The following is a 132,328-nucleotide window of genomic DNA, read 5'->3' as shown; positions in this document are numbered from 1 at the left end:
TTTAAGCTGAATTAATTGTCTTTCCTTGTGAAGCAACTTCTGATGAAGTCTGGTTGTTTCAGAAGCTTTTCTAACCTCAGTGATGTTGGGAGATGAAGTGTTAAAAGCTTGGGTCCACAGTGTCTGGTTCAGATCAGATAAAACTGCTGCTGGCACAAACGGGCTCAGAGGTACGATCACATGACTCTGTGGTGCTGCTGCTCAGATTAAAATATTACTGGTTCAGCAACATCTTTATTCTTCTGAGATTTCAGTTTTATGTCAGAACACGATTGGCTGGAGATGTTTAGACCTCAGCTGTCTCTGTGTGACCAGAAAGATTGGATCCGTGTTTAGAACCTCAGAGATGGGAAGTAAAACTGAGCTTCTGATTCTGTCTGCAGGAAGGGAGGCAACAACAAACTGATCAAGATTTTCCATCGGGAGGGGAAGTACGGCTTCTCCGACCCGTTAACCTTCAGCTCGGTGGTGGAGCTGATAAATCACTACAGACACGAGTCTCTGGCCCAGTATAACCCCAAGCTGGACGTGAAGCTGCTGTACCCGGTCTCCAAACACCAGCAGGTACGTGACAAGTTCTGACGAGCTGCCGCCCATCATTCTATGAGCTTCACCGCTTCGTCTCCTCTGGTTGGTCATGTTGGGGTTCAGGATCAGGTGGTGAAGGAGGATAGCGTCGAAGCTGTGGGCAAGAAGCTGCACGAGTACCACCTACAGTATCAGGAGAAGAACCGCGAGTACGACCGACTGTATGAGGAGTACACCAGAACCTCTCAGGTACGATCAGACAGCAGGATGCTACAGAGCAAAGAAGATGGAGGAACATAACTAAACCCTCTCCCCTCTGCTCTCCATGTTCACCCCTCAGGAGATCCAGATGAAGAGGACGGCCATCGAAGCGTTCAACGAGACCATCAAGATCTTCGAGGAGCAGTGCCAGACCCAGGAGCGTTTCAGCAAGGAGTACGTTGAGAAGTTTCGACGGGAGGGCAACGACAAAGAGATTCAGAGGTAGGCTGTTACCATGGCAACGGCCTCCAAGACCACTCGCACACTACGCCACTGCGTTGCCACGGCTGCAGAGTCAGCAGGAAGAAGAGATGTGCTGATGAATTCGGTTGGAAGGTAGAGGATAAATGAGAGCTCATTGGCCAATCAGATCGTCTTGTTCAGACTCCGAGAATATTATGGGATGGATTTCCTTTACTTTTGTTAAAAAAAAACATCTGGAACATCAGCAAGATTCCTGCTCTACTTTAACAGTTCAACTGTAGCTTTTCATTCTTGGGTTCTGGATCAAACTTGTACAGAACCTCTAAAAAGTATTCACACCCCTCAAAACGTTTCACATTTTTTATTCATTACAACCAAAAAACTCCAGCTTGTGTTGGTCTGCACATAAACTCCCAGACAGAGTTGTGTGGAACATGGTTTTCAGCATCTTCTACTAATAAACATCTTATAAGTTTGGCATACATTAGTCTTCAGACCCCTTTCCCTGGTACCCCTAAATAAAATCTAGGACCTTCAGAAATCAGTGACCAGAGTCCTGCTGTGTGTGATTTAATCTAAATCTAACTTCAGCTGCTCTGTTTCTGTCCTCAGAGGTTCTTTAGACAACATCAGAGAACAACCAGGATCACGAAGACCAAGAAACCCAGCAGACGGGTCAGGGAGAAAGTTCTGGTCCAGTTTACAGCAGGGTTTGGTTCTACAACAATATCCCAAGTGTTGAACATCTCCCAGAGTTCTGCTCAATCCATCATCTGAACATGAAGAGAGGATGGACCACCTGCAGACCTACCAAGACATGGACATCCACCCAGACTGACAGGCTGGAGCAAGGAGAGCATTAGAGAAGCAGCCAAGAGGTCCATGATAACTCTGGATGAGCTGTGGAGATCTACAGCTCAGGTGGAAAAATCTTTCCACATGAAAAGCTATCAGCCATGCTCTTCAACAATGACGCTTTATTGGGAAAGTGGCAAGAAGAAAGTTATTGTTGAAGAATTCCTGTTTGGGGATTTCCTCAAGCTTTTTAGGAGAGACAGAAAACATGTGGATGATGATCTGCTAAGAGGAGAGGAGAAGTTTTTGGTCTCAATGCAAAAAGCTTTGGACACAACATCTGCACAATGTAACATGGTGGTGGCTGCATCATGATGTGGTGATGCTTTCCTTCAGCAGGAACTGGGAAGCTGGTCAGAGTTGATGGGAAGATGGATGGAGCTAAATCCAGTACAATCCCAGGAGAAGACCTGAGACTGGGGTGGAGGTTCACCTTCCAGCAGGAGAACCACCCTGAACATCCAGCCAGTGATACAATGAATGGTTTAGATCAGAGCATGTTCAATTGTTACAATGGCCTAGTCAAAGTCCGGACCTAAATCTAAATAGGAACCTGGGGCAAGACTTGAAAACCAATGTTCTCCATCCAACCGAACTTGACAGAACTTGAGCTGTTTAACAAAGAATGGACAGAAATGTGAGTCAGTAGATGTTTAAAGCTGGTGGAGATGAACCCCAGAAGACCTGCAGCCAGAGGTGGTTCTACAGAGGATGGATTCAGGGGCCTGAATACAAATCCACACTGCAAATGGACCACGTTGCGTTGATTCATCACATACAATTCCAATTAAATACGTTGATGTTTTGGGCCTAGGTTCTGGGGTGTAAATACTTTATAGGTGAACGAGTTTAGCTGCTTTAAATGCCTGTAGGTTTAATCAGGGGGAAAAGCATCATTACTGCATGTTTCTGTTCTGGGTCTGCAGAACCTTCTCTGTGATGCTCTGAAGTCAGAACCAAATGTGACGTTGAAGTTCTGCCATGTTGTCATGAATCCTGTTTCCTGTCTTGTTGAAGGATCATGGAGAACTACGACAAGCTCAAGTCTCGGATCGGCGAGATCGTGGACAGCAAGCGCCACCTGGAGGTGGATCTGAAGAAGCAGGCTGCCGACAACCGAGAGATCGACAAGAAGATGAACAGCATCAAACCGGATCTGATCCAGCTCCGCAAGACCAGGGACCAGTACCTGATGTATGTTCCACTCAGAGAGACGACCCGTGGATCAGGAGGAAGCTGCGAGTTGTTCTGACGCCGATGTGTTTGTGTTTTCCAGGTGGCTGACTCAGAAAGGAGTCCGACAGAGGAAGCTGAACGAGTGGCTCGGTCTGAAGAACGAAACCACAGAGGAGTGAGTCTCGGCACCAGCCTTGTTTCAACACGCCTTGAAAACAGAACACTGCCAGAACCATCGATGATTGAAATGAGTTTGAATCACAAATTATCTGATCAAAACCCTGGTAGCTCCTCTGGGGGGCGCTCTCCCCCAATTCAATTCAGTTTATTTATATAGCGCCAATTCACAACACATGTCGTCTCAAGGTTCTTCACAAAACTCTGATCCAGTTTTCAAGGTTAGAGTCTGAAAGAGAGAACATAGAGTTAGTTACAGTAGAAGCTCAGTCAGTAGCCATGTCTAGGAGAGAGAAAGGGTTAAACACTGAAAGACAGGATCATGTGGATCATCGGTAGAAGGTGAGCATTAAGTTGTTGCCAGCAGAAGCTCGGACGATGCCCCTCTCCAGAAAGGTGTCACAGGTAGACACAGAGTCAGGCCAGATGTAGCTTCTAGGAAGAGAAAAGAGAGAACAAAGTTAAAAGCTGAAATAACAGCAAATAATGCAAAATTAGAGAGTAGTATGAGAATGTAGCGAAGAGGGTGAAAGTGGTCATTATGTCCTCCAGCAGCCTAAGCCTATAGCAGCATAACTACAGAGATAACTCAGGATAAACTAAGCCACTCTAACTATAAGCTTTATCAAAAAGGAAAGTTTTAAGCCTAGCCTTAAAAGTAGACAGGGTGTCTGCCTCACGGACTAAAACTGGGAGCTGGTTCCACAGGAGAGGAGCCTGATAACTAAAGGATCTGCCTCCCATTCTACTTCTAGAGACTCTAGGAACCACCAGTAAACCTGCAGTCTGAGAACAAAGTTCTCTGTTAGGAACATATGGACCAATCAGATCTCTGATGTATGATGGAGCTAGATCATTAAGGGCTTTATATGTGAGGAGGAGAATTTTAAATTATATTCTGGATTTAACAGGGAGCCAATGAAGGGAAGCTAAAATAGGAGATGATGGAAATCCTAGAAACCTGTTTAATATAGGATTTAAATGCTTTGACCAGGACACTGACTGGCTGCCGACCACAGCCTGACGTTCAGATTTGATCCAGATATGAAAGAAACTGAATATAAAATGACTCCTCTTCCTCCTGTCTCTCAGTGAGTACAGCATGGTGGAGGATGAGGAGGACCTTCCTCATCATGACGAGCGGCTGTGGCGTCTGGGAAATATCAAACGGGTCCAGGCCGAGGCTATGCTGCGAGGGAAGAGAGACGGAACCTTCCTGGTCCGGGACAGCAGCAGACCGGGCCCCTTCTACGCCTGCTCCGTGGTGTAAGTGATCTACCTGTTGGTTCCTCTGCAGGGTTCTGAAAATGAGTTCTGATGATGTCCCTTTCAGGCGCTGTCTCACCTGTGTCTCTGTGTCCTCCCCCCTCAGGGTGGACGGTGAGGTGAAGCACTGCGTCATCAACAAGACCAGCACCGGTTATGGGTTTGCCGAGCCTTACAACCTATATGGCTCCCTGAAGGAGCTGGTTCTGCACTACCAGCACACCTCACTGGTCCAACACAACGACTCGCTTAACGTCACGCTGGCCTTTCCTGTCTACAGCCAGCAGAGACGGTGACCCCGCCCACCCTCCCTTCACCTGTCACATCTGGGCGGTCCGGATTCACGGCTGCGGTTCGGAGACTGGAACCCGCTGGGAAATTAAAAATATTTTACTGTGAAAATCCCCGAGTGAAGCTTCAACTTCCTGCCAGGATGAAATGAGGAAGTCCACCAGATTCTGACCGGACAGAAATTAGAAAGCAGACATCAAGACCGATCCAGTCCTGAAGATCAGAGACCAGGACTTCACTCTGCTGCCGGGATCACATGAGAACGTTTCGGACCTCTTTTAAGCCCAGGGGCGTGTAGAGTTCACAGCGTTTCTAATGAGCTCCTCGGGTTTCTGCCTCATTTATTCACAAGAAGACGGCAGCAAACTGTCAGAAGGTTCTCAAGATAAATCACATTTTAAAAAATCAGAGTGAAATAACCCTTTAAATAAACAGTGTGGTCCAGAGATCTGGTTCTGGATCAGATTTATCTTCTGGACACACGGGAGCAAAGATGGTTCTGATTGCATCACTTTTAGCTGCTATTCAGAGACATCCCTTTTTCTGGTTTATTATAGGAGACGTGACGAAGAACAGAACAGTGATCATCATCATCACGGTTCCTGATCTTCTTCATGGGTTCATGTTGCTCCTGGTAAACCTTCATTCAGCCTCTGAAACATCTCAACCTGCTGATCAGATCATCAAAGCTTCACCTGACGGTGCCATAGGGCAGTCGCCCTCTGCTGGTCAGTCAAGACAATGCAGGTTTTAGGTTGGAACGTGTCCCATGTGATCCTGACCTCCTTGTGGAGAATCCAGGTACTGATCCGTGAATCCTTCATCTCCGCCTCATAAATCCAGACGTGTTGAGTCATCAGAACTGATCATGCAGTTGAACTGAAACATGATGTCATGACGGGTCGTCCAGAACATTAGAGAACACTGTGAGCGCTTCAGAACGAGGTTTAAATCGAACTCAGCAGTTCCCTGCTGTCTGCGGTCACTTCCGGTTTCATTTTGCCGAGCGGATCTCCAGGACTCTCCAACGTCCTCCCAGTGGTTGGGAATGAAACTGTGGGAAATCAGGGAAAACGCACCAAAATCTCCGGAATCATTTCCACACATTTTCAGGACTAAATGTCTCCATTAAACGTTTGTTTGGAGTTGAGATATTTTTCCTTTTTCTGACGTTTTTTCAGAGGAAAACCAGGTACAGAAGCTGAAGCTGTCGTTGTCATGGAAACCACATCCTAAATCTTTGCCTCCATGGTATCTGAAATCAGTGGATGTTTAAAAAGTCTTCAGGGACTGTTTTCTGTTCTCAGGCGGAAGAAACTCGTGCATGAAAGTAAAACCAAAGCGGGGAACAAAAACAGAACCGAGCAGAAGAAATGAAACCTGAGGATCCGAAGGTCTGGAGATGCTTCTAAAAGATCTTCCTCCTCAGAGCTTTTCCTTTAGCACTTGCCGTCTGTCTGTTATATTTGAGCAGAGCTTCCTGTATCCAGTATGGTCACTGCAGACCTTCAGCAACCAACCTAGAAGATTAAACTGGAAGCAAACCAGCAGATCTTCTGCTGTTTGCCTCATTGTTCTGGAAAGAATATAAGATCTTCTGATGAGCTGCAGTGACCAACCAACAGCCCTGAACTCCACGTCTGCAGGTTCTTCTAGACTGTTACCCAGATGTTGTTGCTGGTGCTGCAGAAAACCATCAGAGGATGCTGGGCTTTGCTGTTCTGTTGATCCCAGAGATCCAAACATCTCTGATCTCCAGGCTGCTGAAGATGCAGCAGCAGGAAGCTTGTTACCTTCTCCAGATTCATCTGGCTGTAGGAAAGCAATTAACATGGATCTGTTTATATATGAAATCTGTTGAACGTTTGGTTTGGTTCAAGAATTCGTTCAAACCTGGCAGCTCTGCTTTTCTAACGATAAATAATAAATCAAATAAGAAGCTCGACATGAATTGGCTCTCAAATAAAAAGTCAGAGGTATGAATAAAGTCCACCGGAGCGGTGAGTCTTCAGATTTAAATGATCATAAAAAGAAATGAACATGTTGTATTCTAACTGAACCTCCCCTCTGTGATGAAAAAGGAGGTCGTCCTTCCACAGGACTAATTAGAACAACGTATAATTTGGTTTGTTGACTAGAAAAACATTAAGATTCACCACTCAAGTCTTTTTTTGTCTTATGTAGCACATGTGTCTCATATTTATTCTCTTAAGGTTCAATAATCTCATTTTCTTTTTTACATTTCAATTCCTCCTTTAGTTTTCTAGGAGCTTTTGAAGTAAACAGAACCTTTCCGTGCAGCCGGCCCGTGTTTATCTGCTGTCAGGGAAAAACCAGTCTTTCAGCTGGATTATTTTGCACCGGTTCTGGTTAAGTCAAACCTCATTATGTTTTAGGATGACAGCAGACCGAGCCTGTTCATAATGAAATGCACCAAGCTTTCTCTTTTCCAGAGCCTTCCTAAAAAGCGTTTTTCCTTCCACTGTATTTTCTGTATCAGAAGTTTGGTTTCTTCTCTTCTTTCGTTTTGTTCTTGCTGTTAATGTTCACAACAATAAAGCAAAAGACCTGTGGAGCTCTTCTCTGCCTTTTTATTAAGGTTTAGCTCATGATACTTATTATTTCCTGTTATCTTCTTAGGAGCATCAAACTAATCCAGCCGTTAAACAGGTTGTGTTCTCTCAGGTAGGGATCAGGAGCACTGGTCCATTTGACCACATCCCCACTGTTAGATGGTCCGCCCCTGATGACTCCCAGCCCAGAGAAGTGGACACCTCCTCTGGTCAAGATATCCTGCGCTGTAGATTAGGGTGATGGTAAGGAGGCCTTCCAGCATCAACACATCATCACCAGAGGCAACATTCAAAAAGCTGATGGATTTATTTCACTGAATAATGAAAAGGGTCGAAATAATTTCCTCTTATATTTGCTTATCATTTTCTATCAGCAAACTTGTTGGTTGAAGGAAAGTCTTTTCAAATCATTTAAATACTACATTTTATCTCTTTTGTCCGAACTTTTCGATGTTTTGTCAAAGATTCAACCCTGAAGTTCAGACAAATCTGTAAATGTTACATTGTTGGTGCTTTTTGACTGAATCGGGATTATTTTCTCCTCCAGATTTTTAAAAACGACTCAGCCTGAAGTGAAGGTTGGTGCTTTCATTATAAATGGTTTGAAAAGGGTTCTGATGGATCAGAACCCAGGTATGTATGGGCCTGGATCTGTTCTTTTGCGAGAGGAAACGATTCTAGTTGCGCAATATTTATTTTCTTCTGTGAAGACGAGGTCAAACTTTCCAAGCAAACATCCATCCATGCTTTCATGGGGGTTCTGTAGCCTGTCCCTGTTCGGGTCAGAGCTGGGTCCAACACTGGACGGGAGTCCGTGAAACGCCGGATTCATGTAGAACTCGCTCTTCTCAGCAACATCTCAGGAGGTCTGTTTTAGATCCTCTTTTTAGAGAAAAACAAACTTTACGCGTTTTGACGTCACACTAAAAACTTTCAGTAAATCTAAATAATTACTGAACTTCATAAAAGCACCTGAATCCATACGGGTCGATTTGCGGCAGTTTTAACTGGTTTATGGAAAAAGCAAAGCGCTGATATTGTCCATTTCTCATCCCGTTGAGTTGTTTTGTCGTCACTTCCTGACTCTCTGCTGAAATATCAGCTTTAGTTTGATATTTTTACCCGATTAAAAAAAAACAAAACTAAACGACATGACGTTATGTCACACGTTACAATCTCACGCCCCGCCCACTACGCTGCACCTGCGTGGTGGGGCGGGCCCTAACGAACTGCTTTGATGTCTGACGCATGAACAGACGTCACAGACGTTAGAAGTGTGTTGTCTTTATGACCGGCTGGGTTTTAGCAGAACACAGAACCGATTATTCAGTTCAGCCAGCAGATCCAAACCACGCAGCAGTTCTGACCCAAACAATGAGTTCATCCAGAGAGATCCAGGTTATTACAGCATTCGAGCAACGGATAGGGTTAGACACGATGGAGCTCCTTTTATCGTCGGTTCTGGAAAAGCTCCAGAACAAACAATTCACAGATGAGACCATGGAGGCAGTTGTGGGTAACGTCGTGCCCGAAGCCATCGCACAAGTTCTGGAGGTTGAAGATGTCGACCCTAAGAGCACTGAGAACTTAAACAGGTTCATTGTGAAACTTGTGATGGAGAGGATGAAATCCAACTTCTACTCCAGCAAGGATCCTGCGGTTAATGACAAACAGCAGATCCCCGATATGTACAGAATTAATGTAGTGGCTCAAGAAGCCACTGATGTTAAAAAGGGGCTTATTTTTAGGGTTTGCACACCTCACCTGAAGACCAAGAAAATCGCTATTGTCAACCCCCTGCCACTCTACAAAGAGGGGGTCAGTTTTGTGGACAGTAGAACTCAGGAGACCCGTTCTATCAAAGGACCTCAGACTGACCGTGAGGAACTAGACTCCCCTGTTCAGACTGAGGAGCTTGCAGATAGTTATAGAGAAATAAATAACCAGGACCACACTGCTGCTCCATCTACCAAGCCAGAATCTCAGTTCAATGGTCTGACGATCAAGCGGTTTTTCACAAAATATTTTCGAAAACATTCAGCTAAGGTTGCACCAGCAAACATACCAGAAATCCCAAAAACTTCTTGTACTCAGGACAACCCAATACTTAATAACCAGGTGAAAAATGTTGAAATTGAGGTGGAGTTCACAGATTCCAAGCCAGAATCTCAGTTCAATGGTCTGACGATCAAGCGGTTTTTCACACAATATTTTCGAAAACATTCAGCTAAGGTTGCACCAGCAAACATACCAAAAATCCCAAAAACATATTGTACTCAGGACAACTCAACACTTAATAAGCAGGTGAAAAATGTTGAAATTGAGGTGGAGTTCACAGATTTAAGCCTGCTTGGATTGTGTCCTGTTTTTGCTGAGACCATTGTGTCTCAGGCCACTGCTCCAGCAGATGCTCTCGTATATGAAGAAACACAGGAACCGGTTGCAGATGTAAAGGATGAAGGACAAAAAACTTCAGTAAGTTTGTTGGTGCACAGTCTGATTGCTCAGGCCATTCAAGCATCAAATATTTGCTGCTCTCCTGAGGATCTTCAGGCAGCACATGAACGACTCTTAGGCAAAGTCTGGGCTGAAGTTCAGGGGGAAGAACTTTGTGTCGGCTCAGAAGAACACTTAACTCTTAACCAGAAGATTCATGACCACATTGGTAAAAAAATGAGGTGTCCCAGGGAAATTGTGGGGGCTTTACTGCTTTTAGAAAATCCAATATTGGACAAACAATTTGTGGCATCTTTCTTAAAACATCTTAGGAAATCTGAGGAGAAATCTTCTTTCATTATGCATCTTTACTCATCAGTGGGTAAAGCCATACGCAAACCTTTCAGGCAAACAGGGACTGAATATCTGAAGTCCATCCAACCTGTGGTGAGTCCATCCAATTGTGTGGACACCTACTCGGTTGGAGCTAGGGGATCTGAAACATCAGGGTTAGAAGAAAACAGTAGTGGACATCATCAGACTGAAGAGGTAAATGAAAGAAAAATGGCTGTGAAAGCGCTTATCAGTTACCTGATCTGGCAGATTGTTGAAAAATCAGGGCAGAGCTACTCTAAGGAGCAATGTGATGCCATCTCTGAGCATCTGTTTCTGAAACTCTGGGCTCAAGTTGAAGATAGACTGAGTAGCTTGTCCCCAGAGAAGATTAAAAGCCTGGACAAACTTATCTTCAGGGACCTCTGTAAGAAGTGGAATAAGCTACAAAATCTCCTAAATAACTTAGGACGGCCGCTAATTGACCAGACAATTTTATCATGTATCAAAAATCGTCTCCTGAATCAATCGAAGATGCTGGGTTTGGTTAAGAAGCTCTTCGACGAAATCCAAATGCTAGTCAAAAACAGCCCATCCAGGCTTTACATTGTGGTGTAGATGAATCACAGCCAGGACCGGTCATATAGGAGGGGCGGGCAGACCTGTGAAAACACTGTGGCAGTGATCAATTCCACTAAAGATAAACGCATGGAGGAGTTTTTCCAGATCCTGCTGGACATTAGTCCATTAGTCCGTTCTTCATGACTTAGTGACTGTGCAACGTTGCCAGATTGTCTGGGTTTCTGCTCAACTGGGCTTCTTTTGAACACGTTGGGCTGGAAAAAATAGATTTGGATGGCGGGTTGTAAAGTTCAAGCTGATTTTTATGATATTTTGTAGTTTTTTAGAAAGTATTTGTGTTTACAACACAATGACAACTATTTTGATAGAATTTAAAGTAGTTGTGTTGTGAAGTGCTGCACGGTGGCACAGTTGGTAGCACTGTTGCCTTCCTGGGGTCAAGTCCCAGCCAGGGGTCTTTCTCCATGGAGTTTGCATGTTCTCCCCGTGCATGCGTGGGTTCTCTCCGGGTACTCCGGCTCCCTCCAAGATTAATATTGCTCTTAGGTGTGAATTGGTTGTTTGTCCTGTGTTTGTCTGCATTGTCCTGCGATGGGTTGGCGACCTGTCCAGGATGTATCCTGCCTCTCGCCCATAGGCACCAGCTTCCCTGTGACCCACTATGGAATAAGTGGTAGAAAATCAATGAATGAATGAATGAATGCCTCGTAGAAAAGTAAAAATCTCACACATTTCAATAAAATGTTATGTTTTTTCACTTATTAGCTCATTTTTCTGAAATAAGTAGAATCTGTCGAACTTGACATCATCAATCAGTGACAGTGATTGATTTAGTGTCACTGTGAAATGATCTTACTTACTTACTTATTTCTCTATCAGAGTAATTTCATTTGTAAAAATTCCAATATAATTTTCTTTTTATATTTAAAAAATGTACGTCGTTTCCTCATAACCCCTTTTGTTTCCACTAGGTCTGTTTTAAACGCTTCAATTCTTTTTTATTCACCAAGAATCAATAAGGTGGTCTTAGTGGGATCCACCTTAAAGGTGTTATCTGTTGGGTGTCATGTTATCATTGTCAGGTCAGTGAGGTTCATAAGTCAGTCAGAACCTTGGTCATTTGTTCTGTGCTCATAATGTTTCATAGATCCAGCCTATGATTAGTCAGCAAAACTTCCACCTATAGGAGAAAAATTGATTGTTAATGTTGCCTTGCAGCAAGAAGGTCCTGGGGTCTTTTTCCATGGAGTTTGCATGTTCTCCCCGTGCATGCGTGGGTTCTCTCCGGGTACTCCGGCTTCCTCCCACAGTCCAAAGACATGCCTCGTGGGTTAATTGGTCACTCTAAATTGCCCTTAGGTGTATGAATGAGTGTGTGCATGGTTGTTTGTGTGTTGCCCTGCGATGGACTGGCGACCTGTCCAGGGTGACCACGCCTCTCGCCCATAGACTGCTGGAGATAGACACCAGCTCCCCTGTGACCCATTATGGAATAAGTGGTAGAAAATGACTAACTGACTGAATAAATGAGCTGCATTTCCTAGGAACACTGTCTTCCTCCTGGATGAGCATCACCTGTTGAAAAACTTTCATCATTGTTTGTTTCACATATTCAATCAGATCTTTATATTATACCAGTAGGTGAAGTTGTTAGTATCTCATGTAGACTGACATATACTGTTGCATTTGGAGAAGATCTCAGATTAAATAAACTTAGTTAGAGCTTCAATCCAGGTTCATTTTGTGTCTGCAGACTTTAGCCAATTTTTCTTTTTTTATATACATAAAGAGCAAGATTCAAAACATTTTCAAAAGGCAGATTGTGGCAGAATGTAGACAAAACTGCTTATTGATTGACAAGATATCCTTCAAGCACACAATCACCATATTAAAGGCTCTACTTCTAGAGAATCACTAAACTTCTGGGGTCCAGTTTTGGCCCGCGGACCTTGAGTTTGACACATGCAGGGTAGAGTTACAATTGTACATCCACCAGCAAACAGAATTTCTCACCGGACCCTCAATTCCTCCCAGAAAACAGGCTTCTAGATAAAAACCTGGTTTTCATCCGGTTTTCCGCTTAAGGTTCTAATCCCGGAGGTAAAATAGGTTTTAGACTGTTGCTGGTAAAATGCCTAAAAATACAAATCAGAATTCCCTACAGCACAGATTCAGAGGAGAACAACTTTATGTTCACACCATGAAGGTTTCAGGTTGTCTCACTGAGAAGTCTGAATGATTCTGGAGACACACTGAGATGCACCAACACACAGTCACTGATAGGCCTCAATCACCTAGACTGGGTTTTCTGTATTTTGTGCACCACTTCTTTTTAGAGCTCTTTTTACCGCGGACGCCAGGCCTCTCTGCCTGCGTTTTATCTAGGTTTAACTTTTTACCTCATGAGATCGGGATCATGTTGGTCCACAGTCCAGAGTCCCACGGTCCACGGAGCGGTTACCCACACAGAATTTACTGTGGAGGATTTTAGTTCTGGAGGCAGCATGCAGACTTAATCCTCAGTAAGGCAACGGGCTCCTCCGAACAGGGACACTTGTGATCCGCCTCGAAGGACCAAAGAAATGTCAGAGTTAGACAAAATGATAAACTCAGAGAAGGTATGAATGAAGACACAAGCGAGTCAAAGTTATCAGTTCATTCTCTCAGAGGAGCTGCTCTGTGTTACAGGCTTTTATTAAAGAAAGGAAAAACACTTATGTTACATCATTGTGGGTGTGGCTACACACAGTTTCACAAATACAAGTCCTACTGAATAAAACTGGTTCTGTCCAGGTACTGATACAGCCCACACATCCACATCTGGCATCCAAGGACACGGAGATTAGCTGGGGTGAGAACAGACTGCTTCCCAAACTCCTCCACACACAAGTTCCTGCTCAGTCTGCATAGCAACCACCCAAATGCAACTTTAAGACAAGATGAATATTCTGTTAATAGTTCATAAAGTACTTCAAAAATCAATGTGAAAAGTATTCAAACCACTTCTATCAAAGTTCACCAAACTAAATAAATGAAAATGTCTTTTAATGGTAAATCATTTAGGATAACGAACCTTTTTAAACTAAACAATGATAATTCATGTATAAATCTTCCAACAGTAACCTTTGTTAAAAACAAATTTATTTTTTTTTACATATTTGTCAAAACTTTCCCCATGTCCTGACAGTAGAATATGAGACAGAAATCTGTGAAAAAAATCTAGCTCCTCTGGCTCCTCCCAGTGGTCCTACTGCCGTATGCAGAAATACACATCTCCCAGTCAGGAACAACCAATCAGAGCCAGGAGGAAGGTCTTAGCAGTGTGAATCGTGCTGCCCCCACCGTCCCACAGCGCGTATGGTCATTTAAGATAAAGATGGCCGTGTCCTGCAGCTGTGCTAATGGTATGGGCAGGCCATGGTCAATGTAAATTATATCGTTGATGTGACGTCCCTACCAGGGATGTGCCATAGCTGTTTATCAGGGATCATCGGTGGCCCTGCTTACCAGCCTGTGCGTTTATGGCAGGCTCTGGGCTGTAGCACAGCAGAGAGCAAGAAGGAGGAACCTGTAAGATGTGCTTGTTCAAACCTTCAGGTCCACAGTTTTATCAGAACTCCCTACTGCAGGTTTAAACATCATTTATTAACATTTTATAAAGATTAACGTGCAAAATTCCTCACAAATAAAATTAAGAACAATAATAAATCTATAACATGACATACCTCGTTTCTCCTGTCAGGGGTGCAGACGTTCTGCAAACATGTAAACAGCGGGTTTCTGACAGGTGGAAGCAGCTAGCTGGAGTCAGCATGAGAGCTAAAATACCACATGGATGCTTGGTGTAAATATACATATAAACATCTGCATCCATTTCAAAGCGAACATGTTAGACCCAGCAATAACGGACAGACACCATCGAACTTTCAGATAGAAAAGGCTAAACAAATGACTTCAGCTCACCAGCTGGATCAGAACCTGCAGGAGTCCTCTGCAGAGCATGACAAACTCTGCCTCATGTAGATAACTGGGCTCACCCCCAACCCCTCAACACCCTGCGTCCCCCTGGGGCCTCCCCCGGATTCAGGAAGTCACTCTTGATTAATATAAACACCACAACATTAATTTATTTCATTCACACATTTTGTAGCATAATGCCAAGGAAAGAGCAGCTAAAAAAAGCATAAATATATTCAATTTTTGTATTTTATGAATAAATGTGGGGATGGGTGCCCTTTTGTTTTTGGCTTGAGCCCCTGCCCCCAAAAATACCTGTGCAAGCACCTGCAGAAAGGAACAAGTCTGGAGCTTTTAGTAATCTGAATAACTTAAAGGCTGTGATGTGGTAGGTATACTTCATCATAATGTGACAAGCTTCTGATGAGTTTTAACCTGCTTTAATAAACTAATTACTAAAATTATTAGATTAAATTATTTATTTGTTATATTTATTGCAGAATTAACAGGTACATAGAAATACAGAAGACAAGAGTTTATTTGTGCTATTCCACCTCTCGTAACAAAACTCGCCAATATAATCAGAATCAGAATCAGAATCAGAAAAGCTTTATTGCCAAGTACGTTTTTGGACATACAAGAAATTTGTTTTGGCGTAGTCGGTGCAATACAGTACAAATTAAACAGTATAAACATATCTACAATATAATATAAATATATGTGCACAGTTTTAAGTGAGTGAGAGTAAATATAGAGCAGTATAAGATGCAAGAGCAATACAACAGTGCAGGTGATCATTGTACAAGTAAAGCAGTGCAAGTAATAAGTTCAGTCTGTCAAATATCCAAATAAATGAAAAGGGTGAACCAGAAAAAAATATAGAGGCTATAAGGAATTTGTCATATTACCAAAACCAAACAGAATAATATCCACAAACTTAGCCATAAAGAGACCTGTCTTACAAAATGAAGCAGGCTATCAAAACCTTTAGCCTAAGCATGTGTTTCTCCATGCTGCTGTGCAGAAACAGAACATTGTTGATTGTCTCAGGGTTAAGGTGTGCGCTTCTCCTCCTGGATGGATGCAGGTATGCTGAGGATGACCCATGCAGGGAAGCGGCTGTCGTTGAACTGACCTTCAGCACATTGTCTGGGTCAGAATTTTCTGAGTCTGCAGCTGATGTTCTCCGCCAATTGTTCCTCTGCAGACTTTGTCATTATCAGCTGAAACTGCACCGTCCTCTCATTCAGTAAACCGCGCTGCTCCTGCAGTTCTTTGGCTGGAGGTGACGTGATTTGTGTGGACGACGGCTGTTCTTCCTCTAACGCAACAGGATGCGCTTCCTTGAACCTCTTTCTCTGGATCATTTCTTTTACACCTTAGGAATAGAATAAATAGTATTATTGTATATTATTAATTTTTGGTCAGGTTAGCCTCACATTGCATTCAGGGACGAATAAACACCCATTTATAGTAGTTTTTATTACACTTTAAATAAATCAAATTAAACATCAATTAGTTTTTATTTGCATTTTTATTTAGCCATATTATAATGTTTGTAACTGCATTTGTGTCTAATTCCATACAGTTTATTACTTGGTCTTTTCTATTTGGAGCCAGCATGCGCAGTTGTTGTAGTTTAGGAGTCGGTAAGGTTGCTATTTTGTACAGCATGTGTGGAGACGTAGTATTAGAGTCCATTAGCTCCAGCAGACGTGAAATGCACACCTTGGCAACTGCGGAGTGCAAAGGATGCTGGGATGCTGCTTGGCAGTGATCAGTCAGGGGGATCGACCATGGAGACAGGTAATGCACTTGTAGCAGAGTTGTCAGACTCCAGGTTGTTTGTGGCATCCTGGAATACTTTTAGAAAAGCAATTAATGTCTTTTAATTGTCTACATTAATGTGTGTGATCCTGTCATACTGGGCTCTGTCCACCAGTAATGTTGTGATTGCCTCATGCTGTGACCGTATGTTTCCACGGACTGACTTTTCCAACCTGTTCAATAGAACAGAGTGTTTGAAATACTTCACAAGTTTTTCGAATTGATCAGTAACTCAGCAAGCTCTGGTGTCATCTCTAACACTTTATCAGCAAAATGCACTGGAGAGGATGACATTCAGGATGTGTGCAATGCAGTTCAGCCTCCGGTATCCACGTAGAGCTACCACAATGTTGGCACCACGATCAGTAACAAACACCCCCTGAGTAGAAAGCAATGGATGAAGCAATGAATCAATTCCAAACCCCCTGAGTTTCAGAATCAGCAGTTTCTTGGTTTTCTCACCGGTTTTTGGCACATTGTCTTCGAATGCAAGCTCATGCGCATCATTTATGTAATGCGTAGTGGCAGAAATGAAAAATGTCTTATGGTAATTTTCAGTCCACATGTCAGTGGTGACTTTGGCTTCATTTCTGTCGTTACTTTCCCCTGCAAGACCTGTGCATTGCCTTCAATATGCCTCCAGACAGTGGTAGCTGTGGTGGCTCTTGACGCACGCCAAATTTCTGATGCCTAACTGTAACATCAACAATGAATTAAATGAAACCTTCCCTGGCGACCAGGTCAAACGGTCAGTGTCTTTGCAGCACTAAGCTACTTCTCCGTTTTGCTTTGCTTTACGCGTTGGGGAAGTGAAGGAGTCAGGTCTGTCCTGAAACTGGTTTTGCTTTGGCAAGGAATGGTGCCACAGGTGTGTCTCCTTAAACCCGAAGAGTCCGTTTTCTGTGGAGATATATTATGTGTGTGCATTATTATTATTATGTTCATAACCACTGTGGGAAATAAAATGTATAACCTGTGTTAGTGGCCTGCAGAATTGTATTGCACAAACTTGGCCTTGAGTGTGATGAAGTAGAAAAATAGTGAAGAACTGTAGGGGTGAGAGAAGGATGTGAGAAGATTAACGGGCCAAGTACTCCCTTCTTATATCAGTAGATACGGGATGCAGCTGGGAGACAGGAACATGTCCTAATATGGTAGGCAGGAAAAGTTTGTACGTGACTATATGTGAGAAAAAACTGTAAACAGGGCGCTGCCCATTTTAATGTGTGTTTTAATAAAAGCAATGAGCCCAGTGAGAAGCTCCGAAGTCGTCTCGGTTTGTGTTCTGATCACATGAGAGCTTCCCTGGTCCAGATACTTTAAATTCAATATAACGGTGTCTGAGTGTATTATTTCAATAGGTGTGAATTCTTTCAGCTTACAGTGAATAAACGAACCTCTCGGAGGGGGTGCTTCAACATTTCCCAGCAAAGGCCAAAACTGGGCTACATGTTTCGCAGCTAGCAAAATTCCTCTGCTGCCCTTTGTAATGGACAACAATTTTGAACCGGGTCCAAATGTCCCCCTTCCCTGCTTTCTTCAGTAGGTTGTATTGGCCTTCTCTAATTTTCTTTTCCACAGAAGCCATCGTCTCCTCTCTACCGCTCTCCATGCTTTCTTGTTATGCTTTGCCTCGCTCTCACCTGGGACCAATGACTTTGGGTCTGACCACCGAATCCTGCCCCTGACTATGGAAATCCTGCCCGATCCCGCAAGATTTGTGTTGGATCCCGCAAGACTTCCCACCCGATGCAGGTCTCTAGACCAGGGCCCAGTTTCAGAAAGCAGGGTCAGTGAGAACTCAGAGTAAGTTCTGGGGTAAGTTGTCCCTGGGTTTTCGGTTTCAGAAAGCCAGGTAGCTGTTACCCTGAGTCAAGTTACCCCAGCAACAGAACCAACCCTGCTCGCTTTATTGAACTAACCCTGGGTTTGGTCTATTTTCTAGCTGAGATCTGGAACAAGGAAAGTGTCAGAAATAGGGTGGAGGAGCCTGGAGACGTTGGACTCCTCATACTCCCCATTGGATGATCAGACCGCAATTAGATGTCTGATCATTTTCTGGAGAAATGTATTTTCGAGTGTTTTCGCCTGTCAATAATTTATCTGAATAATGTTCTCAACTTTTGTTTCGTTTGCATAACATAGGTGAGGCAGAAAATCATCCAAAGGCATGATATCGTTGCACTGAGACAGAGACTGACTGAGTCATGATCTGAAGGTCTCTGCAGTCTGAACAAACATCTGGTTTTCTGTGCATTATTAGGAAAACATTTAACTGTCATACAACTGTTGGTCATTGTGATAACCATTATCAGCTGTGATAGTGTGATGACATATGTGAATGGATTAGTTGTGCCACTGTAATATTTTGATGCTGAGAAAACTTTGGATGGGTCACTGAAGCTTTTTGTTTAATCTGCTAATATTACCAGTGAACTATAGCTTCTTTACAACTGAACTCTGGGTGAAACCGACTGTTTGATCAAAATAAAAAGAAAGGAGACCTCACAGGAAACCAGAAATCGGTATCAGCCGGCTGCAGGGTTGGATCGGTGCAGTTCTAAACAGTTTTGTATAAATTTGATTTAAAACAGTAAATATGATTTTTTTTAATCTTCTGCTGACTTTATCAGACATAGCAAATAGAAATTAAATATTTGATCCAATGTAGAACTGGGTTTATACTGATTATAGGCAATAAACCAAATTTGTCATAGCTTAAACTAAAATAGACTTAAAATGTATTAAACATTATTATAAAATATCCACAAAAAAATGGCAGCTTTTGCAATCCTTAGAAACAGCCCATCACCATACCCTTGACCTTTGACCTCAGAAAATAAACACTCAGATGTTCATGTTTTGCTAAAAACGTTTAGCGAGCAGGGACATTTCTGAAAGTAAGTCAAACTTCTCATTAACTTCCTGAGAAGAGGCTGCTTCAGTCTGAAGAACACAAGGCTGAAAGCTATCAGTGGACCTGGAGAGGAGACACCCCAGAACAGCCGCTCGCTTTCAAAATAAAAGCGCATTTAAAACAAATCTAAGCGGCACATTCATTTTTGCTCATAGAAATAACTCCACAGAGAATCAGAGGCTACAGCCGCATTTTACAGGATTATTTGGACCTATTATTGTAAAACATTTGAGGTAAAAGTAGGTGTGTGACTAGACTGTCTCATAAAATGGTAACGAGCCAAAGAAGAAAATATGTTTTTATAAGTTGGGAAGAATCAAAGCATCTCTCCTGGCTTAACTGGGTCCTAACAGTCATATTAACATGTAAATAATTAAAGCGGTACCAGTCAGAACAACTGACCAATCAAATGGCAGACATACCCCTGACGCCCTTCTTTCAGTACAGTTCTAAGAAAACCCGGTGGATTAATGATGATCTCAGTCTTTTTCTAAAGATGTGGAGCAAAACGAAATTCAAAAAAATGTCAGCCTTAAACCTTTCAGCACTTTGAGGTGGATCTGGAATCAGAGATATTAATAAGACAAGTTTGAAGAAATTATCAGACAAATACATGCAATAAACAAATCTTATTTCACTGAAATTCATATTAATATATTCTCATACTGCTGGATCCATCTGAAGCAAATCCACAGTTCGAATCATCAGCAGAATTTTAACCGGAAGAACCTCTCCGTGTGTTCCGGTGCTGACCTGGTTGAACAGACGGGGTCCATTCATTCTAAAGACTAGAAGATATTAAGTAGAAAATAAAAATAGTTCAAACCCAGTTAATAATGTTTGAGGCCAAAATGAACGACTCCCTCAGTGGTCCGTAAACGCCGCGTGTTGCCATGGGGACGGTAAACAGCTCAGAACCGATTGATTTAAGCAGAGGGACGCACCGATACCGACACCGGGCGCCATTTGAGGCCGAGTAGCAGCTTCTTTTTCCCGGATCTTCTTCCTCCGGCTGACCGGGAACCCGGAGCCCGAACCCGGCTGCGGGATCCAGACCCAGCGCCAGGATGTGTGAGAGCAGAGCGGTTCCCAGCAGGGAGGTTAACCGGCAGCTGTTCGACGCTCAGGTGGGTCAAACTGGGTCTGAGTCAGAACTAAAGGTGGTCCAACCTCTGAGAGAAGCTTCCAGGTGTTTTAGCGTCTCTCTGGTTCATTTATCCGACATATCTTCAGTTTACTGATGTTCCACTGAGGACAACCAGTTTATCATCTGAAAACAGAACATTTTCTCACCACAGGAGGGGCCTGGACTCACCGACTCACTGGTTCTGGGTCCAGTTTGGTCCAGAACATAAACTAACCTCTGCAGAATATTATAACTGTAACTTTCTGGGAGAAACATGAGTGAAGACTACAGTCAGGAACCAAGTCTCCATAATCTCCATGAACATGAAATTATTTCCTTGCTCTCTAAACATGAAACAACATTAAATATATTTACAAAAACAAAACAAGACACTTTAAAGGCAGCATATAAAATCTAGAATAAATATAAAATATTCTGATTCTAGGACGCATCATCAGCTGAGCAATAATACACATAAAACTAGTCAGGTTCAGTTAGACAAGGAGGTCCATGTAGCTCCTGTAGATGGAATAGATCCTGTGGATGGAGCAGCTCCTGATGGAGCAGCTCCTGTAGATGGAATAGATCCTGCTCCATCATCAGGAGCTCCTGTGGATGGAGCAGCTCCTGATGGAGCAGCTCCTGTAGATGGAATAGATCCTGCTCCATCATCAGGAGCTCCTGTGGATGGAGCAGCTCCTGATGGAGCAGCTCTCTCTACAGAAAGATCTCTGGGGGTTTGGAGCAGATCTTGACGTATCAGTTACCTGCCGGCGATGAAAGTAAATTAAATATGAATAAAATTCAGATTTAATCCTGCAGATTTTCAGAAGTTCTAAATACAAATTAAAATTCGAAATCCCCATAAAAAGATCAATGATCGCCAACTGTTAATGTGGAGTCTTGTCCCGAGTTCTGGTCCGGCCCACATTTCTCTCTGTTTTCCTCCAGTGATTCAGTGACCCGTAAAGTGGTTCTGACCAACAGTTCTCCAGACTTTCTGAGGTTCTTTCAGAACTGTTTTGGACTTTGGCTGCTTTTCCCTCCGTTTCGGTTCTTGTACCTGATCATTTTCAGAGGATTGATGCTTGACTCGGACCGGACCGCACATAATTGAGCAGAATTAAACGTTCAAACCGGGTCTGGAGGCTCTATGTTCCAGCAGCTTTTTATAAACACATCATTTCATTTTAATCCAACAGATGTTTAACAGAAACAATACAAGTTAGCTCCAAAAAGTCTAGAGAAGTTCTTGTTCTCACAAGGAGACTCGGTGTATGTTCTAAAGAAGTTGGTTCTGAAGAGTTTCTAATAGCCTCTAAGTACATCTTTATGTGAGGTCCTCAGAGGAGCCTGCAGGACCAATTTACTGCTCTCAGGAGAACATTCTCTGCCATTCCCAGCGGATAAAGACAGCTGGTGTGTCTCATGTTTCAGGCTCAGCTGTCCAGATCTCTGCTGGCAGGACACAGAGTCCAGAAGACAGACAGTCTGTCCCCAGCGGACAGCAGCAGGTGAACACAGAAACGTTTCAGACAAGCGTCCTTTCTGTCTTCTCACAATTCATCCATCCAGGTGTTCCTCAGGGTCTGTTCTCCCACCAGCAGGGGGCAGCAGATGGATGATGAAGATGATGGCTTTGCCGACGTCAGGAAGCTTCCTGACTCAGTGGGTTGGTATCAGTGCTGATAGTTTGATGATTATTCATAAAATATCTCCTCAGGGTTTATGTAGCTTCATCAGAATAAAAGATAATCTGAGCTTTAATTTCCAGGTAACACTTCAGAGATGAGGAATTAAGACCAGACAGACTGGAGCATCACAGGATCTGCTCCATTCACAGCAGATTTGATCACAGCTCCAGTCTTTGTTGCAGTTTTCTGATTGATTCTTTTAGAAGATTTATTGCTTTAGAAACACTTCTGTTCAGATTAACACATAGTTTTAGATTAAATTCTGAAAACTTAATATTATCACCGAGAATTTTGGAGTTTTACAATTTTATTTTAACTTTGTGGATCTAAAATCTGCTCCTCAGCGATCAACCATCCGAGTTCTGGGATTGTTGAGAGGCTGAGCAAGAAGAGAGGTCAGAAACACGATGCAGCTCTGAAGCAACTGGAGGCTGACCTGACCCACCTGTCCCAGGTAGCTGATCCATCATTCTGAGCCCCACCGTTTAAAAGTGTGTGGTCAGAACATCAAACCATCTATGGAGACACGGGTTCAAATCCTGGCCAGGGGTTTGTCTGCATGGAGTTTGCATGTTCTGCCTGTGCATGTGTGGGTTCACTCTGGGTACTCCAACATGACTGTTATTTTAACTGGTTCTTCTTAGGTCTGTGTGTGGGATGGATGGATGGATGGATGGATGGATGGATGGATGGATGGATGGATGGATGGATGGGTGGGTGGGTGGGTGGATGGATGGATGGATGGATGGATGGATGGATGGATAGATGGATGGATGGATAGATGGATGGTTTGATGGATGGATGGATGGATGGATGGATGGATGGATGGATGGATGGGTGGGTGGATGGATGGACTGACTGTATCTTTCTGTTAGGTGTGTGAGTTGGAAGTGAGGACCAACAGTGAGCAGGTGCGGTCCTCTCTACGGGAGGTGGACCTCAGATTGGACACCCTGAAGGGCAGAATTGGACAGCAAGAACCCGGCAGTCTGCAGGTCCACATTAAGATGACTCACACTGTGCCTGGAGCTTTTTTCCTGACCAAAAGCTCTCATCTGTTATTTTTGCATTTTCACTTTGATGTGATCGGATCTTCAGGCAGGTCAGCTGCTCCGTAAAACAAAAACCATCTGTAAGAAATAGATTAAACTGCATCTCCTTGGAATTAGTTGGGGACAGCTGAGGGAAAACAGTAGAAAATGAACAACAAAACCTTTAGAAAGGTGCCAGCTTGGCTCTGACTGTTAGAAGGTCAATGTTTCTCTGATAATCTTGTTTTGGAAATGGTGCATTTATGACGAGATTAAAGAACAGAGGGTCTATCTGGTAGGGGTGCTACCCAGGTCCAAAAAGTTAGAAAAACACATCAGAAGACTAGAGGAGAAACAAAATGTTGAAAAGAAATTGGAGTTAGCGAGAGAATGCTCACTTTGGTGCACCCTGTTGGCCGTTCAGTCAACTCACATTCTTAGGAACAAACTGTAAAGCAGGTCTAAATCAGAGGTCTAAATCAGAGGTCTATATCAGAGGGTCTAAATCAGAGGTCTATATCAGAGGTCTAAATCAGAGGGTCTAAATCAGAGGGTCTAAATCAGAGGGTCTAAATCAGAGGTCTATATCAGAGGGTCTAAATTAGAGGGTCTAAATCCGAGGGTCTAAATCAGAGGGTCTAAATCAGAGGTCTATATCAGAGGGTCTAAATTAGAGGGTCTAAATCCGAGGGTCTAAATCAGAGGGTCTAAATCAGAGGGTCTAAATCAGGTCTAAATCAGAAGGTCTAAATCAGAGGGTCTAAATCAGAGGTCTATATCAGAGGTCTAAATCAGAGGTCTAAATCAGAGGGTCTAAATTAGAGGGTCTAAATCCGAGGGTCTAAATCAGAGGTCTAAATCAGAGGGTCTAAATCAGAGGGTCTAAATCAGAGGTCTATATCAGAGGGTCTAAATTAGAGGGTCTAAATCCGAGGGTCTAAATCAGAAGGTCTAAATCAGAGGGTCTAAATTAGAGGGTCTAAATCCGAGGGTCTAAATCAGAGGTCTAAATCAGAGGGTCTAAATCAGGTCTAAATCAGAGGGTCTAAATCAGAGGGTCTAAATCAGAGGTCTATATCAGAGGGTCTAAATCAGAGGGTCTAAATCAGAGGGTCTAAATTAGAGGTCTAAATCAGAGGTCTAAATCAGAGGTCTAAATCAGAGGTCTAAATCAGAAGGTCTAAATCAGAGGTCTAAATCCGAGGGTCTAAATCAGAGGTCTAAATCAGAGGTCTAAATCAGAAGGTCTAAATCAGAGGTCTAAATCAGAGGGTCTAAATCAGAGGGTCTAAATCAGAGGGTCTAAATCAGAGGTCTAAATCAGAGGGTCTAAATCAGGTCTAAATCAGAGGGTCTAAATCAGAGGGTCTAAATCAGAGGTCTAAATCAGAAGGTCTAAATCAGAGGTCTAAATCAGAGGGTCTAAATCAGAGGGTCTAAATCAGAGGTCTAAATCAGAAGGTCTAAATCAGAGGTCTAAATCAGAGGTCTAAATCAGAGGGTCTAAATCAGAGGGTCTAAATCAGAGGTCTAAATCAGAGGGTCTAAATCAGGTCTAAATCAGAGGGTCTAAATCAGAGGGTCTAAATCAGAGGTCTAAATCAGAGGGTCTAAATCAGGTCTAAATCAGAGGGTCTAAATCAGAGGGTCTAAATCAGAGGTCTAAATCAGAGGGTCTAAATCAGGTCTAAATCAGAGGGTCTAAATCAGAGGGTCTAAATCAGAGGGTCTAAATCAGAGGGTCTAAATCAGAGGTCTAAATCAGAAGGTCTAAATCAGAGGTCTAAATCAGAGGGTCTAAATCAGAGGGTCTAAATCAGAGGTCTAAATCAGAAGGTCTAAATCAGAAGGTCTAAATCAGAGGGTCTAAATCAGAGGTCTAAATCAGAAGGTCTAAATCAGAGGTCTAAATCAGAGGGTCTAAATCAGAGGTCTAAATCAGAGGGTCTAAATCAGGTCTAAATCCGAGGGTCTAAATCAGAGGTCTAAATCAGAGGGTCTAAATCAGAAGGTCTAAATCAGAGGTCTAAATCCGAGGGTCTAAATCAGAGGTCTAAATCAGAGGTCTAAATCAGAAGGTCTAAATCAGAGGTCTAAATCAGAGGGTCTAAATCAGAGGGTCTAAATCAGAGGGTCTAAATCAGAGGTCTAAATCAGAGGGTCTAAATCAGGTCTAAATCAGAGGGTCTAAATCAGAGGGTCTAAATCAGAGGTCTATATCAGAGGGTCTAAATTAGAGGGTCTAAATCCGAGGGTCTAAATCAGAGGTCTAAATCAGAGGTCTAAATCAGAGGTCTAAATCAGAGGTCTAAATCAGAAGGTCTAAATCAGAGGTCTAAATCCGAGGGTCTAAATCAGAGGTCTAAATCAGAGGGTCTAAATCAGAGGGTCTAAATCAGAGGGTCTAAATCAGAGGTCTAAATCAGAGGGTCTAAATCAGAGGGTCTAAATCAGAGGTCTAAATCAGAGGTCTAAATCAGAGGTCTAAATCAGAGGTCTAAATCAGAGGTCTAAATCAGAAGGTCTAAATCAGAGGTCTAAATCAGAGGGTCTAAATCAGAGGGTCTAAATCAGAGGTCTAAATCAGAGGGTCTAAATCAGAGGGTCTAAATCAGAGGGTGTCTGTCTTTCTATGACAGCAGCAGCAGAAGATTAAAACTAGTCTGTATCAGTGAGCCCACCGGGTCTCTGCAGAGAACACTGAAATCGACTGGAGCGAATAAATTAATCCGTTGGTTTTAGAAAAGCTCAGATGTTTGCTTCTTCAAGTTTATATCAGGAGAAACCAGGATCATACAGGACCTGTGTGTGTGTGTGTGTGTGTGTGTGTCCAGGCCTGGCACAGTCTCTGGGAGGCAGTGGAAGAGGAGGTGAGGCTGAAGAAGATCTGCATCTCAGAACTGGACAAGAAGCTGAGTGGCGTTGAAGAACATAGAAGCCTGGAGGTCAGAATGACTTAAAGCTGTGTTTCAGTTTAAGCTGCAGGTGAGCTCACCTCCATCAGTTCCACCAGGGAAGAACATCTGGCAGATGTTACTCTGATATTCAGCTGATTTTTGGATGGTGATGAGAGAAACCTTGAAGCTTATTCAATATAAACGAGCTGTCTGTACATTTCCTGCCACAGATCAAAGTTGTTCTGAGGAAACACTTCCAGCTGCTGGAGCAGATTAGCTTCCTGTCTCCACCTGATGTCCACAGGCTGATGCACGCTGAGGCCATGGTAACCGCTGTCCAGTCTGACCTCTGGAACCTCACCACACTCGGTGTCTCATTCCTCCTCCTCCTCCTCAGAAGTTAAATCAGTCTCTGCTGGCCAACCAGCGCAGCATCGCCTGGTTGGTACTGCGCCTGAAGGAGGACCACCTTCAGCAGGAGTCCCTCCTCCGTCTGCTCTGGAAGGACTGCCTGGATCGATGGAGGAGCAACAGAGTAGAAGAAGTGGTGGAGCGGTTAAAGTAGGTGGAGAATCAATAATTAAATAGGTCCAAAGATGATCAGAACCAGGTACTGCAGAGGTTTGAAAAGGTTGATCATAGACAAGCCTTTGACTAGATTTTATTTATAGGAATGAGATGTTTCACTGGTCAGAACAGGTGTAGATTGTGGTTCTAGTCTGAATCAAGAACTAGCTGGTAGAAAAGAATCTTAGTTTATATTTTTAGCTTCAGGGCCAGTTTTCTTTCTGGAAAGTGGTTCTGGATCAGCAGAGTCTGTGTTCCAGGGGTCTCTGCAGCAGAGATAAGGAACAAGAGCTGTTCTTGGATCAGCAGATGAAACAAACTCAAGAAGATCTGATACAACAGCGCTGTGAAATCATCTATAAGATCTGGTAACTAAACACAGGTTCTCACCTTTCATAGGCTCCACCCACTGTTTTGTCTGCCCAATCACCTTCTTTTTCTCGGTGTTTCAGTTCTCTGGTCCCTCCCATCTGCTCCTCGGCTCTGGTTTCTGATTGGCTCGACGAGCTGACCGCTGTCAATCAGCAGATTGGTAAGTATCGAACAGAGCTTTGATGTTGGGGTTGGAGAGCTGACCCAGGGTCAGTCTGTGAGATAAACTGGTGTCTGAAACATCTTAGTGATGAATTTACCTTCACAGGAAGCAATGTCTGTTCTCAGACATCACTACGTGTTGTCACAGTATCTCTGTGTGCATCCTCTCTGTCTTCAGACCATCTCCATGCTGACCTTCTCCATCAGATGCGAGGATTATACGAACACACATGGCAGCATCACCTGGCTGAGGTGGAGAACTGTAAGGTAAGATCTGAACGCAGATCATTTCAGATGTTTCAGCTCTGTCAGGTCAGATCATTTGAGCTGCACAGAGGCGTTGGACTGAAAGGGTCCCTGAACGCTAGAACTTTCTTTTTTGAACAGACCTGGAAAGTTTCAGAAAGTAATTTTCAAACCAAACCAAACCTGATGAAACGATTTGTTAAAATTTCTAAAAAATAATTTATCTGTCTTCCTGAAGGTGGCGCTCTTAGCTCTGCAGCTATCAGACCAGCAGGTGAAGGAGATCATCGCCTCTCAGCTCCTCCCTCTGATTGGACAACTGCAGAGACAGGATGAAGAGCGATTGGCTGCTCTAGATGTCTGTCACACAAACCTTGCTGAGGGATCCTTTCTTCAGTCCCGTTTAGCTGTCAGCTGACTTCTGTCTGTCCCCGTCTGCAGGTGTGCAGTGACTCTGTGGGACGTCACAGCCTCCAGGTCAGTAGGAGTGTCTTTGAGGTGATGCGAGCCTCAGCGTTGCTATGGGAGATGCACTGCCGCAAGTTGGAGAGGAGAGAAGAAGAACTGAAGGGACAATTGGAGGTCCTCAGTCAGGCCCAGCAGAAACACGTCCAGGTGACTCCCTGACCAGTGAGGGGCACGGCGGTGAGCATGTTTCAGCAGCTGCTGAGTAAGATGATACTGTGTTTTCTAGAAGAAGATGGTGCACATGGATGTCCTGTTGGGGGCGCTCCGTCAGGAGAGCAGTGAGGCTGCTATGCAGATGTGTCTGCATAAAACTCTGGAGCAGCTGCAGGACATGGAGGACAGGTAGGACATCTGCTGCAGCTGCTCAGGATGATGTTCAGCTCTCATCTCAGACTCTGTGTTTGAACTTGCAGCTGCAGGCAGAGCATTTCTGATCAATGTGAGCTCCTGGATCAGCTTCCTGCTCTCCTCATGGAGGAGCTCCTCTCCTACAGCATCAGCATCAGCTCCTTCTTCAGACTCAGCCACGCCTACAGACCGGTAACCATGGAAACATACAGGCATAACCCTTGTTGGCCTCTTGCAGTTTTTCCACACTGAAGTGTTTTTATGTACCATATGCCCTCAGAGTCCAGCAGAACTGCAGAACTTCCCACCATTGAACATCAGAAGCCCCACACTGGTCCTGGGTCAGTTTTACTGGACTGGTTCTGATTCTGGTTCTTAGTCTACATTCACACTGCTAGTCTTGATGCTCAACTCAGATTTTATTGATCATTTTCTGTATTTATTCAGGTAAAACCAGGTCTCATTGAGATTAAATGGATCTTCAGGAGAGATCTGCTCATAAAAAGATACGATAAATAAAAAAACAATATTAAAGTAACAACAGCTAATATTAATGCATAAGAAAGTAATCAGCCAATCAATGTGCAGGAAACAGTTGCAGTAAGTGAGTGAATTTTTCTCTTCTTCCATTAAAACTTAAATGACGGAACCAATTCTGATCATTCCAGGTCCGTTTATACACTTTTACAGGAACCAGGTGATACCTATATGAGGACCTTTTTCCCTGATTCTGCTCTGACTCTGGATCAGAGACGTTTGTTAATTATTTGCTGAGTGCTTAATGAGCCGGGTGCCATGGCAACCGTGACAGATTAGAATCAAACTAAAGCAACTCCTCACCCCGAGGAAGATCAGCTGCTATCTGAAAGCTTTCAGGTTCTATGGACCCCATGAAGCTTCGTTCACACTGCTGCTCTTGATGCTCAACTCAGATTTTTTCTTGAGTGGTCCTTCCAACCACTAATTAAATGTGTTCACCATCAGACTTCAATGGGTCATGACCCCAAAGCGACCCGCATGCGCAGAAGAAGAATGTAGACGTCAAACAGCAGCTCACTGCTGGAAGTTATCATGGATGTCGTGTCTCTGTGTTATTAATGGATGGATGTTAATACATCATAAGAGAGCTCAGCTATTAACAACGGCCTGTTGAGTAGTGACTATTGGGCTGTGTGGATGCTAGTCGGAACCAGGACAATGACCTGAATGTTGGATCTAATGTGACATAACTGTTCTGACTGTGGACGCTTTAAAACCGTCGGTTACGCACCTGATTCAGTACCACGTGTGAAAGTGGTATAATTCAGATTTTTGTGGAGATGACTTATACTGCCATGAAAAAGTCGGATCTGGGTCGCATTTGCTTGCAGTGTGAACGTTGCCTTAGCGACCTTCACTGGTCTGTTCCTGTCTCATCTGGTGCTCCTCTGTTTCTATGCAGAAACGTCTTCCAGGACAGAAACCGTGCAACCAGAGAACAAAGAGCCAATAAGCAGTGAGAAAGAAACTGGCCCCGCCCTCAGCTCCCAGGAATGGCTGACTGAGGTGAAGCTGATCAGTTATTGATTATCTGAGTGACACCAGGTTCTCTGGGTCCAGACCCACCTGTAAGGGATGTGTTTGTGTGTGCAGGCAGCGTCCTCTCTACTCAAACTCTGCGACATCAGCAGCAGTGTCACCTTTACATCAACAGGGGGCGTGGTGTACACAGGCCCCGCCTTTAGGTGCTCCGCCCCCGACCTGTCTGACTCCATCCAACAGGAAACACACCTGAGCCTGTTTCCTGTGGAGCTGCTCGTGCACACTCTGAGCAGGTGCATGTGCACATGCCTGTCCCAGTCTGCCCAGTGAACAGCTGTCTCACACTGTGTCTCATGTCCAGGACCCGGACTCTGGTTCTGGACCATGTTGAGCAGAGCTTCAAAGATCTTCTTAGCTCGGCTGCTGCCATGGTGGCGGAAAGAAAGGAGGCGGTCAGATTGGAGCAGAAACTCCAGCTGACACCAGAACACATCCGGACCCGCATTTATGAGCCCCGGCTTGGTAAAAAAAACACACACTAAATGTATTGATCATTTTCTGTATTTATTCAGGTAAAACCAGGTCTCATTGAGATTAAATGGATCTTCAGGAGAGATCTGCTCATAAAAACATACGATAAATAAAAAAACAATATTAAAGTAACAACAGCTAATATTAATGCATAAGAAAGTAATCAGCCAATCAATGTGCAGGAAACAGTTGCAGTAAGTGAGTGAATTTTTCTCTTCTTCCATTAAAACTTAAATGACGGAACCAATTCTGATCATTCCAGGTCCGTTTATACACTTTTACAGGAACCAGGTGATACCTATATGAGGACCTTTTTCCCTGATTCTGCTCTGACTCTGGATCAGAAACGTTTGTTAATTATTTGCTGAGTGCTTAATGAGCCGGGTGCCATGGCAACCGTGACAGATTAGAATCAAACTAAAGCAACTCCTCACCCCGAGGAAGATCAGCTGCTATCTGAAAGCTTTCAGGTTCTATGGACCCCATGAAGCTTCAGGCCTGTTAGCACCCAGTTAGACTGTTGTCCTTTAATCTGTGTGTGTGTGTGTGTGTGTGTGTGTGTGTGTGTGTGTGTTTAGCTGAGCTGCAGCTCCACCAGAAGTGTGTGGACATCCACTGTCAGGAAATATCGGACATTTTGACCTCCTGTAGAAAAGAGTTTCAGGATCTTCAGAACTCCATCCAGAAGAAGAACCAGGAGTTGTTCAACAGTTTGGCCTCCTGTGAAATGGAGCTGCAGACCTCCATCCAGAAGAATAACCAGGATGGCCTGGAGGTGGCGTCAAGCAGCATCAGAGGGTAAGAACTGACAATAATCAGCTGGCAGGCTGCTGCTTGATGAGTCTGTCTCCCTGACCTCCTCTGTGTGTGTCAGTCTGGAGGTTTGTGGCACCACCCTGCAGAACTGCCTGGATCGGCAAACTGAAGATACTCAGAACTTCAAACAGTTGGTCCAGAGCAGACTGGAAGAGGCTAGGAAAAGAACAGGGGATCTCCTAAAGTCTTTCAGGTACCTTCACCTGCAGCTCAGGCAGCAGGAGGATTAAAAGATCCTCATCCTCAGATGGGAGTTTTCTCTTCCTGCAGGATGTTCAGCGAAGGAAGAGATTTAGCTCCTCAGGAGGATAAAATGTTTCGGAGGAGACTGAAGGAGGAAACCAAGCAGATCAGTGCGACTGAGAAGTCCATCTTCTCTGAGCTGGAGTTGTTAGAGTCCAAGAGTTTGCAGCAGGTGTGTTGATCTTCTGAAGCAGGAACAGGTTGTCTGGATGAAAGAAGGTTGAAGGAAAGGTGGAAACTCATGTCTCATGCAGCAGGTAGTAATATGTGTTTATCAGCAGTCTGAGTCCAAACCTTACTGTCCTGCTGCAGGTGAGGAAGGTGTCATCTGGTCTGGAGGACAAGCTGTCTTCTCTGCGGGCTGAGGTGAAATTCACTGATGAAGTCCAGAAAATAATCAGCAGAACACAGATTCAGATCAAGGCTGAGGTACCTGTCCGGTTGTCCTTCTGTCTGTCCCCCTCAGACTGTCTCTGTCCTCTATTAACTGTTTACCTCCTGCAGGTGGCCAGCAGCAACCTGCAGCAGTCTAAGCTCAGCAGCAGGTTGGAGGATCTGAGGATGATGATGAAGAACATGCAGGTACACAGTCCATGTTCATATTTCCTCTACAGCAGAGAAGCTGCTGTGCTCTGGAATAATCTGACCAGACGACAGGACTTGTTACTGTGGACGTGTCCAGCAGGAATGTTCCCCTCGTCCCAGACTTCTGTTTGCTCTGCCTCAGTCTGTTCAGAGATCAGACATCTTCTGACAGGTTCTGGTTCAGATTCTGCCTAACTGTCTCCTTCCAGGTGTCACCAGATCAGATTTGTTCGTTCTTTTTGTCAACTAATGAACAAATGAAGATGCGCTGCTTCTACCTGGATTTTAATCTGGTAACTCACTTCCTGTTGTATTGACAGGTTTTCTCTACTACTACTACTCTAACTTTCTCAGGTATCTTCTGCCTGAAACTCATAGATCTTTAGTTTTTCATCTTAGTTTCTGGTCTTCTAGGCTCTTTCTGTGGACTGACATGATGAAAGTAAAACTTTTTGGAAGGTGTGGATCTAGAGTAAAACTAACACAGCCTCTCGGATATCATGGCGGAAGTTGATGATCTGGATCTGCTTTGCTGCTTGAGGACACTCAAGCACCTCTGAACAACATTGTTTTGGAGTGGCCTAGTCAAAGTCAAAGTCTGACTAAATTCGATTGACGTGTTGCATGAGCAAAATATTTCTGCAAAGCAGAGTGGTCCAAATTTCCTCTGCAGTGATGTTAAAGACTGATTGTCCACACGGTGCCAGGCTGGGTTGGGTCATGATCTGAAAAATGCTTTTAGTTTTTCCTCAGTTTATCGTTGTCTGATATTCACATTTCTTTTATTTAAGACACAAAATACCAAGCTAAAAAATCCTGAAAGGTGCAGGTACTCCTCCTTACCGCTCTACAGGCACTGAGTGCCACATGTTTGGTTCTGAACCAACCACCTTCAGGTCCACTCACTCCACACACTGTTGCCCTGAGCAGCACCAGTGTACAGTCCTGCAGAACCTTGGAGCCTTTGGCTCAGCTGTTCAGCCCAGCTTCAGTGGTACTGCAGACTCTGCATCTTCTAGCTGAGGAACGTTTCTAAGCCTTGAAATAATGTCTCAGAAACTGAGCTGGAGGTGATCTTTCACACTCATCTCTTCATATCTGGACTGTTGGAACAAGAGTTTAACATTTTAAAATTAGAAGGAGCTCAACCATCTCCAGTCAGAAGACAGCCGCAGGGCTTCCAACAAACCCAGTATGGAGACAACAAATGAGTCTCTGTCCACCGGTTGTCCTTACAGTCCTATTAGTCCCGCTTCTATCTTTGTCCTCTTAGAACCTTTTATTCCCTCTGGTGGTTTGAGATGATTAGGTCAGGTAGTTTTGGTAGAGCCATAGACTCAGGTTAGGACCAAAGGAGACAGATGTTCTACAGCTGTGGCGTCCAGGTTCTTGAAAATGTTCTCTTGATTTAGTTTTTTAAAAAGCAGAGGAAGGCTTTTAATTTCTTTATGTTCTGTCTGTTTGGTTCATTTCTTCTCCTTCTTGCACTTTGTGCTTCTTCATATTCCAACTTCTTTGATGATTCTCCTGTGAAAAGCTCTGCATGGATAAACCTTCCTGACCTCCTGTGTGTTTACGTGTTCAGGACTCTGCGGTGAAGGAAAGTCTCGCTCTGTCGGGTCATCCTGAACCCAGGGAGCAGGTCCGATGTGGTTCCCTGCAGCTGAGCAGGACAGCTGTGGACCTCCATGAAGAGCAAGCTGTTAGTGCCGTCAGGTCTGTGGAGCAGCGACAGCATCATCTCCGCTGTCATGTTAGCAGGCAGATGTTACAGCTTTGCTTCTTTACTTTTTCCAATGACCCAAACCCGGCAGGTTCACTTTGCTCCAGGATTCAAGCTCAGAAAACCAGCAGAGAGGAAGAAAAGCTGCAGGTAAGTAAGAAACAGCTCCACCTGCTGGCTCTCACAGGTTTCACAGAGGGGTTTGTGGTCCATTTAGGTGTTTTAAGTTCAGGTTTCTGATGTTGTTCAAGCAAACTTTAATTTAAAAGCTCTGACCAGACAGGTAACAGCTTTATGGTGAATGAAAACTGAATTAAAATATAATGAACAATAAATGTTTTTTCCAAGAAAACCATAAATAATGAGATTTGGTTTTATTCTGATATTTTGCTGATTTATACAAACCGCCTCATTCTGAGGGTCTGAACTGAACATGTGAGTTTGGTCTTAAAGTGACAGGAACATTTAGGTGATTACGACCCTAACTGGTCTCATCGACGCTAAAACAAACCAGCTCAGTGTTTTCTACACAGGAAATTAGCAGAAACTGACGAAAGAAAAAGGAAATCTTAAATTTTACTTGTTTTTACTGAAATTAAAAATAAAAAGGTAAAGAAAAACAATAACTGAGAGTTTGTTGAAGTGACATCCAGGCCTGGCTAAAATCTTATAGAACCTTGTGGGAGGATGTTCTAAAGGAAGGCCCATTGTTCTATAACCCAAACAGTATCATACCTTCAGTGAAACACTGGTGGTGGCAGCATCATCTGGTATGATCTAATGTCACTTTGACCTTCTGATGTCAGCTGTGATGTCATCACACTGAGTCTGAGCATACTTTCAAACCATCAAGACAATGGCTTCATTTGAAGAAACGGGTTCTGAGATGAACGAGTTCGAGATCAGAACTAAATCTGTGGGATCACTAAAAAGGAGGACCAGGGAAGACCAGAGAAGACCAGAGAAGACCAGAGAGGACCAGAGAGGATCAGAGAGGATCAGAGAGGACCAGAGAGGATCAGAGAGGACCAGGGATGACCAGATAGGATCAGAGAGGATCAGAGAGGACCAGGGAAGACCAGAGAGGATCAGAGAGGATCAGAGAGGACCAGAGAGGATCAGAGAGGACCAGGGATGACCAGATAGGATCAGAGAGGATCAGAGAGGACCAGGGAAGATCAGAGAGGATCAGAGAGGACCAGGGAAGACCAGAGAGGATCAGAGAGGATCAGAGAAGACCAGAGAGGATCAGAGAGGACCAGAGAGGATCAGAGAAGACCAGAGAGGATCAGAGAGGACCAGAGAGGACTTGCCAAAGTGCCTAAGTACTTGAAAATATTACCAAGTAAAGATGTGAGATGCTAACAGACTCCTACCAGGGAAAGTCTATGAAATAGTTCTTCAACTTAGCCTCAGTTTGTTTGCAGCCACCTTATTTTTCAGGTTTGTTTTTCAGTCGCTTTTAACCAGATTATTTTCACAATAATAAGTGAAAATTATTTACCACAGCGTCAATTTAAGTGTGAGAAACCAGGCGTTTTACCAGAGGTGTGTAGATGAAAGAGAGCCCAGGTATGTTTTACTCCCCGTTCATCGTCTCTGCTGCTGGTCCAACACAATCAAAGGACAAAAATGGATTTCTTTATATCAGAGGAAAAATGCCATGTAGAGTTTTCATATCCAGGCTGAATGATTTTTAAGTTGAAACAATTCAACTAAAACAGACCAGCAGTGTTGAAAAACTGATGAACTCCGGTAGTTTCTCTTTCTGATCATCCTGCTGCTGGAGACACAAAATATTGTGTCTCAGTTCAGTCCAACTTGGGACATTTTCTAACAAATGTCATCTTGAGGAACTCTACAAGTCTAATGGGTCCAATTCATTTTCAGTTCTGTAGAATCATATTTGGTCCCAGTTATAATATAATACAGTCAAATCACTTCCTCCAGGCGGTTAAAAGTGATCTGTGTAAGGAAGCCCAGCAGACTGCATCCAGTCCCTGACTATCTATCATCCTAAGCAATCATGTGGCACCAGTGGAGAGGAACCACTCTCCTTCAACAGGAAGAGTGCTCCACAGAACCAGAACCAGGCTCAGTGTGAGCCTGTTCCGTGTGACTTGGGATGGAGAGAACATCACAGTCACAGACAATAGACAGAAGCTCTGGACCAGGAGTACTTTCTATGGGACATAAAAACACAGCCAGACCAAACCTCTGAGATTTAAACTGTACTTCCATATCTGTCTGCAGATCAGAGCTCCACCCAACATCAGCAGAGAAGCGCCGATTCCATCAGCACTCTGAGGTACGAACACACAGATCTAATGGGCCCAAACCAGTAGCTAACTGGTTTTAATAGAACTGATTTGCAGTGAGAAAAGGTCCTTCCATGTGAAAGACTTCATGGTGTGTTGTGTAAACATGGATTATATGGAGCGGATCCAGGTTTGTGCTCAAAAAGTGTCATTACTTCAATAAATTCAATCATGTAACATGAAGAATATTGTTTCCCTTATGTAGAGAAAATCTGACCTGACACTGAGGGGCAACCACTCCCACCACACTATTTGCCTAAGCTGCAGGGACATAGCCCAGGAAAAAAGAAATAATAATAAAACCTCGTTTATCTTTGATAACTGAGACTCCAGCCTTTTATAATCTTCAGACAAACTTTAACAGCACCAGTGGCTTCAGAGACTAATTAGGATACCAGTCTGAAAACCCAAAGTACTGGTCTTTATGTTCTGTCTGGTTCAAACAGTTGTTTCTCTTTGTGTCTCAGTATGAGAATAAGCTCCAGGTCCATCAGAACCGAAGTCAGCACCGGCATCAGGACCAAGAAAAAATTCCAGATTTTTGGATCCAAACAGGAAGCTGAGCTGAGCACACAGTAAGTTCACTTTTCATTACATGAGATGGTCCGAATATATTCTCATTTCCATCTCATTCTGACGTACGGGAAACTTTTATTCCTTCTGTCGCAGTAACTGAGGAATCCCAGTTCCATGCAGCAGATCCTCCTCAATCCTCTCAGGAATGTCATTTTCCATTTTTTTCCTCTGGTTTGAGTTCATCCAGAACTTTAGTTTTTAAAAGTCCTCACTGAGGTCAGACAGCGAAGTGAATATTTCCTAAAAACCTTCATCAACATTTTTTACACTTTTAGACGACAACAGCGCCTCCTGCAGCTGGTTTTATGGACCCAACACAACCATTGATGACCCTGCACAGAAACCCTGGACCTAAATGTGTTCTAATTATTTCCATGTTGTTGATCTTCTCTCAGCTCCTTCAACACATCCCTGACTTCCATCCTGTGGAGAAGCAACGACGCTCTCCTGCTGCTCGCCGAGGTAACACACACAGAACATCCAACAACCAGCAGCTCAGTCTGAACTTGTCAAGGTGACGTATCTTCTGTGGGCCATCAGGAGTTTTACTGCAGCAAGCGTCCCTGCAGCCTCAACCTGCTCCCCGAATCTGTGGACCAATGGGCTGAAAGCATACAGCAAAGGCTGCTGGGATACCAGGAGCAGGGAAGGAGGTTCCTGAGCGTGAGCAGAGATGGTACATGATGTTCATCTCTATGAGGATTCACTGTTAGCCCCACCCTGCTTGTCCATGTCTCACCTGTCCTCATGTGTCCTCCTGTCTCAGAGGTGGTGAAGCAGCTGTCTGTGTTCAGGGAGCTGCTGAACTGCTTACCTGATGTCTTAATAAACGACCATGAGGGACAGCAGGGGGCGCGGCTCACTGAGGAGGTGGGCGAGGTCCGAAAGAAGCTGGAGGAGAAGCTGGCAGCCAGTGAGAAGGAGAAGGTGTGAAGCTGGGAACACAGTCTCTGACAGACCTGAATAAAGGTCCCTGAAGCTGAAGCTGGTTTCTGTTCTCAGATCTCCAACGTCCGTCACCTGCGAGTGTCTCTCAGCGACAACGAGCTAGAGGCGCTGAACAGCAGGGAGGAGCTCAGACAGCAGCAGGTGCACAGCGCCATCCACAGCACACACCTGGAGCTGCAGGTAGGAGGGGGCGGAGTCAGCTAGAGAGTATCTTTCTCACCTGCAGCCTCACACTCACTAGGTGTGTGTTTGATGCAGGAGTGTGTGAGAGGGAGAGCGGAGGAGTTTGTGACGTCGCTGTCCTCTCTGACAGAGAAGCTGCTGCATCTGCTGGACGAGATGCTTACTGCTGCAGGTAACCTTCACTCACCTTAATTCTTAAACTTAGAAAGGAATCTGGTTCTGATCCAGCCGGCATCAGGGGCCGGAGGGAGGAGGTGTTGAGAAGCAGAAGTTCCCCCTCATCCAGGAGCATCTGTTGACTGGCAGAGGGTTTAATTAGAGGTTTCTCATGGTTCTGTTCCTGCAGAGCCACCCAGAGCTGTTACCATGGAGACAGGAGCTGAAACAGGAAGTGAGCTCAGCAGAGGAAGCAGGTACATGTGACATTCCTGAGAATGATCAGGGTAAACTCAGACAGAACGCACCTTCCCAGTAAAACTCTTTGTGTGTTTAAGGACTTGGACCGGTATCGCCCACCTGTCCCTGCCCACCAATAACTCAGGAGTATCACCTGTTACCATGACTACAGCATCCATCACCACAGCCAGGAGCAGCCTGAAACGTGGGGCAGTTATCGAGAACAGAGACGCTGCATTGAAGGTGGTGTCACACACACACACACACACAGAGTAAATACTGACTGATTAATGTCTTGTCTTGTGTGGGTGTGCCAGCGGTGGGAGCAGCTGATCCGCTCGGAAGTGTCACGTTCTGATGTGGACAGACGGAACCAACTGAGCAAACAGGAGAGCTGGACCTCCTACTGGAGACAAGAAATCCTCACGCTGAGAAGCATACAGAAGAAAACTGGTTTTTAATGCGTCTCGTGCCTTATGACAAGTTTTTTCACTTGTTCAGGAGACCGCTTCTTCATTAACCCATTAAACGTCCTGAACACGACCGCATTCTTGAGTCTTTTCTAGCAGTTGGGTTTTGTGTGTATCTGCCCAGGTCCGTCCACACCTGTTGGTCCAGTTGTTTGGTCTGGACCAGACCAAGGGGGCAATCAAACTCTGGTCCGTGGTAGGTGTGAATCCATCCTTACATACGTGGTCTTCAAACCTGTTTTCATCCATCAGAGAAGATCTGATCAGCCTAAACTGATGGAACATTTACTTCATGTTATAAACTGGGTTTATCAGTGGTTGTTCTTCTCCTGGGTTATATTCTTATTGTATATCAGAGAACAGGAGTGAAATCAGTGGGCTGCAAACACCCTGGTATCAGATAATGATTAAAACCCCAGAGATAACCATGTGTGGGTCCTGAGGGTTCTGACCCATTGGCCGGTCCCAGATATGTAAATAAACAGATGCGGTTTTCTCAGAAAGAAAATATTTATTTATCTGAAATAAAGGAAACATTTTTCAAATAGAAAAAAAATCATTCAGAGCAGAAAACACAAGAAGCTTGTTTGGTGAACCACCTTCATAATCAAACTGAAGGCTCATCTCATCACATATAACAAACCACATCTGAGCTACAGTACCTTGAAAAAGTATTCAACCCCTTGGATCTTTTTGTCACATCCTGGAATTAAAATGGGTTGTTTGAGAGGCGTCACCATTTCAGTTACTGAACATCCCAACAGCAAACAGGACAAACTAACAGAAACATTCTGCCTGTATAACTGTTCACCCCCATAAAGTCAGAACCTTGTAGAACCACCTTGCAGCAGTTCCAGCTGCAGGTGGCTTTGGATCAGTCTCTAGGAGCTCTCCACATCTTCCCACTGGGATTCCTGCCCATCCTCAAGGCCGAGCTGCTCCGGCTCCTTCATTCTGGATGGTTTTCACTTGTGAACAGCAATCTTCAAGTCTAACCCCAGACTTTGACTAGGCCAGAATGCTTCAGGTCATTTTCCTGCTGGAAGGTGAACCTCTGTCTTGGTCTCAGATCACAGGCAAACTGACAGGTTTTGCTTCTGTCCCTGCTGATGGTGCCCCTCCGAACACACACACACACACACACACACACACATACACACACACACACACACACACAGCATGAGGCTGCCACCACCATGTTTCACTGCAGGGCTATGTTTCTGGGGGTTATGGGATGTGTTTTCCTTGGTGGCAGAAAATTAAATTTTAGTCTCATCTGACCAGAGCTCCATCTTTCATACATCTGGGGAGTTGCCCACGTGCCTTTTGGCAAACTCAGAACTTTTTATTAATAATAAGTAATGGCTTTTTTCTGGCCACTCTTCCATCAAGCTCAGCTCCGTGGAGCCTTATTGTGGTCCTAAGGATGGATACTCCAGTCTCTGCTGTGGAACTCTGCAGCTCCTCCAGGGTGACCTTAAGTCCCTGTGCTGCCTCTCTGATGAATGACCTCCTTGCCCGGTCTGTGAGTTCTGGTGGGAAGCTCTCTTTTGGCAGGGTTGTTGTGGTACCACGTGCTTTCCTTCTGAAGATGATGGATGTGATGGAGCTCCATGAGAACATCCAAGATGTGAATATTTTTATAACCCCACCCTGACTTATTCTTCTCAACAACTTTGTTCCTGATTTGCTTGGAGCTCCTTGGTCTTCATGGTGTGATGCCTCCTGCTTAGTGGTGCTGCAGCCTCCACACGGGTGGACTTCATTTCACTAATTATGTGACTTCTGAAGGTAACTGGTTGCAGCAGAATTTTAAGGACTTAGCATAACATAGCACAGGGGGTGGATACATATGCACATGACAATTTAGTTTTATTCATTTTCTTATTTATATTTTTCCACTTCACTAACATGGAGTATTTAGAGCCGATCCATTACATAAAATAGGATTTGAAAGCATTTACATTAGAGGTTGGAATGGAACAAAATAAGTAAAAAGCCAAGGGGGTGAATACTTTTGCAAGGCAATGTACCACAAATCAGTACCAGAGCAAGGAATGCTGGGAGGTTGACTACTGGAGCTCCAGTTCCCTTTAGCGGAACCTCAGTCTGATTCGGTGATTTCACTGCCAGTGCTGTCCTCCAGGTTACAGGTTGCGGACTCTCCACTGATAAACTTTGACCTCAGGGCTCGTTTCCTGTTGTCATGGAAACAAATAAAGCCTCAGAAGGGGGTGTTGCTGCAGTACGGTTTGTGAATTGAAAAGGTGATGCTCACCTGCGGTAGAAAAAGTGGGGACGACTTAAAGGGGAGAGAAATCCGTCAGTCTGCTCATCCTGCAGAGACAAGAGAAAGACAGCTAAGACTCCAACAATCACCTGAAACTTTGAGTTTAAATGCATTTAAACTCCATTTACAGACTGGGAGTAACATTAAAATTCTGTCAGAACATCTATCAACCTAAACATTGTTTTTCTTGGTCTTCTGTGGGTCACATAAGTGTCTATTTCTACCAACACTTGGTCCAATCTCCAACCCAACAAAAGTTTCAGTTACTTCTAAATATATGTGTGGCGCTGGTGTGGAACATTACCCATGATGCAGCATTGCTAGGGCTATGCTCCGACTCTCTAGGGCCTCCTACAGGAGAACTGTGCTCCTGCAGCTGAGCTGCCACCTCTTCATTCTCCCCTGACATCCCGCTGCGAACCTCCTCACTGCTGCCTGAACGACACCAAAACAGGACACACAATCATGTAAAGCAGCTGCTTATATCAAGTCAAGTTTATTTATTTAGCGTTTTTCAGCAACAAGGCATCAAGGCGCTGAACATGAGGAAAAACATGACAATGATACAAAAAATCAAACAACAGAGGTAATTTTAATATAAAGAGAATAGAATGATGGATAAGAAAATGAAAGGAAAATTGGACTGAAAACTTAACTAATAATGTTTAGATGGCCTAGTCAAAGGCCGCTCTAAACAAATATGTTTTTAATCTTGATTTAAAGCAACTTAGGGTTTCGGCGCTTTTACAGTTTTCTGGGAGTTTATTCCAGATTAGTGGAGCATAAGAACTAAAAGCTGCTTCTCCATGATTGGTTCTGGTTCTGGTTCTGGAGAGTAGATTTGAGCCAGATGACCTGAGAGGTCTGGGTGGTTGATCCACTGACAACAAGTCTGTAATGTATTTTGATGCTAAGCCATTCAGTGATTTATAGACTAACAGAAGTATTTTAAAGTCTATTCTCTGAGCTACAGGGAGCCAGTGTAGGGACTTTAGAACCGGGCCGATGTTCTCCACTTTCTTAGTTCTAGTGAGGACGCGGGCAGCAGCGTTCTGGATCAACTGCATCTGTCTGATCCACTTTTTAGGCAGACCTGTGAAGACACCGTTGCAGTAATCAATTCTACTAAAGATGAACGCATGAATTAGTTTTTCAAGGTCCTGCTGAGACATTAGTCCTTTAATCCTGGAGATGTTCTTTAGGTGATAGAAGGTCGACCTTGTTACTGTCTTTATGTTCCTCTGAAGGTTCAGGTCTGAGTCCATCACTACACCCAGGTTTCTAGACTGACTGGTGGTTTCTAGCTGTATTAATTTAAGCTGTGTGCTAACTTTTAAACACTCATCCTCATCCTCATCTTTTGGTCCAAAGATTATTACTTCAGTTTTGTTTTGATTCAGCTGAAGAAGATTCTGGCCCATCCATGCATTGATTTCTTCTAAGCATTTACCCAGCGCTTGAATGGGTTCATGGTCACCTGGTGACATCGTAACGTATAACTGTGTGTCGTCTGCATAGTTATGATAACTTACGTTGTTGTTTATTAAAATCTGAGTTAGGGGAGCATGTAGATATTGAATAGGAGGGGCCCTAAGATGGACCCTTGGGGAACGCCACATGTGATTTTTGTGGTCTCTGATTTAAAGTTACCTACTGACACAAAGAAGTCCCTGTCCTTCAAGTAGGATTTAAACCAGTTGAGTGCTGTACCAGAAAGGCCGACCCAGTTTTCCAGGCGCTCTAATAAAATGGAGTGATCAACAGTGTCGAATGCTGCACTAAGGTCCAATAATACCAGCACCGTGGTTCTTCCACAGTCTGCATTTATACGGATGTCATTGAACACCTTGACAAGAGCAGTCTCTGTACTGTGGTGAGCAGGAAGCCTGACTGGAAGACATCGAAGCGGTTGGTCGTTGTTAGGAAGTTGTTTAACTGCTGAAACACAGATTTGTCAATAATTTTACTGATGAAGGGGAGGTTTGATATAGGCCTGTAGTTCTGTAGTAGCAGCTTGTCCAAGTTGCTCTTTTTCAATAGAGGTTTGATAATTGCTGTTTTCAGGGCCTGGAGGAAAACACCTGACAAAAGGGACGTGTTTATTATTTGTGTTAAATCAGATGTTATTACAGGCAAAACTTTCTGAAGGAAAGCTGTGGGTAAAACATCGAGACAGCAGGAAGAAGAGCTTAGTTGCTGTACGATTTCTTCTAAGTTTTTGTAGTTTATTTGGTGAAATTGGGAAACCTTGTCAAAATCAGTTCTAGTTGGAGACAACATTGGTACTGGAGTTGATGTGGATGTTCTGATTGCCTCTCTGATCTTTTGGGTTTTTTTCAGTGAAGAAGTTAACAAATTTATTGCAGGCCCTGGTAGAGTGGAGTTCAGATGCTACAGTTACAGGAGGGTTTATTAACCTGTCAACCGTGGCAAATAATGTACCAGCATTGTTAATGTTTTTACTGATGATCTCAGAAAAGAAAGATTCTCTTGCATTTTTCAGTTGTAGGTTATATCTGTATAATCTCTCTTTATAGATAATGTAGTGAACCTGGAGTCCAGTCTTTCTCCACCTGCGTTCAGCTTTTCAACACTCCTTTCTTTCACTTCTGACTGGTGGAGTACTTCTCCATGAAGACATTTTCTTCCCAGAAACGACTTTCACTTTAATTGGAGCAATTGAATCAATGATGTCTGAGATTTTAGAATGACAGTTATCTACCAGCTCATCTACAGTGTTACAGGGCAAAGTGGAGGTACAAGAGTAAATCTGGTTAAAGGTTTCAGCAGCACCGTCCTTAAAGATGCATTTTCTTATAAAGAATGGAAGCAAGCAGGGAGCTTAGGAGAAAAGTGTCTGAGCAGGCAGAGAGGCGGAAGCAGAAAGCAGAAAGCTTATGACAGGTCACATGACAGCACTGGAGAACTGGAGAAAATTTAACCGTAGTTCTTCTTTAAATGGTAAGAGGACCTTCAAGAAGGAGTAAAAGCCTCCAGCAGACCTTATCAACAAAATGTAAGGTGTGCCATCATCATCAGAAGAAGTGATTAGTCCTGGTCCCCATCAGTTGACACTTCCAAGTGCTTAAGTAAAAGGCAGCCGGACTTCTCTGGTTTCTTGAAGATGTTTCACTTCTCATCCAAAAAGCTTCTTCAGTCAAGGACTGAAGTGTCCTGGATGGCTGAGAATGGAAACCAGCGAATCTCCAAACACGTCAGTTTTGTATAAATTTGCCACATGTTGCTGCTCTGAGATACCCTAGGTCAGCATTTCTTGCAGATGCTCATCTCAGCTGCCTGGACTTTTAGTTTGCTGCCACTGCAAGTAGGACATCATGTGTGGAGATCCTTGAAGAGGCCCAGTTAGCTCCTTACCCAACAGGTCAGCTTTCTACACCTGGCATCATCATGTTGAAATGTGGCGACAAGCAGCAAATGGGTTTCAGGAATGTGTCCCCATCGCTGCATCAGATCAGTCTTCATATGCAGCCTTTAAAGATCGCACAACCTGAGACTTTAACTAAAATATGTCCTCACTGTTGGCACAACACTGCCCCCAGTGGCAAGCTGTATATTCTAAACACCTAAACTTCAGCCATTTCTAACTTTATGTCCCATCACGCAAATACACACATTGATTGAATGTTTTGTTGCTGACCTTTAGTTGTCCTCTCATTGGGCTCCTCCTCTTCCTCGCTGCTCACATTCCTCTCAAACTATTGAAGAAAATTTCTCATTACATCATCATTACTAGAATCATCTCTGCGTTTCTTCTCCCTCACCTGTTGAGAATTGAAGGTCATCTTGCGGAGGCGTGTCCTCAGCTGGAGCTCCTCTCCTTGTGACCTCAGGAGGAGGAGCTCCAGCTTGTCCGACTTCTCGGTGAGCTGCCTGACATGCTTCCTGAACTGGTCCTTCTCCTGAAGGTGCAGTCGGACCTCCTCCTGCTGCTGCGCCTGTGACAACAGAGCCTGAAACACCAACCCCAGTTCCCAGTTAGAGACATCCTCGTCCTCCTGTTCCCTCTCCTCCTTCTTTCTGCTGCTCCTCCTCACCTTGTCCCTCTCTCTGATCACCTCCTCCAGCTGCCGCACCATTTGTTTGTTTTGCTGGCGGTACATCTTGGCGTCTCCTTTCAGCTGAGCGGAGCGCAGTGTCAGCTCCTCCTTCTCCTCCACGCTCTGAAAACAAACAAACCGACTCTTCTGTCTGTGCTCTGAATGCATCACAGCTGAAAAAATTAAACTTGCATGTGTCCCTGAATGCACCATGCACAAAACAATGAAAAACCTTGAGTGCATCACCACTAAACAGTTTAAAATTACACCTGGAAATGAACGCACCAAAAAATCTTGAAAGCATCCGAGGATGCTTCCTCTGAATGCATCTTGCTTAAAAGGTTTTACAACTAAAGGTGCCCCTGCACAGATTTAGTGTGAAGGGGATTAAAATTCCACTTTTCACTAAATGGAAGCTGCATCACAACTGAAAGCTTTTAAAGTAACCGTGCAACAAAATGCATCAAAAGTGAAACTTCCTGAAACAGTACATGTCCCCGAACACAACACTCACATCATTGTTAATCAACACCTATACTGCAGGTATTTAACAGAAATAGACCAGTGTGGCAAGGTGAATCTAACCCCTGTGAGCTCTGTGAACATCTTCCCATGTTGACCTCCTCCTCCTCCTGCTTCTCTTCACCTTGGCTCTCTGCTCCTCAGCTTTGTGGAGTTCCCTTCTCAGTCTGAACACTGTTGTGAGGAGGTTCATCTGTGGAGAAGTTCGACAGATGTGCCGCAGCTGGCCCTCCTTCAGGTTTTCCTCCCTCTTTTCTGCCTTTTTGTCCTCCTGCACCTCCTCCTGCTTCTCCTGTGTCGGTCTCTCCTTCTGCTCCTCCTTTGACTCCTCCTGGATGTTGGACTGAAGGAAGGCGTCGGAGGGCATAGTCAGGTTTCTGCTCTGAAAGATGTGCTCACATGTTAATCTGAGCTGCAGGTTTTGACTGTAAATTAACAGGAAACATCAGTTATTTTCTTTAGGAAACAGAAAAAACTGTTAAATGGGAGAAATGAATTAAATCCGTTCAGCAATGAAAGAAGTTTATTCAGAGTTTTTCTTTTTATCTAAGGTTGACAGGTTGTATAATATAAAAAAACGATTAAAACGTTCTATCTAACAAATGTAAATGCTGGTGTTTTGTTACAGAACAAACAGCACCTGTCAGATGTGTGCTCCTTGGTGTGTGTGTGCTGTGTTTTATCCCTCTGCTCAGGTTGTGACTGGCAGGTGCTGCTGCACAGGTGTTCCTCATCTGAGTGCAATCAGCTGGGCTTCATAAGGAGCTGGAACCTGGAAGGAGGCATCAGTTTGTTGTCTCAACCAGCATGATCTGATTCTGTGGAGACAGTTCTGGTTTCCTGAGTTCCTGTTTCTTCGTGTCATGCTCAGATGAGCATCTAAACTCAAGCCCCGTCAATCCAGCCACGAGTCTCCATTCCACTCCAACCTCCAGCCCAGCTGCTCAAGAGCCTCTTCGTGGGAACACCTGACTCTCGCTCACCTGCCTGACCACCCTCCAACACTGCCACCTGAACACAGCGGAGCTACCCAAGAGACACACAGTGGGAACTAAAGAATTTCACCAGTCCGTTACTCGCTCTCTGCCAACCTCAGCCACCGTGGAAAAGTTTCCAGCCTCTTTATCCGTCAATCAGCCTCAGAACCTCTCTGCTCTATTCGCCAATTCCTCCCTGGAGCCTCAGTAACCTCTCTCCTCTCCTTCCTCACTGGCTATCCAGATCCCTCCAGCCGATCCAGTCTGGGTTCTGATCCATTTCAACCTGTGTTTTCTAAATAAACTGTTAACATGCTGTTTTTGTTCTTGTTGTTGTGTCACTTCCAGAGTCCCAGAAATTACAATATGACAGCATCATGAAGACCAAGGAACCCAGCAGACAGGTCGGGGAGAAAGTTGTGGAGAATTTTAAAGCAGAACATCTCAGAGCTCTGATCAATCCATCATCTGAGCATGGAGAGAGGATGGACCATCTACAGACCTACCAAGAAAATGGACATCCACCTAGGACGGCATTAATCAGAGGAACAACCAAGAGGCCCATGGTAACTCTGGAGGAGCTGTAGAGATCCACAGCTCGGATCTGGTGGGAGAATCTGTTCACAGAGAAATTATAAGTCCTGCACTCCACAAACCTAAAAAAGTCCAGAAGAAGTCCTGATTGCAGTTTACCACGAGCCATTTAGGAGACACAGCAAACATGTAGAAGTTGATCTGCTTAAGTCAGATCAAAATTGCACATTTTCTTTTGTGTTGAAAATCTGACCCTACACATCACCCTGAACACATCAAACATATTGTGAAACATGGTGGTGGCAGCATCATGTCTTTCCTTCTGGGAAGCTAGATGGAGCTAAATCCAGGACAATCCTGGAAGTAAACCTGTTAGAGGCTGCAAAAGACTTGTGACCAGAACCCTAAACATACAACCAGAGACACAATGATTGCATGACTAAAGTCCAGAGAAAGACCCAGAATAATCTGCCATCAAAGGCCTTCAAGGAGGTTCAGTTTATTGCTCTGAATCTGAGCAAGTAAAGATTTCCCAGAATTCTCCACAACATTTCATTCATAAAATGTGTGCTATAGAGGAGGAACTGAGAAGGTAGAAGTCTTCTGATGGATGCAAACAACTGAGGCGAGGTTGTTCAATCTACATCACTCTTTCTAAAGCTCCAATGTAGATTTTCATGAGGAAGGTAACTTCATGATGAAGGCTACGTCCAGACCAGTTAAAGAGGCAGCTTCAGTGTGGACATGTGAGCATATTATTGACTCCTTCCTTCACATTAACCATAAAAACATAACTGCAAAAGCCTGTATCTAAAATAAACAGGAAGTGAGCTGTTCTTGGCGTTATCACCTAACCACGACTCTTCCTTGTTGGACATTTATTTGTGTAAGCAGTTACGCCTCTGGAAAATATAACGTCGACATTCGCTCTGAGGAAGAGCAGAAGCCTGGGTGAGTGAGTCAGTGAATGAGTCAGCAGGAGATTCAGTGAGTCATTGAGTCAGTGTAACAGTACAGAAAGATAATCTTGAACCGACAAGAGAAAATGTTTTGCCTTCCAGTGACTGATTTAATGATTTTCAGCAGCTTCCAAGGAGCATCCAACCAGAGTTCATGTCTCCTATATGGAAAGAACTCAAGAACCTTCTCTTTCTGTGCTCTTGTCCTCACCTCTGGACTAAGACGGGTCAGACGACTGTGGTCTCATTGGTTTTCCTAACTATTGAAATACTGCCTTCTGCCACCAGAAGCCATTCAGCATTCAAACATTTGAAACTCAGTCCCAAAGAGTTTGCTTTCAGAAGTCACGAGAACCAGATATTTAACACAGATGGTCCCAGAACAGCTGCCAGTTTACTCTGGCCATACCACTGGAAACCAATACAGCACATTATAGCTGCAGTTTGGAAGGGTGTACCCTACAGAGGGGATGTGGGACTTGCTCTGTTAGAGTTCTTGTTGCATGAAGAGTCATGTTTTAAGGTGAAACTGCAGTAAATTATGGCACTTTTGGCTTTCTATAATCCCTCTGAGGTCTGGCTCTGCAGTGAAGCAGCTAAGGTGCATTAGGTGCATCGGTACCTGCTGCAGTGGCCTCATCGTCCGCCGTCTCAGCAGTCGGGTCTCACTCTCAGCTCGCAGGACCGTGTGCTTCAGGCGCTCCACCTGCACACAGAGGTCAGAGGTCGGGTGGGGTTTTTTGTGGGTCTAGGTTAAGATCAGGGAGGCAGGGGTCAGCTGACCTCGATCTGCAGGTCCCTGTTAGCCAACAGGGCGTTGCTCTTCTCCTGGTTCAGAGTGTTGATGTCAGCCATCAGACTGTAGTTGTGGTCTCGTAGTTGCTTCAGTTCCTCATTCAGCTGCTCGCGCTCCTCCCGTAGCTTCTGCACGCGCTCAGTCAACTTCTTCAGCTCGCGGTCCTTCAGCTTCTGCTGGCGAGACCACGCCTCCTGAAGAGGGCACAGAAATCTTTTTGAATCATCTCCATCTTTGATTGTTCCTCAGTAAGCCAGTTGCCATGCCAACCTGTTCCTTAGCAACAGAGCATGCCTGCTGGCGTCTCCTTCTCTCATCCTGCAGCACCCTCTGCAGTCGGCTCAGCTCGGACATCAAGAACTGGGTCAAACCTGATTCTCCTGCGGTGTCTGAACAAACAGAACAGAGCTGTCAGTGATCAGACTGAATCACGCCCGATAAACCAGTATTTCACATTTAGGCCAACCGATGAGGATGCTGAAGGTCTTGTTGGGCTCCTTCCCTGTGATCCGGCTGTACAGCTGAGGATAATCCAGCTCCAGACTCTCCAGGAAGGCGGTGTAACCTTTCACACCCGTCCTCTGCAGCATGTCCAGAAGAGCTCCTGCAAAACCAACAAAAGGCGACCAGAACCATCAGGACGTTTTCCAACAGGATTAATGAAAACCTCATTCTGCTCACATCCCAAATGCAAGGATGAAGAAGAATCAAGAAATCTGTGGAGGCGATCAGCATGAATCTAAGGCAGATGTGTACTCATGCAGTGTGGATATTGTCTAGAGCTGCAGAGTGTGGGTGCCTACAGATGTAATCAGAAAATAACACCTCTGCCTCCTGGGTTTGATCTTCGTCCACAACTTTGATTCCTTCTGGGTCAGGAGATATCTCCCTACATTGGTTTTCACCACAACTGAGCTGGCAGCCGTATTTTATCGGGTCACTGCATTCTAGAGCTGGCAGCAAACACAGACCAAGTCACCTTGGTAGAACATGGGCCTCAGCTCACATCAACCAAGAAATCGCTGTGAATTATGTGTAAATCTGTCATAATCCATAGATCCAGACCTAAAAGTTTGCACTGTCCGAATATAATCTGTGGAACCAGTTATCAGAATGTTTCTGTTGAATATCAGATCCATTTCAAACAAGACGTTTTTAATTCATGACCTAATTTCACATAAAAATATTGATTTTATGTTTTTAACAGAACCTTTACTAAGCACACTGCTGCTCCTATTGAAGCTTCACCCCCATTCCTTAACAATGTAAAAATATTTCAGGGGCATCTCATTCAACATGAATTAACTCCTAGCATCTGTGAGATGTTTCTCTTCACTCTAGAAAAATCACCAAAACAATTTCTATGCATAAAACCTTAGTTTAAACACAATAAAGGGGGGTCAAAATCAGTCTGGTCATGTTTCTGTAATATCCTCTAAATGAGAAAAGTCCCATTTTCATCAGACTCTGTGGCGCAATGATGGCGTGTCTGACTCGTGAGATTTACGTGTTCCTGACGTGTTCTATCTAGCTGCACAATGCTACAGAAAATACTATAGAAATGGATCAAAACGGCTCCTGGATCTCTGTTTTAGTTCGTATTTTATACGAGAAGCAAAGGAAACATTAGAAACAGGTCAAAGTTCCAGGAGAGCAGCCACAGATCCTGCTGGTAAGCTAGGTTTGATGCCCAGAAGATGTAGAAGAAGTGAAAGTGAACCAGGAACCCGCCTCTGCTATGTGACCGGAGTTACATCAGAGTGGTAAATTATATTCAGTTTATTTATATAGCACCAATTTACAACACATGTCGTCTCAAGGTTCTTCACAACAGTCAGGTTCATACATTCCAATTAATCGTAACCATTGAACAGTTCAGTCAGATTCAGTTATTTATTCAAATTGGATAAAAAGTTTTTCTATCTAAGGAAACCCAGCAGATTGCATCCAGTCAGTGACTTGCAGCATTCACTCCTCCTGGATGAGCATGTAGAGACAGTGGACAGTCACTGGCGTTGATTTTGCAGCAATCCCTCATACTGAGCATGCATGTAGCGACAGTGGAGAGGAAAAACTCCCTTTTAACAGGAAGAAACCTCCAGCAGAACCAGAACCAGGCTCAGTGTGAGCGGCCATCTGCCACGACCGACTGGAGGTTTGAGAGAAATATTTCAACAACTTCCAGATTCATCACCTCATGCACAACGAGACACAAACATCAAACTGATCATCTGTCTGGTGAAAGATCTCATATTTATCCTGATGATGCTTGAATCTTGTCAAGTTACAGAAAGTTTTCAGACTCACATGTTGGTTTTAGAATCTGTAAATACTTCCCATCCCCCGAGAACTGATGGCTTAATTATTACACACCTGGATCCATCAGCCTGTTTTCAGCACCTTTGTTTTCTCTGGCCCAATTAAGTTTTGTTTAAACAACTTTGAAAAGTTCTGCATCAAGATCTAGGATCTTATTTTAATCTCAGACTGTGAGAACATACCAACTTTTCTCCTCCGGATGACCAGGGTGGGGTCATTAAAGAGCTGCTCCTCATCCTCAGCACTGATCACCTGTCAGCAACGACAGAAAAACATCCAGTCATCACCTGAGAGGAAGATGAAGAACCTAAAGTGGATTAGAAGGAGTGCAAGTACAGCTGAGGAGGAGCATAGAGCTTCAGGAGATCAGGAGGAGGAGAAGGAGTACCTGACACTGGCGGAGGTAAGGAGTGATTCTGGACGGGTCAATGGTTTTTATCAGCAGCATCCTGAAGTCATCCAGCTGCAGCCAGCAGAGGTCATCTTCACTCACTCCCTCCATCCTGCTGTCCTACTCAAAGTACTAACATTATACACAGAGTACACACATAGTACTAACATTATATAAACAGAGTACACACATAGTACTAACATTATATAAACAGAGTACACATATAGTACTAACATTATATAAACAGAGTATGCACAGTATGTACTCCACGTATGCAGTTACCTGCTGAGGTCCAACACGGATCTCCGTCTAAATGATGTTCTGGTTCTGACAGAGAAGGTGCTACTTCTTGTTTCTTTGTAAGGCTCCACCCTCTCTGACAGAGAGTAATGTGATTGGTTCAAACTCCCAGAATCCTCCAATCACATCACACAGAAGCTTGAGACCTTGAAGATACTGTAGAGATGCTGCTGCAACTTTCAGTCCCTACAAATATTCCTGTTAACTGTTTGGGAAACTTACGAGCAAATTAAAACTTATTTACTATGTTTTCATTATTTTGTTCCTTTATTTGAAGATATTACGAGTAAATAATAGGAAACAAACTACTCTGCTAAAAGAAACCACTTTGATTGTTTGCTTGTATGTTTTGTTCATCGGACAGGAAAACGGTTATTTTGATCAGAGTTTATTCGAACAGAAAGAGACCAATAGAGGAACAAGTGATGAATTAGAGAAGTTCTAGCAGGAAGCGCCAGCTGACAGTTTCAGGAAGTCATTTCACAGCTCATTCCTCAAAGTTATGACAGCAGAAAAAGATGAAATCATAAAAATCACCGTTTCTCTCTTGGTGAGAAACGGTGATTTTTATGATTTCATCTTTTTTTCCTGCCAGAAAAAACAAGAAAACCTGCACATATAGCCGGATTTCGGTCTCAAAAAACAAATAAAATTAAAGTGGTGAAGAAGGTCTGTGTGACTAAAGATGCTGCTCCAAACCTGTTTCTAGGAATTTGTCTCAATGTTAATTTCTGCAGTTCATTTTAAACCTTACTGAGATCGACTGGTTGGGCAAACTCGGTTCTGGATGGAGATCAGTAAAACAAAGAAATTCCTAACAGAAATGAACCATAAAATCAACCACTGACATTTCTGTCCACAGACTATACATCTTATTTAATAAAACATTTCTAATAAACTTCATGTTGCTCCAGATTTTAAACGGGATTGTTGGGACCCCAGCCATGGATGAACGACCTCTGAACTGTACATCAGTGCTCTCAAGTTTAATGAAAAGTTCAGACTGAGATTATATCTGCTGGTGTCGAAGGAACTACAGATTATAGACGTTTTGGCCGCAGTGGCCCCTCTTCCTCACCCTGTTCTCCCAACTGTTTCATCAAGAAAAATGTCTAATTTTACATCCTCCTTGCTACAAATAACCACAAACAGAAATAATGATAACTAGTTAATCTCATAAAGGACAGATTTAGCCAAATACATAAAAAAACTGACTCAAAATGCAGAAGCTTTTGAAATTAATGTGGCTTCAGTGCAACAAAACGTTTACTTATAGAAATGTACTTCTGTTTATTTTGCTGACATCTAAAGATCCTCTGAAATGTGAAGGATCTCTCTGATAGCTGTTACGTGAATGTGTGACCTAAGTGGAACTAAATGGAGACGGTTTCCAACAGAAATCCAGTGTTTTAATGCTGAAAATGTTTATTTCCTCAACAGAAAGACAGGAAAGATTTCTAAGTTTGCTTTGAGGTTTAAACCCTTTTCTTTTTAGTCTCAGGATGTTGATAAAAGCCGTCACGAAACGTAACCATCTGAGTTTCAGGGGACATTCATTTTTCAGGGTTCAAATTATAGTTTTAATATTCTGAAGTATCACAAAGTTAGTTCTGATCACTAAGATTTAATATCCAGTATGATCACATTTTTATATAACAAAGGACAAAGATTTTAGGCAAATAAACCTGTTTTATTAACTAACTACATTAATATAAAATAATGTAACAGTATAAACTTACTAAAATGAGTCCCTAATCCATGGATCTTTGTCTATTATTTAGGTGAAATAACAAAGTGATTATGATAATTAAGTGTGTAACTGTAATCTGCATCATGTATTCTGAACAGGAATACTATTCATCCTTCAACAGTTAACACAAAGGGTTTTTATATTCAGCCATATTCATATTTCAGGTGTGAGGTATATATCATTTTAAAAGTGTGTATTTTTGAGTTCCAAACAAAACAAACATTTTTTAAACTGGCTGAAGAAATAATAGTTGAAAACAGTGTGCTAAAAATGTGTCTCTGATCTGACTTTTCTGCACACATCATGTGGCAGTGTCCTTATCAGCTGCAGTGAATAACGTCCACAAAGCGCTTCTTTGTCTCTCCGCCATCACAGGATGCTGTCAGGGCTCTCTGCCGGCGGAGCAGGAGGGAAGCTGCGCTCCACTGAACTCCAAAATTAATCCAGAAATAAGGTGGATGCATAGAAGAGAATTTGAAACTAAAGTATTGATCTCACCGTGCTGGTATTGATCCGATTCTGATCCCGACTTGGTGTTATTTTTTGACATGAGGAATGTCGTGTGGCGTGAGTGCGTGTGAAGTCAGGAAAATGTGGGTGTCTCACGCTCATTGTGTAAGGCTTGTGAGCTCTGCATCATCGAAGGCATGTATGAATCTCTGCAACTTTTAAAATCACACTAACCTATTCTTAACACAGCCCAGGAAGAGGAGTTGTCAGAGCTGGAATCTCTGACCCAAGAGGACCTTTCCCCTCTGCTTGACCTCATTCTGGCTGCGAACAGCGACTGATGGAGGGACCAGAGCACGTGTCAGCTGAAGGCCTTGAATCTGGGGGGCGAGTAAGACTTCTACTTTCAAGAATCCTTGGATCCAAAAGTGACTACGATCACGGCAATCGTATGCAACAAAGTTAAGTAATGATTTTGCTGTTCGAGCACCCAGCATTGATTCAAATAAAAGTGTAATAAGACTAAGCTAATAAGTAATAATTGAAGCGGATTTTCTCCCACAGCCAGAAGAAGAAGGCAGCAACATCACACTCCTTCCTGAATGTCGAGGCAACGAGAGCCAACCCACTGAAGGAGCCAAACATGCCTTTGTTGTACAGTTCGGTTGGTCCAGCCAACCAGCTGATGCCCCCCAGTAGCAGCAGCGCTAGTCCCTTAAATGACCGGAACAGCCCGCTTCCCTCAACTCGTCGCCCCGGAAACCCTGTCTTTCACGTAAGAGGTAGTGTTTGGGCAGAGAAGATTAGTTTAAGGTTAAATAATGTTCATTTAATGGCGTTTGGTTTTTGTTTGGGTTGAGAAAGCAAAGCTGCTAGCAGACCAGCTGCTCAGCTAATGATGTCTTCTGTGTTGTTCTTAAAGTTAAGACAAACTTTATTTAAAGGGTGAATTTAAAACACAAATCGGTCATAACGCGCCGTCATCGCGTATGGATCTTAATCCTTTTATTGATGGTGTTTTAAAGATACATGTTTGATTTTAAGGGATGATAACAAGATATAAGCTTCTTTTCTTAGCTTCAACCACTAACAGCTAAGCTAACACGTGACTTATGACGTCATCTTATGAATCCATTAAGGATCATTTATCCAGAAAAATTGTTAGTTTCCAATCTAGAAAAATAATATTTCCCTAAATATTTGTACTCGTACTCGTCGTCTTCCGCTTTATTCGGGTCGTGGGGGCAGCAGACTCAGCAGAGACAAGGCGTTCCCAGGCCAGCCGAGAGACATAGTCCCTCCAGCGTGTCCTGGGCCGTCCCCTGGGCATCCTGTCCGTCTGCCGATCTCCCGCTCCATTCTTCCCTCACTCATGAACAAGACCCTGAGATACTTGAACTTGTCCACTTGAGGCAGGAACTCCCCTCCAACCTGGAGAGGACAAGCCACCCTTTTTCGGTCGAGAAGCATGGGCTCTGACTTGGAGGAGCTGATCTTCATCCCAGCCGCTTCACACTCGGCTGCGAACCGCCCCAGTGCATGCTGTAGGTTTTGGCTAGAGGGGGCCAGCAGGACCACGTCATCTGCAACAAGAAGAGACGAAATCCACTGGCCCCCAAACCAGACCCCGTCTGGGCCTTGGCGGCGCATAGAAATCCTGTCCATAAAAGTTATGAACAGGACCGTTGACAAAGGGCAGCCCTGCTGGAGTCCAACATGCACCGGGAACAGGTCCGACTTAATGCTGGCAATGCGGATCAAACTCCTGCTCCGCTCGTACAGGGACCGGATGGCCCCACAGGGCACCATGAGGGACACAGTTGAATGCGTTCTCCAGGTCCACAAAACACATGTGGACTGGTTGGGCAAACTCCCATGAACCCTCGAGAACCCTGTAGAGGGTATTGAAGCACTGCTTCCCCCTCCTGAGGTGCCTGACGGTTTACCAGAATCGCTTCTCCATGGCCTCACCAAACTCCTCCCTGGCCCAGGTTTTTGTCTCTGCCAACGCGCGGGCCACGGCACGCAGGGCCTCACGGTACCCATCAGCCATCTCAGGAGTCCCACAACCCAACCACAGTCGATAGGACTCCTTGCTTCAGCTTGACAGTGTCCCTTACTACCAGTGTCCACCACCGGGTTCGGGGATTGCTGCCGGGCACCGTAGACCTTACGGCCGCAGCTATGGGAGGCAGCATCGACAAAAGACGCAGAGAACATGGTTCACTCGGACTCTATGTCTTCAACATCCCCTGGAATCTGGTCAAAGCTCTCCCGGAGGTGGGAGTTGAATACATCCCTAGAAAAGGGCTCTGCCAGGCGTTCCCAGCAGACCCTCATTATGCGCTTGGGCCTGCCAAGTCTGTCCGGCTTTCTCCTCCTCCAGCGGATCCAACTCACCACCAGGTGGTGATCAGTGGACAGCTCAGCCCCTCTCTTCACCCGAGTGTCCAAAACATGCAGCCGAAGGTCTGACGAAACGACAACAAAGTCGATCATCGACCTCCTGCCTAGGGTGTCCTGGTGCCAAGTGCACTGATGGACACCCTTATGTTTGAACATGGTGTTCGTTATGGACAATCCGTGACTAGCACAGAAGTCCAATAACGAAACACCACTCAGATTCAGATCGGGAAGGCCATTCCTTCCGATCACGCCTCTCCAGGTGTCACTCTCATTTCCCATGGGGGAAGTCCCCATGCAGAATAATGGAGTCCCCTGGAGGGGCACTATCCAGCACCCCCGACAGGGACACTAAGAAGGCCGGGTACTCCGTACTACCGCCCGGCTCGTAGGCCGAAAAGACAGTCAGGGACCTGTCCCCAATCCGAAGGCGCAGGGATGTGACCCTCTCATCCACTGGGGTAAACCCCCACACGAGACGGCTGAGCTGGGGGGTAACAAGCAAACCCACACCAGTCCCATCCCTAAATATTATTGTACTAATTAATGGCAGCTTATTAAACACCTTTGAGAATTAGTCATCCAGAAGGTTGGTTTTATTCAGCAAATCATTCTTCACTATAACATGGACCATTCCATCTCTGCTCATTTTAAAGACATTATTGTTTGATGTGTAGCTCTAAGTGAATGCAGTATCTCCACTTTTTTACTGTTTTTGCCCTCTACTGTACTTCATAAACCACAGAGCAGAGTAACACCGTCATTATATCAGACAAAGCTCCAATCTGTCCTCACATAACTCCTGAACCTGTGGAAGAGTGGTGGACTAGTTTACTCCAGCCCGGTCTGGACTGTGATAGAACCTGTAGAGTTTCTGATAATCAGTACTGTAACCTCAGAATAATGGGAGAGCACTATGGATTTATTTTTATTCATTTATTGAACATCTCCACAAACCGATTCAGCTCCTAAAACCATCAGCTGCCCTAGATGGAGCCACGTCCAGTTTAAACTGGGTTCATACCCAGTATGTTCTGCTCAGCTAATATTTAGTGGTAGAAGCTTCCAGATCTACCTGAGCACAAAAACCTCCATGTTGACTGAATATTTGGTCTTTTTAAGTGTTTATCTGCATGTTGCATTCTGTTATTTTATACTATGTTTAAAAGAAGATCAGGGAAACTTGTTCTCTTAAAAATGCTAAATTAATTCAAATGGAGGGAGAAGTCAGCATTTTATTCCAGCTGCACTTTATTACATAACAATAGAGCAAAACAAAGCAGAAGCTAACTCTGCTGTATTCCTGTTCCTCATGCTTCCTCTCTAAAACTTTAAAGAGATATTGTGACATTTTAAGGTCACCGAGACACTGCAACCTTCTCTGCACTGTGAGTGGCTCCATTCATTCTCTGCTCCAACCAGGTATCACGAAAAACACACAATGAATATAAAACATGGAACTGCAGGTCTGATAAAGATAGAGAAGCCAACATGACCTACGTTCTGTCTGATGACCTGTAGAGGGCGATATTTTAAATAAAAAAAACTCGCTAAACCAACAAAACAATCTTGACACAAAATGAAAATTACATTTTAAACCAATCACAGTCAAGCTTTAGATGAAGCCACAACACAATAACCACCATCATAGCTGTTACAGATACAACCTGTTAGATCTAGTTAGATCTACTTATAGATCCGGGATCTTTTCTGACAAACTCTGCTACATACAGGTTCTTTTGACTCTGTTCCTCTGGGTTCAGACAATCAGAAAGAAGTCATTATGTGTCTACAGTTTATAAACACCTGCAGCTTCAGAGTTAATGGCAGATGGTCCTTAATGATCAGTGCTGGCACCAGATCTTTATTGTGTTTTATAAATAACTTGGGATGAGTCTAGAGTCAGCCGTGGTTCACCTTTACTGTTATTAATACAGTGGCATCATCTGCACCAGCAGAATTTGACTCCCTTCAGTCTACATTTGACCTCTTCAAAGTTTTTTAGTTGACCTAAAAATGTTAATTAATGCCAAATTGACTGCATTTAAAAATCTGAACAAGGTACATTAAGCTGCTCTGCACTTAGTTACAGCTTCAAAACAAGGCCTCACTGTTACTGACTTTATGAGCTGGTCAGTTGGAGGTCACCTAGAAGAAAAACTCATAACTTCATCTGGGTTGCTAAAGTTCTGGTGGTTTTACCTGCAGTCTGCTCAGGACTCATTCCAGCGTTTTATGTGCCGGACTTTGGAAAAAGTTCTGGTAGTATCTGGCTCTCATACAGAACAACGTCACTGTTTGAATTAACTTTTTAATGAAGCCTCTTTGTGGTGGGTAAACTATTTGATCTGTGTGGGAATTACTGTTTGTGTTTTAGCTTTATGCTTCAGTTTATGTATTTCTGTCAGAAACGTTTGCCGCTCATCTGGACCAGGACACCCCGGCAGAACCGACTTTTATCTCAAGGAAGGCAAAGTCAAGTAAAAAGTAATTTATAAACTGATGAGCTGATCAATTATAGTTTATAACATCTGTAAATCATAAATAGGAGATATATGGTACAAATCACAGCACATCATGACATTTTGTGGTATTTATTGTGATTATATTAAAAGTAGTTTTCGGCAGTAGACTGCAGTAACTGCAGTTCCTGGCCCACAAGTACAAATACTGCAAACATGTACATAAATAAATGAATAAATAACAAAAGAAAAAAACTTAGATTATTGAAGTAGTGCAGTTTCATCACTAAACACACAATAACTGCATTAAATTATATTGTATAATGATATTTATGGTTATTGCTGCTCTACTGGAACCAGTGGTAGAGAAAAACAATAAAAGTAATAATCCCAAGAGTACTTTTAGTTTTTAATACTGTTGTGCTAAACTGTTGACAGGATAAATGTCCATCCCATAATTATGATTTGCACATCTTTTACTGCAAACAAGCTGCCTGTTTGCAGGAATAACCATGGCCTCAGCCAATCAGTGAGTCTGCATTAAAGAGCAGATTTTGTACCACGAGGGCCACCGAAAGTTTTTCACATCGTCAAAAAACTTGAGACAATTTAGATTAAAATGTGTTCATTTTCTTTACTAAGAATAAAGACTCATTGAGACACATTTCAAAATGTCCACCAGAGGGCTCTGTTGACCAACAATAAACAGCAAAACAAACGTTTTCACCACGAACATCTAAAGTTTATCAAAGACACAAACTTTGAACAAACACTCAGAGCCGGCCCAAGGCAGAAGCAAACTAAGGTGCCTCTTAGGGCCTCCAAACCATCAGAGGCGTCTCATAAAGGCTTGAATTTTAACAAAGACCATAGATCTAAAGGATTTATGTTTGTTTAGAATGAGAAAGTTCTTACATTAGATTTGAGAGTTTCTGCATAGATTAGATAAAATATTTTAAAATGTTTAAAATTTAAATGCAAGATTTAAAGGAACTGGCAAGTTTACTTAGTAAAAGTACAAACAATAATCATCATAATTTGATTGTTGTGTTACCATAGTTACAACTTGGTCCGATGAGTTTTATCGTTTCTTTGTGTTTGAACTCCGGCGTGTTCAGAAATACATCTCAGCAGATAATAACCAATCATCCTTGATTGATTTTAAGCTCAGCCAACTAAACTTGGCCCCCTCTCCCAGATTCCACCAAACCTGTAACAGGAAGTGGGGGCCCTTCAACATTTATTTTATTGGTATAAAATATCTATATTATTTATTTTTTACTGGTTTTTATCAGTAGAAAATGTCTTGAAAACATTCAGATTGTTGGCAGAACTGTGGGACGGGCTGCTGCTGGCCCCACCCAGTGGCACCTGGATGACCTCTTATTATTTATATGTGTCCATCAGGCCCATGTTGGGTGGCAGGAAGCTTTTCACTTAAACTCTACAACACTTCCTACACAGGGTTTCAATCAGAGTCATGTGGTACTCAAAACCGGTCTTGGTCTTAAAACTTTAGACTGAAATCCACATTTTTAATGTCTTGGTCTCGGACACGCTGGACTCAGGATATTTCCTCAAGACCAGTCAGGGTCACAGCTACAATAAACTTTTTTATTGGAACTAAGTGTGAAACTCCTGCCTGTTTTCAATGCTGCCATCTGTGGATGATGGTTGATGGTGGATTCAGCTGAAATCTGGATGTTCAACAGCATGAACGCTCAAGCTGCTGAGATGGTTTCTTTCACTTCCTGTCCATACCAGGTGTCTCAAACTCCAGTCCTTGAGGGAAGGTCTCCTGCAAATTTTAGATTTGTTTCTGCTTCAACACACCTGACTCAAATAATTAGGTGTTTAGCAGGACTCTATAGAACCTTGCTGCGTGCTGAACAGGAACCCAGGTCAGCAGAGCATCATCTCTGCAGGTACCGTGCATGGAACCATGAAGCAGATGGGCTACAACAGCTGAAGACCACACCGGCTGCCACTCCTGTGAGCTAAGAACAGGAAAGTGAGGTTACAGTTCACAGACTCACCAAAATGGACAGTAACAGATTGGAAAACTTTGCCTGGTCCCATGAGTCTGGATTTCAGCTACAACGTTCAGGTGGTCGGGTCAGAAGGAAAACTGGGATCCATCCTCCCATGTATCATCTGTTCATGCTGGTAGTGGGGGTGTCATATTTTCCTTCGTACCAACTGAGCATCTTTTAAAGCCCACAGCCTACCAGAGTATTGTTGATGACCATCTCCAACCCTTGATGACCACACTGGACCCATCTTCTGATAGCTGCCTCCGGCAGGAAGATACATTATGTTACAGAGTTCAGATCATCTCAAACTGGTTTCTGGAACATGACCATGGGTTCACAGACCTCCATCGGTCTCCACAGTCACCAGATCTCAGTCCTGCAGAGCAGCTTTAGAGTGTGGTGAAATTCAAATCATGGCTGGAACTGAGTGATGGTATAATGTCCTGTTTCTGAGCTCAGTGGAGGAGGACACTTTTCTCCGGTCTCCCACACCCTCCCCTGTCTGCCCTGCTTATGATCTGTGTCTTGTCTTCTTCGGAGCCTCTCTTTGCATATCTCCCGAATTATGAATTATGGATCTGGTCAGCTGGTCTCTCAAGGCAATTGATAAAATTTTCTCGAAAGGAAGGGTAAGGGAGAGCCCCCTTGTCCAGAGGGGATATTCTTCTCCGGATACACAATGGACTCCTGGCAGAAGAGGAGGATTGTGTGTCTGACAATGATGTCAGTTGAGGACGTGGAAGATGTAGACATAATTGGATTTCTGATATCAGGATTTCTGCTTTTAGGAGTTTGCGGTTACCTGGCATATCGTGAAATTGGGACACTTCAGCAGGAGTTCTGGCCATTACAAGGCTGCCCGGCTTATGTGAAGCGATTTGCAGAGCTATCAACACTCAGACTGAAATGTTAAGGGAGCTGAATCGCAAACTGGATGTGATCCTACAAGATCGCAGGCTGGCTGCGGTTCCTGGACTCAGGGGTGAAATGGGATAAATCTTGGAGAAAGTTGTTCGCTCGGATCTGGCGAAAGACCAGGAATTTGCCTGTTTGGTTTTGCCATTGAGAAGCACCAGCGAGACTCTCAAGGCTGACGGAAAATTAAGAGTCAGTCTAACCCAAATAATTATTGTTTTTCTGAATCTGGTTCCCCTGCACGGCCTTGATGGCTGGTTATCTTCAACTTCTCCTGAAGTTATGTAACCATGACGCTCTGCTCCCTCTGCCCCCTCCCTTCCCTGAGGACATCTGTGGACCTGCTCAGAACTGTGTGGCCGGTTGATGGACCTTCCATCGTATCATCAAGGACAATGGCCTCTGGGACAGTGCTTCATGGACTTAGTATGCACACACACAGATGCTCAAGATAAACATACGCACCCCTGACATAAAGCCTTCACCGTATCCCTGCTATATGTTGTCTCATATATGTGTTGCTTATTTGTGCTGAGTTTTTCTTTTTTTTTATATCTCAAACTGTATCCTGCTAAGGATAAAATGTGAAATATGATTTTTTTCCCTCTTCTTACCTAATGTGGTCTTTCTTCTTATCCTCATTTTCCTAGATTTTTAGATTTCTGAAAAGTATTGTATTACAACAATTTCATACCAGTGACAGCAAAACATTATTAGTATTTGAAAGTTTGGACCAAAACTGTTTTATACCAGTGATCCAGCTTATTTGAATGATGGGACCACAGCTGCCTCATACCAGCGGCCTCAATTATTAATATTATAATTTTTCTTCTAGCACAGGATGAATTTCTTACCACAGAGGACTTAATGAACTAATTACTTCTGTTAGAAAGATTGGATCAGAACCAGCTCTTACCAGTAAACTCCCAAGGATTATTAATGTCATTTCATTTATTTTCTGTTTGATTTTCTGTATTATTGTAACGTTTGTCCTCATGTACAGCGCTTTGAGTGCCTTGTTGCTGAAAAGCACTATATAAATAAACTTGACTTAAAGTCAGTATGAACCATCATCTGATTGTTTTATTTGTGCCATAAAGAATTAAGCTAAGGAAGGTCCAACCCAATGCTTTTATGGACATATTGTTTATGCAAATAAAGGAAAATGTTCTCAGAAGCCATAAAATCTTCAACTTGAACTGGAAACAAAGCTCAGTCCTGTTTTTACTCCCACATTAGCTGAACCTATCCACCAAAGGTCTCCATTGAGCAACAAGCCTTGTGGAAGCAAATGTTCCAAACATGACTGGGTTGACTTTTTCTTAGAGGGCTTCAGTACATTCCCATGTTAAACTGTTTGCTCCAAGAAACAGTTGCTATAAATTAAAACATGATGCTATCTGGGTCTTGTGGTTCTGATCAATCGCACCCATCTCTTCTTAGTTCTGATTTATTAAACCCTTAACAGACTCAAACTTTTGACTCACATGTTGAAACATTCAAAAACATTTTTTAATGAAACCTTTTACATTCAGTTTCATTCATAATTAACCAGCATCACACGGAGACAGAACAACTACAATGCTTTAAGGCTTGAGGTTTCAGTTCTGTAGGACTTTACTCCAACATGCGGTGATTTCCATAAATTAAGAGACATATGATCGTCTTCTGAAGATCTTCAGAGGGCCTGTTCTTTATTTTCATTAATTTACTGTCCTGCTCCAGGATAAATCAGAGTAAAGGTCTATTAAGATCAGTTCGAACGGTCCATTGGAGTCCTCCTCCAGGATCAGTCCAAACCGAACGGTCCATTAGAGTCCTCCTTCAGGATCAGTCCAAACCGAACGGTCCATTAGAGTCCTCCTTCAGGATCAGTCCAAACCGAACGGTCCATTAGAGTCCTCCTTCAGGATCAGTCCAAACCGAACGGTCCATTAGAGTCCTCCTCCAGGATCAGTCCAAACCGAACGGTCCATTAGAGTCCTCCTCCAAGATCAGTCCAAACCGAACGGTCCATTGGAGTCCTCCTTCAGGATCAGTCCAAACCGAACGGTCCATTAGAGTCCTCCTTCAGGATCAGTCCAAACCGAACGGTCCATTAGAGTCCTCCTTCAGGATCAGTCCAAACCGAACGGTCCATTAGAGTCCTCCTTCAGGATCAGTCCAAACCGAACGGTCCATTAGAGTCCTCCTTCAGGATCAGTCCAAACCGAACGGTCCATTAGAGTCCTCCTCCAGGATCAGTCCAAACCGAACGGTCCATTGGAGTCCTCCTCCAGGATCAGTCCAAACCGAACGGTCCATTAGAGTCCTCCTCCAGGATCAGTCCAAACCGAACGGTCCATTAGAGTCCTCCTCCAGGATCAGTCCAAACCGAACGGTCCATTGGAGTCCTCCTCCAGGATCAGTCCAAACCGAACAGTCCATTGGAGTCCTCCTCCAGGATCAGTCCAAACCGAACGGTCCATTAGAGTCCTCCTCCAGGATCAGTCCAAACCGAACGGTCCATTGGAGTCCTCCTCCAGGATCAGTCCAAACCGAACGGTCCATTGGAGTCCTCCTCCAGGATCAGTCCAAACCGAACGGTCCATTAGAGTCCTCCTCCAGGATCAGTCCAAACCGAACGGTCCATTAGAGTCCTCCTTCAGGATCAGTCCAAACCGAACGGTCCATTAGAGTCCTCCTTCAGGATCAGTCCAAACCGAACGGTCCATTAGAGTCCTCCTTCAGGATCAGTCCAAACCGAACGGTCCATTAGAGTCCTCCTTCAGGATCAGTCCAAACCGAACGGTCCATTAGAGTCCTCCTCCAGGATCAGTCCAAACCGAACGGTCCATTGGAGTCCTCCTCCAGGATCAGTCCAAACCGAACGGTCCATTAGAGTCCTCCTCCAGGATCAGTCCAAACCGAACGGTCCATTGGAGTCCTCCTCCAGGATCAGTCCAAACCGAACGGTCCATTGGAGTCCTCCTCCAGGATCAGTCCAAACCGAACAGTCCATTGGAGTCCTCCTCCAGGATCAGTCCAAACCGAACGGTCCATTAGAGTCCTCCTTCAGGATTAGTTCAGCCTTTAAAGCCATACAGAGTGCGGCCATGCCTCCTGAGAGCATACAGCACGTCCATTGCGGTCACCGTCTTCCTCCAGTTGTACTCGGCCAGGATGACAGCATCACGGATCAGGTTCTCCAGGAAGACCTTCAGTACACCACGGGTCTCCTGGTACACCTCATAGGCGATCCACTTCACCCCGCCTCAGCGAGCCAGGTGGAGGATGTTGGAGTTGGAGATTAACCGCATGTTGTCTTGGAGGACCTTCCTGCAGGGACAGTTCCTTCCTTTTCTCTTCATGGTGGACTCTTCTTCTCTGTTGATCAAAGCTGAAATGAAAGGGATCTGAAGTGTCTCACTTGTCGTCTTATAAAGAGATCTACCTGAGTGAACAGCAGCTCCTCCTACATTTTATTGTTTCCTCTTGGCCAATTTAAGAGTTTATTACAGTTGTTGATTTATTTGGTGATTTCCTGTTTCCATAAAAGCCAACAATGAGAAAATGATAAAAATTGGATTTTTGTCCCCTGAAGCCTTTTTATATGATGAGGTTCATCATCCTGAACTGAAATTTAAAAAGGCTAAAAACCACATTATCAGTAATGAAATTATATTTCTGAATAATAATCATTATGCTCCTTTCTTACCTCTTCACCTCCCTACAGCCTCCAACAGACTTCTACCTTCAGACTAATGAACTCATCAGGGTTACAGTCAGTCTGTTTGGTCAACATCAGAATAAAGAGCCAGGAAACCAGGACTGATTCACATACATGCAGCAACCAAATGGGGATTGCTGAAGATGTTCCTTTATTTCATCTTTTGGAGGCTGCAGTTAAATCATCTGCAGCAAAAAAAAATAAACATAAAACTCAACTGTAGTCTTTATAAATGTGTATTGCTCTGTTCATAAGTAGGAAAAACTACTGTTACTGAGGACTGTTCCACTGTGCATGTTGGTTGTTTGGTGGATGTCTGGAAAAGCAGAGCTTCATCTGCATAGAATGCACTCATTGTTAACACACCCATGTTTTCTCTGCTAATTTGGGTCAGAATGACTGCAGGGAAACGGGTCAATCCCACTTGGAGCCTTTCTTGCTGAGTTTGCATGTTCTTCCTGTACATGTGAGGGTATCTCCGGGTACTCCCACGGTGAAACATGGCCATTTGTCTTTCATGTCTGTGTTGGCATTCTGTCCAGGGTTTTTCTTCCTTTCGTCTGTTGATCACTGAATTCTGCAGAGTCCTGGACTAACTCGTTCGACAACAAATCAACAGATTGATTACATTTGGGACAAACATCTTAAGGTATACGATATATCAACTTTTACAGGTTGCCAAATAGTACCTACATTTGCAATAAAAACACATGGTGCTGTGTGTTTGAAATCTGAAGTTGGAATTCACCCATTCCAAGCTGGAGAAATCAGTGGTAAGACTCCAAGTTGTTGGGATTCTAACTGGGAAAGTTACCCAGAGTTTAAAATCCAATATGGCTGCAAGAGTTGCCAAAATAAACTGCTTATGTGCACATCTAATGATCGTTCACTCACACAAGCCTGAACGTCTAACAGTCAACATGTTCCTTTAGTGTTTCAATACGTGTTATCAAGTTGAATTGCTAATAGCAGTTAGCTGGTTGTTTAAACACAAGACTAATACAAGTGTTTTGACTTGGAACTAAAACAGGTAAGCTTGGTGTAGCGTCATTCACAGATCTGAGATCAGATATCCGCTGCAGAAGGATCACTGCAGGTACCCCCATTTATATCTATGTTTCGCAGATCTTTGATTTTGGTGGTGTTCTTTCAGTCTGACTTGCATCAGTTAATAATGGTCCTATTATGACCTTTAACCTGCTAACTGAGGCCTGTAGAGTCTGAGATGGAGCTCCTGGGTTTTTGGTAATTTCTCTGAGCTTCACGCTCTGACCTTGGGCTGAATCTGCTGGGACGTCCACTCCTGGGAAGATTAGCAGCTGTCTGAGATGTTCTCCTCCTGGGAATAATCTTCTTCTCTGTGGAATGATGGTCTTCAGATAGACAGAGAAACGGCTAGGGCAACGGTGGCAAATGTGGTAGGGGGTTGCCAGTTCAAACCCCCGCTTTGTTTGTCTCAGTTAAGTCCTTGGGCAAGACCCTTCACCCTCCTTGCCTGCTGATGGTGGTCAGAGGGCCTGGTGGCGCCGATTGTATGGCACCCTCACTTCTGTCAGTCTGCCCGTGGGCAGCTGTGGCTACAATGTAGCTCACCACTGTCAGTGTGTGAATGGGTGGATGACTGATTGTAGTGGAAACCGCTTTGGGGTCTGTGGGGACTTGATAAAGCTTGACAAGTACAGGCCCTTTACCAAGAAGAGCCACTGCTGATGTCTTTCTGGCCTGTGATAACACAGGCAGTATGCTTCAGAACAGCGAGATGAAAAGTTTCTTGCTTTTAATGGAGATGAACTAGTTTTTTATGCAAAAAAATCAACAACAGATCCAAGAATACACAATGTACCCCATTTATTTTGATTGGAAGAATATTACACCTCTTCTGTCAGTAATTTCTAACAATATATTTCAGTGGTTTTGATCTACAGTAGAAGAGTTCTAGTAAGACAGGTTCATTTGATCAGAATCGTTGCAGAAGAGCTGAAACTATGTGAATGTGATAAGGTATTCTGGATATGCCTGAATGTCATTGAAAATAATAAACATGGATGGATTATTCGCTCTATCAGTGACGCTGTCATACAGGTCTGCAGTACTTCCAGATTTGGCCGGAGGTGCGATCATGCCAGATCTTCCCTGGGTGTGGTCTCCAACAAGAACCCGGGCCTGATACATGCGTTTCTGACCCTGACCGTCTGGTTTAGCGTAGCCCCCGGCTGAATATGCAGGGTCCACAGCAAAGTAAGAGCCATTACCGAACATGGCACCTGCAGGAAATAAAACACAGTCAGGCCGTGGTAAATGACACGGTGAAGATATTTACAGGTTAAAATATACGAACTCATCTCTAAATGATATCAAAGTTAACACTTTAGACCAATGATGGTTAGAAAAGTTTGTGTCATGAGAACATTAATGCTAATGACATTTCACATCTTTACCAAAAAATTCAGCAGGATCATCTGAACATAACTGGGTTTTAAAGACCTGTTCATGAAGAACTGCAGTTCTCTGTGGGATATTGTCTCTACCAGGAGGTGGACCACCCACTGAGTCTAATAGGCTTTGGTTTTTTGTTGCAGCAAGCAGACATGACAGGTGCACAACCTCATCAATAATTATCACACTAAAAACAATATCATCATTTTTGCTCCAATGTGAGAACTGGGTGCCTGGGAGAACCAGTGGAAAAGCCAACAGTGCCAGATGGCTACAGGGACATTTTCATAAGAGTGAAAACATTTAAAGATAAACTATTTCAGGTAGCAGGAAGAAAGCAAACCATACTAACAGAGACACAAAAGAAATATTCAAAGGTGTTAAGAGAAGGTGCCCAAATACAGAGCCCTGGGGTACAACCTTAAGAAAAGATGTGACATGGACATTCTGTTTGATGAAAAGAGCTTTAAAGGACCATTCAGAGTCTAAAATAATTCAACATTTCTGTTTTCACTCTTTTATCATGGAGTGTGGCGACTTTTACCATGAGCTCCTGCGTAGCTCCGGTTGAAGCCTTTAGAGTTGATAAGGTCGATGGATGAGACCCCGGTGCCGTGATACAGCAGCTGCTCATTGTTGGTGTGTTTGTTCTTCACCTCCATTTGTTTCTTCAGGAGCTGGTAGCTCTGCCAGAGCGTCTCATTTTGGACCCGTTCGATCTGCCGACAGATTAAACCATGTTTCTTATTGTGACATCAATACTAATAATAATAATCTTTATTTGTCATTGCAGTTGTACATTCCAACAAAATTGTCTTCTGCATTTAACCCATCCCTTAGGGAGCAGTGGGCTGCCATTGTACGGCGCCCGGGGAGCACTGAGGGGCTAAGGGTCTTGCTCAGGGACCCAGAGTATCAGGGTGGGGGATTCAAACCACGGTACTTGCCCTCAAAAATCTCTTTTACAAAGGAGACCTAGCCACTCACACAATAAGATGGAATAAAACATTAAAATTCAGTCAATTCTCAATTAAAACAGTGACATTTCACCTTCACTGCATCCTCTATGGTATCCTTAAAATCCGTCAAAAATATGTATGTTTATTAATAACTTATCATTTAAAAGATTTTTGAAGATTATTTCATGACCACGGTGCAGGATAGGAGAACTCTGTTTTCACACAGTCTGTTATATTCAGAAGCAACTACCTGGAGGCACGTTATTCAGCTATAATTTTAAAACTACTCTTTGATTGAACCTTTGGTAACTAAATCCTTACTTTGTGACTAAATCTTTTCATTGTATTACTGAGAGCTGCTGTAACAAGTTAATTTCTCCACTGTGAGATCAATAAAGTCGATCTCATCTGATCTTACTGGTAGTTTCTAGAGCTGATAGACAGAAGAGTGCTGATATACTGATGGAGTTTACCCAGCAAAGCTTTATAGATGGACACAAACCAGTGATGTTGCCTGGGAACAATCTGATAGACTGCATCTAGTCCTTTTAGAGGCCAGACATTTCACCACTGTTCTGATAGCATCAGCATCGTGTCTTCTGGTGATGTTAGCACTGTGTGCTGCTTTTAGCTCCTGGAGGACAGAACCATACTGCAGGTTTTAATATTATTATGATATAAACAGTTTTGCATTGTTTTTGCCATTTTTGTCTTGTTTCTGCACCACTAGATAATTGTATCTCTATTATCAAGCTACAGCAGAATGGTTTAAAGTGCAGCGTTCTTTGACCTGGTGGGGGGTGAAGTTCCTGAGTAGCATTTAAAGAGACGGCACTAAAACGAGTTGCTCTAAGAGGCACCTGAGAGCACGGGGAAAGGTGGAGCCTGTGGAGCCACAATAAGGAAGTCTTGTTTTAAAACCATTTCCTGTGTTTTTCTGCCAAATTATTCTCTGTTCCTATTGACCTAATTTAATCGTTTTTCTGTTTGATTTATCTGCATTTTGCTTTTATTCTTCTGCTTGCAGGTCCACATTCTGGAGGTTCCAGTTTAGTCTTTGCACGTTTGATATTCTGAGGGGGAACATACCTGGATGATGTTCAGAGAAAGCCCATTCTTTGTAACGTCTGCCAACACACCGTTGTATTCCTGAGATCCAGCAGTCAGCGGAACCAGCTTCACGATGCTACCCTGCATGTCATCCCAGTGTTGAGGCAGCGGAGCGCCATGGACTACGAGAAGAAGAGCTTTTAACTCATGGTGAACTGTGGAAAGTCCTTCTTACTGCTCCAACAATATCTGTGTTTCTAATTTGAGAAATGTGAGAACTTTGCAGCTTGATGTCATTTTTCTTCACCTAACCCAACAACGTGGTTAATCTCTCTGAACATGATCTAATCATGGATGGAGGAACTGATTCACTCACCTCTCAAGTCTTTTCTCTCCAGCTCCATCTGCTTCTTTCCGTTGGTGGATATGGCCCTTTTAAGCGCTGGATCAGCAGAAAACTCTTCGTTATTGATCTTGATCTTCACAGTTATTTTTCTCTCAAGAGCTTCTTCAAGCTGGAGGTTCGTGAAGAGGTCAAAGGGTACCACTGACCCATTTCGGTGCTGGAACTTCCATTCCACCAGTCCACTCACTAGTACGGCTTTGCTCTTCAAATTCTCATTTCTCTCCACCCTCCGGATGATGTTCCTAAGAAGCACCAAAAACATGCAAAACCTCTAAATACCAGTTTAATGACTGTAAACCTGTCAGACACATAGTCACCAGGTCTGCTGACCTGATGTCTGACTCGGCTGTCGAGACGTCTCTGGTCAGACCCTCTAGGTGGATCCTGGGCTCCTGGTCTTCCTGTCCTCTGTCCAGACGGATGCTCACCGTCAGTTTCCTCTGCATGGCCTCTAGCTCATTGATGTTATCCTGAGTGAACTGGTTAATGTACTGGTCAATGATGGTTCTCTGGGCCTGCTCCATCAGAACAACCTCGTTGATTCTCTTCTTAGCCATGCTCAAGTTCTGTGGTGGAAATGAAAGACAGGGACTCATGCAGATCTGAAGTACTGGTTTGGGTTTGGTCACCTGCAGGCTGATAGCAAGGCAAGCTCACGCTGACACCTCGTTGTTCTCATTCTCAAAATGTTCACAAAACATTTCTGGTTAAGACCAACTGAAGAAAGTGCAGGAATGAATCTACAGTTTGTTGCTTTTTCCTAACTTCATATGAACTGCAGAAGAAAATCTTTATCCGAAAGTTCCCAGTTTAGTAATAATTTTGGTTTTTAAATATTAAAATGTTCTGCTGAACATCATGACACGTTAGAGAGATTAAATAACTTCCTGTTCATCACAAAGATATTTCCATACGAACCCTTTGGTTGTCGGCACACAGCTGAAACACTGCAGGATCAAACTCCTGCCGCTCCAGAACAAAGTCGGTACTGCTTTGCTGCTCCGCCCCAAGTCCAAGAAATGAAGTTACTGAATCTGATATGAGATAAAAAACATTCTCATCATGTGAAATTGCTGCACTTAACATTTGACTGTCTCTGCTTTACATTCAAATGTTAAACAGCGCATGAAGAGTCTGAACATTAGTTTCAATATTTCTGCAGATTTATGATCGAAAGCAGTTTTTTAAAGCCTGCTTCTCAAGGCCCGGCATGTCTTCAAGGTTTTCCTGCATTAACGCACCTGATTCAGATTATTACAGTTCAGAAAAAGCCACCAATTAAAATCAGGCGTGCTAAAGCAGGGAAACAACTAAAACATGCCTTGAGGCTACGACCATCTTGTGTTTTATTTTTGTAGAAATATGAAACTGAAAAAGATCTGAGGATAAAAGCAATAAAATAACAGCCTGTCTTTAGGTTTCCAGATGTAACAAATCCGGATGATACCTTTGATCTTGTTGAAGATGCTCTTCTCCTCCACCTCTTGACCCTGCCTCTTCTTCATGCAGTTGTGGAATTCAGTGACCATGGCTGTCTGAAAGATCAGGATCTTCACGCTACAAACAAACTTTGGGTGCTTCTTCCTCACAAAGTCCACCACTGCACCGACCATGGCATCGGCCACCATTGATGGTTTGACACCTCCCTGACCTGAAAGGGACATGAGGACCAACAGAACTGATGGTGATGATGAGGAAAACTGAAACATGTCTGCTCAAACATGTACATAGCAGGAAGCGCGGTGTAGCAACATCTGGACTGAGTTTGAACACGGCCAAAACCTCCAGGAGAATGTCTGAAATCTGATCATTATGAAACACCTAAAACATGTTTACCTTCACCATGTGTGTCCGTTATTACTTTTTAGGACACCGCCAAGTTTGTTTGCTTTATTGCTGTATATCCACACCTTCGCAGCTGTAGCCAGTTCAGACAGTTCCACCTACGTGACTCTAAAATACTCCTAAACTGCCACTGGAGGTCCTGCAAGGATGCAGGGAGGCGTCATCCTACAACACCAACCTCAGCTGTGGTTTTTGGGGGCTTGTCCGGGATAACAGCACTTCATTTTATTTAAGTCTAATGGTGAACTCGTTCTAATGTTAATGATGCAGTAGGAAGACTGCAGAGGTAAGCAGTGTGTGGTAAAAAGCTCTATTTTGATAAGATATTTAAAGAGCAAATACAGATTATGGTTTTTACCATGCCTGGGTTTGTTATTAATGTGTAACTGACAGAGAACTGCTAGGTGTGTTTTACTGCAGTAAGATAAGAAAATGGCAGAAAAATAATCTGATTCTGGCGTTGATCTGTGATGAACGCCAGAATCACAGCCTGTAAGGAAAAAAAGATCAATTGAAAATGCTTAAATATATATGATAAGAGGGCAAATATTGTGTAAGCACGGACCTGTTCCCAGAGCTGGGAAGGCAACTGAGCTGAACGTCTGCTGCTCGCAGAGCTTCAGGACTGCCTGAACCATCTCCTTGATCTTATCAGCATCATTCTGACCAACGATGTGGATGATGTTTCTGGACGGAAGTAGACCGCCTGAGGTCATGATCATTGCACGAGGCACGTAGCCCGGAGAATTCACTGCAGAGAGGAAAGACGTTCATTCATGCAGAGTTGGAACAACATCATATTCAAGAAGCTTTGATATTCTTTTCTGTCAGCTATTATACAGATACCGCTGGTCTTTTGTCCTTAAAATAAGCTCAAGTACATCCCCAAGAAATTTTCCAAATAACTTCACACACAGTTAGAGGAAAGTTTCTTGGAAAACCGAAGTAAATTCCTTCTTTCTTCAGTGAAGAAACTTGATGAGATGTATTTATTTAATACTTAAGTGTAAAGTTTTGGCTGTGCAGGTTTGTTGTGCTGTGTGGATGTTCTTCATTCTCTCCACCAGGGTGTGACAGGCAGGTGCATTTGCACGGCTCTTGTCCATCTGAAGCAATCACGGAGGAGCTTCAAAAGCAGCTGAGACCTTGGAAAAGGCGTCGGATTGTTTACTCAACTCGATTGGTAATCGGACCAGCAAACCCTGCTCTGTCTAAGGTTTTGTCCTGACCTGTTGGTCTCCTAACCCAGCTCTGCTCTCTTCCTGTTACTGTTAGCTGAACCCTGCTCTGGATTTACCAAGGTTCTGCCTCATCTTCCGTTGGCTGTCAGCAAATCCTCATCCTGGATAACCCGCCGTGGTTCAGTCTCCTACCAAGCGGATAAATACTTCGATGAATTTACCTAAGCCTGAGGGGCTTCCTGGATCCACCGGATCAGATTGCAGAAATACTCCTCACTCTTCATGCCCTGCCTGTCCACCCTCCAACATCATTCATTAACTGGAGGAACACAGCACACCAACCTCCCAACCTCAGCCTCCGTGGTTTGCTTACTTCTCTCCAGCATCAACCTATCCATCATAAAGTAAGCCTTGTTTATTCCTCTTCCTCATTCAAAACCGTCTACCGGTTAATAATCCTCTTCTCTCTCTGTGAGCCGATACCTGGACCCTGACATCTACGGAGTCCCGGCACTGCCAAAAATCCTTATTTCAATTAACCTGTTTAAACCTTTCCTGTCTCAGTCATGCTGCTCAAGAGTCCCCCAAATCTGAACCGAATATGACATTTGGCAAACATAAAACAGTAAAGAAATACATAAATGGAGGCCAGATGTTTGTGTATTTTATATAAATCTTATCAGAAGTTTTATTTTTTATTTTGAATCTTCTGGTTTCTAGTTTTGGAGACAAACGTTCGGTCAATTTATCTTGGGTCCATACAAGTCAATTAAACATTAAATAAAGACAAATAAATATGCTTCCTTTTAAATGGCACTTAAAATGTTAATTTTACCATTGGACAACCATGAAAACTACAAGGTGTCATCTTTAAGTGCTGTTGTAGCTGCAGAAGTTGTGCTTTAAATGGCACAAAACAATAAATGTTTTACTGAAATACCTAAAAACCATGCATCATGTCATTAAATAAAGATTTAACTGCAGAAACACACCAATCGTTGCACACTCCAATACCACTGTTGGTCCAGCGCTGTCTAAGATGGCCTTGGAAACTCCTGAAACAAGGAAAAAACACAGATCAGCTGAATCAGTAAAATGTCTCTACGTCCTGCAGCTTCATCAGGACTGAGGTCATCCATCACTTCCAGTTTTCCAGATCTTATTCCTGATATTATTCCTTATTGGATATTAATCATTTTCACAGTCAGTTTTTTAAAAGCAGAGTCGAGGCTTTGAAACTTTAATAGACGCTGCTGGGAGGAACCAATCACACCTCAGCTCAATTAACCATGCATTCATGACTTAAAGCATAAATCACAGGTTATGGTAAGGTGCGTCTTGCACGCATGTGCTCCACATCTGGCACATCGGTTCCACACAGGTCCTGAAATCCTATAGGATTGTAGGTTTGTGCAGTATTAGCTGCATTAGTCTTCTGGAGAAATGTCTGCAACTATTCTCACAGAAGATGCACCTGCATAGATGTGCTCTGCCACACATCCAATAGGCTAGAGGAGTCTCTGTCTTGATAAAGAAAACATAAGCAAAGCCAACTTAGCTTTTGATTGTTCAAATTATATGCAAATATACACACAGAAACAGAAAAAATATATTTTAAACCATTCACACCACTCCATATCATTCCTAACACACCAAGATGGTTTTTGTTGTATAAAATGTTTTTTGTCCATGCATTTTGAAAGTTAAGAGAACCATGTCCCCCACTGAAACTATGTGTGAACAAACGATGGTGCCTGTGGTAATTCAAGGGGAGTCATTGCACATAAAACCAGTTTTTACCCTGTATTTTAAAGGTAGAGGCTTAGATTATTTTGGGACTCTGGGGAAAGATATAAAATTACAGGATTACAGTTCATCAAAAATATGTGGTTAAAATAAGAGTCAATGGGACCAAATCGGTACCGAAGATAAAGAGCGTATGCAAAATGCATAGCTCTTGTTCTACATACCTTACAATTAAAAGGAGAAAGAATTTCAAAGAATAAAAACAAAAAGCAAATCTTGTTTCTACACTGACGTTTAAAGGAAGGAAGTTTAAAAGAAAGAAATAAGGAGAGGAAGGTGTGGAGAAGCACCATAACACAACCACATAAAGACAAGCAGACCGTGCAGAGAAAAACACCTTCTTAAGCTGCAGCAACCACCAATCACCTGCTTGAAGGCTGAAGTTCTGATTGGATGAGTTGACGATAGCATCACAGGCCTCCTTGGTGATGTCTCCTGATGACACCTCAAGGGTGAGCTGACCCATCTGCATCTGGTAGACGCCGAGGGAGGGGGACAAGACTGTGCTGAAGGATGATGATGCTGAGATGAAAACAGAGACACAAAAAACTAATTCAGGATTTAAATGTCTCTGTTTTTATTGCACATAAATGTCACATCAGACAGCAGCTAAATTCACTGGTCTGCTCTGTCTTCTGGTCTCCAAACAGCCTGAATACATAGAGGCAAAGCAAGTTTACTTGTTTGCCACTTTTTCTACAGAAGGTAATTCAAAGAGCTTCACAGGAAAACAAAGAAGAAATAAGAGAATTACATAAAAAAAATCCTCGTAAAATCTAAGCATCACATAAAAGTCAGAAACAGTGAATGTAAATTTAATCTAAAAGCAGTATGTGGCCTTCATGGATAAGCTGCTGTACACAGTCATGTTTTCAGTTCTGATTTAAAGGATCCAAAAGGTTCTGATGTGATCCAGTTTTTAAGGTGACAGTAGGATTTAGTAATAAACTGTATTTAGTTGTTAATGTTTTTGATGGCTCTGTGATCTTTAGCCTCACAAAGTCTAGTTCAGTTTATATTTCTATATTTTATGTTTTAGGACCAATAAGAAAGACTTCTGTCTTTTCTACACAAAGCTGGAGGAAATTCTGCTCCACCCACTAGTGGATATTTATTAAACTGACTCACAGACTGTACTGGACTAAAGCAAGTGATGGTATTGAAATACACAATAGTATGTCATCAGCATAGATACTGTATTACATGTTATAGAAAACCATTATCTGAGTCAGTGGGATTGTATATATGTTGAATAAAAGCAGCCTGAGAACGGAGCCTTGAGGAACCCCACATGTGATCTTTATTTGCTCAGATTTATAATTACAAAAAGACACAGAGTAGTTTGGCCTGCCAAATTAAATCTGAACCAGTTTAGCACAGTATCATGTTTGGTGAAGTTTGTACTGATCCAAAGTTCAGACAGATCCTCAGGAGCAGCATGGTGAGTAGAAATGATTTAATAATGAAAAGAAAACCTACAGGCAGGTATGAGGGGAACAGAGGTAAGATGCCCAGAAATTCCAACCAAGATGCAATATGAAATTCATACATTGTGTGTAAAAGGCTTGACTTTCATTCTGTCAGAACTTTATGTGAGGGTGACTTTTAAACCATGAGATGCTAATGCTCCTATGAAAACTCGTATGAAGTGAGGGACTGCGTGGTGAAAACGATCACAAGGGGAATAATGGGTTGAAGTCAGCCTGGGAAGGCCTGGAAAGCTTTACTTTGGGTTAATAAGCTTAAGATACGAATGCTAAGCATCTGGTGCCGACCAATCATTGCCTGAGGCGGTAGTAGGTCATTTCCGGTGGGTTTGGCAGAGTAAGAGCGCAAAACTTACATGAGTAAATCTGCATGTAGACATGCCTTCAGGATTTAGGTTTATTGTCTCTGTCTACCGTTGTTCAAATTGCAGTGATTGGATGAAAGCAATGCAAAAATACTGATGATATCAAAGAGTAATAACTCACTGTCAATGAAGATAAGACGACTGATTTATACAAACAAGGAATTATAGGACTTGTTGAATGAAGGTAAAAATGTTTGGTTAAAATATGTTGTTTCATGTTTGCAGGACTATAATTCAAGTGTTGTGATTAGATAAAAATCACAAGCAGAGTGAGTTGTTAGACAGCACAATTAGACGGTGGAAGTAATGCAACTACACATAAATAGAGTTGTCTTATTTGGTTATTGATCTTACTGGAATAAAAAGAAATATTTTACATCAAGGATCAGCTGCAGCATTATTAACATGTCCAACACTAATAAAAGCTGCTGGGAGGAACCGATCACACTTTAACTCAAATAAACCACAACTATCAGAGCTCTCCAGTCATACTGAGATCATTACTAAAGTCATGTGTTTTTAATGGGTCTGAATCTGAGCTGAAGGGTGTTATCAGAGAATAGAAACTGAAGTCAAGAGTCTGAGACCAGAGTCTGCTAAGCTTCAGATCTTCATTAAAAACACAGACAGAATCTCAATGTTTATTATTGACAGAAGAGATTTAAATGGCGGAGCTGGGATAATAAAGATAATCTACACTCTGAGCAGATAAGAAGATAAAGACAATGAATTTATTAACTCCAGGAACCTGAAACTAACATTAAGAGCAGAGAGATTTAGAAACGAAACCAGAATCCAATCATTTCTCTGCACCCATAAATCTGTTCCACCTTCAGCGCGCTGAGATGTCATCCTATAAAGAAATACTGCTGCCTCACCTACTTTAATACGAAACTTACAGACGGCACGAGGAGAACAGAGCAGGGAGAGAGTAAGGTGGAAGAAGCAGGCATGTTAGTGGAGGTCAAACAGGAGAATCCAGAACAGAGAGAATCAGGAGTATAAATACTGAGGCAGGAGTGGAAGAAGACAAAGAAGTTAAAAGTAAACGTGGAGCAGCTGTGGCAGAGAGAAAGCAGGGAGCTGAGGGAGGGAGACTAATTAACCTGAAGGAGCTGAGCAGAGATAGAAGACACTCCAGGGGAAATATCTACCAGATGTTTCATAAATTATTCTAAATAAACTAAGAACACAAAAAACTAAGAAACTAAATACAAAGAAATGTACAAATAAGGCAACACTTTAGTAACAATAATGAAAACAGAAAAATGAACTTAATGCAAGCATAACAAGCAGATGTATTTAAAATACACACAAAAGAAAATTAAAACCCAACACCTCAAGATCATGATACACAGTACCAGACAGCCCTGCCCACTTTTCCTATCTATCAGTCAGGATATGATCAACACTGAGATTCAGTAAAAACAAGATGGATGTTTTTAAAGCATCACTGTTAAGACATACAGTATGCCATTAAAAACCCATACCAATGCAGCTGGAGTTGCGTGGTGTCGTGGGAAGCCTGGATAGAAAGGATTGAGGCAGCATATCAGAAAGCTCTGGTAGAAATCAAACCTCCTGCCTCCTAGGGTCAGTCTGATGCTTCCAAGCTGACTCCATGTCACAAGTCTCTGTTCTGCTTCCCCAAGCCCAGGATTTTCCACCGCTCTCCACCACGTCCTTAGTGCCCCTCTAGTTGTCATCAGTGGGACATGGCTGCATCTGTCCCCTCCGTGCAGCTGAGCACGCTGCTCCACATCTCCGGAGTCTCCAAAATGGCACAGAGAAGCCCACTTTGCATCTTCAATGCGCTGCAGGTGGGTCCGCCTCAACCTCCTCTGCACGCAGCAAACGCTTCAGCCTCTGCTCCTTCAACTGAGGGTCAGAGCAACACTTCAGCCTCTGCTCACACCTCTGAAGGCCAGCCTGACATCTCAGCCGCCTTTTCTGAGCAGCCATCATCATCACCATCTTCTCTTGCTCCTGATTCAGAGGGGTTCGAGTACAAACGCTTCCGTCTCCAGACTTTTGACAACACTTCCACTGCAGACCATCTAGTCTTCATCGTGGTTTCCTCCGATGTTCCCCATAGCTCCTCCAAGGTTCATAGCACTGTTCTCCCAAGCCTCAGAGACGGTTCAACTGGCTCCCACGACGTTCTCCAGAACCAGCGGTTCCGGCACCGTTCTTCAGGGCCTCGCCAAGGATTCCCCTGGTTGTCTCCAGATCTCCACAGTGGATCCAAGTCTCCCGAGCTCCTCCATGGGTTCCAGTCTCCATCTTAACCTCTCAGTGGACCACCTGATGGGGTTCTTCATGGGACCTCGTAATCCTCTAATCCTCTCCATGACCAACTCCTGACCGGGCTCCCAGAGGGTCCCCTACGCTCCACGGCCAATGTCAGAATCTGCCTGTTACTGGTTCTGAGTTTCAGTTATGTCTGCTTTCTCTGCACTGAAAGGTTCTTCAGTTGCTGTTATTTCAGCTCATTCAGGTTGATTAGATCCGTCATTCATTCTTGTTTTTAGATTACTTTCTTGGATTCCTCTGTTAGATGTTTTAGTTTGTATTTCCTTGTTGATCTGTTTTTCCCTGTTTATGTTCTTTAGGTAGTACCATTGTGTAGTCTCGGGTTTTCATTGTTCTCGACTGGTTCCTCCTGTTTGCTACCTGCTCCATGTCCGTTCCACAGTCTGTTCTACCTTTGTAAGTCTTTTTAAGTTTATTATTATTATAATTAAAAAGCTGTGCAACTCACCATGCTGCTTCTGAGGGTTGTTCTGCACGTTGGTCGGACAAGAACACAACAATATCTGACACCAGAAGTACTTTGGATCGAGGCATCCAGATTAGGCTCCTTTCAAACTTGTGGAAAATGAGCTGATTGAAGAAACTTGTTTACTTTATAATCTAATCTCCCTAAAAAAAATAACTTGTAGGAACCACATCAAGGCAACAAGTTGTGAATTTCAAGTCAGTTTCAATCAATCCAGTGGTTTGAAATAATCTAAATGAACTAGTAAATCTGGAGGTGGAACCACCCGCTGCTTGTCTTAGACTCTAAAATCTATTAGAAAAGAAATCTGCAAAGTCACTGCAGGACCTGTTGGATAAAGGTTCAGTTGGTGAGAGTTTATCATCACGTCAAGAACATGAATACTGGTCAGCTGCACTGAAAAAAATGATTTCAACATTTGGTTAGGGCTCACATCACTGCTCTCCAAATGTTTTGGCCTCCACCACTTTGCCTACAGGGCTAATAGATCCAATGAGACTGCTGGTGTCCTTCTATCGGTGCTTTATTGAGCGGATAAAGACCTGCTGCATCGGTGCGTGGTCCACCAGCTGTACAGTGGCTCAGAGGAGTCAATCACTGGACGGCTGCATCAAGGACCGTGGCCTCCATGTATAGGTCTCATGCTCTACTGCCACGTGCCAAGACCCATTCATTAGTTTTTATTAATAATTTCTAAAAACTTCAATATTTCTGAGAGACCGACGGACCGATCAGAGCAGTGTGCACCTTAAGAGCAGGAGTTTTTTTAATTACATTTAAAACAAATCTAATTAAAAATAAGGAATGTAAAACTTACATCAAAATAATTGCATGAATTAGATAATGATAGAGAAAAAGGGCATTTAAAGTTAAAATATTAATGACTTCAACAATGTAAGAGGGTACCAGTAAAAATACTAATTGGTAAAATTCTTCTGGAACAATAGATTTCCTTATAAAGATCAGATCTGTTGTATTTTTCAGCTTTGCCGAAGACAATAAACTGGTGAAATAATGAAAAATGTTCTTACCGGAGGTCTGTTGTGATTGACCGGGCTGCTGCTGACCTGCAGACCTGTTCCTGTCATGTTGGACGGTCCTCGGCGCCGCCTGACCTCTGAACTCTCTGGTGAAACACTGAAATACGTGTTGAGTTTTTGTAATAATTTGTCCTAATAATAATTTGCTGTTTGTTTTATGATCATCTGACTGCAGAAGCTTCTTCTCACATCAACACTTTGTCTGTCACTGGGGTGAACCACGATCACCACCTCCTTCAGATGGCGAGGGGAGCTCCTGCGGCTGAACAAATGGATCTCCTTAAGCAGAACTTTGGACACAAGGTCTCTGGGGAAGCCCAGGTTTCCGGTTCCGATGGCTGGGAAGGACAGAGAGGCCATCTGATGCTTCTCAGCCGTCTCCAGACAGTAAGTGATGATGTCTGTTAACTCCTGACAGAAGCAGCAGACAAACGGAGAGCAGGTGAGATGGGATGAATGAGTAGCTGGACAGGTAAACAGTGTGAAATATGACCTCATCCAGAGTTCATTTTATGTTGATAAAATCCAAATAAAGACAAATGTGTTATGTTCTGACCCAGCTTCAAGGCACATTCTCTATGTGGACAATATTAAGTGATTGCGATGCTGAAGAATCTTAGTTAAAGAACTCTTGAACAGATTGGACTTTTTCTCATGTTTCCATCCTTTTATGATTTGTTAGAACTGGTTCCATGAAATCATTCCTGTGTCTCGGTCTGTAGAGGACTGAAAATCAAAGGGCCTGATGGACCTCTCACCTTCTCCGCCTGGCTGCCTCCGTTGTCCCACATCGGGCAAGCAGCATGATAGACCTTCTGACACCGCAGGTTGTATCCGTCAGTGACGACCACGTCTCCAAATTGCAGGGTGGACGCCCCGGCCTCAGTGAGGATCGCCAGCTGCAGGTTTTCGCCGGCCGCCTGAGAGATGGCTTTGGAGACAGCTCCCTGGTTCAGGTTCATGTTGTCTGCAACCGTGTTCACGATGACGTCAGTCTGTGGACCAAGATCATGACAGACTCATCTTCCTGATAATAACTTTGTTTCTGTTCTAACGATCCATCATCTGCTGCTTTTATAAGCGGAGAAATCTGAAAGATAAACACTTTGGCAGTTTAGAATGACTTGAAAGTTTCTCTTTTACCCAACAACGGCACACACACTGGATCAAACCCACAAAAAGCATCACACTGCATTTAACGAGGAGCTTAATAATTAATTAATTAATTCACCAACATACTTTCACTGATAAATGGTGAGAAACTGAAGCTGGTTGGTTGTTGTCATACCAGCATCTAGCCTTTAAAATGAGATTAGAAGCAGTAAAAAGAGACTGAAAAGATCTTGCCTTAAAAGATGAGTCAGGAGGTCTTAAATGTACTGGAATGAACAGAACTCCTTCGAAAAGTTAAGCTTTTAAATGTTAATGTTTGAGCTGCAGGGGGCGCTGTTGCACAGAAAAAGATTAGCAATGAAAGAAGATGGAGGTGCAACAGCAAATAACTGATCATCAAAAAGATTCATCAGGAAACATCAGCTGAAAGGTTAAACCAGAGCAGAATCTGGTACCAAATCCCATAATTTAAGTTCAGAAACACAAAGAACATTTTTGTTTTCATGATGTGTTCAAGCATCATTGTGTCTGCAGATGCTCTCTACTAGGTCAGAATATAAGATCCTAATCAGCTCCAGTGACCTGAGATGCTCTTAGAACTACTCACAGTCTGGTTCTGAATGTTTCCTTGGCGGAGAATAATCTTTAGGCCACCAGGTGTGATCTGCTCCAACCTTCCTGACCTGAAATCATCATAAAAAGTCTCTTCAACATTACGCAACACAAGGTTTCTGTCTTTGTTAGTCAGAAACATTTTAATACCCTCCACATGTCTCATTTTAATTCAAATCTGAAGTGAAAGTTGGTCTCAACTTGTTTGCAGAAGACAAAAAAAGCAGATTTATAGAGAGACTCAAAGCTTTACCCTCCATCTTCTCCATGTCTGTTCGGTGCTCTGGAGTTATGAGCTCCCTGATAACCTCCTCCTCTTCCTCTTCCACCTCCATCTGCAAACCCTCTTCCTCCATCTCTTTCTCCTCCACTTCCTCTTCCTCCTCTTCTTTCAGCAGACTGTGGACCTCTCCCTCGTCCTCTGTAAGGTCCACTGGGTGGTAAACAACAGAAGTCATTCATGGTCCATCTGAAAAGTGCCTCAGAAACAGATCTATGGAGTTCCTACAACTGTTAAAAGAAGGTTTTATTTTAAACTGTAAACATTCTCAGTTCCTTCAACTTAAAGCTCTTTAAAAACCTTATTTTTGGGCTCCTATATTAAATGAGGTGAGGTTGATGGTTTGGTTCGTTCATCAAAACCATGTTTGATTTACCTGAAGACAGTCGAACATGAACCACCAGTCTGTTCTGGTTTCTACATACCTCCAATCTAATGAGAGCAAATTGTTAATTAGCCTCAAAAACTACAAATTAAATATGAAACTAAGCTAAGATTAACTATGTTTAAAGGGAACTTATTGTATTTGATACAAATGAATCTTTTCTGTTGTTGGTTTAAATGAACCTTGAGGCAAGAAGGTCCTGGGTTTGAATCCCAGCCTGGGTCTTCCTGCATGTGATCAACAAACAGAATAATCTTCATGTTGCCATGGCCTGTGTTAGTGTGGACAGAGATTAAACAGACACATACTTCTGGAGTTCCTGTTAAATAATAACATCTCGGGGGTCACGTGATGAAGGCTAAATGTGGTCTCGCTGCTCTCCTCGTGGGAACGGATTAAACTAATATTTTTCATTTAAACCTCTGCCAAAAATACCTTGAATACAGTCACTAATCTTATGATTACAGTGGAGATGTCCCTGGAAAACTTCTTCAAAATGCCTTAAAAGAAAGACACTCTGGACAAGGAGAATGCACGTAAGGCTAATGCTACGCTAGCTAACCATGATGACGAAGCTTACCCGGACTATAAAGGGAACACAGATCGGGGTGCTAGTGCTATGTCGGCTCAGATGATTGCTAACCCCGATCCGGACATCTCAATAGTTCAACAAGTGACCGACAATATCGCCATCATGTTGGATAAGGATAAGGAAGGCACAGAGGGCAAGGACCCAGTCTTTCTGTTTGAGGAATGGATCCCGAAGCTCTGAGAATACAGGAGAAACAGATGATGACCCGCACAGGTCCTCTGCTTAGACCCGATGGGAAGCAGCGTACACGAGCAGTAATGGTGACACTGCATAGGTACAGGGATAGACAGAGGTTTCTCTACGCAGCAAGAGACAAGGGCAAAGTGAAGCTGGGGGACCATGAGCTGTCTTTTTATCAGGACTTCTTGGCTGAAGTTGTAACACAGAGGCAGACATCGGCAAATGCCTGTAAGAGGATGCGAGATGCCGGGATAAAGTATGCCTTCTTGTACCCTGTAGTGATTCAAGTTTTTCCTCCAAAGGGGAAATTGATCTCTCTCACTACAAGGAGGGAGGTTAATGATTATATTAGGGGAGCCTTATTAAGATTGATTGATTTTTCTGACCTCTATAAGCTTTATAGCTTAGGTGCTTTATTTTATTTTATGGTGTTGAGATGTTTAGACATCCAAGCCTTAGGTTGCTTTTTTGCCTGGACGCTGTTCTCTTTTCTTTTGTCCAGACAGTTTTTGTGTATCAGACCCAGATGATTGTATGGTACTCAGGACGCACTGATTCTGCACAGGTTTGAGTGTCACGTTCTGTACTTGAAATATTAAGGGATCTAACAATGTCATTAAGAGAAAGTCTGTCCTAAACTGTCTTAAGAGAGATAAAATCCAGATTGTACTTCTCCAGGAAACTCACCTAAGCTTTGAGGAGCATAGAAAGTATCTTGGAGAATGGGTTGGTCAGGTTTAATTCTATTTGTATTCATCAAACAAGAGGGGAGTAATTGTGCTAATTCATAAAATGCTGCCATTTATTATACAAAATTATTGTAAAGACAAAGCAGATTGGATTTTGTTGGTAAAAGGGCAACTGTTTGGTGAAACGATTCTGATTGGTAACATTTATGCACATAATGTCTATGATGAGAATTGTTTTGCTATGCTTCTAGCTAAAATTTGAGATATAGATTGCCCAAATATGATAATGGGGGAGATTTTAACTGTAGTCTTTTTCTATCGATAGACACCCACCCCAAAAATAACCATAAAAAATAAATAGTCTTATCTTAAATGTGATCGATGAGCTCGACATATTGGATAGCTGGAGATATGTGAACCTTGATATTAAGAGATAAACATTTTACTCTCACCCTCACTTATCGTCATCGCATATTGATTATATTTTTCTGTCCAAGCATTTTGCTCATTTAATCAAGAAATCTGATATAGGCCCTTTTGCTCTCTCTGATCCTGCTCCAGTTAGTCTTACAATGCAACCTTTTAGGCCTGCAGAACAGTCCTTCATTTCATCAAATTTATAGAAGACCAGACTGATTTATACTTGGAGTTTAATGATAATCAAGATATGAACCGGAGATCAGAATGGGAAGCATACCATAAGAGGAATGATTATTTCGTACTCCAGCAGGACAAAGAAAGAACGGATACAGGAACAGTTAGAGATGGAAAGGAGGATTAAAGAGCTAGAAGAAAAATCTTTTAGGTTAAATTCAGTTGATATCTCGAAAGAGCTCAAAGAGACAAGACTACAGTTGACTGACCTTAATAACAAAGAAGGCAGAATTGGATATTTTGTTCGCCAGACAAAGAATGTTTGAATTTGGCAATAAGCTTCTGGCTCGATTGGTTAGAAATTCTTCCACTAAATCTTTTTTCTCTGCAATATATGGATCAGCTGCGACAGACGAACTATAGGAGGACTAATGACTGTTTTAAAAACGTTTATAAAATCTATATAGCTAGAAATAGCGATATTTTTTTAATAAGATACGACAGCTATCAGATGAATGAGCTGAACTTCTTGAAGGGCCTGTTATTTTACCAGAAATAAATGATGTTATCTCCTCGCTGCAGTCTAACAAATCTGTAGGCGCTGATGGTTTCCGTGGAGAGTTTTATAAAACAGGCAAAATTAACAATTTGCTACTTAGAGTCTTCAATAAATACTCTGAAGAGGGAGAACTTCCTGAATCTATGTATGTTGTGCATATTATAATTATTCCATAACTATGTGGTGGGCTGGGGGTAGAGAGAGTCTGATTTAGTGAAATTATTTAGATGGTCTCCCGGCAGGTTAACATACCTGGGGGGATCATAATCATAATCCTCCCAAAATATCTATTTACAATGTTTATGTTCTTCCTAATTCTTTAAAGTAATAATGTTAAGGAAATTAAAAGAGTTTATTTAAGTTTATTTGGGCCGGCTTTAAACCTAAAAGTAAGTTGGAGATCCTGCAATTCCAAGAGAACATGGGGGATGGGACCTTCCTAATATATCTCAATGCATAACTTTAATCCAAGCTGGGGTTATTGCAGCATGGGCTGACCGGAGGAAGAAGCCGTTATGGTACCAGATAGAAACAGTTCTGTGTAAACCTTTCTCTCCTGTAAACGTATTGGATAAGAGTTGACCAGAATTAGCATCTATGGCTAAGGACAACTATACGATTACAAATGTGATTAAGTCTTGGAATATTTTGAGGATTATATTTGGCACCTGTGGACAGTCGGAGACACAGCTACCTTATCATGAGGTTCTATTCAACTTTACAGCATCTCACCAAGGACAAATTATCAGGTTTCACAACATCTTGTTCAACACTCTTGAAAACAATAGATCCTGAAGCATGGGAGAAGGTAGTGTTATTGCTTTCTAAGATATCAGTTTGTAATAGATACAGAGAGATGCAGTATAACATGTAACACAAAGTTTATGTATCTCCCTACATGTATAGCAAATACAATACAGAAGCTTCTCTTAAAATAATGAGAGGAACTACTTTTCACAGCCTTTGAAAATGTGAAAAGATTCAACAGTTCTGGCAAGCAGTGTGTACTGAGGTCAGTGTGGTGATTGGTCAACAGCTAAACCTGAGGCATTGGTGTGTGTGGTGCAACTTCTACCTGACTCGTTGAACGTCCATAAGAATGTAATACATTTTCTTTTCATGGTGGCCAGGGAAGCAATAATGAAAAGATGGGTTGGTGTTCAGCCACCTTTAATTAAACTTTGGAAAGACACCATCACCTTGGAGAGGTTGAGGCGTACCCTTAAAGTCATTATTACTAAGTCAAGAAATGTTCTGAAATAATGTTGGGACGTTTGAAAATACAACTCAAGTCATGCTGACATTGTAAATAACGATGTACAAAGACTCTTATAGTTGATGCTGTATGATATATGGTGTCATATTTTATTGGGTCGGTAACATCATAGTTTTTGTTGATGCTGGACTGTTGATGTAATTTCAAAATGTTTAATAAAATAAAGAAAAAAAAAAACATTATAATAATTTACCCTGCTGCTCCCCTGTACTTGCCGCCCGTCTCCAGTGGAACCGTCATGGTGGGTCCCAGATCGAAGAACTCCTTGTTGACAGCTGCTGCCATCACCCTGACGGTAGCGTCATTGTTGTCCACCAGGTGAACCTCAGTTAAGGATCCTGGACCTGTAGGATTGTTGCAGTATTCCCGCACAGCCTGGGCGATGGTCTCGGTGCAGAGTTCCACAGGAAAACCGAACACTCCAGAGCTGATTGCTGGCATTGCTATGGTGGAGCAGTTGATCATCTCAGCTTGTTTCAGGCTCTCTTTAACTGCAGACTTTAGACGAAATATTGATGTCTTCTTGTCAGAGTCAGAATACCGCGGACCGACAGCATGTACGACGTACTTGCAGGGCAGACTGCATGCATCTGTTACAATTGCTTCTCCTGGGCGTAGCTTCCCATGTTTTGCTACATGGTCATCACTGATCCTCTGCAGCTTTGGTCCAGCAGCTTTTAGCAGCGCCAAAGCCAAGCCGCCGATGTGCTGCAGCTCCTCATTGGCTGCATTGACCACAACGTCAACTTGAAAGCAGCAGATATCTGCCCTGCTGACAGAAACAAGAACTCCATTGGTTGTTTGCACCTTACAGTAACAAACACCAGTCTCTCCTTCAAAGTTCCTTTCCTCCTCCTCTTCATCATCTTGGATCTCTGGCTGAAGCATCACCACACAGTTAAACTCTGTCATTATCGGAGACATAAACATGCTACCTTGGGACTGGAAATACTTCTTGGCTCCAGGTTTGTCCACAGTTAAGGTGTCAGTAAAGAGAGCTTTGGCAAGTTCCTGAAAATTAGATTTAGCATTCTGGGCATGAAGACGAGCTCCACTGATGATTATCTTTGGTCTTTCTGGATCAAACATGACTAACACCTTGTTGTCTTTCGCAATTCTTGACCAAGTGTCATGTTTTTTCTTCTCTATGAACTGAACAACTGCACAGGACTCAACGCGAAAGATCTCGCGAACTTGTGAGTAGTTTTCAATGAACTGCTTCAGACTGATGCTGACCTCTTTGACAGGATTGCTAAAACCGACCACTGTCACTTTGTCTCTTCTCCCAGGATGGATCCATATGATCACAGTTTTCTTGTTGGAGCAGTTGTAGGTGTCTAAGATGTCTCTGCACAGGTCCATCCAGTTCTGAAGGTTCAAAACCTCCTGATCTTTCACGTCCAAAGTCTGCACCAGTAAATCTTTCTTCATCTTACTCTCAGCATCGGCCAGGGCTCTGTCAGAGCTTCCCAGTAAGAAAATCCCTTTGATGTCGATGCCGTAGACGGCACTAATGCCTTGTGAGGTGAACAGGCTCTTGGACATGTCCATGGGATCCACTGAACGGAGGTATTCCAGAAGACCTGGAGGGACATTTAGCTGCTTTTGTTTCATTTTCAGATTTCTCTCTAAGATCCAGGATTTGGTTTTGAACACTTCTGCAGGGAGTCCTGTAATGGTCAACTTTCCTGTGCCTTCATCGTATAAGACCTTCGACTCAGAAGAAATGTCCAAGGCAGCTTTCTGCAGCCCTTCCTCGTTCAGGATGTAGTAATAGGCAGGAGAAATGTCCATTCCCTCAGATACACTTTTGGTCTGTCTTTCAATAAGACTCCTTGATTTAAGGATGATGTTTTCCACAGGAGCTCTGATTTTCTTTATATCATCAGCTCTGCCAGCAATGGTCACAACACCTCTGGATGGATCGAAGGCCACTAAGGCATCTTCCTTCACAACCAAACGGAGTTCCTTCTCAGCATATTTCCATGCTTCTGCGTTCACATCGGATTCAAAGGCCGAGAACTGGGACATGAGTTTGCAGAAGGCGACCTGAGCCGCCCTCGCCCAGTTACCTATGTCCTCACCAGTCAGACCTTTCTGCCTCAGAAGTCCTGGCAGCGGGCTGAGCTTCACCTCAGGATTGTCCAAATCTACACTGCAGAAGTGTGGACGCATCTGCTCATTGATGCTTTTCAGCATTTTCTTCAGTAGGAGGAATTTCCAGATCACGTGGTTAACCTTTTCAGTGAAAGGCTCGGGCATCTTCCATGCAGGTCGCTCTTTGCCGTACAGAGCAGTTCCCAATGACTCATGGTAGGGATACAACTTGACAGAAATGGATCGCATCAAATGGTCTTCTTTAATGCAGATGCTTTCCACAACTGCAGCGAGAAACAAAGAACACGGAGAGAATGGTGAGAAGCTGCTCATAGTGGTGGAGATTTTAAATCAGCCTGGTTCATTCATCCAGGTCATCAGATACACAAAACTAACGACTGACCGAAGAACAACTAACCAGAGCTACCTCATCTAATAACTTTTTCTATCAGCTGATAACTTAATAAGAGTTGGACAGTGATATGGTAATACTGGGATGTCCAAAAATAGGAATGTTGTATAGAGAGGAGCAGCAGAGAGAGTAACCAAAGGTCCAAACATCAAGTCTGTGTGATGAAATCCTGACTGACTCCCATCAACAAGAATACAGGAGTCTACGTCAACCTGTTCATTTTCTATCCTGATAAAACAACCTAAACCAACTCTGTCTATCATAGAAACCTTGAAAGCCAAACAGGAGAAAGGACGCTGTCATTCTAGAGCTACATTAGAGAAGTCTTTCAGATTCCAACTGGTATGGTGGGACAGAGAAAGAACAAGAGGAAGAAGAGCTATCTTGATTTGGCAGAAACACTGATTTAGAACTGAGAAGAAGCTACCAGCCTGTCTGTTCCTTACTTGTTAACCCTGGCCCAGTTTCCCCATGTTGGGTCAAATTACAGGTTAGTTTCCACTGCTACTGGTTCCCTCCTAGTGGCTGCTTTAGGCTTTAAATCTACTAGATGCTTGTAGGTGGTTTCCCCAGCAGCTACAGCCATCTGTGACAGGACTGCCAGAAATAACAGAACTAAATATCAGATCTTAAATCTGAATAGTTAAGAATATAAATAAAACTAAAAGCATCTTAAGTAAAACAACAACACAACTGGCCTGTTAAGAGAGATGATGATGATGATACTGTAGAATAGATCATCCTATCCAGCTCTACACTCCACACAATAACCCATAGTCAGTGTTTTCAACCAGTTTGGAAGATTGTCCACAAACTCAGCAGTTTAGCTTTAATACTGACAGGTTGTGATGAACAACCAGAGCAGATAAGAGAAACCTTTAGGGTCCTTGAAGGAGGCGATGGCGGCCTGCTCCTCTGGGATCATGACGACATGCTCTGGCAGCTCCCAGTTCTTCTCAAACCACAGCTCAATCATGTCTGCAAGAAAATCACGAAGAATTCAGACAAAAATCAATGATAGCAAAAATTTAAAAAAGAAAAAATAATAATTCCTTTTAAAACCGCACTAACAAGGTTCCTCTAGATATCTGGTAACTGAAGACGATGTCAGACCAGAAATAAACTTTTCATCTAAATCTTAACTCCTGATCCATAAATCATTTTTCATACTATTTATTTCAGTTCCAGGAAAACTACTTTCATATCATTTAGGTAAAGAATCATATTTTAACTGATTATAAAAAGAGAGCTTAGTGTGTCTCACTCTCTCAATAAAAAATGTCTTCTGTATTTTAAAGATGTTCATGTTCATTACAACCTTAACCATTTGAAATCAGCATCTGAATCTGGTCTAAAATATTTGACCCATAAATCAAATCACAATAATTTTCATGCTAATTAAATTAAAATCCTTAAAAAGATGCACCAAAAATGGACCTTTTGCAGAAAAGGTGGATCAGTTTTTAAAACGTAAGCTTGCAGGATAACACAAAAATCTCACAATTGTGAAAATGCATAAAAATCGAAATTGTGACAAAAGTATTTATTTAAAAAACATATTTGTTAATGAAAGTCTACTAAGCCACTGTGCCTAAAGTGAGTGGATGTGTTTGGACCTTTGACCACAGTTGGAGGAAGTCTCTCCATTCGGATGCTCTTTGCTGCCCCTAGTGGCCGAGCTGTCAGTCCGTGTTTCTTCATCTTTGAGTTGGTCTGACTCACAGAGACGAACTTTTCCACATCTGCAAAAACACTCCAGTTTACTATTTTTGGACTGAAACAGTATGAAGGACAAAAAAGTGTTGCATCAAAAACTGAACGTTATACTATTCTGTTATTATTCCTCTTTAGCAGTTTACTGGCAAACTATTTGGATTGAAAAGTTTTAAAAGTTCTTCCACGATGGTATAAACTTTTGAAATCCTCAAAATTGGTCCCATACCAAGAGAAAGCAGAGTCCTTTATACAGCTAAATGGGAAATGGCCTGAACTTGTGTAGCACTTTATCTAGTCCGAGGACTCCAAGCACTTTACACTACAGTCATTCATCCACACATTCATACATTCGGTGGTAAGTTACATTGTAGCCACAGCTGCTCTAGGGCAGACTGACCAAAGTGAGGCTGCCATACAATCGGCTCCACCGGGCCCTCTGACCACCATCAGCAGGCAAGGCAAGTGAAATGTCTTGCCCAAGGACACAATGACTGAGACAGACAGAACAGGGGGTTTGAACTGGCAACCCACCAGTTACAGGACGAACCCCTACCACCGTCGCCTAGGTGATAAAGTACTTATATCAACCAATATTCAAAAAGATGGACTCGCTCATAAAAAAAAAGCCAATGGAATACAGTTTTCCATTGTTCTGGAGATAAATGCTTGGAAAGTCTCTGGAACAGATGTGGTCCTAAGGGCAGTATATAAAAACCACAGCTGGCCTTTACTGCACTGATGCTTCCATCATCAAAGTGGAAATTAGCTTTAGCATACCACTACACAATTACCATGACATGAACCCTTACTATAATACAGCCTCGTACTACTATACAGCTCGATACCACGATGTACCATGATATCTTAATAACTGTACAGTAATTCTTGTCTAATCTTGTGAATTCTTCCTTTACTTTACAGTCTGGTCTCACTTTTTGATTTACATAGTTTTGTACCTTGTACCTGCATTATCAGCTTTATGGAGCTTAAACAACTTCTTTTAATACCTTGTACCTGTGTGCTTCCATTTGACTTTTACTTTGCTGCTGGCACACCTGAATTTCCCCACTGTGGGAAAATAAAGGATATTTCAGTTACCCCATACCATGATACACTCATACCATGATACAAATACTAAGATACACCTCCATACCATGATACACTCACATACCATGATACCTCATACCATGATACCTCATACCATGATACCTCATACCATGATACAACCTGATACTAAGATACACCTCCATACCATGATACCTCATACCGTGATGCACCTCCATACCATGATACCTCATACCATGATGCACCTCCATACCATGATACACTCACATACCATGATATTCTCACATACCATGATACCTCATACCATGATACCTCATACCATGATACAACTTGATACTAAGATACACCTCCATACCATGATACCTCATACCATGATACCTCATACCATGATACACTCACATACCATGATACACTCACATACCATGATACACTCACATACCATGATATACTCACATACCATGATACCTCATACCATGATACCTCATACCATGATACAACTTGATACTAAGATACACCTCCATACATGATACCTCATACCATGATACCTCATACCATGATACACTCACATACCATGATACACTCACATACCATGATACCTCATACCATGATACAACTTGATACTAAGATAAACCTCCATACCATGATACCTCATACCATGATACACCTCCATACCATGATACATCATACCATGATACACCTCCATACCATGATACAACCCCACACCTTCACAGACCCTCGCTGTAGTTACTAGGTGTTGACAAAAGACCTATCCAGAATTATCTTCCTTCTTCTTGGAAGAAAATTCAATTTAATCTTTTTTTGCTAAACTGGAGCGACATTATCAGATCATTTACTTGTTGAAATGACTGAAACGGGAAGGAATGGTTCTTAGGTGGAACCAGTTTAGGTCTCTCTCTGGCACCAGTCTTTGCCAGTGAAGCTGCTTGGTTTCATTGCCTGTTTATGTTTTCTACCTGCAGGGCTGCTGAAGGTCACCACAGCCATGTTGGATTCCCAGATGATCTCCAGACTGAAGTCATTTTCTTCCAGTCCAGAAATGCTCTCCACCAGCATCTGCAGAAAATCTTTAGATAGGTTCTCTGAGATGTTCTCCAGCACCGCAGCAGCGCTCAGATCTGACTCAGAATCTGACAAGAAAAACAAGAACTGTTGTTGTTTACATTTGTTCGGTTTCCCTTCATTTATAGACATTAGCAATATAATGTAAAAAATGATCAAATCTGGATTTTGCTGAAATAAGTTTTAATTTTGTTTAGTATTTTTTAAACATTTACATGAGGAAAAACATTTTCTTAACATTTCTAGACTAATTAAATTCTGTTTAACCAATGATAAGTCATTGAACCTTTAGATGAACAAGATTGTGGTGAAGCTTAGATTATTTTCACATTTTAATTCCAGGAGGGAATAAAGAGGGAACGTTGACATAATCCAAGTCACATCCAGGAACACAGAATCATATTTAATCTTAAAAATGTTTTTACTTCTCTGGTTTGTTGCAGAAGCTCCTTCCTCAGGTTCCGGTTTGGATCTTTGGTTCTTAGAATCTGCAGCTAAATCTAACAGAAAAAAAGATTTAAGTTAATAGTCAAATAAATACAAATTAGAGCACAAAAAAGAGTGAACATTTCAAAATATCATTTCCTCTTTTTAAATGTAAGTAATTCCCATTAGGTTGTGTGATCACAATATAAAACCTGAGCAGAGACGTTTACCTGAGCCATCATCACTGCTGTTTGTCGGCATCTGTGGAGGAAACACAAAGAGGTGGTTTAACCCGACAGGAGAAGATCATCTGAAATGGAGAAGCTGTGAAATCTTGCTGCTTCTGGGTCATTTCAGTCTTTCTGGTATTTAACTGCATCTGACCCAAACCTCAGAGTTCTGGAAGTTTATATGATGCTGGTAAAAGATCCAGCTGCAGATGTTACCAACAGATGATACTGAGAGGAGCTTCACAGCTCAGTGTTTGATTTAACGGCCTGGAAGAATCCAGATATGTGTCTAAGGAGCGTAATAAACACTAATATACTCAGTCCCAGGAAAACAACTTTCAAGTTTGAAGGTTTTTGGTTTCTTTATAAAATAATCTGGAGCCGTCTCCGTGTTTCCCTCCACACAGTTTTCCTCAGTGGATTTAAACGTGTTGTTTTTCTGTGATCTGGGTGTGAAAACTTTCCTGAATGTGTGACGGTAGCAGCAGCAGGAACAGGTTGAACTTTGTTCTGCATTCTGTCACTGCTTGCGCTGTGAATGCTGCGTTCTGATTGGGTGTGACTCCAACCTGACAGGTCGGTGCAGCAGCTTATTGATTAGCTGGTAATGAGCTGAGTCAGACCATAAAAACATCCTGTAGACTGTTCTAACCTGAAGACGTTTCTGGCATGTGAATGCGCAAGTGCGAACGCAGGTTGCCGTGAGCGTCGAAGCCGCGGTCACAGATGATGCAGCGCATGCAGCCTAGACTCTAGGATGATCCTACAGCAGCCATGGATCCAGGATCCATGAATAATCAAGGTTGGAGGTTGTTCCTGATCTACATCTAGTTCAGCTGGTTTTCCTCTCTGTCTTCTTCTTTACAAGGATGCTTCACATTAAAACCTGTTTCTAACTCTTCTAGCTTCAGTTGTCTCTCCAGTGTTTTTATTAAAGCGATGTAAGAATATTCTCCTTCAAAAGAGGTCAAGTGTTGCTGAACCCTATTTGCATTTGAGAAGGTAAATCTGCAGGTAATAAAATCAGATGTGGATGTAACCATTCTAGAGTTGGCTCTTTAAACAATAACATAACCCTTTATTCATAAAAAACATTACGCTTTCAGCCAAGGCTCAAAGGGCTGAACAGCACCGTAAAACGAACACATAACAAATACACTCAGAACGGAAGCAGGCTGCAAGAGTGTGCACAGCTCCAGCTTTAACTGGACCTGTTTACCAGCCTGTAAACAGACGTAGCTAATGTGGAACAGATACTGTTTTACTTGCATGCAAAACACACACAAAACCCACTTTAAGGGCTGAACAGAACCAACTAATAATCTCAGAGAACTGATTCATGTCGGCTTGCAGGACAGAAAGTGATGTGGTCTCTTCATGCTGCTGAAGGTGGAGGTTAACAGGATGTGAAGTTGGTTCTCTGCAGGTTGGAGCTGAAATAATCCTGAGGTTCAACATGAAGAATATAATAAAACTGCTTGTTTTAAAATCGACTCATTAAATATATGTTTTATATCAAGTAGAATTTTGTTTCCTAACCCGAAGGAATTTATTAAGAGCCGAAAACATGTAAACATCTCTGTGTGTAAATCTGAGACATCATCTTGTTGATGGAGACCTTCCTGTTGCTCCATGACCTTTGAACTTCAGATGTTTTACCTGTGAAGGTCCACTCTCTGGTCCTGAACTCAGCTGTAGCGTCAGAGTTTGGTTGTCCACGTTGATCTCATGATGTTTCTTTGCGAGGACTCGCTCTCTCACTGGAAACAGAAACATCATGTTAATAAAAACATATTCAACATATTTCTGTTCACTCATCTGCCACTTGATTAGGTACACTCTTATTTTACTTGGTTGGAACCCATTTTGCCTTTACTCTCCATGCCACTGATTGAACAAAGTTTCAGAAACATTCCTCAGAGATTCTGGTCCATATTGACATGAAGGCACCATGCAGTTGCTGCAACTTTGTTGACTGGACAATCTATGATGAAAACCTCCTATTCCACCACATCCCAAAGGTGCTCTGGTGGAGATCTGCTGACTGTGGAGGCCATTGGAGTTCAGTTAGATGATCTGAACTTTGTGACATGAAGCATCATCCTGCTGGAAGAAGTCTTCAGAGGACGGGTCCATATAAAGTGAAGGACAACAAAACCCAAGTTGGCTGTGGTCTTTAACAAGATTTAGCTGGTCTAAAAGTGAAATATCCTCCACACCATGAAAGCACCACCAGCAGCCGGCACCTTTAACACCAGGCAGGATGGATCCATGAGTTCATCTTGTTTACATCATATTCTGACCCGATCGGGTTGCATTAAGTCGTGCAGATGAGAACAATCCTGATATTTCTTGCTGCTATCATTGAACCAACGGTGGAAAAGATACAAGTTTTGATCCCAATTATCTCAATACTTTGGATTTTTTTAAACATCATCATGTTGAATGTTTTGCTGTCAGGATAAAACAAAATTAATTATTAAAGCAAAAAGAAATTAATTTTAATGGTAAATAACTGAACATCCTTAATATCAACCACTTATGGAGATAAAATGGGCTTGATGGGTCCAACAGCAGCTGCTATCAGGACCTCAGCAGTGGAGAGATGGTGTCATCAGGCCGGTACCAGAAGACTTATTCTGGTCCAAACATTTGCTCTGTTGTTCTAACCCTTACAGCTGACTGTAAACCCCTCAAATCACAACCACAAACTGCCTGTTCTGGCCGTAGGTGAACTGAACCGGACCTCGGTCCATCAGGACCCCAGAATGGTGCTGAGAGTCTGCAGCATCTAACATTTCAGGCAGCAAGAAGCTGAAACTGAAGGAGATTAAGGTCCGATCTCCTGCAGTCTGAAGACATCTCAGTTCTTTGGAAATCAAATCATTTCTCTGGTCTGAATGTGGAGCAGATCAAATCTGGATCAATCCTTTTCTTCTTTGGGCTGAACCGTCTCAGACTATCAGTCAGTAGAACTCAGAAGAACTTTTTAAGGTGCAGCAGATTAGCAGCAGAAGTACTTCCTGGTGTTGGTTGTTGTTTCCAAAGCAACGGCGCTCCCAGTTTACCTGCACTGACTCACCTGAGCACAGCTCAGCTAATAATAAACCATGACTATAACCTGATTTATTACAGTCACCAGCATCCTCCCAGCAGCGCTGACCTTTAACCCCAGCTAGACGTGGGACATGAGAAAGCTGTGGACACATCTGATCACCTGACCCATGTGTCTCATCCTGACTACAGGAGGAAGGAGCTGAGCTGAAGAGATGCATGCTGGGACCTCAGCTGACATTATTAACCAGTTTAAGATAATAATAATTAATAAATTCAAACAGGAAGAAGCGATTTTTGTAGGAAAGTTTCAGACTTGTTGGATTTAGAAAGATAAAAAGCTTCTGATTTTATTAGACGTATTAAACTCTGAGTTGAGAAGCGTCATCTTTAGGTCACACTGACTCCTCAGAACCGGAACGTATAGAAACAGAACCTCTCACCCTCCTCTGATCGGAAGAAGACGGAGGCTCTCGGGGCCTCCTCCTCCACCTCCACCCGGCACTCTCCTCCACTGGATTTCTTCTTGCTCTGGAAGTAAAGCTGCAGTTTGTTCCTCACAGTTTTATTCTGGACCGAACCCCAGTCCCCCTCCACGGTCACGGGCGGACATTCTGAGTCCGCCATGGTTCTAGTCCAAACTCAAACTGACAACAGCAGCAGGAGGAGGAGGAAGAGGAGGGCAGTTCAGCTTCAGTTTTCTTTCACTTTCGTTTCTTCGAAAACGGACTGAAACCCGAACAAGAAACACAGATGAAACTGAAGCTGCAGACCTGCTGATGATGGAAACCTTCTTCAGAACTTTAAATGAGCCCAAACATGACATGTACTCAGAAACAGGCGCTAAATAAAACTCATCTGAATAAACAAAGAACCAACAAACAGGTCAGATCATGATGGAATAAAACAAAGTGAGATTTCTTCTTTGAGGTTTTCCACACCTACACTGAAAATTTCAATAACTTTAGTTTAATTACAGCATCTTTTTTTTATATGATTTTATTTTTACTTTCTAGGACTTGTGTTCAGCGCCCTCTGGTGGAGACTCTCTGACATTCTTGTGTTTGTTTTTGTCCCACAGAAACCAACAGAGACGTGATGGGTCCCATCCAGACCCCGCTGGCTTCATGAAAACCCTGTGTGACCTCTGTCTCATCTTCTGTATCTGCTGACCTTTAGTGGAGAATAGATTAGAATATCAATCAAACTGGATCAATACAGCACCTTTCAACAAGTCTTGCATTGGCTAAGGTTCTTTACAAAATAAAAAACACAAAAACAGTGTCAAGTAAAAACAATATTAGCTTTAAAATAAAATTAGAACGACCAAAACATAAGAAATACAAAAGAAATGTGGTATAGTTATTAATAATCACATATACAGATTAGTGAAATGTTCAACTGGGTAGTTGTGACTAGTTGTAATTGTGCATAAGAAAAAAACAACAAACTATTGAAAAACTGGTCAAATACCAGCAGGGATGTGAACACTTATTGAGCTTGTTGGGAGCAGAGATGGTTCTAAAGTCTTCCTCAGTGTTCCCAGAACCTTTCTCTGTTCCTCAGCCCTGGAACAAACTGCCTGAAAACCTGAGATGTTAAAAAACTTTTTAAATGTCATGTCTGTGTTCCTCAACAACCAACAAACAGTTTGGTTTTGGTCATGCGTGTTTTTGATCTGTGGTAAGAAGCTGGAGTACCCAGAGAGACCCCACATGTTGCTGCAGGGCAGCAGTGCTAACATCTGCATCACCTTGTAGCCTTCTAGAAGTTCCTGCTCCTTATAAATCAAAATCACCTCCATCTCTATCCCTGGTCTCCATGTGAACCAACTTATGAAATTAACTTAATATTTATCAATATCTTTCTTTTTATCTTGTACCTGTGATGCTTTATAAAATCTGTAAATGGAGAAAATCTGATCAAATATTGTTGAGATGTCGGCTTCTGGAAACAAGTCTAGAATAGGTTCGGTTCAGTGTTTTTTCAGGACGGATATTACTGGCGACAAACATCGCCCCCTGATGGAAAGTTTCTAGCATTACAATGTTTGTACAGAAAGAGGTTTGATTGACAGCGTTTTGTTTAGCTTGTTTTAAAGTAATTTATGAATAAAGTAATATTAAATAAACTTTTTTGGCAGACTTCAGCTGTAAAACGTCCCATTTATACGAAAAGAAAAAAATGAGAAACATGAGTCAGATATTCATAAAGAACACAGAGGAGCATTGATCCTCCACTACCAGCTGAAGATTATTAGAGATGGTTTATAACTCCTGTGATGATCAGAATCTTCTGGACTCCAGGAAAACAGACATTTCCACATCTTTATACATCTATAAGCCAAGATTTTATTCAGCTGATTAAATCCTTTTGGAGTAAACACAGTTTGGTCAGATATGAAACTATAAAATCAAACAGTTCAATTTAAAAAAATGTGTTTAATATCCTAAAATATCCTTCAGTTAAACAGGCTTTAAGAGCTTTTTAGTTTATTAAAGTAAAACATGACGTAAAATGTATTCATGCACAACGTCTTCTGTGGTCTCAGCAGTTGAGTCTGATGCGTCTTCATCGCTCGAAGGCATCAGGCTTCATTTGCTTCTTGCTCTTCACCTGCAGAGGAACATAGAGAGTGATGAAGATCAGGAGACAGTATCTGAGGAAGCTTGATTATATCATGAAGGACTTTTATTTAAATTATTTAACTATCCCCATCTCAGACTCTACATGCCTTAGTTAATATGTCAAATGTTAAAGTTCATGACAGGACATTTACAGAAGACAAGAATGGCTTCTTTGGAAGGGTTGAAGGTGAAAGCCTCTAATATCTTCTCTCAGATGGAAAATGTACAGATGAGACCAAAGTAGAGATGTTTGGCTATAATGCACAGCAGCATGCCTGGAGAAAACCCAAACAGCATATTGACACTGTTAAACACGGTGGTGGATGGTTGATGATATGGGCTTGCTCTTCAGCAACAAATCCTGGTCATTGAGTGGATCATGAACCCCTCTGGATACCAAAGCATTCCAGACTCTGCTCCAGACAGGAATATTCCCCAAACACCCGCTCAGTGACAGGAACTTCACAGGACCTTTTGTTCTTGCAGCTGCAGTAAAACACAAGGGAGGCAGTAAAACTCTTATCATCCACTTCCTGCTGCAGATCACTACAATACCCATAATCCCATCCTGTTGCAGTGAGTGGGCTGGTCTGAGCAGAGAAAATGGTCAAAGTGATCCACAATCAAGGAGGAAACAGATTAATCATGAATTTAAAGGCTTGTAGTTGTTAGACAAATGCACTTTGGGAGTTGTAGTTCATTTAGCTACTGTATTGTTTTATTGGTTGATGAAAAAAGTATTTATTATCTGTAAAATATAATTGATCCTGTCAGGATATTACAGTAAAAGACATTCCTCTTCCTGTGTGATTCCTGCAGTAATAATACCAGAAGCTCTGCAGAAAGTGGACTTATTTCCTCACATGCTTCCCTTCAGCATTAGAACTGTTCTGACCACAGCATTTCAGAGTTTCCTTACAGATCCTCCACCATCATCTCAGCCCAGGAGAACGAGCAGCAGCTGTCCGGTCCGTCGTCGGGATGTGGTTTTCCCTCCCCACACCTCGTCCCGATGCCGACCTTGTACAAGATGTGATTCAGGGTGATCTTATGGTCGACATCTGGAGCAGAGAAACTCAGAACGTTAGAGAAGCTGTCAGAAGATTCGAGCTACTAGAACATGGCATAAGGCAGAAAATAAGATAAAGCCACCAAAGAAGCTACTGCTGCCGTTAATTGATTACTTTCACTTGAGAATGGAAACTACTCCTGGTTCAGCGTGTCTAGGTTTGTATTTATCCTCTGCCTTTTCAGCCCCCAGTTGGGTGCGGCAGATTGCTGCTCACACTGAGACGGGGTTCTGGTTCTGCTGGTGGTTTCTTCCTGTTAAAGGTGAGCTGTTCCTTTCAACTGTCGCCACATGCTTGCTCAGATGGAGGGATTGGTGCAAAGTTCATGACTTGATGCAAGGACCCTTAGATACTTAACTTTATACCAGGTGGCATGTGTTGGAATAATTGAATAAAGATTTGTCTTATAGTTTCTCCTATTTTTTAAGTTAATTATTTGATCTTATAATCATTCATGATGTTTGTGTGAGTAAAGGATGTGTGAGTTTGTCTGCAGGCAAAGATCATAAATGGAGCTGAACTAGCAGAGAAGGAAGCAGTCCAGTTGAGGAGGTCATAAAGATGAAGGCTGATTACACTGAAAGGCACAACTGATCCTGGGAAGATGGAGAGATTGTGGAAATGTGTTGTTAAAGGATAAAGTTGTTTATGACCTGTTTACGATGCAGCTGTTGTTTCCCATCCTTAGAGAGCATCGTTCTTTGTAAATAGGGACCCCCGAATGATAATAAAAAGAGGAGGCGGACAGATGCTGTTCAGAGCGGTGCGAGATCTGTAACTGAACACATCTCTGACCGTTTCTCCTCGCAGCGAGTAAAATAACTAATACTTTGTCTCTCTTTTCTTTTTGTGTTGTTATAATATTGTTAGGTGGTTTAAACCTGACAGCATGATAACCTGAATTTATTACACAAGTCGAGGGTCCGACTTGGAATGTAGAACCCGTCTATTTGATTGGTTTGATTTGGTTCCGTATTTCTGGATCTGAATCAGACCCGTTTGTCTTGTGAAAGGTGCTGAGAGGACTTCTGCTGTGAATTAATGAACTGTTTGTGTTTGTTCCAGCGCTCATCTGAGATATTTCTGCTTTAAACAAAGAAACTTCAGGTTTTAAGCCACTCTCTGCCTGCTGCTTTCATAATATTAGTCTTTATTTAATCCGGGCAGTACTCAGAACTTCATTTAAGTTTGTTGCACAGGAAAATTACTAAGATTATAAAACCAGAAGCTTAAAGTAAAGAGTCATTCAGTATTTAGCTGCTGTTCCTCTAAATCTTTTTATACTTTAATTGTATTTATTTTTATATTGTAATTTTACTTCTTGATGTTTAAATGCTAAATATACTATTTTAATCATTGTTGAGATGCTTGCACAAGTTATTTGTAATTCAATTATTAATTTGCTTTTCTCACCGTGAATCATGATTAGGTTCTGTGAAGCTCCTCAGGTTGAGCTCAATGATTGTTCTGATAAATCTGTTTCCTTCATGCTGAACCCGTCCTCAACAGCAGCTTCTCTGTTCTCTCACTGGGTTTAGTGAAAGTGGATCAGAACCTGTTCTGTTTTTGCTGTATTGGTTAGAAGATGTTTAAGTGTTTCTTACCACACGCCATGTGAGCCGTGTCATTGAGACACGCGTAGACGACCTCGCCCTGTGTGAAAACACACACGGATCAGACTGCAAACAGTACCTACAATCCCCTGTTACTGACCCGGTTAGCCCAACAGAACCTTTGATCAACATCACAGAAAACTACAGCTTATAGCAGAATTAATGCAATACAAACTCAGTCAATCAGCTGAACAGGATTCAATGAATTTGAAACATTAAGATCCCTAATAAACATATTGTTTCAATTTATATTTGTAGTTTTATATGCATCTGATTATTATTGGAGCCCGTAAAAAATAACAGTCATCAAATAAAGAGAAGGAATCATTTGTTCTGAAAGGTTCTATTCATTTAATTTGAAGACTCTTCAGGAAACTGAGGTTCATGTTTACTTATCACGCGAGAACAGGAAGTAAGATGGAAATATATCAAAGAAGAAGAAACAGCTTTAGAAGCGTTTCAGACGGCTGCCATACCCAATTACACCGCTAGATGGCGGTATGTCTTTTACCAGACAAAATTTAAAACCTGAAATAAAATAATTAAACATAATATAAAAAATGCTTTTTTGAATTTAAGAGCATTTTATCATTAATTCATAAATATATTTTACTTTCTTTGTTTTCACATGATTGGGGCGAAAGAAACAAGATCAGATAAATATGTTTCAATCAAAAAGTGGGAAAAAATATTGATCTTAAACAGCTGGTAATTATTAATTTAATTAAATTAATTTTTTTAATTTGATATAGTGGAACAGAATTAATATGTATTGTTATTAAAATAAGCATGCAGAGTAACAGAAGCTCCACTTTAAACCTGCAGCTCTATGTTTCTTTCATCAGAGGAAAAATTAAAACTTTTACATTGACTAATTTGTCTTTTTGTTTCTGTAGGTTGAATCTTTGCGCTTTTCCAGGGAGAGGTCAGAGTTCACTTTAGGTTGTAAAACAACTCACCAGCAGCTGGAGTGAAATACCAGGCTGCAGCCAGTACTAAAAAACACAAGTTATATCAGATTAACACGTGAAGAGACGGTAAAACTCTCTGAAATACCTCTGAGCCATCTGTCTGAGCTGGAGGTAATGAAAGTGTGAAAAAGATGCAAACAGTAAATTCATGTAAAACCTAAATAATCAGAGATAAAATTTGCATTAAAACTGTAAATACAATTTTATTTAGCAAATGAAAACTTTTCAAAGCTGTAATCTTTGAATTTGATAGTTTAATAAATCCGTCATCATTAGTAGCCGAGTAAGAGAAGAACGATTATTCCTGGTTTTAACAGAGCGACCGACTAATGCAGCAGAGACGATACTCACAGATGAAGGCGACCAGAAGGACCATGTTAGTGTCTCTCAGCCTCCTTTGCTGTCCTCCACCTGCAGACACTCTCACAGGGAAGACATCGTCTGGAGGCTCACGTATTTATGTTTCCATCCTGAAGGTAGACATGCAGACGCCTGTCCTGCCGCTGCAGGCATGCAGGGCCTCCCATCCCAGATGTGTTGAATGTATGAGAGCCTGCAGAGCTGCAGGAGAGGCGTCTATAAATCCACAGGTCCTGGAGCTCCACGGCTTTAAATCCCATCTGCTCCTCTTTCACCTCCACTCTTCTCATAAAGGAGCTCAAACTTTAAGGGAAAACATCTGGATGGAGAACCAGAGGTACAGACTGTGGAGCTAACAAGCACAAAGGGAGCTTTTTCTGAAAAAACGACAATCCTGTTTGCTCTTTGGTGCACAGAGAACATTAACAACAACAGTAAAGCCAGATATTTCCATCCGTCCATCAAGTATGCTTGGACCAACCTTCATCCATAACTTCAACCCTAAAAAAGAAAAATATATTATTTCAAATGTTTTTTTTTTTCATTTTTGAGTGACCTAAATAAATAAATACCATCTTCTTTACAGATAAAGCCCCAGTAGTCCTACCCACCAACAGGTGGCTGAATCTTTCTGTTTCCCATCAGAAAGCAGCAGAAGCCACAGGATGTTTCTGCAGCTCAGAGGGAGCATAAAACCATAAAACCATCAGAAGACCAGAGATCAGCAGGAAGATCCTCTTTAGTTCAGGCATGAAAACACACGGCTAGAAAAGTGAAGAAATGTTTTAATAATCCTATTTTTAATCTTCAGGTTTAAGCAGAATAATCATCTTCAGTCTTTGCTGAATTTAACAGCAGAATATTGTCCACTGATGCTGCTCTGCTAGTGAAGCTGAAACATGATTTCTTTACCTTTTTATAATGAAATGATCAGAATAATAATTAAAAACTAGAAAAACTTGCAAGACGTCAAGAATTTTGTGATGTTTTAGGCCAACAATGGAGAACTTTAATAAGCAGTTTAATGTGTTAAAAGATGAGAAATGTTAAAAGTGAAGTTCAAGATGAGTTCCTGTGGCTATCAGGGCGTGGAGACAGCAGAAAATGTCCCAGCATGCATCAGTCAGTCCAACCTGACCCTGGGGCCCTTGAATACCAGCGTCCATCTCTGCAGGTCATAACTCATGAACACCATCCATCACAGTGGTACAACAGGTTTGAAGTAACGTGAAGGACTTTCAAGCTGAACCTGTCATTCTTCTAACAATCAGGCCTGTAGAGGAGACAGAAGCAGCTTTTACATCATGTTGTCCTCATCAGACAGAGGTAGACGCAGCATTAAACCGTTACAAACTATCTGAAACGGGTTTATAAGCCTCACTGGAGACACGTTGACTGGTCAGAACATACTTACCAGTCCTCAGTAAAGGCGATGATCATTTGACCTCTTTGACATTTCAAACCAACTTTGATTTTGTCCCCAACATTTCTGTCGATCACGATACTTTTCATACTGACTGTTCATCAGTTCTAACTGATGCTTTAAAGCAAATTTCTAAATTCTAATCTACTGCGAGGAAATGTGGTTATATTTTATAATATTTTATAATATCTACAGTATTGTGTAATACTTCCCATCGTTGGGACAACCAGAGGAATTTTGCTTTCAGATGACGGATGGATTCACCACCCAGCTGGTCTCAGAGGCTTGATGGGAATAACGGCGTTACTTTTTCAGTAACGAGTAATCAAAGAATGACTTTTCCATCATTACGACACCGTTACCGACAGTTAAATAAATTAGTTAAACTAAAGCTACTCAAAGAAACTCATTCGTGGCTCACAGCCACAGGAACCAGGGTGTTTATATTTGATGAAGGGAGGAGAAAGAGGCGGGACAAACGTGATGATTGGCTAAGGTAGATGAGCTTTCCTTGTAAGCCAATCAGAGGCAGTGTTCAGTTAACCGCGAACGCACAAGGCTCACCGGCTCTCTGTGGGAGATTCACATATTAGTACCTCCATGAGTTCTGTTCCGGGTTCTGTCCCGGAGTTGCCTGCCAGTGGGACGTGCCCAGCAAATGTCCAAAGGGAAGCACATCCTGATGGTTAGAACAAACCACATTCATGTGTTGGGATGGCCCAGTCAAAGTCTAAAAATTCATCAAAATTGAGTATATCAGGCGAGATGCCTACAGACACTCTCCATCCAGCTCCACTGAGGTAGAAACATAAAATCTGAGATAATCTGGTTTAGATACAGTAAATATTTTAAAGGCTAAAGTTCTGTCAAAGGTGAGTATAAATCAAGCCTCTTCGCTGTGTGCAGATATGGTAGGTTAGAGGTTCCCATCTGTCTGTAGTCTCCTTTTTGCTCACAGCCTGGACATAAAGTGTCCTCTAGAAGCTTTGGTGCCCCCTGCTGGTCAAACACAGACATGACCTTAAACAGACGCCTGACTGAATTTTCCACAGGAAAGATTTTGGTTTAAACTCCTTTATTCAACTCCAAATGTTTGCACTTTGAGCGACTCCTACAGCCCATTTCCATGAGTTAAATCACAGAGAGACCAAACACAAAGCAAATGCAAACACTGAATTTCTTTATTAATTATTTGCTACAAATTGTTCATATGAATGTGTTAAAATACCTTATGGATATTTAGGAGAGACGTTGTATTTGTTTTATCTTTAGGCAGATTTTTCACATTTTGTCAGCATCTTCTAGTTGAGCTCAATCTATTGTAGTTTTCTTCCTGTTTAACTCACACTCTGACCTCAGCTTGTTCCTGTTTTCATATTTCTGGGATTTACTAATTTATTGTGGTACACGTTATTTATTTTGTTGAATAGGTCACTCATCTATTCTATTGTATTTTGTTCTATTCTATTCTTATCACTTCCACCTCGTTGTTAAGTCAATAAAGAGTTATTTTTACTGATGACATGAATTTGGCTTTAATGTGAATTGTACAGTCTCGAAGTTGGTATGATTACAGCATAATCTTGATCACAATATTATGTCACCGTCGAACTAAAACACAACATAAACCTCAATGAGATAGACAAATAGAAATAAAGATATGAAATTATATATAACATAAACATACCTCGCTGGCTGACCCATGCTTGGAGGTAGAAATGAGGACCTAAAACAATAATTTAAAGATTTTAGCCCCTTCTAACTTAAATTGGCCCTTCCTGCTGCAACTTGCAACGCTCATGCTTCACTGAGAGCGTGCATAACTTTTTTGCGCACCAGCGGAATCAACATGCCATACATTAGTTCCTATCTGAGCATTTTCAAACTAAATGTCCTAATGATGCGTAAATATGCATAACGCTTAAATAAAATATATTCACTAAACTACGGCAGTAAAAATTCTATTGCATTGTATTGTATTGTATTTTATTCTTGCTATCTGTAATGCTGACTCCAGCAGACATACTGACCACTCACTCTGCTACTTTCTCCTACTACTCTCCATCAATGCATTATCTGCAGTTGTTGCTGCCATGATCTTTATGTTCTCTGTTGTTTCTCTTCAGAAAAGTGACCTGGCGTTGCTATAACACCTTCCTGGAGTGGCTCCAATGGCTGAACGTTTGCTGCTAATAACTTCATGTTAACTTGCTTTAGATGTGGGTCCTGTCTTTATGTGTGTATCCATGTTTCTCTCCCAGACTAAGCAACTGAAGGAGCTTTTGCTGAGACCAGCTGTTCTGTAAATAAATTGACTTAAATTGTATCTGACTTGGACTGCACAGTGGTGCAGTTGGTAGCACTGTTGCCTTGCAGCAAGAAGGTCCTGGGTTCGATTCCCGACCAGGTGTCTTTCTGCATGGAGTTTGCATTCTCCCTGTGTTGGTTCTCACTGGGTACTCTGGCTTCCTCCCACAGTCCAAAGACTTGCCTGTTAGGTTAATTGGTCACTCTAAATTTCCCTTAGGTGTGTGCATGGTTGTTTGTATGTTGCCCTGCGATGAACTGGTGACCTGTCCAGAGTGAACCCCGCCTCTCGCCCGTAGACTGCTAGAGATAGGCACCAGCTTCCCCGTGACCCACTATGGAAGAAGCGGTATAGAAAATGACTGACTGATGGACTATTTTAAATTGACTGGTAACATGCCCAAAAAAATAAAGGTAATAAATATGACATTTATGTATAAAAGACAAATACCTTACTAAATTAGATTCTTTAAACTTCATGCAACCTTTATGTTAATAAACAGCATCATATCTCCTGGCAAATCCTAATTTGATTCAATCTAAATTATATCTGCAAGTGTAGAAGGTTAATGATGAATTGAAGTCCAATTTGGTTTTACAGAAACATTTTTTCTCTGTTGAGCTTCAGCTGTTTCTGAATAATAAAGTACCTCATAGTGCACTTATATCAATTAATAAACTCTGACATTTTTACATAACTAATGAAACTATATTTAACTAACTACATACATAAAATAAAGTTACTAAAGCACTAACATCTCTATCACTAGTAAAACACAGAAACTAAACTGTCTACATGTAACTACTGGCTGTTTTGAGAATTAGCAAGCACAACAAAAATAAACTGCATCAAAACCTGATTTATATCTGACCCAGCAGACTGACCAACACCAGTGGCCGCCGCGGGTCTCTCCTCCACCTGCCGGCCTCCTCCTGCAGCTGCTGATGTGACGGTCCACCTTCGCCACCAGCGAACAGCTGGGTGATTTTAACACATTTGGCAGGACAAAATGTAAAAATAAAGAATACAACCTGCTGCAATGATACTGATGTGGTGATTGTAACAAACCTAGATGAAGAAATTAGAAAATCTTTTACACACACACACACACACACACACACACACACACACGTATCTTGTCTTTTTAGACACTTTCATTTCCAAATAATATGACAATAACTAAAATAACACTCGTTGATAAAAAGGCAACATTTTACAAATTTCAAGCCTGTTTCTTTGTTAACTCAAGTGTCAAAAACTCTTCACTGTCAGATTGAACAAAAAACATCTCCTGCATTACTGGAGCTGGTTACAAAAATTATAAATATGCAGCAGAAATATTTATAACTTAAAGAAACTCTTCATATTATTACTCATAATACATTTTTCAGCAAACGTGAGCATTATGGCATCAGAGAAATGGCTAACGAGCTCCGTAAAAACCTGGCAGCAATTTATACAAACCAACTTATATGGACATAACAAGGTTCTTCAGGGGTCGGTACCAGGTCCGAAACTGTTACTGAAAGTCTCACAGACACTGACTTTTACATTATCTTGTCATTTATAATATGTATAATAGATTGTACCACATGAAACCTTTTACTGACTTACTTTACTGACTATGTAAATATTCATATAATACCAGAGACTGTGTATAGATATACATATAGATGTGAGCTGTGCAGGAAAGAGAAATTTGATGATTTAATTATATTGATTGATAAATTATTGGTATAAATGTTAATAAATAGTTTATATTTAGGGAGTGTAAAAGGTAAAGATTTCTGTTCCTGTTGATTTATTTCTGTTCTACTTTCTTTTTATATTTGCTGTATAACCTGTTATTAAGTTTGAGCAGAAATGTTCCATCAGTCTGATTGTGATCATATTTCCTTTCAGTCTTCTTCCAATAAATTTCCATAAATCTCTGCTGAAGGGGAGAAGATGTGGCCCTCTGGGCCCCTGCTGAGGAGATCCATCCGTCTGGCTTGCTGGAAGCATTAGAACTAAAGAATCAGAACCAGGGCGGCGAGCCAAACAGAAATACAAACTTTGATTTGATGTAAATTACTATAAATTATAATATCAGAGGTGGAGCTGCAGATAAATGAACAGTTTCTCAGTTTTTTTAAACCATGTGCAGACGTATAAATATAAAAACATTTATTTCCTTCCTCTGATTGGTCGATCCTCCAGCCTATGTGATTGTTCAGCTGAACTGGACAGAACTGAGGTTCTTGTCTCCAGCCCAGCGTCTCATTGATCCCGCCTCCTGAGGACTTTGTCCTTCTCTCACCTGCCTTTCTGGCTTTCAGGCAGATCTCTGTTGAAGCTGCACACGGATTTTAAAAGAAGCTGGAACAATTTCTGGTGAGTTCTTTCAAACACTAATGAATAAAATATAAAATGAATGACTGCAGAAACATTTAACACCTTCATGAACTTCTCTGCTTTTATTATATGTTTATTGAATTGATGCTGAACCAGAAAATGATCAATTTTTCACAAAAAACAATAAAGTCTCTCAACTTTCCATGATAGGGATCCGGTATGTCTGAAGAATGAAGGACAATAAGACAACATATCTCCAACTATAGATACGTTCACCATGTCTGCATCGCTGAGAAGGAAATAAACGACTCAGGCTGAACATACAGCTGCAGATTTCTTTGGCATAAATAACATTTGGAAGTTTTTTCTTGTCCCGTCTGACGTTAAACTCTGTCTCTGAATCCAAGGTTCACAAAGAAATGAAATCACAGAGATAAGGCAGCATGATTGCGCTTTATAGCTGTAATAAAACTTCAATATATCTGTAACAAAGTCAAATAGAAACTCAATAAATAGAAACCTTTGGCCAAGCAAAGCTATTGAAACTGTGTCAGCAAAAGAAGGTCTGACGGGAAATGTTTTAGGTTCTTAAACTGCAATAAACTTTTTAAAAGTTGGTTTTCTTCTCAGAGAAAAACTAGACGACTTTCTTGTCATCATGTCTCAAATTCAGTCAACAGTTCATTTAACCCTTAATTCAGCAGGTGTCTGTTGGTGTAGCTCCTCTTTATATTTATCACTCATTCTTTGGTGGGACTTTGGTTCACCTAAGAATCGGATTCATGGTGTTCTGATCCACAACGCCTCTCTGCTCCATCCCCTGTCAGATCAACATTAAAACAACAAAGTAAATCTGTGAGAATCTTCTCAAACTGAAGGGAGATGAATAATGAAGTAATCAGTCAGTTTCTACCTTTGGAACATTTTCACCACAGTTGCTTATAGTTTATATTCAGCTTATTTTATTCAGTGGTCAAATTAAACATAGTTTAGAAGAGTCTCTAAGTAAAACAGACAATTTTTGCTCTTCTGAAAGACTTTGACAGGTATTTCTATAAGGAAGATGTCATGTTTTTAGATTTTTACATATTACTCGTACTCGTTGTCTTCCGCTTCATCCGGGACGGGGTCGCGGGGTCAGCAGACTCAGCAGAGACACCTCCTCCAGCTCCTCCGGGGGGAACCCAAGGCGTTCCCAGGCCAGCCAGAGACATAGTCCCTCCAGCGTGTCCTGGGCCGTCCCCTGGGAGGAGGCCCAGATTACTGCAGAGAAATGATGTTTAACAGGAAAAATACCAGCGATTCACAGAACGACACGTTAAAACTTACTGGTTGAAAAATGAAACCATTATTGAATGAAAGCAAATATAAGGAAGGTTCATTAAAACTTTCTTAAACATGTTTAAAATGTGTTCTTTTTGGCCTTTCAATACTGCAATTCAGTGGCAAATATAAAATAAATGTAAAAAAGGTTGATTTCTGTTTGTTCAGCAGCTTCTTCAGTTGGATCTCGACGGTTTCTGGAAGATCTCATCATGGATGAAGCAGCTGGTGAGTCCAGAGTGGATTTATATTCCAGATACGCTCAGAATGACGGGAAGTTTAAAAACCTGGTTGTACTCAGATTCTGTTCTTCATGGATCTGCACCAATCAGGCATAACATTATGACCACCTGCCTAAAAATCTGCTGGGGCTGCTTTTGCTGCCAAAACAGCCGTGACTCATTAAGGATAGACTCCTCCAGACCCTGAAGGTCTGCTTTGGTAACTGGCACCAAGATGCTTGCAGAAGTATCTTTAAGTTCTGGAAGTTGTGAAGCTGGGCCGCCATAGATTCGACTTGTTTGTCCGGCATATCTACCAGATGTTGATTGGAGATCTGGGAAATTTGGAGGTCAGGTCAGCACCTAAAACTGGTTGCTGTCGTCCCCAAAGCGTAGCAGGGAGTTTTATTCTCCTGGAAGAGATCAGAGCTGTCAGGGAAAAGGTTTCTATGTTTAGGTGGGTGGCACCTTTCTATGAGATCCTCCATGAACTTCTCCAGACGTCTAAGCTACAACAGCTTGTCTGTTGGATCAGAACCGCTAGAAACACCTCACAAGATCTGCAGTTTTGGAGACGGTCTCACGACGATTAGCTGCTTGTAACACATCAGCTGATCAGTGTTATTCACGTCACCTGTCACCTGTCAGTGGTCATAATGTTGTGCCTGATTGGTGTATGTGTGTTTAGTGCCCTCCGTGAAACACTTCAGGAACTATTTCCATAAAAGCAGCTTCATAAAGATTACTAACAGATATATTTGCTTTGTGAAGCTTTGTTTGACCCAACGTTCCTTTAATGTTCCTGCAGCATTAGAGGTTCACTAGTTTTCTGCTCTTAGACTTATTGAAATATTTATGATTCTGAACGTTCTTGTTCCTGCCTTTTACTGTGAATATGTGAGAGATAATAATATCCTGCCTGTTCCCAAATGCTCCCATTTTGGAAGATTTATTCAGGTTTGCCGAAGCTGTGAAGTTCTTGGCAACATTAGAGGCTAAAACGTCAACCTGCATCTGTTAAAATACGATTTCTCCTTTCACAACCTAACCAGAAAAATAACAATAGAGAACGTATATGAAGTGATGCTGACACCGTCCTTTATGTTGTCTGATGTTCTCCACCTGAAGCTGAAACTTGTTCCCCAGCTCAGCCGTTAATAAGCTGCAGTCTGACATGCAGGAACGGCTTGAGTTTAGAGTCAGTGATGAAAACAGATGAACTCCAAGTGAAGCAGTCGGGCTTCACTTTGGTCCACATGCAGACCAGTGGTGAGAAATGAATGCGTTGATCTACAAGGAGCTGGAACGTTTAGCAGCAGGACCAGAGACCAGAGGCGGTGGCCCAAAACGTGCCCCTGATGTATGAGGTGCTGGATTTTATTTGGGCAAAACTGTGTTAAACACGTTGGTTCGGTTCTGGTACTGGATAAATAAGCTGATAGCTGACATGTAAGCTTGTAAATGTTTGGGCCGTGAAAGTGATTCAGTTGTTGAATTGATTTCTTAAAACATCTCTGATTAACTGCCTGCAGTATGACTCCAGGTGGAGAACCGGCTTTATTTCCTGATTCTAGATGATCCAAATAAACACTGATATTGAATTTTATGCCCTCAGAATCTAATCTAATCTTGGCCTGTTGTTGGGCCAAATTTTGCTCATTGAAAATCAACCACGACAGATAATGATGGAGGTTCTGACCCGTGCAGAATAAGAGTCTATTAACCATTTCCATGAAATAAAAACTATGTATTATTTTTCTTTCTTTTTCTTTTCCATATCATACATGGCTCTAGTTGATGTTTCCATATTCCACCTCTTTAAGGTGACTCCAAAAGAGTATAAAATGATGTTCATTCTTAATATACGGTCAAATACAGTTAGTTTCTGTCCCGTCTGAGCTCACCTGAGCTCCACTGGACCTGGATTAAATGGTTGTGGAGACACAGCTGGTTGTGTCCAGCCTCACTGAATTTGCATAATAGCACATTAACATCCTATAAAACATTTGAATGACCTAACAGAAAACCCTGTACCTCTCTGTTCTCTCTCTAGTCATATATGATGTGCCTCGTTTGATGCGCAGAGTCAGCAAAGATTTCTTAATCCACTGTAAGTCATCCTGGCATGTTTCTATTGTTCTGCAACTTAACGCATTCATGCAGTTTCTGCAGCTGATTAATCATCTGCAGGTTTGCATGGGAAGGTTAGTGTTTATCTGCAGTGCTGAATGGGTGGAGTACCATCTTTATAAGTTGTTGATCCATAAATAAGTCAACAGCCACCTGCATTTACCGTAAGACGGTTTAGTGATTAAATATTAACATCCATGGGTCTATCTGTGCGAGGAAACCAGGAGCACCTGGAGAACACCCATTATTATTGTTCTCTAAGTGTTCTTGTATGGGAAAATTAAAGTAGCTGAAGTAGTAACAGAAAAGCATATTTTATGCAGTGATGTAATTTCAATTTATAAAACTCTTCCTGAGGCGGAGGGCTCCTCTGTGGTGCACCTACACTGATTGGCCAGTGGGTGGCACTACGTGCTATGACACAAGTTTGAACTGCATCCAAACCAAACCTCATGCAAACCCCAACCAAAAGCTTCACACCAAGGGCGTAACTTTGGGTCTAGCGTTGGGGGGATAAGTTTCTGTCTAGTCATTTATTTCTTGAATCATTACTTTTGTAAAATGTTTTTAATGTGATTTACTTAACTTTCCTGTTTTCTTCCTATTTACTCTGCAGTTTTTCTGTTCCACATCCGTTCAGCAATTAATAAAATGTCTACTTTTACTTCATCTTTTTTCTAACACAGAACCAAATATTTAACATTTTTAGAGCTCCTTCATATTCATTGTGTTGTTTCTGGGGTCTGGAATGGATGAAATATAAATATAAGCAAATATAATCAAATTCAAGATGGCAGCCTCGGAGCTTCGCTCTCTCTTTGTTTTTGTATTTTATGTATTTTTATGTTTTTCGAGCCACAGTTCTGTGGTCTCATTCAGTAGAGAGGAACTTCTCAACATCAGAGAGTCCACTCTTGGGTTTTATTCACCATCTTTCATCAATCCGAGGTTCACTGAACTCCTGACGAGTGGAGCTGCGGCTCTATAAGGGATTCTGGGCCGAAAACGGCGGAGGCGAAAGTGTGCTGGTAAAGCTCCGCAAAAGAGGACTATGAACACCACTGCCTTCAATCCACCTGGCAAATGTCCGCTCTCTCAATAACAAGATGGACGAGCTGCTTCTTCTCACCGGTAAAAACTCAGACCTCCGTGGATCAGCGGTTCTCTGCTTCACCAAGACATGGCTGAGTGGAAACATCCCGGACCGAGCACTGCTGATGCCGGACTTCCAGCTGCTCAGAGCGGATCGCAGCGTGGAGCTATCGGGGAAGAAGAGAGGAGGTGGAATCTGCTTTTATATAAATGAAGGTTGATGCAGAGACGTAAAAGTTCTGGAAAAAACATGTAGTCCTGATCTGGAGTCATTTTCAGAATCAGAATCAGAAAAGCTTTATTGCCAAGTACGTTTTTGGACATACAAGGAATTTGTTTTGGCGTAGTTGGTGCAATACAGTACAAATTAAACAGTATAAACATATCTACAATATAATATAAATATATGTGCACAGTTTTAAGTGAGTGAGAGTAAATATAGAGCAGTATAAGATGCAAGAGCAATACAACAGTGCAGGTGATCATTGTGCAAGTAAAGCAGGAGTCCAAGCTGAGCGTTAATGTAACTCATAGAGTTACAGGTTACAGGTGTCCTGTCAGCAAAAAAAGGGGGGGTGTGGGGGAAAGGGACAGTGTCAGGGTGGTTTCCGGGCTTTGTTAACCAGGCTGGTGGCAGATGGGAAAAAACTGTTCTTGTGGCGTGAGGTTTTGGTCCAGATGGACCGCAGCCTCCTGCCAGAGGGGAGAGTCTCAAAGAGTCTGTGACCGGGGTGGGAGGGATCAGCCAGAATCTTCCCGGCCCGCTTCAGGGTCCTGGAGGTGTACAGTTCCTGGAGCGACAGTAGACTGCAGCCAATCACCTTCTCAGCAGACCGAATGACACGCTGCAGCCTGCCCTTATCCTTGGATGTAGCAGCGGCGTACCAGATGGTGATGGAGGAGGTGAGGATGGACTCAATGATGGCTGTGTAGAAGTGCACCATCATAGTCTTTGGCAGGTTGAATTTCTTCAGCTGCCGCAGGAAGAACATCCTCTGCTGGGCTTTCTTGATGAGGGAGCTGATGTTTGGCTCCCACTTGAGATCCTGGGAGATGATGGTTCCCAGGAAGCGGAAAGATTCCACAGTGTCAATTGTGGAGTCACAGAGGGTGATGGGGGCAGGTGGGGCTGGGTTCTGCCTGAAGTTCACAACCATCTCCACTGTCTTTAGAGCGTTGAGCTCAAGGCTGTTCTGGCTGCACCAGTCCAACAGATGGTCCACCTCCCATCTGTACGCAGACTCGTCACCATCAGAGATGAGTCCGATCAGGGTGGTGTCGTCCGCAAACTTCAGAAGCTTGACAGACTGGTGACTGGAGGTGCAGCTGTTGGTGTACAGGGAGAAGAGCAGAGGAGAGAGAACACAGCCTTGGGGGGAACCGGTGCTGATGGTCAGGGAGTCAGAGACGTGCTTCCCCAGCCTCACACTCTGCTTCCTGTCAGACAGGAAGTCAGTGATCCACCTGCAGGTGGAGTCGGGCACACTCAGCTGGGAGAGCTTCTCCTGTAGCAGAACTGGGACGATGGTGTTGAAGGCAGAGCTGAAATCCACAAACAGGATCCTGGCATAGGTTCCTGTGGAGTCCAGGTGCCGGAGGATGAAGTGAAGGGCTAGGTTGACTGCATCATCTACAGACCTGTTGGCTCTGTAGGCAAACTGCAGGGGGTCCAGGAGGGGGTCGGTGATGTCTTTTAGGTGTGAGAGCACAAGGCGCTCAAAGGACTTCATCACCACAGAGGTCAGGGCGACGGGTCTGAAGTCATTAAGCCCTGTGGTCCTTGGCTTCTTGGGAACAGGGACGATGGTGGAGGACTTGAAGCAGGCTGGCACATGACATGTCTCCAGTGAGGTGTTAAAAATGTCTGTGAAGACTGGAGACAGCTGATCAGCGCAGTGCTTCAGGCTGGCTAGTGAGACAGAATCCGGACCAGCAGCTTTCCAGGGGTTCTGTCTCCTGAAGAGTTTGTTTACGTCCCTCTCCTGGATGGAAAGAGCCGTCCTCGGCGTGGGTAGGGGGCTGGTGGGGGGGAACTTCAGGGTGGGGATTGGAGGTGCCAAGGCCCCTCTTGAGGTTGGGGAGGTGGGGGTGGTGGATTGTGGCTGCAGCTGTTGGGGGGCGTCGTGGGAGATGGTTGCAGGACTGTTAATTTTCCATAATCTGTAAACCGTTTTATTCACTGAGAGTTTTCCTCGTTTATAATAATCGGCTCATATTTTCCACCTCATGGCTGAACTTCTGCTGCTGAAAAACATCTTGCTGAGATGATTACAGACCTGGAGAAAAAATACACGAACTCTTTCATCATAATACTGGGAGATTTTAACAGTACAAACCTCTCAAATGAACTCCCCAAATACAGACAGCATATTAAGTATCCCACCAGAGACAAAAACACACTGGACCATTGTTACACAGCTTTAAAGGACTCATATCATGCTGGTACCAGGGCTGCTCTGGGTTTTTCAGATCATTATCTAATCCACCTCATCCCAACCTACAGACAGAGAATAAGAGCTTCCAAACCCAAGGTTCACACTGTTAAGAAGTGGACTGAGGAATCAAAGCAGACGCTACAGGCCTGCTTTGAATGTACAGACTGGACTGTTTTTGAAACTTCAGCCACTGACTTAAACCAACTAACTGATGTGGTGACATCATACATCAGTTTCTGTGAGGACATGTGTTTGCAGACCAAGACCTTCTGACCCTTTGGGAATAACAACCCATGGTTTGGGTTAGGGTTAGGGAATCTGCGCAGGGAAAAGGAAGAAGCTCACAGCAGTGGAGATTGGGCGCGGTACAGGCAGACCAGGAACAAACTAACAAAGGAGATCAAAGCAGCTAAGAGAAGCTACAGTGAGAAGCTGAAGAACATCCTTTCTACTGGTGACACTTCAGCTGTATGGACTGGTCTGAGAAACCTGACTGCCTATAGGAGCCCCTCCACCCATCCTGAACAGAGTCGTCTCCTGGCCAACCGTCTGAATGGCTTCTACTGCAGACATGACAAGAAGCCATTCACACCACAAACCATCTCCTCTACATCCCATTCAGGAACAAATTCCTCCCATAAAGCAACCAACCTCCTACCTTCAGATCCTCTACCTGCACTAAAGATCTCTGAGGAAGATGTAAACAGACTCTTTCAGCGCATGAAAACAAAGAAAGCTGGAGGACCTGATAACATCTCCCCATCATGTCTGAAAGCCTGTGCAAATCAACTCGCTCCAATCTTCACAAGGATCTTCAACAAATCACTGGAGAAATGTGAGGTCCCCTCCTGCCTCAAACGATCCACCATCATCCCAGTTCCCAAGAAACCCACCATCCTAGGATTAAATGACTACAGGCCTGTAGCCCTGACGTCTGTGGTCATGAAATCCTTTGAGCGGCTGGTGTTGAAGCACCTGAAAGACATCACAGGCCCCCTGCTGGACCTCCTGCAGTTTGCTTACCGAGCAAACAGGTCAGCAGATGATGCTGTTAACTTAGGTCTACACTTCATCCTGCAACACTTCGACCATCCAGGGACGTACGCCAGGATCCTGTTTGTAGACTTCAGCTCCACCTTCAACACCATCATACCAGACATCCTCCACCAGAAGCTCACCCAGCTCAAAGTCCCAGCCTCCACCTGTCAGTGGATCAACAGCTTCCTGACGGACCGACAGCAGCAGGTGAGACTGGGGAGCATCTTCTCCTGATCCAGATCAATAAGTACTGGTGCCCCCCAGGGGTGTGTTCTATCCCCACTCCTCTTCTCTCTGTACACAAATGACTGCACCTCATCGGACTCGTCCGTGAAACTCCTGAAGTTTGCAGACGTCACCACTGTCATTGGACTGATCCAGGATGGTGATGAGTCTGCATACAGACAGGAGGTGGATCGGCTGGTACTCTGGTGCGGTCAGAACTACCTTGAACTCAACCCACTCAAGACTGTGGAAATGGTGGTGGACTTTCAGAGAACACCACCCCCATACACCCCCCTCACCATCCTCAACAACACTGTATCGGCCGTGGACCACTTCAGGTTCTTAGGAACCACCATCTCTGAGGACCTGAGATGGTCTTCACACATAGACACTGTTCGAAAGAAGGCCCAGCAGAGACTGTCCTTCCTGAGGCAACTCAAGAAGTTCAACCTTCCACAGGAGCTGCTGGTCATCTTCTACACTGCCATCATTCAGTCTGTCCTGTCTTCATCCATCTCAGTGTGGTTTGGATCATCCACAAAACAGGACAGGTCCAGACTGCAACGAATAATCAGGACTACAGAGAGAATAATCAGAGCTGACCTTCCCTCCATCCAGGACTTATACAGGTCAAGGGTCAAGAAAAGAGCTGCTAAAATCTCTGCAGACCCCACACACCCTGCACATAAACTATTCAGAGCTTTACCTTCAGGTGGCGCTACAGAGCACTGTTCACTAAAACCAGCCGCCACAGAGACAGTTTCTTCCTCCAGGCTGTTTCTCTATTGAACATTTAATAGAGAACAAAACAACAGCATACAGATGTTGCAAATGTACCTTTTATTATATATGTGTATATTGTAAATTGTAAATTTGTATATTCTGTAATACAAAAACAGAACAAAAGAGCAAACTATACCGGAGTCAAATTCCTTGTTTGTATGTAAGAACTTGGCAATAAAGCTGATTCTGATTCTGATATATTTAAATTCATTTCAAAGAGGAAAATGGATTCCATATATGAACAATTTCAGTTCAGAGCTCCATCGTGGAACAAATTAACTTCTAAAGTAGAGGCACCTTCAGGGGCGTTTCAGGGTCTGAACCTTTCGGGTCTTCAGCCCAGGCCCTAAATAGTTTCTTTTCATCAGACAGCGGCCCAGTTTATAAATCACTTAAAGTAACACAGGACATGTTGTAGCAGCTTTCTGCCTTGCCTGGGTTTTCATTGAATGTAAATTATTGTGAATCAAACAAAAAGCTTCACAATAATTTGACTTGGTTTTAACTTTTTGTTAGTAGTTGAAGTGAAGGATGAAGATTAACAGTTTATAACTGAAAAAACATTTGGCAGAAGCAGATAATGACACATTTTGTGATATTTAGAAAATACTTTCTGCTCAGTCTGTTGGACTCAAGTTGTTCTTAAACCCAGAAAAACTATGTTTACTGTGACTGAAACAAATATGTTTCTTTTTTATGTAAATGACTTTTTAAAATCTCACACCCCTGAGGCTCCATTGTCAGAATTTCTTATAAAAAGAAAACTGCTATAAAATAGATTTTCTTAGATTTTAATGTAATGGTGAAACCCTAAAAACACATTTATTTATTTTAATTATGCTGTGAGCTATCCCAACATTTCATCAAAATATTTCCCTTCTTTCATGAACCTGTTATTTTACTGCATCTTTCCAGCTCTTCATCCACTTAGTCTGTTGTTCTCCACTGAGCCATTAGGGTTAGGGTTAGCCTTTAATATTAAACACTTTCTGTAGAGAAAAAGACGTTCAAATTGAACATGGATTCTTGTTTATCCTTGAGTTTAGTTTATATATTACATGTATTATTCAGAAAAATAAAACAGTTAATTAATTAATGATCCACCTGTGATTAACTATGATTTATTTCCTTTACTTTAAAACAACCCAGAGCTGAATGTTTAGGATCAGAAGATATGAAAGAGAGTAGAGAGGATTACTGTAGCTCTTTCTACTATGTCTTTCTGGCACCAGGAGATATTTTCCTGGTTTATTGAGCAACACCTGGTTCTGTCTACATGTAGAACTGGACTATAGGACCAGCTGTAGCCATCAGATGTAATGTGTTGATCTGAAGGACCTTTTAATGTGTTTAGTAACTTTAAGATTAAATGCTTTGATTTTGACCAAAGATCAGATATTTTTCACATCATGATAAAGATCCAGCTAGAAGCTCACAGAGATGGTTCTACTATTTCAGGCCATTTAACTTCACCTGTAGCTCAGGTGAAAGTCCCTCATCATGACCTGATGATGCTCATTAGTGAACCTCCTCCTCATGTCTTGCTGGTGATTAGCGCTAGCTTACAATTAGCCCATTCTGAGCCAGTTCTCAGGTTTAATGCTAACTTCAGTCTGGGTTAAGCCGCTCTGCCTCCACCTGATCCTGGGAGAACACCTCCACCAGGCTCCTTCTCTCTGGTTGGCTCCACGGCTGCTCTGAAATGATTCGTCTCCCCTATTGTAGCCCTGTTTGATGAGCTCAGTGTAACCTTTCGGGTAATTAATGAGGCAGGCCGACACTCTTAGACCGAACAGCCGTTCTGGACTTGTCTAGATACCCAGTCCACCTGAACCTGTGCTCGTAGTTGCGCAGTCACGGTGCAGCGTGTGCTCAAATCAGCACTTTTTGTCTTCTTTTCCTTTAGACTCATTGTCAGGTTGGGTGGAGCAGGCAGTGATTAACACAATAGAAACAAATCTGTTTTAATAAAAATGGGAAGTCTGTCATTTTGGGGCTTAATGCCCAATTAGGAGCTAGTCTACATGCACCACCAGTGTCTGGGTGTACAGGTGTGTGCGAGTGGTATAGAGAAAACTAACATGGAGTTTTGACAAACATTCAACTTGGAAGACTCACTTCCACTTCCGGCTCCGTCTAATTACTCCACCACGTTCTCCGCTCCAACCAATCAGCTCCTGATCCACATTCCTCTTCAGCCAATCATCCCTTCAGGCTTTGCTTTAAAATACCTTCATACGCAGAATCTCCTGCTGTTCAGCTGAGCTTCAACCCTCCTCCACCTCATCTCCACCATCAGGCTTCATGCTCCTTCCGACAGTTTATCTTCTCAGGCCTCCACTCCACCACCAGTATCAGGATCCCGGGAGGAAGACTTCTCTAATCTAAGATGTTCATTCAAGCTCATGTCTTTATCAGCATCCATGTCTTCCACCGAGGTCCGAGCGCCACAAGAAATCAAACATCAGCTAATAAACTCCTCTAATTGCCATCTCTGTGTTTCTCTCATGTGAGAGTCTTTCCAGGTTGAATTAACTATACTTATATATTTAGCTCATTTGGAGTTTTGTTCTGTTTACAAGGTGTTGTTGTCGACCAGCAGTTAAAAATCGTTGTCTGTGCGCTTTTTTGAGAGTACTACCACTGGGCGACTGAATCAAATGGTGGGGTCATAACCCCTAACCCCCCCTCACATTAGGCCCTTGTTGAACAGCATGTATAAAAGACTGGACCACTGGTTCACAGTTTCCTTGTTTTGTTTGTATTATAGTTTCTGAGCTGAGGATTGTTCTAATGGGGAACAGCTGGACTTCAAGAAGTGTGTTAGGAAACGTCCTACTGGAACAAACCAGTTTCAGCACCGAGGTAGAACCAGAATCATGCCTGAGTTTCAAAGGACAGTTGATGGGGATAGATTCAATCATCATAAACACTCCTAATCTCCTGCTGCCCAACATCTCCCAGTACAACCTCGTAAAACACATCGAACATTTCATGAGACTTTCTGCTCCTGGACCTAATTTATTTCTGCTGGTTCTACAACCTGATATCTTCACCGAAGAACACAAAGTCAGGTTCTTCAAAATCCTTGAATATATCAGCGATCGATCCTTTAACCACTCTCTGGTTCTGATCACACCCGGAGAGGCTCCTGAACAAAAATACGGCAGTCTGGCCTTAGAAAGCCTGGTGAAGGAGTGCAGAGGAAAGCTTCTGTGGAAGAGGACCACCGTCCTCCTGGATTCTCTGCTAAAAACGCTGACTGAGAACAAGGGACAATATGTCAGCAGTGACAAATTTGAGGAACCCACATCCCTGGACACCAAGGCTCCTGGTGAGTATTTTTAGCTTTACTTTTCTTCCAGTGAAACCAGCTTCATTACAGACGTGTTCATACAATTTTGATTAAATAGCTTTGATACAAATATTAGGTTCTTTATGCTTCGTCTGATTGTTAAAAATATGAAAATTCTGGCTCTGCAGAGATACTTCAGAACCTGAAGGTATCTGATACTTAATCAACCAAGACGAGTCCTCAGTCTGGTTAGTGATGCTTGCCTATAGAGGAACTCATGGACCTGAACCCAGTTATGTTTGTTCTCTTACTGAGGTCCATGCATCACATACAGAACCTGTTCCATCAGTTTGGAGTCATAATAGTTGATATGGACCTGCCTCCTGTCATCATCAGCAGATGTTGCTTCTGTAGAAGAAGACACCACCATGACAGTAACTGCAGTTCAATGAGGTCAACAGGAAGTACATCTTTAGAGTCTTAGAACAGTTATTCTCAACCGTGGTCCCTGGGGGCCCGGCTTTAGCAGACCCTTATTAAATGAATGGGTCACTAAATTAGAATAGAATAGAATAAAATATCCTCTATTGTCATTGTCACAAGAGCAACAAAACAGGTAAGAAACAAACCAGTGATATAAAACAGCAAAATCCAAGCACAGAGACACATTCCTGCTGATTGTTGTTTCTTGGTTGTTAGTTGGACTCAGTTCAGCTTATTAACAGACTGATTGGATGTGATAGCACCATTTATTTAGTGTAAACACACCGTTTTCTTTGTTTCTCATTGTTCTGTTTCAGGTTCTGCCTTCAGAATAGTTCTGCTTGGGAAAAGTGAAGAGAAGAAGACAAAACTGGGGAATTTCATCATTGGTAGCAGCATCAATCATTTCCAGAAAAACTCTGCTCCTAATAAATGTGCAGTCAGTAAGGGGGAGTGGAAGGGATATTCGCTCACAGTGGTTAAAACCCCAAACGTCTTCAGTATGTCTGAGAAAACAATCAAAGCAGAAATGAGGAGCTGTGCAAACTTCTGTGAGCCTGGACCAAATGTTCTTCTGTTCTTGGTGAAACCTTCTTCATTCACACAAAAGAAGAGGCAAACCCTCACATCCGTCCTGAGTTTGTTTGGACCGGAGCCTCTGAAGCACTCGGTGGTCGTTAAGACACACGACCTGATTGAATCTCAGGCAGTCAAGCAGCTCATTAGAGACTGTGATGAACAGCTGTACAACATGTTTGAAAATGACCAGGATATGTTAATGAGGAAGGTTAAGTCCACTGTGCATAAAAACAAAGGAGTCTTCCTCACCTTCGCTGAAGAGAACATGGAACCAGGGCCTGGATTTAATAAGTCTGCTTTGAACCTGGTTCTGTGTGGAAGGAGAGGAGCAGAGAAGACTTCAGTAACCAAGGCCATTCTAGGTCAGACAGAGCTACATTCGGTCTTCAATCCATCAAAGATCATCATGAACCAGGGTGAGGTGTTTGGACGTTGGGTTTCTGTTCTGGAGATGCCTTTCCTGTATGGAAAGGCTCAGCAGGAAGTGATGGAGGAATCATTCAAGTGTATCTCCCTCTGTGATCCTGAGGGTGTCCACGCCTTCATCCTGGTCCTACCTGTGGGTCCTCTCACTGATGAAGACAAGGGAGAGCTACAGACCATCCAGGACACCTTCAGCTCTCGGGTCAATGACTTCACCATGATTCTGTTCACTGTGGAGTCAGATCCAGCAGCTCCAGCTGTCACTGACTTCATCAGAGAAAGCAGAGGCGTCCAGGAGCTCTGTCAGAGCTGTGAAGGAAGATACATTGTTCTTAACATCAAGGACCAACATCAGATCCCAGAACTACTGGATGCTGTGGAAAAAACCAACATATCCGTGGACAAGCAACATTCCTACACAACCAAAACACATAACAATGCTCAAGCAGAAAAAGTCTTGGAAAAAGAGAAGAATATTGTGCATCTGAAGGCAGAACTTCAGAACCTCAAGGCCATTCCTAACAGTAAGTAAGAAAAAGTCACAGCATAAAAACTGACTGATCCAAATAATCTAAACCTCAAGATGTTCTACAATTAGCTAAACTGAGCCTCAAGTGTAGAAAACTCACAAGAGATTTTACACTATTTATTAAACAAAGATGAAGCCAAAATGGGAAAGCTGTGTGTGAAAAACAAAGTTCACCTAGCTTGTAGAACCTCCTTCAGCAGCTTGTAGAACCTCCTTCAGCAGCTTGTAGAATCTCCTTCAGCAGCTTGTAGAACCTCCTTCAGCAGCTTGTAGAATCTCCTTCAGCAGCTTGTAGAACCTCCTTCAGCAGCTTGTAGAACCTCCTTCAGCAGCTTGTACAACCTCCTTCAACAGCTTGTAGAACCTCCTTCAGCAGCTTGTAGAACCTCCTTCAGCAGCTTGTAGAACCTCCTTCAGCAGCTTGTAAAACTTCATTCAGCAGCTTGTACAACCTCCTTCAGCAGCTTGTACAACCTCCTTCAGCAGCTTGTAGAACCTCCTTCAGCAGCTTGTAGAACCTCCTTCAGCAGCTTGTAAAACTTCCTTCAGCAGCTTGTAGAATCTCCTTCAGCAGCTTGTAGAACCTCCTTCAGCAGCTTGTAGAACCTCCTTCAGCAGCTTGTAGAACCTCCTTCGGCAGCTTGTAGAACCTCCTTCGGCAGCTTATAAAACCTCCTTCAGCAGCTTATAAAACCTCCTTCAGCAGCTTGTAGAACCTCCTTCAGCAGCTTGTAGAACCTCCTTCAGCAGCTTGTAGAACCTCCTTCAGCAGCTTGTAGAACCTCCTTCAGCAGCTTGTAGAACCTCCTTCAGCAGCTTGTAGAACCTCCTTCAGCAGCTTGTAGAACCTCCTTCAGCAGCTTGTAGAACCTCCTTCAGCAGCTTGTACAACCTCCTTCAGCAGCTTGTAAAACTTCCTTCAGCAGCTTGTAGAATCTCCTTCAGCAGCTTGTAGAATCTCCTTCAGCAGCTTGTAGAACCTCCTTCAGCAGCTTGTAGAACCTCCTTCAGCAGCTTGTAGAACCTCCTTCAGCAGCTTGTAAAACTTCCTTCAGCAGCTTGTAGAATCTCCTTCAGCAGCTTGTAGAACCTCCTTCAGCAGCTTGTAGAACCTCCTTCAGCAGCTTGTAGAACCTCCTTCGGCAGCTTGTAGAACCTCCTTCGGCAGCTTATAAAACCTCCTTCAGCAGCTTATAAAACCTCCTTCAGCAGCTTGTAGAACCTCCTTCGGCAGCTTGTAGAACCTCCTTCGGCAGCTTATAAAACCTCCTTCAGCAGCTTATAAAACCTCCTTCAGCAGCTTGTAGAACCTCCTTCAGCAGCTTGTAGAACCTCCTTCAGCAGCTTGTAGAACCTCCTTCAGCAGCTTGTAGAACCTCCTTCAGCAGCTTGTAGAACCTCCTTCAGCAGCTTGTAGAACTTCCTTCAGCAGCTTGTAGAATCTCCTTCAGCAGCTTGTAGAACCTCCTTCAGCAGCTTGTAGAACCTCCTTCAGCAGCTTGTAGAACCTCCTTCAGCAGCTTGTAGAACTTCCTTCAGCAGCTTGTAGAATCTCCTTCAGCAGCTTGTAGAACTTCCTTCAGCAGCTTGTAGAACCTCCTTCAGCAGCTTGTAGAACCTCCTTCAGCAGCTTGTAGAATCTCCTTCAGCAGCTTGTAGAACCTCCTTCAGCAGCTTGTAGAACCTCCTTCAGCAGCTTGTAGAATCTCCTTCAGCAGCTTGTAGAACCTCCTTCAGCAGCTTGTAGAACCTCCTTCAGCAGCTTGTAGAACCTCCTTCAGCAGCTTCTGCAAGGCTCCCAGGTACTGTAGCTAAAAAACAAGCCCACATCTTTCTTCCTCCACTTTCCTTGACAGTTGACTTCAGGTGTTGTTGTTCTGTTGATTTATTACATGTTTTAAAAAAGAACACAGACCAACAGAACCACTGAGCCTTTATTGTGAAGCACATTATCACAACCCAACAGCATTAGAAGTTCAGACCAGAAAACATGTTTTATGTTAGATGAATTTACATCGATTACAGATGAAAGAATTATCTCTTTCTTACCTGAGCTGATATGCTGTGTTTGTTTTCTCCAACCTGGGCCCTGTGCCATCAAACCAACTCCTTTGGTCTCATCTGTCCAAAGGATATTTTCAAGAGGTCTTGTCCTTCATTCAGAAGCAGCTTTGCAAACCGAAGTCCTGCTGCCATCTTGTTTTTAGAGAGAAGAAGCTATCTCCTTCAACCCTTCCATACACACATCCTGGATCAGTGTTTTTCTGATTTTTCTATCATGACCTTTAACCTTTAAACTACTAACTCAGGCCTATAGAGTAGAAGGAGCCCTTGGGTTTTGGTCATTTCTCTGAGCTTCACGCACTGACTTGGCTGAATCTGCTGGAACATCCACTCCTGGGAAGATAGGCAGCTGTCTAGGAGGTTTTTTACCTGCAAATAATCGTCTTCTCCGCAGAATGATGGACTTTAGATAGTTGACCTTAGGACTCATTCCAGATTGATGGGTAGCAACGGTTACTTTTCTAAGGTAATTGCTGATATCTTTCCAGCTTGGCATTGTTTACACACACCTGTAGGTTCCTTAGCAGCCAACCGATAAAACTCCTGTTTTTAAGGATGTTGTGTAACAATAGGTTTGGGCTGGTTATTAATAACCATTAATAAATACCAAAGGTAATTAACAGTCATGTGAGCCTCAGCCTGCAGTGATGTTGTTTCTGCTGTGGGCCTACGATCACGCTTCATATCAAAGAGTCAATGGAGCCCTGCTTCAGTGATTGAACTACAAACTTTCCCTCCACTAGTGATGTGTCAGGATGTCGATGCTTCAAAGCGTGTGTCAATCCAGGCGGGTTTTTTGTGAACAGCGTATCAAGGCTTGTGTCGATGACGTATGTGGTGACGTTCGATGCTTCGAGAGCCGGCCGTATCACGTGACTGATTCAGGAACTGGTTTGTCAGTCGGCGAGTCTTTAAGGCACAATGCTGCTGATTCCCAGTCACATTTAGTTGTCTTGGGATCGTATCACGTGTGCGTTCACAATCTATTTAAGTGTCTTTCTTGCTCTGGAATAAGCAACGTGTTGCAAGGGATAGAAAAATGTTTATCACAACTTGTATAAAGTTGCTGTTGCTTTTATTGCTCACCTGCTTCATCTGCTCCCTGTGAAATAGTATTTTCTAAAGCAGGTAAATCACTTTGAGCTACTGTTCCCTGGTGGTCCAGGGGTTTAGATTTGTCCCTCTCACCTCTGTTCCCTGGGTCTGATTCCCAGTTAGGCAATATAGCTTTTATATGTCTATCTTGGAAATGAAAGATATAATTTAAGGAGACTTTACCTGGTTAAATAAGGATTGTTATTATAAGCATAAGTAACATAAGCAAATTCACATCACAACCCTCTCCCGTATTTGTTTCCATTTTCCCTTTGACCCAGCCATTATATCATAAAGAAGTTCATATTGAGACCATTCAGGATGTATTGGCATCACAAACACCATTCATTTATTTATTTAATTAAATGTTTTACACAAGAAATCCACGTCATTATAATCACTCTGCCTGTTTTACTATCAATGTCCACCTGTTAGAAACAGGGTTTTAATTTGGAGAGTTTGTTGGGGTCTGATAAATTTAGGTAAGTAACTAAATCCATTTGTGAGGCAGGAAGCGTAAAATGGGATTCAAGCTGTGACTCCTTCCTGGACTGGGCTGGGCTAGAAGTAGAACAGTATGTAAAGGTCAAAGAGGTTCCTACCAGCATCTTTGTGTACAATTTAGAGTCCATGTTTTATCCATGGCTGGGCCACAACATGACCTATAATCCCCTGACTCTTAAACATTTATTCAAAAGTGCCTTTTTTTCCCTCCAGGTGTTGATGAGCAGCCGAGCCCAGACAATCTTAGGATTGTCCTGATCGGGAAGACCGGCTGTGGGAAGAGCTCCTCGGGAAACACCATCCTGGGAAGAGAAGAATTCAGAGCTGAAGCTCTCCAAAACTCAGTCACCAAGCTCTGCGAGAAAGCACGTAGTGAAGTGGCCGGCCGCACAGTCACTGTGGTCGACACTCCTGGACTGTTTGACACCAGCCTGTCCAATGAGGAAGTCAATAAGGAGATGACCAAGTGCATCAGTCTTCTGGCTCCAGGACCACACGTCTTCCTTCTGGTGTTACAGATCGGCAGGTTCACTAACGAGGAGAAAGAAACATTAAAACTGGTTAAGAGGGTCTTTGGAAAGACTTCTGAAAAGTTCACCATTGTCCTCTTCTCTAAAGGAGATTCATTAGATCATCATTCATTGTCGTTAGAGGAATATATTGAAAAAGGGGAAGATTTCCTAAAGAATTTAATCGAAGACTGTGGAGGAAGATACCATGTGCTTAACAACTACGACAAAGAAAACAAACCACAGCAAGTCTCTGAGCTGATAGAAAAGGTTGAGAAGATGGTGAAGAAAAATGGTGGCGGCTGCTTCACCAACGAGATGCTGAGGGAAGCCGAGGCAGCAATCCAGAAAGTGGTGGAGAAAATCCTGAAAGACAAGCAGGAGGACATGCAAAGAGAGATGCAAAAGCTTAAGAGACAACGGTACAAAGAAGTGAACGAGATGCGAGAAACAATGGAGAAAAAAAAAGCAGAGCTGGCTAGAGAAAGAGAAGGTAAATTAAAACAACTGGAACAAATGAGGGTCAAAATTAGCAGCGAGAGTGAAAAGATGAAGAGAGAGAAGGAAAAGAGACAAGAAGAAGATGAGAAGAAGAAGAGAGAGGAAGAGATGGAACGCCAGGAGTATGAAGCAAAGCTGAAGGAGTTGCAGGAAAAAATCAATTCAGCAACAGATCTGGAGAAAGAAAGTTTACTAGAACAAATCAAAGAAAATACAATAAAAGAACAAGAGAGGAAGAAGAGAGAACAAAATGAATACTGGGATCGACGCAGGAGAGAGAATGAAAGCACACAGAAAATATCTGAATCAAAACTCAAACAGCTCCAGATGGATTATGATCAAACCAAAGAGATGCGTGATCAAGAGTTTAATGATGAGGATGAAAACCTGAGAGAGTTGGAGGAGAAATACAACAAGAAAGCAGAGGACATCAGGAAGAGGTTCGAAGATGAGGCCAGACAGCAAGCTGAAGAGCACAATGGGTTCAGAGAGAAATACGCCACAAACTTCGCAGGTCTGATGGAGGAACATAGGGAGGAAATACGGACCCTGGAGCAGAAACATAAGAGAGAGATCCAGGAGACAGAAGAGAAGCTCCAGAGAGAGTATAAGCTGCTGGAAAACCTGCTGAACCACAAAGAAATACAACTGAAGGTCAAACTGGAACAAAAAGATAGTCACCTCAAAGAAATAGAACATTTAAAGAAAGTCCAGGAGAAAGAAGTAAAGATGATGAAGGACAAATACAAGAACCGGTGTGTGATCACCTGAGAACTTCTGTTCAGATCCAAACACTGAAGATAGATCCTGTCTGTGACAAGGAAGTCAGCAGAACTTGGTTCTGGTTTCACTTTCTGTTTAGATTTTTTCTATTCATAAAATAACTGTCAGGACTTTTAGAGACATTTCAGATATGGTTCTGACAGACGGCCTGGCTGGTGAAACCATGGTTGGGCTGGGTCGGGTAGAACTGAAAAAGTTGGATCTGGGATGTTCTTATCCACATTATAATCCACCCTGGACCACATTCTAGGCCTGAACATATCAGACGGTTCTGGTGCAGCTGTCCAACTCCAAACCCAGCATCATGTCTCATGTTCTGGCTGCCAGTTGTTGAACTGGTGGGATTTACTTATTGTTCAGCTCACTGATTTAAATGAATGAATATTAGAAATAAATGTTTTCCTGCATGAGATATAATTCCAGTTCTCCAGTTCAGGATTCTGACTTCAGGAATGTTCTGTTTTATTATTCTGACTTAATTTTAAAATGGAGGGAACCAAGAGATCCAGTTAGAACAGCTCAGAGTTCTATAAAGTTGACATGTTGTCCTGGTGCAACAGGCGGATAACATCCTTCCTACCAGCAGGAAACAAACTCATAAAATCTAAACATGTTTGTATTCATGCACTGATCCCACAGAGAATCTCCTTCTTCTTAGCAAAAATGAAGCCCGGGCTTCTCTCACAGCCTCATAGAAACAAGCTGCCACCGCAGCCTGAAGAATTAGCTCCTTCCTTCCGTCTCCCAGTAATCAGCACAGCAGGGCTCTGGCACAATTTGGAGGTGTGTGCTCATCTGCCCAGCACTCAGCGCAGCCCAGTTTTCAGTATACTGCTTCCTGACTCCAGATTGTCCTGGACGTTTTCTGGTTCTCCTTGTTTTTGCAAAAATAGATTTTATAACTCAACTCAAATATTCACTGTAAGCCTGAGACTACAGCTGTAATCCAGTCCAAACTGAGCAGGTTTATTCCTAACATGTCACGTGTTCTGGCTGGGTCAGCAACCTGGTTTAAAAGGCGGGATACCAAGAACATTTATTAACAAAGACAGAAGATCACGAGATGACAGCAGCGGGTTCTGAAAAATACCAGCAGCTGTACAGAGTTAGACACGTCTGTGGTTTGTCCAGCTGACTCAGATAATGATGTCTTCCATATCATGATTCAAATAAAATCTGCATCAATCCAGCCCTGAAAACCAGTGGAGTTGGGATCACATTTTCCTGTGACTAACAGATTATAACAGAACCTCTGTACTGAGCCCTCAGACCCGATGGTGGAAACGAGACATCAGTCACTGGTTTCTTCACCAGTACAGATGATGGGAATCCAGCTGAGACTGCAGATCTAGTTCTGAACCTAAACAACTGGAACAATCTGGAAATTGAAAAGACTGAGCTTTATATTATTTTAGAAATTTCTCTTCCTAAATTAAAATAAAATAAAAGTCATAAATCTCAACCAGAACATTATTTGGGTTAGGGTCGTTTCTGTAACCTAAAATAAATGTAACAATTGATTCGCCCGTGTGATGGTTTCAGTTTTTATTCCCTGACGAGTGTGTACATGTGTGTGTGTGTGTACACCTGTGTGTACATGTGTGTGTGTACGCTTGTGTGTGTGTGTGTGTGTGTGTGTACATGTGTGTGTACATGTGTGTACATGTGTGTACATGTGTGTACATGTGTGTGTGTGTGTGTGATCAGGATGGAGAGAAGGGGGGAAGGTTTGGAGTCAGTGACACCGATAGGAGCTCTCAGAGAAGAACAGTTCAGTTCCTGCATGGACTCTACGTTACAACCTGCTACAGGAAATAATGACCTAGTGACTGTTAGGAATCCCAAGAAGCAACCCCTATCCACATTATAATATGGTCAGAGGTCAGAGGTCAGCTCTCTGTCCACTGTGCATGGACTCCCCAGTCCATGGACAGACACCTGGGGGTGTCCCCCGGTCCAAGTGCTTCGATACTTCCTGGCACAAGTCGAGGTCAACGAGCGAATCGAGGCGCACAAGAGGTCAACCTTGTGGAGAAGTCCTGGATCATCGGAGGAGCCTGCTAAGACCTGTGATGCAATAGCAAAATAAGCTACAGAAGGAGGAAGAAATGTGGAGATCAGAGTTTAAAGAAGGGTGGGATTTTAGCAGAAATGTTGTGTAGAAAATGGGCATTAGGGGATGTGGGTGCTTTAACAGCAACCTTTCCTTGTGAGATGGTTAAACACCCAGTGTTTTCCTACAGTGTTTCCAGTCTGGTTGCCCCATACTGTATTTGCCCCCTCAATCCTGGTCCTCTCAAGCTTTTAACTGTGTTTTTGTCACTTAGTTTCATTAAGATGCAGAAAAGAAAAGGCAAGAGAACATTAACAACTTTTTCAAAAGAAATCCTATAAGTGATATTATTGTAAAAAAACTAAAAGCCC

General features: G+C 42.7%; 5 protein-coding genes and 1 long non-coding RNA gene across 19 annotated transcripts in view; 4 read left to right on the top strand and 2 right to left on the bottom strand.

The window, feature by feature from the left end:
* The window catches only part of LOC124877742 (phosphatidylinositol 3-kinase regulatory subunit alpha-like), a 25,355-nt gene extending 18,022 nt beyond the window's left edge, over positions 1-7,333 (top strand). For both annotated transcript variants that reach the window (XM_047381185.1, XM_047381186.1), the window contains 7 exons: positions 384-564; positions 652-777; positions 869-1,011; positions 2,866-3,042; positions 3,125-3,199; positions 4,294-4,467; positions 4,574-7,333. In XM_047381185.1, coding sequence (XP_047237141.1) covers positions 384-564; positions 652-777; positions 869-1,011; positions 2,866-3,042; positions 3,125-3,199; positions 4,294-4,467; positions 4,574-4,763 — 1,066 coding nt within the window. In that variant the 3' untranslated portion in view covers positions 4,764-7,333. The remainder of the gene's footprint in view (positions 1-383; positions 565-651; positions 778-868; positions 1,012-2,865; positions 3,043-3,124; positions 3,200-4,293; positions 4,468-4,573) is intronic.
* Positions 7,334-19,645: 12,312 nt separating this feature from the next.
* Positions 19,646-38,677, top strand: ccdc180 (coiled-coil domain containing 180). Of its 6 annotated transcripts, none has more exons than XM_047381110.1 (37): positions 19,650-20,510; positions 21,947-22,023; positions 22,096-22,181; positions 22,548-22,657; positions 23,079-23,198; positions 26,069-26,179; positions 26,362-26,457; positions 26,529-26,692; positions 26,959-27,066; positions 27,151-27,230; positions 27,411-27,499; positions 27,717-27,836; positions 27,920-28,093; positions 28,173-28,288; positions 28,360-28,486; positions 28,575-28,635; positions 29,736-29,839; positions 29,927-30,108; positions 30,177-30,337; positions 30,925-31,144; positions 31,221-31,355; positions 31,433-31,577; positions 31,718-31,834; positions 31,910-31,987; positions 32,200-32,283; positions 33,576-33,706; positions 33,805-33,863; positions 35,967-36,021; positions 36,499-36,606; positions 37,003-37,069; positions 37,148-37,283; positions 37,374-37,534; positions 37,610-37,735; positions 37,814-37,910; positions 38,085-38,151; positions 38,233-38,377; positions 38,452-38,677. In XM_047381110.1, the coding sequence occupies exons 1-37, from the start codon at positions 20,451-20,453 to the stop codon at positions 38,593-38,595; spliced, it is 4,221 nt and encodes a 1,406-aa protein (XP_047237066.1). In that variant the 5' UTR covers positions 19,650-20,450; the 3' UTR covers positions 38,596-38,677. The 6 variants fall into 6 exon arrangements, with proteins under 6 accessions (XP_047237069.1, XP_047237066.1, XP_047237070.1 ...); XM_047381112.1 differs by having other exon boundaries at positions 19,651-20,510; positions 22,117-22,181; XM_047381111.1 differs by having other exon boundaries at positions 19,651-20,510; positions 22,114-22,181.
* Positions 38,678-39,098: 421 nt separating this feature from the next.
* Positions 39,099-51,870, bottom strand: card9 (caspase recruitment domain family, member 9). 5 transcript variants are annotated; one of them, XM_047381116.1, is made up of 14 exons: positions 51,733-51,869; positions 51,448-51,582; positions 51,242-51,311; positions 49,207-49,344; positions 49,011-49,129; positions 48,728-48,934; positions 48,567-48,650; positions 45,599-45,856; positions 44,950-45,075; positions 44,677-44,865; positions 44,553-44,610; positions 41,199-41,329; positions 40,883-40,941; positions 39,099-40,802 (listed from the first exon to the last, which is right to left on the bottom strand). In XM_047381116.1, exons 2-14 carry the CDS (start codon positions 51,559-51,561, stop codon positions 40,709-40,711), a joined length of 1,647 nt encoding a protein of 548 aa, XP_047237072.1. In that variant the 5' UTR covers positions 51,562-51,582; positions 51,733-51,869; the 3' UTR covers positions 39,099-40,708. The 5 variants fall into 5 exon arrangements, 4 of the variants coding, with proteins under 4 accessions (XP_047237072.1, XP_047237075.1, XP_047237073.1 ...); XM_047381119.1 differs by having other exon boundaries at positions 45,599-45,817; XM_047381117.1 differs by having other exon boundaries at positions 51,448-51,570; positions 51,733-51,752.
* A 15,433-nt stretch (positions 51,871-67,303) lies between these two features.
* Positions 67,304-98,037, bottom strand: LOC124877763 (protein mono-ADP-ribosyltransferase PARP14-like). Its single transcript, XM_047381248.1, has 23 exons — positions 97,630-98,037; positions 95,792-95,892; positions 94,133-94,163; positions 93,902-93,976; positions 93,371-93,544; positions 91,232-91,357; positions 90,492-90,593; positions 87,300-89,487; positions 82,805-82,984; positions 82,547-82,622; positions 81,585-81,821; positions 81,016-81,237; positions 80,818-80,923; positions 75,522-75,677; positions 74,342-74,404; positions 72,734-72,919; positions 71,771-71,974; positions 71,242-71,357; positions 70,654-70,889; positions 70,294-70,565; positions 69,957-70,099; positions 68,453-68,627; positions 67,304-67,736 (listed from the first exon to the last, which is right to left on the bottom strand). The coding sequence occupies exons 1-23, from the start codon at positions 97,811-97,813 to the stop codon at positions 67,456-67,458; spliced, it is 5,634 nt and encodes a 1,877-aa protein (XP_047237204.1). The 5' UTR covers positions 97,814-98,037; the 3' UTR covers positions 67,304-67,455.
* Positions 97,960-101,709, top strand: LOC124877764. Its single transcript, XR_007040599.1, has 2 exons — positions 97,960-98,097; positions 98,268-101,709. It is a non-coding gene; the product is annotated as an uncharacterized LOC124877764 (long non-coding RNA).
* Positions 101,710-109,864: 8,155 nt separating this feature from the next.
* LOC124877811 (GTPase IMAP family member 8-like) lies at positions 109,865-131,424 on the top strand. 4 transcript variants are annotated; one of them, XM_047381357.1, is made up of 6 exons: positions 109,865-109,931; positions 111,384-111,443; positions 113,490-113,546; positions 121,910-122,473; positions 123,235-124,443; positions 128,325-131,424. In XM_047381357.1, exons 2-6 carry the CDS (start codon positions 111,428-111,430, stop codon positions 129,890-129,892), a joined length of 3,414 nt encoding a protein of 1,137 aa, XP_047237313.1. In that variant the 5' UTR covers positions 109,865-109,931; positions 111,384-111,427; the 3' UTR covers positions 129,893-131,424. The 4 variants fall into 4 exon arrangements, with proteins under 4 accessions (XP_047237313.1, XP_047237314.1, XP_047237315.1 ...); XM_047381358.1 differs by having other exon boundaries at positions 109,913-109,931; positions 111,387-111,443; XM_047381359.1 differs by lacking the exons at positions 109,865-109,931; positions 113,490-113,546 and having other exon boundaries at positions 111,413-111,443.
* The last annotated feature ends 904 nt before the right edge of the window (positions 131,425-132,328 follow it).

The sequence above is a fragment of the Girardinichthys multiradiatus genome, chromosome 12, assembly GCF_021462225.1.
Source record: "Girardinichthys multiradiatus isolate DD_20200921_A chromosome 12, DD_fGirMul_XY1, whole genome shotgun sequence".
Lineage (NCBI taxonomy): Eukaryota > Metazoa > Chordata > Actinopteri > Cyprinodontiformes > Goodeidae > Girardinichthys > Girardinichthys multiradiatus.
This window is presented reverse-complemented; position numbering and strand designations above follow the sequence as displayed.

Coding starts and splice junctions, on each gene's coding strand:
- ccdc180 (XM_047381110.1), top strand. CDS start 20,451: ATGTGTGAGAGCAGAGCGGTTCCCAGCAGGGAGGTTAACCGGCAGCTG. Junction 20,511..21,946: donor GGCAGCTGTTCGACGCTCAG/GTGGGTCAAACT, acceptor CTCATGTTTCAG/GCTCAGCTGTCCAGATCTCT. Junction 26,458..26,528: donor TGATGCACGCTGAGGCCATG/GTAACCGCTGTC, acceptor CCTCCTCCTCAG/AAGTTAAATCAGTCTCTGCT.
- card9 (XM_047381116.1), bottom strand. CDS start 51,561: ATGGAGGGAGTGAGTGAAGATGACCTCTGCTGGCTGCAGCTGGATGAC. Junction 49,130..49,206: donor GACCTTCAGCATCCTCATCG/GTTGGCCTAAAT, acceptor CTGTTTGTTCAG/ACACCGCAGGAGAATCAGGT. Junction 40,942..41,198: donor CTAGCAATGCTGCATCATGG/GTAATGTTCCAC, acceptor TTGTCTCTGCAG/GATGAGCAGACTGACGGATT.
- LOC124877763 (XM_047381248.1), bottom strand. CDS start 97,813: ATGGCGGACTCAGAATGTCCGCCCGTGACCGTGGAGGGGGACTGGGGT. Junction 90,594..91,231: donor TCCTCCAACTGTGGTCAAAG/GTCCAAACACAT, acceptor ATTTTCTTGCAG/ACATGATTGAGCTGTGGTTT. Junction 70,890..71,241: donor TGTGTGCCGACAACCAAAGG/GTTCGTATGGAA, acceptor TTTCCACCACAG/AACTTGAGCATGGCTAAGAA.
- LOC124877811 (XM_047381357.1), top strand. Junction 122,474..123,234: donor CCTGGACACCAAGGCTCCTG/GTGAGTATTTTT, acceptor GTTCTGTTTCAG/GTTCTGCCTTCAGAATAGTT. Junction 124,444..128,324: donor CCTCAAGGCCATTCCTAACA/GTAAGTAAGAAA, acceptor TTTTCCCTCCAG/GTGTTGATGAGCAGCCGAGC.